The sequence below is a fragment of the Rattus rattus genome, chromosome 4, assembly GCF_011064425.1.
Source record: "Rattus rattus isolate New Zealand chromosome 4, Rrattus_CSIRO_v1, whole genome shotgun sequence".
Classification (NCBI taxonomy): Eukaryota; Metazoa; Chordata; class Mammalia; order Rodentia; family Muridae; genus Rattus; species Rattus rattus.
In genome coordinates this window covers 21,728,654-21,872,832 of record NC_046157.1, presented here as the reverse complement: position 1 = coordinate 21,872,832, position 144,179 = coordinate 21,728,654, and the positions used below count along the sequence as shown (strand labels likewise).

At 44.1% G+C, this 144,179-nt stretch overlaps 5 protein-coding genes across 7 annotated transcripts in view; 1 reads left to right on the top strand and 4 right to left on the bottom strand.

Annotated features, from left to right (window-relative positions):
* The window catches only part of Polq (DNA polymerase theta), a 110,554-nt gene extending 108,242 nt beyond the window's left edge, over positions 1 to 2,312 (bottom strand). Inside the window, exons 1-2 of the mRNA XM_032900184.1 lie at positions 2,060 to 2,312; positions 975 to 1,154 (exon numbers count right to left, since the gene is read on the bottom strand). Of these exons, the coding sequence (XP_032756075.1) occupies positions 975 to 1,154; positions 2,060 to 2,225 (346 nt within the window). The 5' untranslated portion in view covers positions 2,226 to 2,312. The remainder of the gene's footprint in view (positions 1 to 974; positions 1,155 to 2,059) is intronic.
* A 26,823-nt stretch (positions 2,313 to 29,135) lies between these two features.
* Fbxo40 (F-box protein 40) lies at positions 29,136 to 36,380 on the top strand. The gene is made up of 3 exons (XM_032899373.1): positions 29,136 to 29,139; positions 30,992 to 33,015; positions 36,168 to 36,380. The coding sequence occupies exons 1-3, from the start codon at positions 29,136 to 29,138 to the stop codon at positions 36,378 to 36,380; spliced, it is 2,241 nt and encodes a 746-aa protein (XP_032755264.1).
* A 5,426-nt stretch (positions 36,381 to 41,806) lies between these two features.
* Positions 41,807 to 65,370, bottom strand: Hcls1 (hematopoietic cell-specific Lyn substrate 1). The gene is made up of 14 exons (XM_032899281.1): positions 65,282 to 65,370; positions 62,956 to 63,039; positions 62,366 to 62,439; positions 53,510 to 53,639; positions 51,705 to 51,815; positions 48,875 to 48,929; positions 45,785 to 45,895; positions 45,146 to 45,201; positions 44,514 to 44,583; positions 43,685 to 43,896; positions 43,114 to 43,230; positions 42,478 to 42,697; positions 42,285 to 42,347; positions 41,807 to 42,099 (listed from the first exon to the last, which is right to left on the bottom strand). Exons 2-14 carry the CDS (start codon positions 63,037 to 63,039, stop codon positions 41,966 to 41,968), a joined length of 1,437 nt encoding a protein of 478 aa, XP_032755172.1. The 5' UTR covers positions 65,282 to 65,370; the 3' UTR covers positions 41,807 to 41,965.
* Positions 65,371 to 67,596: 2,226 nt separating this feature from the next.
* Positions 67,597 to 115,670, bottom strand: Golgb1 (golgin B1). Its single transcript, XM_032900183.1, has 23 exons — positions 115,508 to 115,670; positions 114,053 to 114,147; positions 112,947 to 113,099; positions 112,641 to 112,790; positions 110,830 to 110,958; positions 107,906 to 108,031; positions 105,978 to 106,100; positions 104,439 to 104,552; positions 102,141 to 102,543; positions 100,376 to 100,491; positions 95,395 to 95,509; positions 92,710 to 92,783; positions 83,535 to 88,657; positions 80,765 to 82,652; positions 76,412 to 76,590; positions 75,212 to 75,374; positions 74,863 to 75,000; positions 72,642 to 72,788; positions 72,306 to 72,403; positions 71,673 to 71,807; positions 69,124 to 69,229; positions 68,035 to 68,917; positions 67,597 to 67,974 (listed from the first exon to the last, which is right to left on the bottom strand). Exons 2-22 carry the CDS (start codon positions 114,143 to 114,145, stop codon positions 68,783 to 68,785), a joined length of 9,708 nt encoding a protein of 3,235 aa, XP_032756074.1. The 5' UTR covers positions 114,146 to 114,147; positions 115,508 to 115,670; the 3' UTR covers positions 67,597 to 67,974; positions 68,035 to 68,782.
* Positions 115,671 to 131,199: 15,529 nt separating this feature from the next.
* Iqcb1 (IQ motif containing B1) overlaps positions 131,200 to 144,179 on the bottom strand; it is a 47,021-nt gene continuing 34,041 nt past the window's right edge. For all 3 annotated transcript variants that reach the window (XM_032900180.1, XM_032900181.1, XM_032900182.1), the window contains 3 exons: positions 137,524 to 137,655; positions 132,375 to 132,531; positions 131,200 to 131,756 (listed from right to left, as the gene is read on the bottom strand). In XM_032900180.1, the coding sequence (XP_032756071.1) occupies positions 131,527 to 131,756; positions 132,375 to 132,531; positions 137,524 to 137,655 (519 nt within the window). In that variant the 3' untranslated portion in view covers positions 131,200 to 131,526. The remainder of the gene's footprint in view (positions 131,757 to 132,374; positions 132,532 to 137,523; positions 137,656 to 144,179) is intronic.

Genomic DNA, 144,179 nt, shown 5'->3' with positions numbered 1-144,179 from the left:
AAGTCGTATTTATGGTGACTACAGAAGCAGGACAAGATCAGAGAAAAAGATAAATGTGTTAACGAGGGTACTGCCAGATCTAGAAGGAAGATGTTGACGGCTACCCCAGGTAATGGAACCAAAGACAGAAAGTCTGCAGATCCAATATATATCTAAGGTAAAAATGTCTTGATTGTGTGAGTTGCTGACCAAAGTGGTAAGTGATTTAAGAAACTGAAATGCCTAGGTATTCCAACAGTCAGCAACCGACTGGCGATACCATTTAATGCCACACTTTAAATGCATTTAAATGCATTCTGTAGGCCAAACTGTTGGAAGCTTTTATAATTAACGCTCAGCTCTACCAAGTCAGTTAGCATCCCCCTCCTCCACTCTCCCTACAATTTGCAAATCCACGAAGCCAGTAAACGATACAGCTCCCAAACCCAATTAGTCTGAGTACACAGTCTGGACTTGTATCTACTTAGTTGGCATTCTGGTTCTTTTTCACAGTGTTAATAAAACTCTCAATGCCTCAGAACTTCAGAGGAAACTGACACAGAGGAATCGTATCTTATATTTGATCCTTAAGACACTACAGCAAACAAAGGTTTAAAATTGTGCATATCCAAGTTGCTCTTGAGAACCCATGTATGTCTTATAAAGTATAAGACATACTGTTCTGTAAGTACGACCCTGAACAATCAGCTCAGTTGTGAATATAAAAGTTAGAGGCAGCGGAGAACAAAGGAGAGCAGGCTGGCATCTCCCATTACAGACTCACTCCGAAGTACGTTCATTAAACAAGCGGAATTTTTACCACATAAATTACAAACGTCCTTGCTTCCCTCCTCTACCACGTAATGGAACTTTCATGATGTCAGGATGCAAATGATGATGTTCTGACTGTTTAAAAAAAAAAAATGCCACCAACCCAACGGGGAATTGTTCACACCGATAACTTTAGTGAAAGAAGTTTGCGTAAATTTGAATACCTGAATAAACCAGATTCTTTCCTTCCAGGACTTGTCCGAGCAAAAGACACTCTGCCTGCCATTCGAACATCTTTTTTACACCAAAACTGTGGTATTTCTCCAGAACTGCTGTAGGGAGTCCCCAGTTTGCCAATAGCAGCTGGTCTATCTGGTCATCAGAAACTCTTTGCTTGCATGTTCCTTTCAGGAAAACAAAAACGATTTAATTACATACAAGTTTAGTAGTTAGCCCGTCTATTTGAATTCCTACCAAACTTAAAACACATCTCAACTTCTAGAGACTTAATAAGAAACTGGCCCTATACAGAAAGATACCAGCAAATTTTTATTTACTAGACGTAATTTTGAAAACTCTTAAAAAGCCACAAACAAAAATGTGTGCTATATACCCTGAATTTAAAAGTCTGTACAGATTTGGAGATAGAAGGCGCTCTATGAGTGATTAAGCATTACAAAACTAATTAGATAAGTTTCTCTTTACATTTTCGTACTGAGATGTCTGCCTAACCAAGGGCAAAGCATTATGAAATGCATTGGTGCAGGCCTGTAATCCCAAGATTTACGGATAAGAAGGATCCAGAGTTCGAGACCCCAGCCTACCCTGACCTTGAGCAAGCCTTTATCTCAAAAAAAAAAAAAAAAAAGCAAACAAGAACCAGGCTAATGTTCTGAGGAAACAAAGTCTTCCAGCTTTGCTCTGGATTCAAAACAGCCTGCAATCTGGTACTTCCCCAATATGAAGTACTACTGGACATTATTCGAAGCAACCCCTCGAAATGGTGACAGGATCTGGCCAACTTGGAAGTTGTTTCTGGGAAGTTGTAAAGACCCAAAAACCAAAGAATGGCCATATCTACGGAGGCAGTGGTGGGCTAAAACATCTATCAGCTGTGCATGTTGGTGGCCAAGAGGGAAGCGGTCCCCGGTGTTGGAGTCCAAGGCAGGGTGCTGGATAGCAGCCCTCCGGCCATCCAGCTCCAGTGGGGGAATGCATACTCCTGCTACCCTCGGGGCCCACCTCAGCCTGCGTGTTGGAATACCGTCTCCTGCTGCCTTCGACCGTGTCGGCCCCTCTGTACGAGTACCTGTCCCTCCGAGCCTCCGGCCGCGTCCCAGCCCCGGAGGTGGACTCAGCACCGGCCTACACAGGAGCTGAGGGCTGACACAGCTATCACCGTCTCCCGAGAACGAGAATGAGTCGGAGCCGGATGATGAACGCCGCCGTTTCCCACTCCGGCGCGGAAGATTCATTGCAAACAAGTTCCTCTCAACTGTTCAGGACACGACACAGTCCCAGAGGCCTCCCGTGCGACAGAACCCCAGCCTACTGACAGCTACCGCCACCATCTTCCCGCCTCTGCTTCAAATTCAGGCCTCCCAGCCCGCCCCGGAACCATAGAGTTCTCATAGCGAGAGTAACCCGACTACCATAGAGTGGTTAGGGAAGGAACGGCCCGTGCTGATACGTGGCTTCCGGCCTCCGATGGCGGTTAGGGAATAGAAACAGGGGTAGAGCTCTGGCGTTATTAAAAGGAGTGCAACACCGGAATCCGCATTCGTAGATTGTCCTAAAAACATTCCTTCTGTTTTTAATTACTTCTGACTTGAATAGGAAGCTAAGAGCTCCTCCCCTTAAGTGAATAGATTAGGGAAGTATCTATTTTTTACTATTGTATTTTGTTTAGTTTTTTTTTTTTTTTCGAAAATTACTTCAGATTGTGTAAAACGAAAAAAAAATTAGGGTTTCTGATAGAGCATAATTTGTGCTTTTCCTCTTGTCGAATACGTGAACTAAAATAACAGGGGTGGGGTGGGATGGGGTAGAGGCCATGCCCAGGTTAAACATTCCAGTCTGTAGGCTGGTTCGGTACCGAATTATTTTGGGCTATCTTAGCCCCTTAAATAGCCACTTGTTTGGTCACACAACTCTGTCGCATTCTTGTGACCATTAAGTAAGTCTTTTTGGAACGTATGAACAGACCCTTAGCTTCCACCAACCAAAAGTTAAGCGTGCTATCCACATCTGAGCCCTACAGCAGATGTTTCTCTTGATTTGCTGGCTCCAACCTACCTGATGTTTCCACCAATGTATCTTAAAATATCTTAATCTATAGCTCTCTCTACTCCGTAAATATAAAACTCGGTAAAACTGCTACCACGCACGGCACAGCACATAGAGCAATTTAAATTTGTCCCTGGAGCCATAGTAACTCATATTGGTTCCAGAACAAACAATCTTATTCCGTTTAGATGAGAGATGCACCTTGTGCTGACAGGTGATAGGGAAAGGACTATTTCTGCACTCTGGTGCATTATATCCTGAGGATCGTATGATCAGAACTGGAGAGACTGGATAGATCCCTTCAGTGCTGAAAGAGGAGCTCTGAAAGCACATGGGTCATTCTGAACAAGGAACTTATTAATAGATATGCTTTGACCAACTTCTGGACATAAATTAGTGCCTGATAATTGCCTAGTTCCGCAGTTTATCTCACCAAGCCAACTAGTGGATAACAAGCTTATTCTGAAGAAATTATGGTCATTTTGGGGGAGTGGCAGGGGGACAACCGGGGTTGGAGTATGGGGAGTGAATTTAGGAAGCAGTTAAACAACGTTATTCTAAAATCCCACCAGAGGGAGTCATTACTCCATGAAAGACTTTATGTTCACTAGGAAATTATGGGGCATCAACTGTACACTGGATTCTGTGTGTTTGTGACGAAGTGTGGAATGGTTCCTGCTCTGAAAGATGCTGGTGCAAACATTGGCTAGATAAATTACAAATTTAAATGGTGACTACGGCTCAAGGAGAAATTGCTAGAAACAGAGGACTGTCAAAGGAATCCTGACCTATAGTCTCAGTGGAAACTAAAAGTCCAGCTGGAGACCTACACAGTCTGGGTCTGAGTTTAGAAACGTAATAATTGTGTTATCTTGGGCAAGTTGCATATCCCCTCAGAGTTTCCACATCATACGATGAGAATAATAAGAATCTATTATCGTGTGGATGCGTATGTATACAGAATGCTGAGACCAGGACTGCCACATAAGTACTGTTCAGAGAAAATTACATTACATATTTGAACAAGCCCTAATAATAATTCAGGAATGTAATGATGAGGAAAGAACAAGCCAGAGATATCTCTTACGGTTAGCCCATTGCATACTATCTTACTTTATTAAGTGAACCATGATGAAATAAAGAAGACCACTAGGAAAGCAAATGGTATGTGTCCCGCTACAAGCCCAAACTATGCTTTTGAATCTTCAATATTTAGTCCCAATATTTTTTAAGTCTTCAAAACTAAACCCAAAACTACTGCTCAAAACTAGCACCACCATAGACCTGGCTATAAACCCACACATAGGGAGGTTGTAGGCCCCAGTAAGGAACTGACTGGTGTTGATTTGTTAAATGGACAAGTTAAATTGCCATCAAAAAATCTGTCTTTAGACCTATAGATTAATCTTATTCTCAACTCTGGCAGAGAAACATCTTTCTGTAGCTAATGCACAGGCTCATAATTGGTCAGAGCGCTGAGAACAGATGACTGTGGAGTGGTCAATCCTAAGAGGGACATTGATATAAACCCTTCCAAGGCTCAGAGAACACTTAGGAAGAGGGGCCTAAAGAATGTAAGGAGGATGGGGCGCAGTGCTGTGAGATGCTGTCTCCTGGACATGACAGAGCTGCTGCACTCCGGGAACTCACTGCAGCTGTGGTCATCTGTACGTGATCAAACCAACAAGATCAGTCAGCTTTCCGGCAGACATCACTGATTGAACTCACTGGAAGGGAATATTTGAGTTCCCTGCTAGCACCCACACAATAAGCCAGACAGCAGCAAGCACTTCTGATCCCATCACTAAGGAGCTGGAGAAGGGAAGATTCCTGGGACTTGCTAGATAGCTTCAGTGAGAGACCTTGTCTCAAAAAATAAGGTGGAAACTGATAGAAAGGAGAAAGTATCTGAATTCCTGGCTTCAATAACTTGTCTTTCTAATTGCCTTTTTGTGTACTTCTTGACTATGACGGAAGTCAGAAGATGATTCTTAAGGGACTGGGTTTAGGGGCTACAGAAGAAAAATCATCTAAAATGTAGGTGGAAGGGAAAAGAAGTTAATTATTAAGTAGGGATATATCAAGAAGGAGGAGCTCTAGACCAACCCCCTCAAGGCTTAGAGAATATCCAAGAATGGTACAAACTGATCTCTAAGAACTAATTTAAAAGGTTTATTCCCAGACCTCTTGCCCAACTCCCTTCCCTGTAGCAGTGAATTAAACCGCTCTATGCTCAGAGCCCCTTGGATCCTCCAATGGAACACACACACACACACACACACACACACACACACACACACACGAGTGTGCATGAGCACCAGTTAATTATGATATGCCTTGGCTAGCACAATGGCTTGACACTTCTAATGCTCCCCTCGGCTAGCTTATATTTCCCTCTGATACTTCTGGCTTAACACCTTCTAATTCTATGTTTTATCTTTGCTATCCTGTTACCTTCTGAGCAGCTCGACCCGTTGAGCTACTTTCCCCTTTCACCTACATTTTGGATAATTTTTCTTCTGTAGCTCCTAAACCTAATCCCTCTGCCTCCAAATCCTAGCAAATCTACTCTCTCTCTCTCTCTCTCTCTCTCTCTCTCTCTCTCTCTCTCTCTCTCTCTCTCTCTCTCTCAGACCAATAGGTTAACTCCCAGTCAGTAGGTCATCCCCCCACCCCCGACCTCTACAAGCCATAGGTAGCCCTCTAAGTGGTTTCGGATGGGCACTTACTTCCTACCAGCTGACTGACTCCTCCCTCTCCTAGCTGCACTGTGGATCACTGAAAAGAAGGCCTGGTGATCTTAGAGAGCTTACTTCACCGTGAGAATTTCAGAGGTCTACACTCCTGCTGTCATTTAAAATGATCTAACCAGCTAAATGCATCCTGACTGGTCCAATTGAAAAAAGAAATAGGGCCAATCTTTTCTCCACAACCTATTAAGAAGTATATTACCGTGGTGGTCTGTATATGCTTGGACCTGGGAGTGGCACTATTAGAGAGTGTAGCCTTGTTGGAGTAGGTGTGTCACTGTGGGTGTGAGCTTTAAGACCCTCATCCTAGCTGCCTGGCAGCCAGTCTCCACATAGCAGCCTTCGGATGAAAATGTAGAACTCTCAGCTCCTCCTGTGCCATGCCTGCCTGGATGCTGCTGTGTTCCCAACTTGATGATAATGGACGACCCTCTGAACCTGTAAGCCAGTCCCAATTAAACATTGTCCTTATAAGAGTTGCCTCAGCCATGGTGTTCACAGCAGTAAAACCCTAAGACAATAACCTAGACTCCCCTGAAGGAAACAATGTTCCTCCTCTGGCCCACATCCCCTATGTTATACAGGGGACTCACTCTGACTTTTTGTACTGTATATGTTTCAATGCTACCTCTGCTAAGATAAATCTTCTATGTAACGAAACGCAAATTTCTTATCCTTTAATTCTTTATGTGACAGAAAAGCAGATTGCAGACAAAGCTAGCCCTCAACAACCAGAGATTCCTTATTGCTAGATTACAAGTGGTAGAGAGAGGACAACGGAGAAAACAAAATTAAAGGCCAGCAAAAGCTATCAAACCAAGTCATTAAATCCACATGTCAGACTTACGATATTGTGGCTAAGCAGGGTGAAGCTTGGGAAGCCGGGGAGTAGACAGCAGTTAAAAAATAGAGCAAAACATCCTAATTTCAGAACAGAGCTTAGGAATGTCCAGCATTGTGAAACTCAAGTCCATTCAGATTAAAGCCATAAAGTGAAACATAGACACAATAAATACAAATAAGTCTTGCTTAGATACCTTTAGATAGAAATATACATTATTTATTATAAATATATTAAAAATCAACTAGACATTAAAATTACCTCCAAAGGAGTAAAACTGTAACCACTAGAAGACTTTTCAAATAAATAAATAAATTCTACACTTGCCTATCCTGTTGTTTGAGAATAAAAATATAGTAAAGACATTTGAAGGGAGTTTGAAGGCAGACCCTCACTAAGTGATCCACTTCTGAGTCTACATCAGAAAGAACAAAGAGATGAAATAAAACAAAAATGATCAAAGAATTCAGACAGCATTGGACCTAAATAAATATTTATGGCAATAATAATAATAATAATAATAATAATGATAATGATAATAATAATAATGTACAAAGAGTATAAAAGCAAACTTGATCTAAAATAGAAGCAAAAATAACATGAGAGATTAAATTTAAACATGAGCTCAATATTTGAAAGCTGAAAATTTTATTTTTTGGAGAGGAATATAGACAAAGTGCACAATTTTTTTACACTAAAAATTAAAAAAATACCTTAGGAGGCAGCTTGGATAGCTAACACATAGTAGGAAGTTTGGGTGGAGGGACAATAGCATTCCTGTCCATCACAGTTGCACAAGACTCTAAGCAGACTTTTATGGCTAGGAGGAAGAAAAAGAGAGCTGGAGGAACAGAGTGAGGAAGGCAGAGAGGGCGGGAAGAACACCAGTGCCTGTGTGTTTGGGTGGTGACAGTGGGTACGTAAAATTAGGTTTAAAAAAAAAAACACTTCAAAGCTTGCATGTACAATGTACCACATGGGAGCAAAAGAAAACTAAGTATAAAGTACAACAGAAGGTCGGGAAGTCCAAAGAATTCGTATAACAATGTACAAGGTAAAGAGGTAGAGATAACCTTGGACATTTCCCTAATCATCACCCTAGCAAACTCTAGTGTTTAAATCCATGTTACAATTCTCAGATTGTACTGCCTACTGTAGGGCCCACCTGAAACTTTAAATAGCGCTGATGTTGAAGAGTTAAAATAAAAACTTCATAAAAACTGCAAAAGAACAGCAGATAAGGGGACAGGACAGAGCAGGCCTGAGATGTGCCCGGCCAAGCCTAAAAACAAGGTCAAGGGATTGTTCCAGGAACTAACAGCCACCATCTCCGCTGATTCGGGGGCCATCCGGACGGACAACTCCCTGCTCTACAGATAAAGATAAGACGCTCTCCTATATTGAGAACACCCCAGCCCGCACGTACTGCTTGCAGATGAGACCTTGTACCCATTTCCCTTGCTGATAACCACGCTGAATCCCCTTGCCTTCCCCTATAAAAAGCCTTAAATTTCGAGTCTTGGGGTCGATTCCTCTGTCTCCTGCGTGAGACACGTTTCGGCCCGAGATCTCGTTAATAAACGCTACCTCTTGCTGTTACATCAAGACCGGCTACTCTCGTTTCCTGGGGAACTCCATCCCGCGACTAGAGTGAGAGGCTCCCCAAATTTAGGGGCAGCTCTTTCAATGTGACTGCATAAAGAAAACCTAGAAGGCTGCTTGGAGGCTTGATACAAGGCAGGAAGCCTGAGGTAAAACCAATAATGAAGCCGGTTCCCATCACAGTTGCACAGACTCTAAGCATGTGTTTACGGGGAGGCAAGGAGGGGGAGACAGAAGGGAGGAACGGAGGAAGGGGGAAGGAGGGAGAAGAAGCATCAGTATATGTGTTTGGGTGGTGATGGTAGATATTCAAGTTATTGAGGGTCAGAACCTGCTCCATGATAGCCTTGCTAAATTGGACTTAGCAAACCTGCCATTTAAAAAACAATTAACTGTCAACCAAACAAACAAGGAATAGGTAAAAGCAGAAAGGGGGAGAGTTACCCAATGGGGTCCATCTTCAGGGTCTCCAAAGAGAAGACGATGATATCCACAAGCAAGAAGTGTGGTCCAGCCTGTCACTGAACCACTGTCGTCTCTCCAGCCAAGTGGTCTGACCAGTAGGCCACACTGTGTGGAATCTCTGTGGGTAGTTGAGCTCCATTGGCTGCTGTCAGGCTTTCAACATTTTCCTTCCAGCATGAGATTTCTAGGGAGAATTCAAATGCCCCGTGGTGTCTTGTACAGCCTGGGTAGCCAGAGTGAGGACAAACGTCTCTAGATGGTCTCCATTCCTCCCAGGTATGCTGGTTACATAATTTAAAAAATGATACTTAAATGCAAGGCCTTTTATCATAAGGGGACACACGGACACACACACACACACACACACACACACACACACACACACACACACACACACACTGCCCAGAATGAAACCCATCAAGCAGGACTAGAAATGGGCATTCCAGGGGATTAATAATAGCTAAGGGGGAAGATAAGAAAGAGACAGGACAGAAATGGGTGTCAATATGGGGCCTAAGATTTCTAAAAAAGACTGAAAGGATGCCAGTCACCAGGTACCATTCACAATGAAGGGAATAAGAAAAGACAAGACTCTGGGCTGACAGAAGATCCCACTGGGTGGTCAAAACAGGGGCACAATTGAGAAGCGAATGCTAGTGAGATCGGCCCACTGTTATGTCACTAGATTTCCAGGGCTGAGTGAATACTTGCCAATTACTCTGTTCCATTCATTTCCGAGTCACCAGGCATAGGTCAAGACTTGCCTTGTGGGAGACAAGCAGTAACCACTTTATGGGTAAACACAGCGTTCCTGCTTGGCAGTTCTATCTTGTGTTCAACACAGCCCTGATGAGGGACCTACTCTAGCCCACTTGGTTCATTAACGCCTTTGTTAAATTCGCTAGCGTCAGCTTCAGACTCCCAAAGCCCTTCCTGGGAAAGTGGGTGGGGGTTTAGACTGTGCATACAGCAGGCCATTGCTACTGCTATAATTGACCAGACCGTATGTGTCTCTAGCTGTGATTAACCGAGGATAGGATAAATCACGCGTGCCCTCTCTGCCGTCTGGGTGTCACGCTCTACTCGGTTTTTCTTTAGGGTAAAAAATATAGAATTATTTTCATCCTGCTGCAGGTAGACATCCAGCATTGCTATACATTTGTTAAAAAGCTTTTGTTCCCTATGGCATGCTTTTGACGCTTCCATAAAAGAGGAGGGGCATAGCTTTGTTGGTTTGTTTCCTGGTCCCCTGTCATGCTATCGTGTTATGCCAGCACCAGGCCAGTTTGTCACTATAGCTCTACAGTATAATTTGGGTCATGTATTGTGATACCTCCACCTGTTATTTCTCTTTAGGATTCTTTGGCTACCCACGGTCTTTTATGGTGCCATACACATCCTTGGGGTTTTTTTTTTCCAGTTTCGTGAGGGACCACATCACAAATTTTATAAGAATTGCACTGAATTTGTAGATTTCTTTTAATATAGCCATTTTCACAACATTAATTCTGCCAATCCAAGAGTATGGAAAGTCTCAACATTCTCTAATAGAACTTTTGCTTTCCTTTTTCTTTGTTTTCCTGTCTTCTTTTTTGTTTTGTTTTGGTTTTGGTTTTTTTTTGGTTTTGTTTGTTTGTTTGTTTGTTTGTTTTTGTTTAGACAGGGTTTCTTTGTTAGCCCTGGCTGTCCTGGAACTCTCTCTATAGACCAGGCTAGTCTTGAACTCAGAAATCCACCTGCTTCTGCCTCTCAAGTTCTGGGACTTCCCAGATTTCCTTTTTCCATTTTCATTGTAGAGGTCTTTCTTTTATTAATTGATTCCGTTTGTTCCTAGAAATTCTGTCTTCTGGAATGATCCCTAAAAGTCCACTTTGGGTACATAGGAAGGCAACTGATTTTTGTGGATTGATCTTGTATCATTCAACTTTTGAACATGTTGAACTGTTTTGTAAAATTTTTTCATTGAGTTTTTCAAAGATTAACCCCATCTTCTTCCTCACCAATAATAATGCTTCCTCTTGATTAGACTCGCTTTTTTACTGATTTGTTTGTTGCCTTTGCTAAGCGCACCAGCACAACACAGGACTGTATTTTGCCACTTAGTTACATTGAGAGGAATGCTTTTGGTGTCTCTTTGTTACATAGTCTCCCGGTGTAAAGTAAATCAAAGCCTCTGGGAATGGAAGTTCGCTGCAAAGCTGTGAACTGATTAGACCTTAATGACTAAAGGCAGGTTGGAGTACAGGTCCAGAGCCAAATTACAATTTATTTTGGCCTATCTTCTCGTGTGTAACTGGCATGCCATAGACACCGTGCTTATGAAAAATAAGGTTTGGACTTTTGGATGATGCAAACGAACGTCTAAGTTTCAGAAAGAAATCTGCTCCACGTGGAGCGAGTTTTCCTAGGATATAATTGGGAGTTGTAGTACAGAGATAGATGCAAATATAGATGTAGATAGACACACAGAGATCTATATGCCAAATACACGCAGATTATTAAATGTATCAAGATATTGATCTTCCTTGTCCCCTTGCCATGAAAAATAATTGGTTTTTTTGCTTAGAATTAATTTGTCACTGGAAGTCTACCCTGTCTCCAAGCTTTTCACATTTCCTCATTTAATACCAGATTAACCTATACTTTCCCCCTTCTCTGCACTCCTGTGCCCCACCCCTTCTTTCCTTCCTACCTCTCTTTTTGTCTATGTAACCCAGAGCCTCCAGCACAGTGAGCAAAAGCATTCTACTGAGCCACCATTCCCCAACCTAGGTTCATTTTTCAATTTTCATTTGAGCTAAAGCTGACTGAATTGTTTTGGGCCATCTGATTTCTATTCCCACAGTACCCCTGATGAGGAGAAACCCCCCTGCAACTTGTCAGCAACACAAATTGAACAACGCATGCAGTTCCAGCAGGCACTTGACACCACAGGATCAAGCCAGTTTCCTTGGCTCCCCAGTCCATCCTCTCGATTCTGTCCATCTTCTCTCGGAAGCCCTTGTTTGTTCTCTCAAATAAGAACAATTGCCAAGTTCGAGTGAAAGTAGACTTAGACTGTTCTAAATGTGCATTGATTTGCCTGGTTTCCCTGGCAGAGAATCGGTGCGGTGGGACAGCCAGAAGCTGCACACTCAGTTCTTGGACTCTCAGCGTCTCCTCCTGCCACTGCTTCCTTTGGATATGAGAGTCCACGTTGGCCTTTTCTGCCTCAAGCTCTAACTCCCAACCATTTCATAGACTTTACCTTTCAGAATGATATGTAGCCTATTTGGTCTATCCTCATCCACAACCCAACTCCTTTATTTATTCTTATTGTTAATACTATTATAAAGAAATCAGGCATAAATGATTTTAAAATGCCAACATTTCAGGCTCTTCTTGATAATTTAAGCTTTAGGAAATCACTTTTAGCTAAATAATAACTATCAAGAAAAGAATATCATTATAGACACTTGTTACATAGGAACTGATTGACATAAAGTGGAATGTTTATTTATAAACATATTTTTATAAGAATCAGAGGGTCACAGTGAATGAACTTTGAGTTTATGCTAGACCCACGTACCTGAGTAGCTTTATATCTACAAGCAGAAATAAATTCCAAATAAGGAAAGGACATGCCCAAACCAGGGAACAAATGGTCAATGTTCTAAAATAATTAGGTTATCACAACTGTGAGTTCGAGCCAAGTAGAAAGTTAAATTTGATTTCCTCTTAAGAGTAATGACTATGTTAGAATTATTATGAATTCTGTCATCACATTCATTGTGTCTCGGTAAATAATCTGTGTTAAGTATTGTTTGTTGATAAAACAAGTCTTCAGTCAATCTGGTACCCATCACTGCTGTACCTACACTAAAATCTGATGCTATTTGCATGGTCAATAAAAATAAAGTATAAAGGACTGGAGAGATGGCTCAGTGGTTAAGAGCACTGAATGTTCTTCCAGAGGTCCTGAGTTCAAATCCCAGAAACCACATGGTGGCTCACAACCATCTGTAATGTGATCAGATGCCCTCTTCTGGTGTATCTGAAGACAGTGACAGTGTACTCATATAAATAAAAATCAATAAATCTTTTTAAAAAACCAAGTTTAAACTGAATGATTAAAATTTTATACCCACCAATCAGCTCTTACTATTATCACCATCTATGATGCACTGAAGTTTATATTCAGTCCCTTTGGAAGTTCAGCTCTCACAGCCCAGAAATCTGAGCACATGGAAGCCTCTCTCCACTTCTTTCAGCCTGGAGAACACAGTTGTCGATCATAAAAGCTTCACCTCAGCACGGGTCTATCCTATTTCTGTAAAAGAATTGCTATCTATAGACACTTATTATCTATAAAATTATATATGTCATATACATGCATGTGTTATACATACATTGCATTTTATAGAGACACATATACATGCTTTCACATGTAAAAGAGAACAAAGACAGTAGTGAATTCTCGTGAGTTTGTCATATAGTCTTCACCAACAGTCATTCATCGTGCTTTTGGAGTTCTCCCTGGCAGAAAATTAGTCAGCAGCTGGGTCCTTTTTATTGCCGAGTAGCGTTTCTCTGTGTGGACATACCACATGTCGTACAGTCATCGCACAAGGACGTGTAGACTGTCCTCGGCACCTGGCTCTCACAGACACTGCTACTATGAATAGTCGTGTGCACGTCTTTTCATAGGTTCACGCCCTCATTCCTTTTGGGTAGATTTCGAAATGGAACTGCTGAATCATGAGGCAAGCTCATGTTAAACTTTTTAAGAAATTACCAGACTGTAATTGTAATGCCCCGAGGATTCCATAACCCCGCCCCAGCTTCTGAGGTTCCAAACTCTCAACCTCTCATCACATGGCCTTTTAATACTCCTCGTGGAGATATTTTTTCCAATTCTTTTGCTCATTTGGTGTTGGTGGTGTGGATTTTTCGAGGCAGGGGTTCTCCGTGGGACAGGCCTGGCTCTCCTGGCATCCACGCATTGATCTGCCTGTCTCTGCCTCCCTGAGTGTGGGGACTAACGGTGTGCACCCCCACCAGCAGCAGCCAGCTCTGCCGTCCCTGTTGTTTTAAAGTGGGACGCCTGTCTTCTTAACTTCGAGATGTTGTAGTTTGATCTGTTCTAGTTTGCTTTTATGTTGCTGTGATAAAACACGGGCCTAAAATAACTTGGGAGAGGGAGGAGAGGGTTTATGTTAGCTTACAGGCTGCAGTCCCTCAGTAGGGAAGCCAGACAAGGAACTGAAGAAGAAACCATGGAGAAATGCTGCTTACTGGCTTTCTTCTCTGGCTTGTTCGGCTGTCTCCCCTGCCCTCCCACCCTTAATGGTGAAAACATGTATTTAGAAGTAGCCAGCCGGGCTCAGTAGAGGTGATTCCAGTGTTCAGCATCCAGGGCATCAGAATCAGGAGGCAGCTGAGCACACGCCTTCTTCTCCCCACCAGGTCTCCTCAGGGTATTGACTTTGGCCACGTCAATGTCACAGTCTCTTCATAGCCCGTGTTGAGCTGGTGGCTTGTTGGACTTGGCATCCACAATGAACAGAAGTGTGTTGTCCTCTGTCTTGTTCATGGCTGACTCACTGGCTGGACAGATGTCCCGTCTTTCTCCTGGTATTGTTGTTAGATATAGGTTTGTTTGAGACAAGGTCTCCGATATTGTCTGGGTATTTGCCACAGGACAGCAGCAGGGCCTGAGGCCACAGGAAGATAGGTGACAGATGAGCTCCCTTTGTGGCTGTGGACAACTTTCAGCTCTGCCTTCTTGGTTTTCAATGCCTTTGCTTTGGCTTTGACTCTGACAGGGGCAGGAGCTTCCTCCTTCTTATGCTGCCATTTTGGGACAAGCTCAGCTACCTTTCTTATGGACCCAGGCTCACCTGCCTAGGGATTGTGCTGCCCACAGTGGTCGGGTGTCTCCTCTATCAGTTAGCAATAAGAAAATACCCCATAAACGGGTCTGCAGGCCAGTGTGATGGAAGCAATTCCTCGGTTGAGTTTCCCTCTTCCTGGGTATCAACTGAGATTAATCACCACAAGTTTGCACTTCAGATCCAGCTCCTTTATGACTGATCTTCACTCTCTGCCTCTTTCAGAGCAGCTTTGCCGCAATGGATGCTTTCACCTTTATGTATCTAACAACATCTTTATTTCCTTTTTTGAGGATTGTTTGTTTGAGACAAGGTCTCTGTCTTAGTTAAAGTTTTTCTGCTGTGAACAGACACCATGACCAAAGAAACTCTTACAGAAACAACATTTAATTGGGGCTGGCTTACAGAGTCAGAGGTTCAGTCCATTATCATCACGTCAGGAAGCATGGCAGCATCCAGGCAGGCTTAATGAGGAGCTGAGAGTTCTACATCTTGCTCTAAAGGCAAACAGGAGAAGACTGCTCCCCCATTCCCCCTCCCACCCCACTCCTGCCCCACCGTGGCTAGGTGGAGGATCTCAAAACCCACCCCCCAAAGTGATACACATCCTCCAACAAGGCCACACCTACCCCAACAAGGCCACACCTTTTAATAGTGCCATCTCATAGGCCAACCATATTCAAACCACCACAGTCTCCCTATGTAGGCCTGGTTGATCTATAACTCACTTTGTAGACCAGGCTAGCCTCAAGCTTACAGAGATCTGCCTGCCTCTGCCTCCTGAGGGCTGGGACAACTGGATGTTCAACTCTGATTTTAAATGGACACACAAGGTATGTGTGTCTATTTGTTTCTTTGTTTGCTTATGGGTTTTTCCCATTTTGGTGATTTTTTTAGGGTATTTTTTTTTCACTATTGCTATGGTCTCCCTTCAAGACCTAGCTCTCTATAGCTCAATATTGTCTATTGTCAGTTCAATAGCACATGCTTCATGGCTATTGCCATATTCTCATCACACTTCCTATGGTTCTACAAAACATACTTTAGGGGCTGAGAGATGGCTCAGCGATTAAGATCACTGGCTGCTCTTCCAGAGGACCTAGGTTTGATTTCCAGCATCTATGTAGCAGCTTACAGCTGTAACTCCATGTCCTGGGGCATCACTGCCCTCTTCTGCTCTCCTTGGGTACTGCACACGTATGTACATATAAATAGTCAAAATACACATTCATAAAGTATATAAATCTAAAAAGGGCATAATTAATAATAATGTACTTTATTTGAATCTCTGTGTCAGTGACTCTTTTTGTATCTGTGTAAACATATGTGTACATGCATGTGCATGCATGTCTGTTGGCCTGAAGTTGACTTTAGGAATTTTTCTCCATCACCTTATTCATTGAGAAAGAGTCTCTTAATTGGGCCCAGAGCTCACAGACATAGGTAGTTTGGCGGGCCATCTCACTCTAGATCACCTAGCATTTTACACAGGTTCTGGAGATTCTTCGGCTCCTTTCATTTTCAGCTGACTCACAGCAGCACCAACAAATCACACCTTCCACTTCCAGGCCGCTGTGTTCTTTGAAACCCCATCACACTCCAAGCACAGCCCCTTTCCTTCTTCCTTCCCTGGGGTTCCAGTCCTGATCCTCATTATTCTTCCTTTTGGCTGCTCTCATGCCTGGTCATGGTGACCGGAGAGAACACCAGGGTTAAAGTCTGGCTAATTCCACCCAGAAGAAGCCCCAGAAGACTTCTTCAGTAACAGATCTCAGTGTCTTCTCTCCCCCTACTCCAAGTTTGGTTCCAGAAAAACAGACAACAGGCACTAAAGCAACGAAGCCAGATCTTTACAACAAAGACTAAGTCCACCTTACCCAGAACATCTGCCAGTCTTCCTTTTTCTCTTTTACTGCCAGGGTCCTATAGCTCCCTTCCATCCCAACCTTCAGGCCCTCTTCCTGAGTCTCATGAATGAGTCTCAAATGCAGGTGTGCCCACCACGAAGCATTGGAGAGCTTCATGGTTTCTGCTTCTGTGTGCTCTGATGCTCATGACATAGGTCCAGTCATATATGTATAGCTCTCCTGGTGAAGGTGAGATGGGCCCTCTTTCATCCCTGGTATCCATATCATTCCCAAGGTCTTAGCCACCATGGGCATCCTCCCTCAGATCCTCTGCTGACCCAGTGCTAAGTCTGTCCTAGGTGAACTTAGTCTAGTATGACAAGACCAAGCTTTGCAGTCTGTGCACTAAGAGACAACCTAGATTCCCACAGTACAGTTAAACTGCATTTCAAAGTACTAATCCATGCCAGGCTATTTATTTAGTAAGAGAAAACGAGTCTCTTCTTCCCTTTGATTTCCACGGAGCTGAGGATCCGACTCAGGGCACTCCATGTGGCAGACAAGTATTGTACCACTGAGCTAAAGCCCAGCTTTCTTCTTTTGTTTTGTTTTCATTGTTTGTTTTGTTTTGTTTCTTTTTTAAGACATGGTCTAGCTCTGGCTAGCCTCGAACTCATCACAGATAACCCCTGCGTCTGCCTCCTGAGTGCCAGGATTAAGGTACTCGCTGTGACACCATGTCTGGCTCGATCTCTTGTCTCTATTTGTCAGCACTACTTCCGTTTTGATGGAAAACCTATTTTTGTTTCCTAGTGGAGCTCAGCAGGGCATGGTCAGCCACAGGAGAGAGGCCTCCTAGAACAGCAAGAGACTCCAAAGTCCCCCTCCCCCAGACTATCTTAAACTTTTGACAAGAACGACAACAGATTTAGGGGTCCTTTACTTGTACTGACTGGAGGCTGTAAACTTCTGTTTCATTCCTAACCTTTAGTCTTTCCATGAGGGGTTTCCAGTCAAAGATTTCAAGGAAATCACCGCTGCCACTGAATTTAATACAGTGTGAGAGTGCAGAGAGAAGGAGGGCTAGGGACCAACACAGGAAGACACGGATTTCTGAGGAAGCGATGTCTAGGAAAACTGCAAACTCAGCAATCCTTTAAATGGTACTCACTACCTTTTCTAGACACACACACACACACACACACACACACAAAACATGCAGAATCAGAAACATTTTCAATACATGTAATAAAACAGGAACTTAACAAACTATATAGTAAAATGAAATGGAAAAGGCTTTTTGGGGCTGGCTTACAGGTTCAGAGGTTCAGTCCACTATCATCATGGCAGGAAGCTTGGCAGTGTGCAGGCAGACACGGTGCTGGAGGAGCCATGAGTTCTACATCTTGATCCGCAGACAGCAAGGAGGAGGCTGTGTCACACTGGCCAGACACACACGTATATGCACACACACGTATACACACACACACTCACACACACACACATACACGCATGCACATGTACACACACACATACGCACATGCACATGTACACACACACATACGCACATGCACACACACACACACACACACACGAGTGAGACCTCAAAGCCCTGCCTCCACAGTGACACACCCTTCCTCTAACAAGGCCACACCTCCTAATAGTGGGGCTTCCCATGGGCCAAGAATATTCGAATCACAGAGTCATAAAGTAATACATTTTAAAAGAGACTTGCAAAATATATTCTTCGGGCACAGTGGGATGAAATTAGAAGTGAACAGCGGAAGAAAATCTGGAAAGTCACAACTGTGTGGACATGAAACGCTATGCTCCTTCAGGAAACCTGGAGTTTGCTCTGAAATGAATGAAAACAAAAGGACAGGCACCCCAGGGTCTGTAGACTCCGCCCCTACACCAGCTCTCAGCAGGAAGCGATCGCTGCAGATACCTGCAAACAGGAAGGAAGGCATCGAATCGCATAATTGCGATGCCTGCCAAGTGAAACATCAGGGGGAAATATGGGATCAGAGAGAGATGGGGCAGAATAGAACAGGACCAAGAGCGCGACGATTACCTCGCGAGATGTACAATTCTGAGCTTATATGTAGTTATCAGCATCTACCCAATCTGAATGAAGCACATGATTGTAGCACAAGATGGGAAACACCTGAACGACTATAAAGTCACGATACAAAATTGTCACGCAGCACTCCACAGTTAAGAGGCCACGTAGACAGCAGTTTTATGTGAATGGAAAACATTTAGCTACAGAATTCATGAGCTCCACGCAATGGGGGGGGATGCCAGTTTCCAGATCCAGCTGTAAAGAATACACACTCTTGGGGATGGGGATGGAACTCAGTTGGTGTTTGCCTGTCCTTCGGGGCACTGGGTTCAACTCCCAGGCCAGACCAGAGTGAGCACAGCGGCACACGCGTGCAAGCGGAGAAGCTCTGAGGTCACCCTGGGCTAGCCTGGGCTATATGAAACCACAGTCCAGGGCAGGACCCACACCCAAGAGTAGGAGGGCCACACTAACTAGACTTGATGTGGGTTTCCAGACGAAGAGGGAAATTCACACTTGGGTGGGTGGAGAGGTGAGGGTGAAGAGGGTGGGTATGGGAGGAAGAGGCAGAGGAGAAGGGCGAATATGATCAAAATGCATCATATGCATTCTCAAAGAATTGAAATATTTACACACACACACACAAACACACACATTCTTTTCAAGCACATGCTAGAGCACAAAAGCAGTCTTAACTAAATGAATGTCATAGACAGCAAAGTTTAAAGAGACCATCACTCGCCCCTCTCCTTAGAAGTTAAAATCAGTTGAGGAAAGCTGGGAATGGTGACCCAGTGCTTGCCCACCGTGGGCAAGGCCCTGGGTTCAATCCCTAGCGTCACACATGGAGAGACAATCAAGGAAGAGACTCTAATTTGAATAAATAAGAAATAAACCCTTTCCTCTCCAAGTTGTTTTTGGTCGTGGTGTTTCAGCACAGCAGTAATGGCAAAGCTATGTATCAGACCAGATGAGGCTTGCCCTAAAATGAAAGTTTGCTTCAATATAGAAACAGTGGTACAGAAAAACCATCTGGTAAAAGTCCACAGCCCTTCATGATGAGAACAGTCACTAAACTAGAACTAACCACCAATTCCCTGCCTTGGCCTGCCAAAAGCTGCCTGAAAGATTCACAGGGAACTTGTACTCATCCACGAAAAGTTCCACAGGTGACTTATCAACTCAGCGGTGAAGGAGGGGCTGTCCAGGACAAGTCGGGACATTCCCTGTGGCCGCCACTCCTGTTCAACCTAGTGTAGGACACTCCAGGCCAAGCACAGGGGGAGGGAAGGAAATAAAAGGCAGCCAGTCTGGGAACCAAGTGAGAACGCCTCTGTTGACTGAGGCGTCATCTACAGTTCTAAGGAATCTTCGAGAAAACAAAGTCAGCGAAGTTCTGCAAGACACATGCAGAGAATGCTATCACTTCTATCCTCTGGCTTTTCATCCAGACGAGTTTGCCTACACAAACAAAATGCGCACGGGAGAACAGGTGGAAGGAATTTTAGAGACTGCTGAACACAGCAGAATGTAAACGCATCTCTTATCTCTGAAGACACACCTACATTCAAAGGGGAGCTAGACCGAACAGTTTGTATGCACTTGACCATATTCACATGTTATTTTTCTTTTTCAAGGAAGAGGTTGAAAGAACTATTGCGAGAAGGATCAGATAAAGAATCTGAGATTGTGAGAGGTCTTTCTTCTACCTCTGAGCCTTGTCCTGAAGGATGAGTAGTTCACCTTCCCTGACCCTGTGTGATCATCTGTCAAGAGAAACTTTTACTGAATGATAGCTAAGCCTCCTACCACCTCTACTTCCCTCCTCTGGACTTGCTATCTGCCTCGTTTCTGAATGGCAAACTCTTCCCTTTCCCTGCCACCTGAGAAACGCAAGGGCCAGAGGAGGGCGGATGCTAATCTGTCATGAGAAGAAACGAGAGGAGCAGGAGCATGAAACTGTCCCTTGCACAACTTACTGTTTCAGCCAGTGAGGGGCTTGGGTGAAACACAGGGTTATAATTAGAGCAGGAGCCCAGCTGCTTCTCCCCCAGCTCCTGGACACAGCTGGACCTGCCCACGGCACACACAGGGCTGGGGCTGTGCTGGCCTTACCCTGACCCTTCCTGCAAAGGCTTTCCTCCTTCCTCTGTGAAAGCAAGCCCGGGGTTGGCATAAGTGCTACTTTCCCATGGGCTCTCATCTGCTCCCCCAGCACTTAGACATTGAGTGTTGATAACCTACAGACGAAAGAAGTCGTAAGCTGAGCCCGGTCACATTGCCCTGTGATATAGTTTTATTTTTAACTTTGAAACACTTGAACTATGTCAGTTGACGTTTTCTCCCTTTCGCTCGCCTTTCCAACAGAACTCGGGTCCTCTGCTGCAGCAGAAGCACCGGCAGCCACCAACTCCAGACCTGCTTGATCGATGGCAAAGGGCTGGTAGCTGCGGATGCTGGTCCAGCTTGTACCATTTAGGTAAGATTTTCAAACACGGGCAGGGGTGACCCAGGTTGTTCAGATGATAAATATGTGGACCAGACTGAGGCTTACTGTGCATTTACCTCTGAACCATGAGGGTGGGTTACTAAACTTTGTTACATGAGGGTGGTGGGGGAAAGGTTGGTACTGGAAAGTCCCAGCCATGTGTAAACTGTTTTGGATTTTAAATCCTACAGCGGTTTGCAGTGTCAGCAGCCTTCTGCCAGCTTAGGTTTTCTTCTACAGTCAACCAGAGCAGCTCAACGCTACCTTAGTCATGCAGTGGTGACAGGGGAGGGCAGAGTGTGGTGAGGAAAGAAATAGGCACCCAGGGTTAGTCCAAACACTGCAACGCTTTCTCCAATCACCTCTGCTGCTTTAATTGCAAGTCATGGTCAGAAGGCTTAACTTCCATACATGAGCCACACCGCGGGCTAATGTACCACAGCTACGGCCCTTCGCGGCACCGGCGGCTCACTCTCTGCCTGCAACCTGAAACTCAGTTTTGCCAAACAAAACTGCCTCAAGGCAGCTCCTTCCTGCCCACAGGTCTCTCGTATCCAAAATGCAGCCGTGAAAGTGAAAGCTGAAAATTGTACACAGACTTAGGCCCCCGAACTCAGAGCTGTGACCAACCTTAGGGGTGCACAGCCAGAGCAGCAGAAGTGAGGCGATGAAAGACACCCTCGGTTTTAAAAGCTTAAGAGGCAGATAGGTTACTCCTAACTCCTGGGAGAACTCCTGTGTATCAGTGGTTCTCAACCTTCCTAATGCTGTGACCCTTTAATACAGTTCCTCATGTCGTGGTGACCCCCACCAATAACATTATTTCATTGCTACTCCATGACTGAAACGTTGCTGCTGTTATGAATCATAATGTAAATTCCTGAAATGCAGAATATCTTATCTGTGACCCCCAAAGGGGTTATGATCCACTGGTTAAGAACCTCTGCTATATATTGCCATGTGCATGAAAAATAGCAACAGAAATGGGCCCTGTTTATTTCCTTATATTTCTCTAGTTTAGAGTTCAGCTAAGGTCATCCTCGGAAGTGGCCTGAATAGAAAAGGATATGAGGTGTTTGGGTTCGAGCCACCGATGCTGAGCCAAAGGAGATCTAAAGCAACTATTCGGAGGCCTAACATCTAGCTCCCTCCGATGTACAGGAGTAACACCAAGTCTATACAGGAGTGTGCGTTACTATCCTACCTATTTGGTTAGGCGCAGTCAGTTCCACTGTGGCATTTAATCTTGCCAGTTGTCCCCCACACCAGTTAAATACTCTATGAGCCAGCACCTCAGAGGGTTATAACACTGATATCAATGTGTCAGTATGGACAATGAGAATCCAAACTAGTAAGTAAAATCTTTAGAGACAAAGTAATTTCTAGAGGTGAGGACCGCAGACTGTAAAGCTGACAGGATTCGGGGAAGCACAGTATACGTTAGGGTGTGGTAAGGTTGCGAGTATCACAGCCCAGAAGCCCACGGAACCATATGTGTGCTTTATCCTCAGATGCCTAGGTGAGGTAAAATCTCAAGGGGTAGAGAGATGAAGTTAATGGTTGACTTTATACATTTTCTTTCTCTAGAGTCAAATGTCTCCAGAGCAGGCAAGTGGATGAACAATGAATGACTGAATGACTAGGTGGCTGGTAACAGGGTTAGGGGTTAAAGAATACCTTTGCCCTTTGCCCTTTGCCCTTTGCCCTTTAACCTTGTCACTTTCACTGAAGCTGAACAGAAATCAGTCATTATTGTGGGGGCTGATCACATGGGGAGTCAGAATAGTCACATACCATACGATGGGCACTGAAAGGACCATTTGCTTAAAACTATCTCCCTGGCATCAAACCTGTTTGTCACTAACTTTAAAACCATAGTGAAACACAATAAAATGACCTGTTAATCTCATTCTTTCTTACCAGATTTAAACACAACTACTATCTGTGTTGTTACCCAATGACACTGTTACCATCTCCTCCAACCTCCCAGGCTCTGTCCTCTTGGCACCATAAGCTCTTAACACATCCTTGGTCACCTCTACTCAGGTAGTAGCTGTGTGGTGCTGGCATTTAGACAGACTTAACACCTGGGAGCAGTGGAAACACAGCCTGCGACTGCAAGCAGAGAGTGTTTGAGTGCACACGAGACACAGTCCTCCTCAGAGTCTCAAGTTCACTCTGAGATGAAACTTGGGGGACTACCAGCACCGCCTGGGGATTATGGGAAAATTCCAGACTTCCTTCCAGTCCACCAAACTCCACTACAAAGACTGGCGGAGCAACTGGCATGCGCTTACGTTGGAGAAATCCTGGAAGAGGGTGTTTCTGGTTTTCTGCCTGGCCCAGTGATGTCTGCATGCTCAGACATCTCTGAACAGCAGAGCAGCTGCGGGCGTTCTGAAGAACAAGTCCTGGTGACTGTTCTGGCAGTGCTCAGTGTGTTCCAAGCCAGACCCATGCAAGGGTCTCCCACTCAGGGCAAGCTTCCTTTACCTAAGGGGCTGCACAGCTTCCCTCTCCTGCCTGCCTACTCTCTCTATACATACATGTAACTTGAAATGACATACACCCAACATCACTACAGTTTCTCCCCAGATTTGCTCCAAATTATCCTGGGGCTTTTTTGGAATGCCCCCTAGTTTAAGGTTCTTTTTAGTGTAGTACAATTCAGTCCTAGTCCATAAACACTAATTGAGGAGAACCGACAGCCACCACTTCGCTAAACCAGCACAATCCCCAACTACATTTAAAATGTTTGTTCTTTTTATTCTTTTGATTCTTTTACTCTCACACCGTTGAAGGTTCCATGCTAGAGACATTTACTCTCTGCTCCTATTCTACTACATTCCTTGAGACATATTTGTGCCCTCCATTAATATTCTGGTCAGAGGTCCTTCCACTACCTGCCAGTTGTGGCATTTGCTCCAAGCTGCCCATCTAAATGCTCACTCTTCCTAGTGGCAAAAGGAAGTTCCCACAGCAGACGTCCAGAGATAAACATATAATTACATTATTTCTCTCCTTCTTTTTCCTCCCTCCAAGTGCTTTCATTCCAAGGCATCTTTTTCATTGTTGTCACATACCTCTCTCTTCCCCCTGGGTTTTAAGCACCGAAGCAAGCTGCTTGTAGTCTGATGACTAATGAATTTGAACTTCCATAAAGTGGGTAAGAATCAGTAGATCTGATTCAGTAGAACTGAGACCTTTAACCAGGTCTCAGACAATGGGTCCTAGACACAACACATCCTGTTCCTTCTGCTGTGGGGACCTCTCCTTAAAAGCTATAGGGGCCACTGCTCTGCTTGACTTCCCTTGGCTTAGCTACTTCCCACTTTCTAAGTAGTCTACAGGCTACCACCACCAGCATCTAGTTAAACTACTGTCCCAAAACCTACCAGGTACTTCCTGTCTGACTGTCTGTCTGTCTGCCTGCCTATCTATCTATCTATCTATCTATCTATCTATCTATCTATCTATCTATCTTAGACAGGGTCTCTCTTTGTAGCTCCCACTGTCCTAGAATCACTATGTAGACCAGGCTGGCCTTTAACTCATAGAGATCTGCCTGTCTCTGCCTCCCAAAGATTGGGGTTAAAGGTGCGTGCCCTCATACCTGGCTCCTGCTAGGTTCTAAACACTCCATTTCTTTATAGAGATCTTCACTCCTCTAACACTCACCTGCTGCCACCAACCTCACTTAGACTTTATCTAATACAGCCGATAAAATGAGCGCATGAATACTGTTGTGTTAATAAAGTCAGAGTCATGCTGATTATGTCTCTTTTGGAGAGGGGAAATTTAAGTTTCATATTTTGATGAAAGCATTTTGAGCACGTGTTTAACTAAATTTAATTTGTTAGGAGTGGAAATAGAGAGTTGAAGGGTGAACAAAAGGGCATAGGAAGTGAAGGGTCATGATCAGGTATCTTTTTATCATCTTTCCCACAGTGAAGTTTCTATAATATGTGTATTTAATATAGTAGGTGTTTCATTTCAAGTATCAAATCTGTTGTAATGTAGCATATTAACCCTGAAAAATTCTCTTTCATGTTTGTGTTCTCTGAAACACAACATCACGGCATGTAAATCTTTCTCTTGTTTATTCTACTCAAAGGGAGCACAATATTGAATTCATTGTGGGTGGTGCCGCCCAGGCCTGGTCATCCTGAGTTCCATAAGAAAGGAAGCTAAGCAAGACCTGAGAAGCAAACCAGTAAGCAGCACTTCTCTATTGCTTCTGCTTTAGCCCTTGCCTCCAGGATTCTGCCCTGTTTGAGTTCCTGCCTTGACTTCCTTCAATGATGTATGGTCATGTGGAAGCATAACCCAGATACGATGGTATATATAACACCTTACCTCCCCGTCTTCCTTTCGGTCATGGTGTTTCATCACAGCAATAGAAACACTAAGGCCCTTCTCTTCCTCCAAGATACTCAAAACGGAAATACCCTCAGTCTAAGCCAGGCAAACTCCAAAGGGAAGAAGCATCCAATCACTGAGCACAGAATCAGGAAGGGTAAGAGCAGCCTTCGTACATCACAAGGCAACTGACGTTATATCTATTGATTCATTTGGAGCAACACTCATTGTCTAAAGTTCAGGGTAATCAATTCACTGTGCAAATCATCCTGCCCTAAGGGGTTTCCTGAGATGTATGGTTTTCAACACATCTGGGACTGCAGAGAAAAGCACCAGGCAATAATTTAGACTATCAAGAGTTCTAGATTGACCCCTACACCATGAAAACAATCTCCCCCAAGTAATCAATGAAAGGTTGAGATATGATTGTTATGTCGTTGGGTTGTGTCCATCTCCTTTCTTTTATGGTCAAACTCCTCCAGAGTGGTCTTAATCCACACCATCCTATCTCAAAGTCAGTCAGCCGATGTCATTCTAGAGTTTGGAATGAGATCTTTAAATAGCAATATTTAAAAAGGAAGAGAGGAGCATCTTTGTTGACAGCATGCACTACTTTTCTCTTAAAGGAATACTTTCAAATAACCTCCCAGGGATAGAGAATGACAAAGCAATAGTGTGTGGTTCCTAAGAAGAGTCTATGGTTCCTAAGAACCATACTCCAAAACCCTTGAGCCCATCGCAGTGCCCGTAGCCAAGCATGTCCTTGTTGGTGAGCAGAGCTCTCATTCTTGGAGTCTGGGAAACCAGCCAGACTCTTTGTTGTTCTTCCCAGAAGTAGAGCTCAGTATTGTGACTAAGTTCACTGCTAACATGAAGCTGGACACTCCTGGCGTTGGTCGTTTCCTTGCATGTCCTCAAACACTTTGTGATCTGACTTTTCTACCTGAAAGCCAGAGGGATCTGGAGTCCTCCACACTCCATCCTTATTGGTTGGCTGCTATTCTGAGCAAGAAGCAGATGATGCCATTCCTCCCAATTGGCCACAATCCTGTCAGCATCAAAGTATACAATACGCCTCGCCTCTTTTATCAAACACCACGGGCAAGGGTCCCACAGCTGAAATGCCAGAATTGCTGTTTGGGGATTGCTCATAAGCGTCATGTGGCTATGACTGTCATTCTTCTTTGAGGTAGTGTAGGTGGCATAACTCACCCTTTCCTTTATATATATATGACAGCATAGTGTTGATTCACTCAACCTTCTGGTCTCTCCTCTGGCTGTCCTTCCTAGTGTCCCCAAAGAGGTCACACATGGCTCGGTATTAATACTCCATGTCTCAGATGGCTAGTCTGTGTTCTCATTTCCCGCTTAGAGCTTCTTCTCTCACTTGGGTAGTTTCCACACCGATATCTCTACATCCAAGTTCCTCTTCTCATCACAAAATTAGTATCACCTTGGGCAATTTATACCAGACATGTTGCACTCATCTTGCCTCCTCAAATAGCTCCTTCACAAACTTCTGTTTTTCTCAAAAAAAAAAAATGTAGCCAAACTTCCTTTCTCTTGATTTAAAATCTTGGTATTGACTTTAACTTATTTCCACATCTCCAGTCAGGAACAACCAGATCCTCCCCTGTGTTTCTTCTCATCTGCCTCATCCTTGTTTCCAGCATCTTCAGTCTCACCTATACGATAGACTCTGCAGTTGTTTCCAACTCTAGACTCTCTTATCCCATCCCAGTTAGCTCTCAAATCACAATGTAAAATACCTCCTTACTGTGCACCAAATAGTTTCATATTTCTTAGTCTAATATTTATGAATTTCCATACTAAGTCCACCGTGGACTTTCCCTCTTAGAAATGATCTCAAACATGGCAAGAGTCAGCATATTCATTAAACTGGTGTTAAACAATTAGTTAGCTGGACCATTGCACCCAAAGAAGTGTTCTTGAACTTACTTTATTCTATCTCAGTATTTCATGGTTCATTGTGGTTGCTATAACAAAACACCAGAGGCTAGGTAACTTTTTTTTTTTCAGAGCTGGGGACCGAACCCAGGGCCTTGCGCTTCCTAGGCAAGCGCTCTACCACTGAGCTAAATCCCCAACCCCTGCTAGGTAACTTTTAAACAACAACTTATTCTCACTTGAAGGTCCAAGGTCAATATTATGGTGGATTTGCTGTGTTTTAAGGGCCCATATGCTGGCTCACGGCTATCTTGCTTTTATGTGCTGATGTGACAGAAGTGATGAGGGTCCTCTCTTGCAGACCCCTTTTATAAGGACAATGATTTCATTGATGTAGGCTCTGCTATAATGATCCCATCACTTCTCAAAAGTTCTACCTCCAGATATGATCACATTAGTGATTAGATTGCAACTAACATTCAGCTAATAATATAGGTTAATCCTCTCAGCCCTCTGACTCTGTCCACCTTCCCCCTGGCTCTCATATCCTGCCTTTCTACTACTGGGCCCTGGGCCTATTTGATGATCTGAGTTGCAGCTTCTTACCTGCCTTCTGGTTCAGGAGCACTCTGGGAGGATCCTCCTTCAGGAGTAATCAGAGAGCCCAGTGGGGTCTAGAATGAAGGTGCAGGATAATCCGACTGGAAGTATGTTGTCTTAGTTTGAGTTCTACCTCTGTGCTAAAGAGCGTGGCCAAACACAACTTGTAGAGGAAAGGGTTTACTTAAGCTTCAAGTTTATAGTCCATCATGAAGAGAAGTCAGACCAGGAACTCAAGACAGGAAACTGGAGGCGGGAACTGAAGCAGAGACCATGGAGGTCTTGCTTCCTAGCTTGCTCCTTGTGGCTTGCTCTGCCTGCTTTGTTACGCACCCCTAGACCACCTGCTCAACAATGGCACCAAGAATAATGGGCTGGTTCCTCACATATAAATCATCAATCAAGAAAATGCCCTAAAGACTTCCCAACAGGCAATCTGATGGTGACTTATTCTCAGTTAAGGTTCCTCTTCCCAAATAACTCTAGCTTGTGTCAAATTGGAAAAAAAAAAAAACAAACATAAACCAGGACATGTGCTTTGTTTTTGCTCAGAATTCTGAGGATATTTTGATAGTTCATGTGGTAAAATATTTTGCACTGTGATGAAACAGAAAACACTAATTTTATAAGAGCAAATGTGTAAGTTACAAAGCACTGTTCTAAAAATGTTCTGTATCTTTAACCCATTTATTTCTCTCAGCAGTGAGTGCTGGGAGGTAGGTATTGATATCTTTCTCCTTCACAGAGGGGAAATGGGTTTAAAAGACGCTATGTAACATTCCCAAGGCCTCATAGCTACTTACCTTGTAGAGCTGGGGAGAGACCTATGCAGTCAGCCTCCTAGACACTCCACTCAACCAAACTCACAGAAGTCTGCCTCCCACATTCCCTGGATAACCTAAAAGATGTGGCAACACATTCCCTCATAAAACCAGAGCAAGGTAACCTCAATTCATCTAAAGACAGAACAGCTTCTGTTCCAGTTGTCACATTCCCCACTTCTTCTAGATTTCGGGGGATTTGAGGCCTGACCTAGCTCTAACATAGCTGAAGACACTAGTTGAACGGCATAGGATGCCCTGTGTTAAGCTGGACATCAAGCTGTTTCCTCAGTAGACATGAAGCCCCATGGGAAGGCAGAGGAGATTGGGGTTGGATGGATTGAAGGTGGACAGTGAGGAAAAGTTGCAAGTAGCAGAAGTCACAGACTCCATAGTTGGAAAAGGTCCCATCAGGGGAGTGTGAGTCAGTGCAGAGTCTCGGTCAGCCTGCCTGATTTAGAAACCTGGCTCCATGCTTCGCGGATGGGTGAGCTTGGATAAAACACTTAGCTTCTCAAGTCCCCATTTTCTTGGCTGAAAATTGGGGCAACTCCTCCAATATGGTGAGCAGAATTAAATTAGCGACTGTGAAGTCTCTTTGATCCTTGATCCTGTAAATAACTAAACATTTTCTTTTACTAATAATTCATATTTTTATATTTCCCCCAGAGTTAAGAAGCCAGAAGTGGGGAAGCCATGGTAAGTATTAGAATTCTGCTGGAGCTTCACTGTTGAGAAGTCCAGGTCCAACTCTATTCCAGAGCCCAAGCAAATGACTGTAGATGTGGCTGCATGAGTTAAGGATCTCTGTTATTAAGGAATAGACTAAAAGGAAAGGTGAGAAAGATTTGTGAGCAAAGATTTATAATGGAAAAACTGAAGATGAATTGCTCAACACATAGAATAAATGATAAGATAGAAATACTAATTATTCAGATGTAGTCATTAAGTATTGTGATATATCATGTACATAGTATACCTATCACATATATAGTGTAGGTATATATACTAAATTATCATGCAATGTCAATAAAAAATAAAACATAAAAAATGCCAGTAGTAACTTCAATGGCCATGAGTTCCTTCATTCAGGAAGTATACTGAACACCTACAGTGGCCTTCGTCCCATACTAGATGCAAGAGAGGACAATGGGAACAAAAGCAGATTTGTCCTTGTCCTTCCAGAATGTCCTTTGGAAGAGTTATCTGGCTAAATGACAACACATGCATATGTTACATACACAATTATGAAGAAAGTTTGCAAAGAATAAATATTATTTTGACGTCAAATTAAGTTATATACAAAAATAATATTTTTGTTAATCCTTAAAGACTTTTATACAACATTCCTTGATCATGTTTATTCTTCCCCATCTCCTCCTGCACCCACACTTCTGCTTTTCATGTCTTCCTTTTTTATCTTTAGAAAAGATTATCTCACAAGTAATAAGTGTTATGAGAAACATAGGTGAATTGGAATTCAATAGAATAAGGAAATGTGAAGAATTTTTAAGAAAAATTCTAGTCTTGTGTCTAAAAAAACCAATTACAAAATCTTATTGACAATAGTGCTGGCCAGTCTTATGCTAACTTAATGCAAGCTAGAGCAGAGGTTCTCAACCTGTGGGTCATGACCCCCTTCAGGACTCAGCCCTTTTGCAGGGGTCACATATCAGATATTCTGTATATTAGATATTTACCTAAGACTTCATAACGGTAGCAAAATTATAATTATGAAGTAGCAGTGAACTAATTTTATGGTTGGGGTCACTGCAACATGAGAGACTTATTAAAGGGTTGCAGCCTTAGGAAGGTTGAGAACCGCTGAGCTAGTGTTATTTAAAAGGAGAGCATCTCCACTGAGAAAATGTCTCCACAAGATCTAGCTGTAAGGCACTTTCTTAACTGTGTGTGGTGCCATCCCTGGGCTGGTAGCCCTGGGTTCTATAAGAAACCAGGCTGAGCAAACCTCCATGAGCAAGCCAGTAAGCAGCACCCATGGCCTTTGCGTCAGTTCCTGCCGCCAGGCTTCTCTCCTGTTTGAGTTCCTGTCTAGACTTCCTTTGATGGTGAACCGTGATGTGGAAGTGTAAGCTGAATAAACCTTTTCCTTCCCAACCTGCTTTTGGATATGATCTTTCATTCCATCAACAGTAACCCTAAGACAACGGTATTAGCAATGATACATAGTTTGCGGGGATAAAACAGTTGTCAAATATAGTCTATCACAGTCCAGTCTTTGGGTTTTGTTTTGAACATACACACCACTACATACATAGCATAAACTACTAAAAAGACTGTTCTGGATTTCTGCGTTCCCAATTGTCTCTGCATTGAAGTTACCACTGCAGTCTTAAAGAGACAGGAGGTAAGTGCATTAAAATCCACTGCAGGAGGACACTCCACTCCCCTTCCCTTGCTCACCTGTCTTCTCTGCCTTTGTCCCCACTGTGTCCAGGGCCGAGCACGCAGGCCTCCACCTGCGCTGCACAGGCACTGCGAGGGATGCATCGACCGCCACTGCCGTGTTCCAGCGGAGCCCAGCGTCTCCTGCCTGGTGATAAGCTGTCACCTGCTCTGTGGCGCTACCTTCCACATGTGCAAAGAGTCAGAGCATACACTCCTCTGCCCTCTGGAACAGGTTCCGTGCCTCAACTCTGAGTATGGCTGCCCGCTCTCCATGGCACGCCACAAACTGGCTAAGCACCTGCAGGTGTGCCCGGCCAGCGTGGTCTGCTGCTCCATGGAATGGAACCGCTGGCCAAACGTGGACTCGGAAACAGTCCTTCATGAGAACATCATGAAAGAGACCCCCAGCGAGGAGTGTTTGGATACAGCCCTGGCCCTCCAAGATCAGAAGGTTCTCTTCAGATCCTTGAAAATGGTAGAGCTTTTCCCAGAAACCAGAGACGCCACCGAGGAGGAGCCAGTCATGAATGGCGATACCAGTTGGGAGGAGACTGCGGGCGCAGTCGGGGGCGTGGATGCAGGGCTAGTACCAAACTCTTGTTTGCCGGCAATGAATGGGCAAACGATGGAGCTCAGTCAGGAGGAACGAGATGCATTGGCAAAAACCAAAGAAGGGATGGACCTGGACAAGTTTGGCAAGTGGGAAAGCATGTTCAGCAAGGAGCACGCAGCCTCTGTTTTAACAGGTTCCTCAGGGAAAAGTGAAGACAAGAATGAGAATGTGTCTGGGAAAGAGCAGCGCTCTGGTGATGGTAGCACAGGGGATGCAGAGAGAAGAGGACCACAGGAAAGCCCGAAGCCCCAGGAACCTCCCACCACCATTGAGATGACAGGGCTTGCTCCCTGGCAAGACGGCGTTCTGGAAAGACTAAAAACAGCGGTGGACGCCAAAGACTATAACATGTATCTGGTGCACAATGGGCGGATGCTCATCCACTTCGGGCAGATGCCTGCTTGTACGCCCAAGGAGAGAGACTTTGTTTACGGCAACCTCGAAGCTCAAGAAGTGAAGACGGTTTATACTTTCAAAATTCCCGTGAGCTACTGCGGGAAGCGAGCTCGCTTGGGAGACGCCATGTTGCGGTGCAGACCAAGTGAGCACAAGGCCGTGGATACTTCCGACTTGGGCATCTCCGTGGAGGACCTGCCCAAATCTGATCTCATCAAGACCACCCTCCAGTGTGCTTTGGAAAGAGAACTCAAAGGCCACGTCATCTCTGAGTCCAGGAGCATCGATGGACTCTTTATGGATCTCGCCACCCAAACATACAACTTTGAGTCAGAACAGTTTTCCTCAGAGACAGTGTTGGCTGACCTCCTAGGCGCTACCCAACCCGGGGGCCTGCATGTGGAGCTCCACAGTGAGTGTGTGACCAGAAGACACAACAAAAGCAGCTCAGCTTTTACTTTTACCTGCAACAAATTCTTCCGGAGGGATGAATTTCCCCTGCACTTCAAGAATGTCCACACCGACATTCAGTCGTGTCTCAATGGCTGGTTCCAGCATCGATGCCCCCTTGCCTACTTGGGATGTACATTTGTTCAAAACCACTTCCGCCCCCCTGGACAGAAAGCGAAAGTGATCTATAGTCAGGAGCTGAAGACCTTTGCCATCAAGCCAGAGGTTGCTCCGGAACTGAGTGAGAAATGGAAAAGCGACCATCTCTCAGGCCGCGATGGGAAAAGCCTGAATTCTCTAACCAGCCTGCCCTTGGAGGTTTTGCAATACATTGCTGGGTTTCTGGACAGCATCAGCCTGTCCCAGCTATCCCAGGTATCCGTACTGATGAGGAACATCTGTGCAACGTTGTTGCAAGAGAGAGGGATGGTCCTCTTGCAATGGAAGAAGAAGAGGTATTCTCATGGAGGCACCTCCTGGAAAGTCCACAATCAGGCAAGTTAACAATCATTCATTCACTCATTCATTCTATAAAATACGTATTAAGATCGCTCATGGGGACAAGTGCTGTACCAGAAACTGGGGAGGATGCTGAAAATAACTCACTTAATGAGCCCAGTCTAGTAGGAAACACAGTATATAAGCATATGCTCGGCAGCATAGATGCTAATGCCTGCTTATATCCCTTGAATGTCTTTCATTAGCTCTCTTATTCCATCTGGCTCTCTTCTCCAGCCTTCTCCAGCCTGGTCTATCTCTGCAGCTTGCCTCAGCTGGCTCGCCTGCCCTCCAGCTTCCTGTTCGGCTGATCCATTGTGAATGTTTCAGGAGGGGAAGCAGGGAGGGAAATTACCGAAGGTCTCCTCAGCATGCCCACCCCTCTCCCTTCAAGACCCCATGAAGTGGCTGTGTCCCTCACTGAAGGTGGCCACACCAGGTGACTAGCCCCACACGGGTACCTGTTCTGGGTCTAGTGAACAGCTTTGTCCTTCCCATGCAAGGGCTAAGGGTTCTGGATAGTGCCCTCAGGTTTGTAAGTCCTCCCCCTCCCCCAACAACAAAACAAAACCAAACCCCTACCTGAGTGTGCCTCCTGCCCCTACTTGAACTCTGATTGATGTAATCAATAGACAAATCCATCTCAGCCTCATGCCAATAAGCTTAAAAAAAAAAAAAAACTCAACAGGTTTTATTTTAAAATTGTATGAGTTTGGTTCATTGATTTCCCATACCCGAATTGCTTATTTAATATAAAACATTACACCATATATAAATCAAATAATCTATTCCTATGGTTAAACCATGTTCCTTTTCTCAATTGATTTGGCGTCACTGAATTACAACGTCTACAGAAGTCAGACTCCTAATTCATCTTATCCAAGGGATTTGTAGTATCTTTTCTCATAGCAAATGTGTAGAAAATATGAACCCTAAATATACAATATCTATTTAGGTCATTAACGCCATTGTTCTGTTTGTCCCGAGTAGGTGGACGTTCTCAAGTTGGTATGGAGGAATTAGAGTTATTTGTATATATTTTTATTAATTATGTCCAAATTATTCTGTGTATTTTCCCTTAATTATTCCTGGGAACATAATTATAAGACTCTCTCAGGCATCTATGCCTACATCCACGTGTTAAACACCAGTAGTCACCAACCACATTAGTGTTACACATTAGTGAGAACAATTTACTGCCTCTAGGAGTATGTCTTAAAGCAGCATTTATCTTTCTTAGCACAATCAGATGTCAATAATTCAATTTACAAACTAAAAAATTTTTTATTTTACTCATATTTGGCCCCAAATCAAATATCTTGGCTATTTTTAGATATTATTTTGGACAGGCTAATTTCCTTACAGAAAGGGGAAGAGAATTTACATGAGGCTAAAGGATATTCATATAAAAGTAACTTTTTTTTTTATTAACTTGAGTATTTCTTATTTACATTTGGAGTGTTATTCCCTTTCCCGGTTTACGGGACAACATCCCCCTAGCCCCTCCCTCTCCCCTTCTTTATGGGTGTTCCCCTCCCCATCCTCCCCCCATTGCCGCCCTCCCCCCCAACAATCACGTTCACTGGGGGATCAGTCTTAGCAGGACCAAGGGCTTCCCCTTCCACTGGTGATCTTACTAGGCTATTCATTGCTACCTATGAGGTCAGAGTCCAGGGTCAGTCCATGTATAGTCTTTTAGGTAGTGGCTTAGTCCCTGAAGCTCTGGTTGCTTGGCATTGTTGTTCATATGGGGTCTCAAGCCCCTTCAAGCTCTTCCAGTCCTTTCTCTGATTCCTTCAACGGGGTCCTATTCTCAGTTCAGTGGTTTGCTGCTGGCATTCGCCTCTGTATTTGCTGTATTCTGGCTGTGTCTCTCAGGAGAGATCCACATCCGGCTCCCGTCTGCCTGCACTTCCCTGCTTCATCCATCCTGTCCAATTGGGTGGCTGTATATGTATGGGCCACATGTGGGGCAGGCTCCGAATGGGTGTTCCTTCAGTCTCTGTTTTAATCTAAAAGTAACTTTTTAAGTAAAATAGCAGTTCTAAGATTTCAGGAAAACTTTTCCTGCACAGGAACAAAGAGCAAGCTATGATACTGAGGCAGTCAGACTGGAAGTTTATCAGTGTATCTGACCCTAGGACCTCAAAACTGATGACTTTGCTATACCAGCCCAGGTCAAAAATCAATGTTTGACTGAGTGCCATACTCACCGAAATCTTCTTAGGGGGCTTTACTCTTCTTTGTTAGGCTATTCTAAATTTTAATTCTTAGAAAGGGGCATAACTGGGCATAAATGATAAGAACTGTATTAACCTATACAGTTCAATTCTCCTCACTTCTGCAATCCTGGCTGCATTGTAAGGTAGTTCTTCCTAGGTGCCCCTGGTAGCTGCTGGGAGCTCCTTAGACTCCAGATTCCTCCTGGTTCACCCACAGAAGGAAAGGAGAATCCGTTTTTGACATCTCGTTCAAAAGTCCCAAAGTAGAGCCCCATGCGTCTGATCATCAAGATTTGAACTGTGTCTCCAGAATTGATTCCTGGTGCTCATAGGGGAGCTGGGGAAGGTGTGTGCCAATCCTAGGGGAGCTGGGGAGGGTGTGTGCCAATCAGAGGTGAGCTGGGGAGGGTGTGTGCCAATCCTAGGGAGCTAGGGAAGGGGTGTGTCAATGATCATAGGGGAGCTGGGGAAGGTGTGTGCCAATCCTAAGGGAGCTGGGGAGGGTGTGTGCCAATCCTAAGGGAGCTGGGGAGGGTGTGTGCCAATCCTAAGGGAGAGTGCCAATCCTAAGGGAGCTGGGGAGGGTGTGTGCCAATCCTAAGGGAGCTGGGGAGGGTGTGTGCCAATCCTAAGGGAGCTGGGGAGGGTGTGTGCCAATCCTAAGGGAGCTGGGGAAGGGGTGTGTGAATCGTTTTGACATTAGGCATCACAAGCGATCACAAAGCTGGCTGGGAAGATTATTAATTAGCAAGGCCCTAGGCATTAGATGCAGAAAAGGGAAATGACGAATGCCCTAGCACTCACTGGGCTCCCAGGAAGCTGAACGCAGGAGGAACTGACCCATGGCACACACAGTTCAGCCCCGCTCAGCCTCTAAGCACCCAATACTCACTGCCCGAGTTCACCTTGAGTTTCTTTTTCTGGCAGATCTGGCAGTTCAGCAGCCTCTTCTCAAAAATCAAGAGCTGGGAGTTTAATGACGTCACCTCCATGTCCGAACACCTGAAAACCTGTCCTTTCAATGTCGTGGAGCATAAGACTGACCCCATTCGTCTGACCAGCATGTGCCAGCCCCAAGAGCAGGCCAGGGAGAGCTTAGTGTCCACGTTTAGGGCCCGACCGCGGGGAAGACACTCTTAAAGATCTGCACACCACTGCTCCTGGCTTCTCAGAATTATTCAAAGTAGGACAGTGTGGTTTGAAACCTGCACGTCTAGATCATGTGTGGAGCCCTTCAGGCTTTAGCAACTACACTAGGACACTAGTTTTTGAGCTATGGCTCGTATGATAGTGCCACATTTTTTTTTTTTTGAGCCTTATTTTGTTTCTTTCCTCCCTTAAAATAGATAAGTCAGGGGAGAAAATTAATAGTTTAAGGCCATTTGATGAATGAACCCAAGTTCTTAGTTGACTGGAGAACAAGGACATTGTAAGGAGCATAGACTACTACTTCTACATTGAGCAGAAATGTAGCAGAATTTACAAGCCCCCTTCAAGTTCTCGGGAAGGTGACACAGGGACCAGGTCTGAGGTGCAGTGACCTCCCAGGGTATTCAGGTGGAGGGAATCCAACTGGAAGGTTCTGAAGCTCGGTTGGTCTTGACAATTCAGGGCTTTTTAGTCACCCTACTGCATCAAAGCCCAGATGGTTTTAAGGCAACCCAAGAGAACGGGCCACACTGTGTAAGCACAGCAGTTTCAAGGATACCACAAGCCAAAGCAAAACAGTCTGCTGTATATAGTCTTGGCAACACCAAAAAAAAAAAACAAAAACAAAAACAAAAACAAAAACAAAAAAAAAACAACTCTTTAAAATGAAGGAAAGGCCAAAGTTCTCTGGAAGCAAAGTAGCTCCTGGTTGAGAGCCACTGTCCTAAAGGATGCTACGTCAGCAGTGGGGAGTTAGGATGCGCTCACTTTTACTGTGACAAATCTGACCTTACATGGCCTGTATAATTCAACACAACTCTTGCTTGTTTTACTAAATACGTTTTAAACATGTAGTGTTGCTAAGTCGAGAACCAGATAGAGCAGATCTACCCGATATGGCATTTTGTCCTTGGGCCACAAAGTCATATATCTTCCCCTTTAAGGAAGACCTGAAACGAGGAAAGTCATTTAGCTTAGGTTAAGTTCCTCTCCCCTTAATTGGTGCCATTTTCCAGCAACTCTAGAAGTTCTCAAGCTAATGAAAAACGAGGAAAAGGGAAGGCAAGCGTCACAGGGAACCGGCCATCCAAGAATCCAAATGATGGAGGCTCGCCAACCTGTGAGCTCGTTGTCTGGGCATCTGTCTCTCTGACCCTGGTTCAGAGCTGGTGCAGACGAAGAGGGTGGTGCAGATGAAGAGGGTGGTGCAGGTGAAGAAGGTGGTGCAGGTGAAGAAGGTGGTGCAGATGAAGAGGGTGGTGCAGACGAAGAGGGTGGTGCAGATGAAGAGGGTGGTGCAGACGAAGAGGGTGGTGCAGACGAAGAGGGTGGTGCAGACGAAGCTGATGCCTCTGCAAAGGCAGCAGAGCAAGTCCATTCTGAAAGCATGCTCACCCTCTGCTGTATTCCTCACATGCTATTGTTAACACAATGCTGTTCTTTACTCCTGATCTTTACAGTTTGGTTTGGATTTTACCACTCTCTTTGTGAGTCATCATTCTCTAGAAGTGTATCTAGAATGTTCTCTAAGACTTTGCTCCGCGGAGATGAATAACTGAAAACAGTGAAACAAAAGAGGTTGGCAAAAGGGAAGCGAGCTCTTCAGGTCTCAGCTCTGTGCACTTGGAACCTGGTTCTTCCCACACCGTGCAATGGGGTTCTCAGAGCCTCTCGGGGTTTATTAGAAAGAGAGAGAGAACTACAGACCATGGAGACGAATCTCGGACTCAGTTATATGAGCCAGGAGCAGCAGAGAGAAAGGGAGGTCATAGGGCTCTGCCACCTTAAACTGTACTGCTCCAGGCAACCTGGCCAAGCAAAGGACAGCCAGGAACCCCTCTCCCCCTCCCCCAGCCTCATTGAGGTGTGTTACACACACACACACACACACACACACACACACACACACACACACACACACGTTCCTGTCTCAGAGCAGTACTTAGATTACTGACACCTTTAAACATTTTTATAAGGGAATTCATTATTTGTGTTAAAGGAAATCAAGGTACCCCAGGCTTCCCCTGGTCCCTAGAGGCACACTCACTTTGTGGGAAGAGGGCAGACATAGCAAAGGTACCATTTTGAGAATCCAGGATTGATGAATGATTGGACTAAGGAAATGACGCTTCGGAGGGCAGCGTGAGCAGTGGGTACCCACGACAGAAGCGAGACAGCTCCACGTGGCTTCAGTTTACACAGCAGCTGAAGAAGGTGGAGGTGAATGTACTGAGAGCATAGAGCCTGGACCAGAACATCTATGAGCAGAGCCCTTTGATGAACAGCATCCTTAACAGCAACTGAGAGGTGGAAAACAGCTGGGTGTGGAGGGGGAAGGCTTTAGAACTGAGCCCCAAATGACCTGTAGCCTCAGCAGCACAGGGAGTCGAGGAGGTTGTCTTACAAGAAAAGGTCAGATGGGAAGCAAAGTGAGAATTAGAGATAGGTTTAAAGCCACACCTAACGTATGGTCTAACGTATGCCAAATCAAACTGAAATGGAGAACCGGCTTATGTATTGAGGTGACTTATCTCCATACATCCGTAAACCCAATGCCTCTCTCATGGGAAATAAAGGCTGCTGTGCCCACAGAAAGGCGAAGTGGGTAATTCTTGTGAGTTAGGTCTAGAGACAGTCTTGTGATTCACTGGCAAGCATAAAAGTCAGCATTAAAACCCAGTGGTGCTTGTCCAGAAGAAAGGCCAGTGAGAAGTCTGGACTGCGTAGAGCTCTAGAAAGGCAGGGTCCCCTCTGAGAGGTCCCAGGCAAGTGTGGTCTCAGCCATTGATGCCCCCTCCACTGTTGGGAGCTAAAACCAATGCCAATACTGCCAAGAGCTTTGTATCATATCAACCAAGGAGGCCCCATTTCAATCCCTGATGGTCACTTGGATCATACGCCAGAATCTCCCATCTCTGTCATTGCTGGGGCTGGTTAAGCCCACTTCTCCTCTCTCATCCCTGTATTGTGCTTGGAGAATCATGTTTTGCTCATCATGGCCACATGGATTTCCTCATCTCGCCCTACCTATTCCCGCTCCGGACCACACAAAAGCCTCATGAACTTTTTCATCTACCCTTTCTGGACACGGGATTCAGTTGTCCTGGGATGAGCAATCCTTCCCTTCCTACTTCCAACCCTCTAATTGGTGCTTCTTCCTAGAGAAGCACCATCTGCCTGGGAGTCAGGGAGACAGCTCACTTAGCCAAGTGAAGTTGGATCTCCAGAGCCTGTGTAAAACACCAGATGTGGCAGCTTTTGCTAATAATCTCCATGCTGAGGAGGCAGGGACAGAGGATCCTTGGGGCTCCCTGGGGTTCCCAGCGAAGCCTGATTGATGAGCTTCAGACCCAACATAAATCCTGCTTAACAAGAGGCAGACCATATTCTTCAGGATTGACAGTTAGCATTGCACTTTAGCCAACACACATGTGTGCACCTGAACACACACACACACACACACACACACACACACACACACACACCAAGTATATAAAAAGTCTGGTTTTCCCAGGCAGGGAGCTAATCTCATACAACTGTTAAAGCCAGCAGAGGCTGAACTACCTTAATCTGGATGTCACCTGACCCTGTTATTCCACATTGCTGCCATTCACAGGTATCCTGGTTGGGTTTTGTCAACTTGACACAAACCTAACCTATCTGTGAAGAAGGAATCTTATTTGAGAAAATGCCTCCATAAAGTGCCCCATAGGCAATTCTTTAAGTAGGGCATTTTTTTTTTTTATTAACTTGAGTATTTCTTATTTACATTTCGAGTGTTATTCCCTTTCCGGTTTCGGCAAACATCCCCCTAATCCCCCCCCTTCTTTATGGGTGTTCCCATCCCCATCCTCCCCATTGCCGCCTCCCCAACAATCACGTTCACTGGGGGTTCAGTCTTAGCAGGACCAAGGGCTTCCAAGTAGGGCATTTTTTAAGTAAGTGGTTGATGTGGGGAGGCCTGCCCACTGTGGATGGTAACCATCCCTGGTAGGTGGTTCTGGGTATATAAGAAGGAAAGGAGGTTGAGCAAGCCACAGGGAGCAAGCCAGTGAGCAGCACTCCTCCCTGTCTGCTGCTCAGTTTCTGCCTCTAGGTTCTTGCTCTGAATCCCTGCTCTGGCTTCCCTCAGTGACGGAGTGTGACCCTCGGTGATGGAGTGTGACCCTCGGTGATGGAGTGTGACCCTCAGTGATGGAGTGTGACCCTCAGTAATGGAATGTGACCCTCGGTGACTGAGTGTGACCTCGGTGATGGAGTGTGACCCTCAGTGATGGAGTGTGACCCTCAGATGGAATGTGAGTGTGTGACCCTCAGTGACGGAGTGTGACCCTCAGTGATGGAATGTGACCCTCGGTGACTGAGTGTGACCCTCGGTGATGGAGTGTGACCCTCAGTGACGGAGTGAGACCCTCGGTGATGGAATGTGACCCTAAGTGACTGAGTGTGACCCTCGGTGATGGAGTGTGACCTTCAGTGATGGAGTGTGACCCTCATGTGACCCTCAGTGACGGAGTGTGACCCTCGGTGATGGAGTGTGACCCTCAGTGATGGAGTGTGACCCTCAGTGATGGAGTGTGACCCTCAGTGATGGAGTGTGACCCTCAGTGACGGAGTGTGACCCTCAGTGATGGAGTGTGACCCTCAGTGACAGAGTGTGACCCTCAGTGATGGAGTGTGACCCTCAGTGAGTGTGACCCTCGGTGACTGGAGTGTGACCCTCAGTGATGGAGTGTGACCCTCAGTGATGGAGTGTGACCCTCAGTGACAGAGTATGACTGAGAGTTGTAGGCTGAAATAAACCCTTTCCTCCCGGGCTGCTTTTGGTCATGTACTTTACCACAGCACTAGAAACCTTAACTAAGGCGACAGGTTTGTCTATTTGGGACTAGGGCTAAGGTATGGACAAATGAAAAGGCCCAGCTCCTGACCTCCATGGCTCAGGGTTTGGGCAGTGACCGTCCAGACTAGAGGGAGTTTTCTAGGTGCGAGTGGGACAGGGATGGAGAGTCAGGGCCAGAGAGCCCAGCACTAAAAGCACCACTAACCCAGTAGAAAGCTAAGCCACAGTCTTGCTTTATTTTCAGTTTTAGGACTAAACAGAAGGGTAGTTCCAATTTGTATCTTAAGAGAAGAAAAATGAGCAAAAGCACAGCATGGGCGAATCAGGCAGCCCAGTGAGAGCCTCCCCTCTAGGCTGGCACTCAGGGTCGGGGTGAGGGAATCCCAACACTCTAGAGAGAGGTCAGCAGAGCTGGGGTGTGGCTGAGAAAGGCAGGACTGCGAGACGATTCCAAGAGTTACTCCAGGGAAGAGAGGAAACAGAGGGACAGAGGGAAACCTCCCCACCCCTCAACCCCACCCCTTCAACCCCAGCCCCCCACCCCTCAACCCCACCCCCCCACCGCCCACCCCTGCCTCGAGCAGTTCCACCTAAGGCTCTTAAAGAGGCAGAAGCCAGACTGCCAGAGCTTTAGGCATCCCGTGATGTTCAGTCAGGTCCTTGCAGCAGTACCATGGAGTGGGAAGAGGGGCCCAGAGCAACTTTGAACACCAGGGGTTAAAAGACAAGCTCATCAGAGGAGCTTGACATAGTTTGCAGGAAAGAGTCCAAAGTGGCCATGACATCGGCCCCGCCACCAGCCTTCATCAACCATCTCAATGTCAGTGATGACGTCATCTGGGTCAAAGGACAGCTCATCACTTCCCTCTGGGGAGGAAGAGGAGGAGACATTAGGATGGTCAGGCAGGAACTCCTTGTGCCCACTCTAAGCCTCGGGGAAGGAAGACCGGCAGGGTCTTCTGGGTCCTTTCTTGACCCTCAGAACTCACCCTTTCTCCTTCATATCATGGGCCGCCAGGAGTACCAGGCCCTTCAGGTGGCTTCAAACTTACCTCCTTGGTAATCATAAAGGGCTACAGCAGAGATCCCCGCACCGCCAGCCCCGGCTGAGGGTCCTGGGTAATGAGAAATGTAAACACCAGCATGAAGAAGGTAAACAGAGGGAGAGATTCCTCCTAGTCCTCTGCTGCCCCCAAACTGACCACATTTGGGAGCTGCTTTCCCCTTCCCATTCATCCCACTCACCAGCCTGGTAGGACAGAGAAGGGGTGTCCTCGGGCTCCAGCACATCCTCATAGTCTCCCTCTGCTTCCTCATCCTGCCGATCTAACTCTCCAACATCCTCATAGTCAGGCTCGGGCTCGGGCTCCGGCTCGGGCTCGGGTGCCGCTTCGTACACTGGCTCTTCTACCACCTGGAGGCCTTCTGGAGTCCTAGGGGGCAGAGCTGGGGGCTCCTCATAGTCCTGAGGGGAGAAGGGTGGACCAAAAGGATCCAATAATGGTTTAAAGAGATACTCTCACCAGCAACTTCTTCCCTGCCGTTTAGCAGCCTTTCCTTGGGAGTACTCTGTTCTTCACTCCCCAGTCTCCTAAAACAGGAGGGAAGCTCAAGGTGTGAGGGGAGGGAGGGGTGTGGAAAGCAAGGCAGAGTCTTTGGAAAACCAGGAGAACATCAAACCCAAAGGACACTATTAGGATACCACGGCTAGGAGAAACAGCTGCCCAAGTTTGCCCAGGACTGGGGAGATCCCAGAATGTTGGACTCCATAGCTAAAACCAGAGCATGCAAAGAAGTATGGTTGACCACCCCTATACAGCCCTCCTTCCTAAGAGGAGAGAAGATGAGGAGGGGACAGAGAATCTCTGGGGCTCTGCTCACCTCGAGGGGATTCTGAGGTGGAGGCTGTCTCGTGGGCAGAGAGGGCACAGGGTATTCTCTTCTACTTCCTACAGGCTCAGACTGTGGTGGTAGGTGACTCTCTGCTGGAGGCCAGACCTGAAGAAGGAGACGTGGCTTTGTTAACCACATCTACCTGCCATGTTCTCTCTTGTACTTACCAAGAAACACCCTTCCATTCTGCTAGTCCAGTCTAACACACCCCTCAAGATGGGTCCCACACTGAAGGTGATGGCACCCTTATCTTCAGTCGGGTGCGGCTGTGACCTGCCAGGTTAAACTCTTAACAGGGAGAGACCATAAATCTTGGTGGCTTTGTCGTTTTTTCTTGACTTTCTGCCACATGGGTCCAATTACACATACTGAGTCTTTGCAAAGACAAGTATATTCAGTAAGAAAGACATCTGCCTTATCTATCTGTCTGTCTGTCTATCTATCTATCCATTCATCCATCCATCCATCCATCCATCCATCCATCCATCCATCCATCCATCTACCTATGCTGTCTGGGAAAGGAGACCTTGTACCCTCGAGGTACAAGCCAGGCACTCACCTCTGAGGAGATCTTCTTGGGCAACGGGGCTGGTGCCGCGGGCTCGTCCACAGGCACGGATGGCTGTTGAGCTTCACGACTCATCTTCACCATAGCCTTTCGTTCCTGCTGCTGCCTGGCCATCTGTTGTGCCTTCTCTTCTTCTTCTCGCTTCCTCTTCTCCTCAGCCATGGACTCAAATTTTGCCTTCAGCCCACGGGCACCACTGGAAGCTGCAGACACAGACAAGAAGATTTAAGGGCGTCTTGGGTCATGAGTGGAGAGAGAGGGGATGGCACTTGTAGAGATGAGAGAGATCTGTTAAATATGCAGGAGGAAAGAACATGAGGAGATGGCTCGTGGAGGGGAAGCACAGAGGTAGTGAGAGAGCAATAAGACCTGGGGATCCTAGGGTACTGAAACCCAGATTCCATGTGGCAAAGGACCATTTGTCCTCTCAAAATTATGAGTCCTTGAACCAGCATCTTTCTCTATCCATGTGCCATATTGGAGACCCCAGTCCAACTGTTGCTTGCTTGGCGACAACAAGAACTCTACCCACCATCCTCCTAGTCTCCATCTCCAGGGTCTGTCTATTCTATCTGTCTTTCCCAGGCAGATCCTCTCTCTTCCCTGTGTATCTCTGGCCTTCGTTTCTTTTCTAAAGCCACTCCTCTTGCCATCCGGGTTGGTCTGGCTCTTTTAGGAGACAGAATCTGGAACTGTGAGAGTAGGGAGCTCGGTTTCCCTGGCTAATCTCAGTAGTGAAGGACACAGAAGGGATAGTCTGGGAGGAGAGGAAGCCAGAAAAGAAAGGAGGTCGAAGGGCACAGAGAAATGAAAGACTAACCAGCTTCTATGGGTGTCGTCTTCTTATATGCCGTGGTTGGGGCCTCCATTTCATTGAAGCCAACAGCACTCTGCAAGCAGAACAGTGTTCATAGTGTGAGGAAGTGAGAGAGTAGCCATCCATAAGAAAGGACCGGTGCCTAGGGCCACCCTGGGAGGCACCTGTAGGCGTGTGACAAGCAAGCAACAGTTGGACTGGGGCCTCCAATATTGTGTCTTGGAAGAGGGAAGGGTAAAGAAATCTACTGGTGGGCTCGGCTCCCCTTTGAAAGACCAGTGGACTTAGAATCTCATGTTCCTGAGCCCAGTTACCTAGAATGAAGTATGGCCCTTGCTTATGCAGGAAGAGACACACAGGTGAGTGGTGTGGATCAGGGAGAGGCTTAAGACAGGTTAAGAAAAGCCTGAAGCGTCATGTCTGGTCTCCCTGGTGTCTAACTTTCCTCTCAGCCACCCTACATTCTTCTCACTTAAACCTCAGGGTGTGAAATCCATGCTCCTTAGACGTTAAAGCCCAGCACTCCAGACTTAGGACCCATGTCCAAGAGCTCCATTTTTGCTTCTGGCTTCTCTCTTCCCTTGTACCCACTTTACCATAGAGACGCTCTCGAGACCATGGTGTCCTGGGTTTACCTTATCCACTCTGTCTTTCTGGATTCCATATTGACCACCAAAGCCCTTGGCATAATCTGTAGGAAAGAAAATTCTGAGTGTGAAAATGGGAGATTACGATGCTGGGAATTGGTGGGAAGGGAGTAGCAAGGATTGGGAGGCAAGAACATGGAAGGTGGCAAAGAAAAACGAAGAAATGTCAGAGGTCAGAGAGAGAGAGAGATGGATGATGGGAAGAAAATAAGAAGGGTTGGGGTGCTGGGGGTCAGGGGAGGAAAGAAAGAGGGGTGGAAAGAGACAAAAGTAATAGCTGCCAAGGCAAAATACAAGGAAATAAATTGGAACACAAGGCAAGCCATTCAGCCATTCCTGCTGTGTCCCAGGAGAAAGCGCCCAGTCCTCTCTGAGGCTGACTGAGACTCACTCCAAGCCACCTCTGCCCATCACCCAGCCTGGCTACGAGTTCCTCCGTTCCCTTCCCTCTTGTTCCTTTTCTGCCCTACTTCCAACCCCGCCATCCATTCCATCCGTGTTGATCCCCCTCACTCTCCTCTTCTGCTTTTCTGCCTCTGTATTCTGAGACCCTAGCTCAGTTCCCAAAACGGAAGGAAAGAGGGCCCTGTGCTACCTAGTGACCTCCGTCCTCCCAATCAAACTTACCTCGCTGAGACTCGTGCTTCTCCGTCTCTCCCTTGTAGTCGTATCCCAGAGCTGCTTTGTCCCGTTTATCCTTCTCCACCCCGTAGCGGCCACCAAAGCCATGAGAGTAATCTGCAATAGACAGGGAAGGCCTGGGAGGACGGCCCACTGGAAAACGCTAGAAAGCGAAGTCTGAGGGCAGGAGTGCTGCGCGATAGGTCAGGGAAGGGCTCCGGGCGTGGATAGAGACGAGCTACTTCGGCATAGAGGTGAGCTGATTTAACACGTACATCCCAAACGAGAGGGGCATCTCAGTATTTCCCCTCCTTCAAGGCACAGCTCTATAGAGCGAGTGGGAGAGGAGATCTCTGTGATAAAAGGCAGGCATATGAGTGTGCGCTGTTTCTCCTCTCTCATCCAAACGGAGAAATCTCAGCCAAATACAATAATTTTTTAAGTAGTGAAACTCAGAAAGGAGGAAGAGGAAGAAGAGAAGGGGGAAAAGGAACAAGAACAAGAAGAGGAGGAAGAGGGAAGGAGGGAGGGGGGAGGAAAGACTCCTGGCTCCAGGAAGAAACAGTCAGAGCTGTGTATGTGTGGCGGTGAGCGTGAGCATCCAGTCACAGAAACCCTAAGCGCTTTAAAGACAAAACGTAAGGAACAGGGATTAGGGCCAGGATCTGTGGCTGTGAAATCCACAGACTGGGAGGGAGGGGTGTGGGATCTGAAAAGGAGGTACAGGAAATGTCGAGGGAGTCTTGTAGCCCGTTCAATATTTGTCAAGGGGACATTTTATGAGTGACATTTGGAATTCTAGTCTGTATTCAATTGTGGAATGTATTTTTGTTTTCAATATAGGACTCAGGAATTCTAAGCTAGGAAATTAACTTAAATACTGATCTCAGAAAATACAAACATGGCGGTTGCTGGAAGATGGGTCAGCAGCACAATGTGTGCAAATATGAGGACCTGGGTTTGGGTTCCAAGCACCTGAGCTAAATGTGAGAGTGCATGCCTGGGATTTGAAGGCTGGAGAGGCAGAGATGGTCTTGTCAGTACGTGATCTCCAGGTTCGGGGAGAGACCCAGTCTCAAGAGTTAAGTTGGACAACAACTAAGAAAACACGCAGCACTGACCTTTGTCTTCTACACACATGAGCAAATACATGCTTGTGTATTCACACAAGAAATATCTATGTAGGAAGAACAGCCTAGGAAAGGCAGAATGAACACGACATGGAGTAGACTTCAAGAAAGAGAGTATCCAAAGAGACAAAGGGGACACTGTGAGGTGCCTAAGGAGAAGCTCCGTCCACCAGTAGGAAGTGCCCTGGCATCAACCTATCAACAGCACCGAAATGCATGAAGCGAAGCCCAGTAGCAACAGTAAGACAAACAGATAAATATACAGCCAGTGCTGAAAAACTAAACCTATCGAACAAAAAGAATCACCAATAAAGTTATATAAGATCTAAATAACTTTAATCACCAAGCCTGGCTCTTAAGAACACTATATCCCAAATTATACAAGATATTCTTTGACTCCATACACATAGAACACACACACACACACACACACACACACACACACTCATATACATACTTTCATACAGACATACACACACACACTCATACATACACTCATATACATACTTTCTCTCTCACACACACACATACTTACTTACACACACACAAAAGCCATGTGCTATCCCTCAATACAATTCAAAAGACTGAAATACTGGAAATCATTTTCTGATCGAAATAAAATTCATGGCCAACATCAGTAAAATGATATGGAGAAATTTCTCAATGCATAAGAAATAAAAACATGTTTTTTCAGCTCTACTGTAGACCCCATGCTCAGAATATCTGGCTAACACAAGGTGGATTCCACGGTTATGTGTGTTTTGAGGGTGGGGGGGTATTGTTTTGAGGGGGTATTGTTTTGTTGGTTTGTTTCATGAAAGAGAAAGATTATGAAGTTGGGTGAGTGGGAAAGTGAGGAAGGATCTAGGTGGAAATGGGAGAAGGGAAAGAGTATAATCAAAATACATTGTTTGCAACTCTCAAAGACTAAACGGAAACATTAGAACACACACACACACACACACACACACACACACACACACACGAAAATTCACCAGGAAAATTAGAAAATGTTTTATACTTAATAAAAATTGAAATATACACAGAATTGGTGGAGTGCAGCATAAGTTGTGTTGTGGGGAGAAATGTGTGAATGACCTGTATTAAAAAGAGAGCCAAAATCAACTGTGTACAATTTTATCTTAAGCAAAAAAGAAAGAAGCCTACATTAAGTATAAGTACATTAAGCAAAATAATAGAGTCAAAACCTCATATATTTTTAGAAAAGATAAACCATTAATAAAATTAGACAAGCTGAGTTAGAGCTTTAAAACCATTGGGCTGGGGGTTGGGGATTTAGCTCAGTGGTAGAGCGCTTGTCTAGCAAGCTCAAGGCCCTGGGTTCGGTCCCCAGCTCCGAAAAAAGAAAAAGAAGAAAAAAAAAAAAAAAAGAAAAAAAAAAAAAAAACCATTGGGCTGGGCAATGGGGTGCACACCTCTGATCCCAGCACTGGAAGGCAGAGATGGGCAGGTCAGGGCCTCCCAAATGCTCTGTGACCAATCTACACTCCCACGCCTTTAATTTTGAGGACAAGACTCTCTAACTTGTCCATGGTGACCTTATTCTCATGGTGTAGCCCATTCTGGCCTTGAACTTGAAATTTCCTTGCCTCAGTCTTCCAAGCAGCCAAGATTAAAGATCAGTGCTATCAGGCCTGGCTTAAGTTTTCTTTTTTATTTTATTTTATTTTTAAAGAAAGATATATTACCTATAAAGAATGATAACTAGGCTGACCCGAGAGACCCCAAATAATGAAATAATATTTTCAAAATAATGAAGGGGGAAAAAAGCATGATGAAAACCACAATCAAGGACTGGGCTGAGAGATGAGGCAGGAGTTCTTTCATAATATCTAAAATAATGATCCGGAAACATATTTCAGGAAGAAGAACATAGAAACAGCAGAAAGAAATGATACAATGTGACAAATAGCTGAGAAGTTGGCTACTGGCTCTGGGCACTTACCTTTCTGAGATGCGTGCTTCTCCACCTCTCCTTTGTAGTCAAAGCCCACCGCTGACTGAGAGAAGGGAAAGCAAAATGATTAGCCAGACTCTGCTTCCTCCCTCTCTTACTTAGCCTTACTTTCTTCTCAGTCCCAGAGGCAGTTTTAGGGACTCTCCCCCATAGCAAGGCTTGCAAGTTTAAAGTAGAAACAGTGTCTGGACATTAGACCATTCTAGATCCAATCCCGATTTTCTCGTTGATAGTTGTTTAGCTTTGGGTGTTCCTTAACGTCGCTCAGCACTGGTCTCTTTACTTAATATTAAATAAGTCTTACCCATCACAACAGTAAATTGAGGAATGTGATCTTTCTTCATTTGGAATAATACAACAAGGAAACAGAACAAGGTATCTGTAGTATCTGCATCAAGTTACTCAAGGAATCTGCACTTTTTATTTTCTGTCAATGAGCCTCACAACCTTGTAACTAAAATCTAAGTGTCCATCTAGGTTCCTTATCTCACTCCTGCTGAACTATACTGGTCTCAGCATGGCCTCACAGGGCTCTAAGACACTGATTCTGGTGGTTCCAAGACCAAATATATCTTGGGAGCTGTGCCTCCATTTGCTTAGTAACTATGGGTTTCTAAGTAAGGCTCAATTTCGAATCTTCAGAACTAACTAGTCTCTTCTCTTCTCTTCTCTTCTCTTCTCTTCTCTTCTCTTCTCTTCTCTTCTCTTCTCTCCTCTCCTCTCCTCTCCTCTCCTCTCCTCTCCTCCTCTTCTCTCCTCTCCTCTCCTCTCCTCTCCCCCCCCCCCCCCCCCCCCCCCCCCCCCCCTCCCCCCCCCCCCCTCCTCCCCTCCCTCTTTCTCTGGCTCCTCTATATCTGAAGCTGATTCTCCCTGTAGTCAAGGATGACTTTAAACTTGAGAGAAGACAGAATATAGTTAATTCTTAGATAAGGAGATAGTTAGGGAAAGGGGTCCTGGAAATCCCTGAGTGTTGCCACTTTAGATCCAAAACACCTTACTCCAGGACTCCACGCCAGAAGAAGTCCCCTCATTTCTGTTCCCCTCCCCACCCTCTAACAGGCCACCAGGTTGGCCATTGGGTCAACCTCCCCCTCATTCCCTGTGGGCCACCGATAGAGGTAGGTTTGGCTGGGCAAACTCCGTGCCAGGAGGCTACTTCTCCCCAGTTCCATGACTCTGTGGGCTACTGAAAATGAGGCCCTGTGGAGTCTATGGGTTTTCTTCTCTGCAATTTCAAAGGTCCCCACCAGGAGCTCACCCAGTCAGGTCCTTGTTGTTACTTAAAGTGACACAACCCCTAACTGCATCACGTGTAGACAGATTCTAGGAGAATCGAGACAAGCTTTGCTCCACAGCCTGTTACCAAGTCTGTAAACCCAGACTCTTTGGGAGCAGATAATGCAGCCTCTCCAGACGCATGCCTGTCCATTATGCGGGGAGCCCTGGCCTTGCCTGCCATGTGCTATCTCGGCCGCGATGAATCTGACGAGTGGTCAGCAGCATCAGTTCTCATCCTGTAATTCTTGACTTGATGGAAAATGGACCCGTGGAAGAAGAGCTAGCAGTAGTCGAATCCTCTGCTTCCACCTGGGTGTTAGTGTGCACCACATGCTTGGTTTATGAGGTGCCGGTTGGTGCCTGACCCCAGGCTAGCATGCTTCCAAACAGAGCTACTTCCTCAGTGTTGACTTCTAGGACACATGGATTGCTTAGGTGATGCAATCTGTGCTTGTGAAGTAACAGCTAAACAACCAGAGATTGGGCAAAGAGGACCAGGAGGAGCCAAGACTTAGCAGGAAATGCTCTCTCGTTTATAGAATCTTACATGGGTCACATGACGTTATTGACTTTAAACATGCCTTCTGCGCTCTTTCTTTCTTCTTTTTTTGTCTTTGCAGCTTATTTTTTGAATTTTCTTGATTTTTTGTTTTGGCTGTATTTTCTCCAAACAATTAGCACTAACAATTCTCAAACAATTAACGCTTTCTCCTAGCACTTAGCAGTTTGGAATCAGTCCTACCTAATTAACAACTGCTGGCAATCATCATCACCATCATCGCCATCATCACGTGACATCATCCTCATCATTGTTGCCATCATCACTTCTTATCCAGGTGTGAAGATTCCCTACCATATTCCTCGCTCCCCCTACCTCTTCTTTATCTCTCTCTCCCTCTCCTTCCTACTCCTCCCACTTCCCCTCCCCATCTCCCTCCTCCTTTCACATGAGACACCAACCTGTGTCATGGAGGAGGATTCAGACTGATATCATAAGGTATAATTTAATGCATCAAAAAGCCACCAGCCCTGCTCTTCCCACTGTACCAGCCTGTACTCGCTTAGTACTGTTTTTCATTTTAAAAACTACCCTTGTGTCCGCAGGAGCCTCTAGCAACACTCCAGCCACATAGACTATTGTTTATTTCTCAAAATACTGTCATCATAGTTCATTGACTGGCATATTTGCTTAATTTGGACATTCTTCTCTCTGCTAATGTCTTGAGGAATTCTTATTCCAAGTTTAATAATCTTTGCCTATGAGTGACCAAATGACGCTCTGCTGATGAACCCTGGGCCTCTCCTATGCTGGGCCTGAGCTGCACTACAACCCAAACCCTGCTGAGTGAATGATCTGATGCTCATCACGTAGCCCCAGAATCAGCACTAGCAAACTTCCGAGAGAGAGGTCACGAGACCTGACCATGACCAGGCACTGAGGGCCTCTGCTGTCCTGCCTGTCACCTGAGACGCATGAGCCTACACTTTAGGGCTGAGTGGTGGTTAAGGAGTGTGGTAGAGGGAGAAAGCTGTCACCTACCTTGTCTGCCCGGTCCCTCTCAACTCCATATTTGCCCCCAAAGCCTTTGGCGGCATCAGTCTGAGACGAGTGTTTCTCCACTTCAGCAACATACTCGTGGCCCACGGCACTCTGAGGGAAATCAGGAGTCGGGTGAGTGAAAGATCAGAATGACCTTAAGGAATAGCTAGAGATGGCCAATGGATGTCAGGATACAAAATATCCCATTCTGGGTCAGATCTGTAGCCTCTGGCAGGGTACGAAGGAACCACTGGGGGATAATGGCACTTGAGAGCCAGCTCAGAAACCTCCAGGGATGTACCGGAAGGCAGAAGACAGAGAAGAGAAAGTCAGAACAGAAGGGAGAGGAGAGCTCAGACAGAGCCCCGAATGAGCAACGCTTGGGCACATCAGAGGGCTCTGACTAGATACCACAGCTCACATCTTCACTCCATCGACCAGGTATCTTTGTCCTAGACCTTTACTGGCCTGCACAAGTGTAGAAGTGAATTCTAAATTTTCCAATGTGTCTATAAAAGATTACTAAAGGGTTGAGGGGCTCAGTAGGTCAGAATCCTTGCTTCTCAAACATGACAATCTAAGATCAAATCTTTAGCATCCACAAAAAAGCCAGGCCTGTATGAGGAGGTCAAGATGGGTGGATTCTGGGAGTTCTCTTCCCAGTCAGCCTAGCAGAAGTAATGAGCTTCACACTCAGTGGGAGATCCCATCTCAAGGGGCCAAGGCAGAGAGCTGTACAGGACATCATTTGACATCCTGCTGTGGCCCACACACACACACACACACACGCACATATACATGTACAGTACACGACACATGCATATAGCATGCATACACAAATAACCACATAATTCAGTAAAACAGCAGTTCTCAACCTTCCTAACAATGTGACCCTTTAATACAGTTTCTCATGTTGTGATGACCTCCAGCCATAAAATTATTTTGTTACTATACTGTAACTGTAATTTTGCTACTGTTATAAATTGTAATGTAAATATCTGATATGCAGGATACCTGATATGCAAATCCCAAAGGGGTTTCAACCCACAGGTTGAGAATGGCTGTAGTAAAGGAAATTGTGAGATGTTGCAATAGAGACAGAACACACAGCATCTAAAGGCAACAAATGATTCTATAGCCTATCCTTCCTTCTTCACTAAAGCTCCCTGCTTTCTCAGTCTAAGTGTGGCCTAGTTTTGGTTACCCTTCCAAAAGAAACTTTAAAGGAGAAAGGTTTCATTTGACTACAATTCCAGGTTAGGATCATACATCTTGGGGAAGTCAAGGTAGGGACTTGAAGAAACCAGTCAAATCCATAACCAAGAGAAAAGAGAAAAATGAATGCATGTTTGCTAACTGTTCAGCTTGCTGTCCCTACATTTATACAACACAGGTCTAGAGAGTGGTGCCGCCCACAGTGGACTTCCCTATCAATTAAAGTAATTAAGACAATCCCCAACAGACTTGCACACAGATCAACCTGATCTAGACAATCCTTCCCTGATGCTCTTTTCTTAGGTGGTTCCAGATTGTGACAAAACCAACCGTCATAAGGGGTCACAGTATACCAGGAGGTAAAACAGGCCAGCTATTATAACGTCTTGGCTCTTTTCTATATCTTGGGTGTTAAGTGGGGAAAAAAGGAGAAAAAAAAAGATACAAACATCACAAAGACATTCTGCATTAAAGCCCATGGACCCCATGGACAACATATTTAGAATAAATTTTAAAGTACCAACAATTGAGTCGATTTGTTTTCCATTATTTTTGTTTTCTTTAAATTAGCTCTCTCTCTTTCTACTCACCTTGTCCATCCGGTCTCTTTCCACTCCAAACCGACCCCCATAGCCATGGGAGGCTTTAGGCCCCGACTCCAGCTCTCTCTTCTTGAGAATGTCATGCTCCTCCGACACTTTGTTCCTCAGCTGGTGGATGCTGCAAGTAACCACAGAGCTGAGACTCCTCTCAATCAGGGAGGCCAACAGGCTGCTTCTCAGAAAATGGAAATCTTTTTACAAAACTCTGAGTGCCCCGAATATATCAGTTGACAGGCTTGGAGTAAGAGGTTGACACAACGTAGTCTCATTTACACTCTCTAGAAGCCAAGATCCTGTTATCTTTCTCACTAACATAGCCTTGTGTATTAAAGGGCAAGCGATACCTCTATGCTAACAACTGAGAGGTTATTGCTTGTTCTCTGAGAAAAGACCTGCCTTTAACCAATGAGGTGGTCTGTCTCGAGAAATGTAAAGATATGCAAATAGACAACAATGCCAAGCAACCAGAGCTTCCAGGGACTTACCTAAAGAGTATACATGGACTGACCCTGGACTCTGACCTCATAGGTAGCATTGAATATCCTAGTAAGATCATCAGTGTAAGGGGAAGCCCTGGGTCCTGCTAAGACTGAACCCCCAGTGAACGTGATTGTTGGAGGGAGGGCGGCAATGCGGGGAGGATGGGGAGGGGAATACCCATAAAGAAGGGGAGGGGGAGGGGTTAGGGGGATGTTGTCCTGTAAACCGGGAAAGGGAATAACACTCGAAATGTAAATAAGAAATACTCAAGTTAATAAAATAAAAAAAAAAGATATGCAAATAGCTTTCAACCTACACATTCCTGGGCTAAGAGTGGGCCCCCCCAATAACCTTAAATATGGCAAAGCTTAATGTCTAATGGTTGAAACATTACAGATAATAGAAAACCAACCAATCCATATGCCCAGTTCTTAGAAAATAGCTTAGAAAATTGAAATGCTACCTTTCGACAATGTAATGAAAGCCATTAAAACTGATGCAATTTGGGGTAAATTCATTAGTATTTGTGTGTGTGTGTGTGTGTGTGTGTGTGTGTGTGTGTGTGTGTGTGTGTGTTTGCTTGCTTATTTATTTATTGTCAAGCATTAACATGCTCCAACCTAAGCCTGATAATTTCTGGGAATAACAAACAGAAACAAAGCCCACTCACTCATCATTATTTGTTAGAACAATTTCAAGTTCCCATAATGGAGACTAGGATTCTACCTCTGAGAGCACAGGACACTGGAGGTGGCAAAGGACACCCACGTCCCTTGTTTACTTTAAGCTCATTTTCATCTTTACCACCAAGGAGGCTGCAAGGCCCAAGAGGGTAGACAGCCACAGGCTGTGTAGCCCGAAGACATGAGTTGACACCTTGGCAACCGTACCAACAAATGACAGCAAGGATTCACAAATTTGGAAACTTTGCAAGGACCATAGAAATATCTAAGCAAGAGGTCTCTAAACTTTGGAGACCCAGCTCTCTGCAGTAAGCAAGGGTCTAGGGGTAGTTATTGTCCTGGGACTCCACTAGCTCAGGCCCAGCAGAAACTGGTTACAGGGGGAGTAGCCGTGTCACAGGAGAGACCTCCTTTCATGGAAGATTAGACCCATCTGCTGGTCTAGTGAGATAATGTCACTGAAGGCTTTTAAAAGCCTTTCAGCTTTAGCCGCAGTTAATTTTAGAGAGCTGGCTAGGAATCAGATGAACTTGATCCCAGTGCTGGCAGCACCCCATGTTCCCAGGCCTCACCTGACCCCATGGGCAGCAGGGAAAGCAAAGATCTAGTGACAGCTCAATAGCCTCAGGGCTGCCCGGGTCTGAAAAGGACCAGGCTCCAGGAGCTTCTGAAGGGCCGTGTGAGCTTCCAACTGAGGAATTCAAGTGAGAAAAAAAGGGGCTGGGAACAAACATTTTCAATTAAGAAAATATGCAAATCCCCCTAGTGAATTGCAGCATGCCAGTCAGAGGATTGTACAAGAGATGACGTTATTTGAATGAAAATGTTGCGGACCAAAAAAGTACAAAGTATTTTACTTCCTTTGTTTTCCTTTTCTGAGAAGCAGTCCCTTCCAACCAGGCTAGCTTCTCACTCCTTGTGTAGCCAAGGACAAACTTGAACTCTCAACCTGCCCACCGCCTCCAAGTGCTAGGATTAAAGGTATCTGTAGCCGCACCCAATTGAAAATCCAACTTCTTACAAATTTCTTTACCATATAGCTGATCCATCCCAAGTGGTTCTTAATAAATAATCATTTTACTTGATGAATATCAATTAAACAGTATTGACTGTGAAGTATTGCAAAAGATCTCATGTATAGAGACAGATAGAAAGGATACAGGAAGACATTCAGGGTAGCCGAGTGTCATACCTAAGAGACTTTGACACACTGTCTCTGCTTCAAGTCTTCAGATGACTTGTATTGACAGAGCAAGCAGACCTAGCAGAGTTCAGGGCTTCAAACGTGAAAACAGGAGGAATACAGGCAGAGAGCTCAGCGCTCTTGACTATAAAATCTTTATTCACAAACAGTAAGATCACAGGGTTGGAAAAGTCTAAATAATCCATAAAGAAGCTCCCAGAGCTACTAAGATAACAGGACATGAGGCGATCATATATCAGAGTCGATTGCATTTCTATCTGCCAGCTGCCAGACATTTGAACACCAGAAGTTAAAAGTAAGTCATATTCATGACATAGCATGAAATATTTTAGGATACATTTAACAAAATATGAATTAAGACTTGAACAGTGAACAATACTTCTGGGAAAAAAATAACTCAAAGAAGATCTAAGTAAGTAGAGGAGTGTCCCAGGTCTATAGATTGGAAAACTCAATACGTGTTTATTAGCCTCCTAAATGACCCACATCTCCAGTGGACTCCCAGTCAAACTCTCAACTGGCAACCACAGCCACCACTGCACTCCGGTATATGCTGTCAGGGCAAACACATTGCTTAACAAGCAGAACAGAGTCCAGCAGTCAACCACACAGAAGGTCAAAGAAACCCGCTAGGTCAGTGGGAAGAGGATAGAGTTTGGATTGTGTTTGGCAACTGGATATCCATAGAGAAGAACCTTAATCTCAACCTCACACTGCTTATAAATATTTAAAAAATAAAATTTTAAATTGAACCAAATGTTAGAGATAATCTTCACAGTTCTGAGGTAAATTTTTATTAGACAAACAAAAAAGCAAAACAAATAAACCCAAAACCCACTAATGATAAATTATACAAATTAGACTTCATCAGAATTAAGATCTTGTGCCTTTGAAATAATACCACTGTAAAATTAACAGAGCAATCATTACTCTTAGATAAAATATTTATAAAATACACAACTTACAAAAGATCTGTTTCTAAAATAGACAGGGAACTCAATAAGAAGATAACTACTTTACAAAGGTAAGGAAATATTTGAACAGACATTTCAGAAAGAAGATAGATGAAGAAACATGGGTGGCACATGAAAAATGCTTAATAAAACTTACTCCCCCAAGAAATACAAGTTAACATCACCGCATACCCACGGAGTGGCTAACATTCAAACTACCAACAATAACAAGTGTTGGCAAGGATGTGGGGCCCGTGGAACCCATGCATTTCTGGTAGGAATAAACTACGGTAAATTTCCTTTTGGGAAATAGGTTGACAGTTTCTCAAGAGGTAAACACACACTGAGTGCATGAATAAGCCTTAGATCTTTAAGTATACCTTGGGAAAAATAAAAACAGCATCTGTCAAAGGAGAGAGTTGTGCTCAAACACTCATGATGTGTTTTGATATCTAGCGATAGAACAATGAATAATGTAATAAATGGTGATGCAGCTACACGATGAATACCATTTAACAAAAACAAGAAATAAAAGGCCAACATATACAATGCTGTAGCTAGAGTTCAAAAACAGGCTGAAAAAAAGAAAACCAGCATAGGGGCTGGAGAGGTGGCTCAGCAGTTAAGAGCACTGACTGCTCTTCCAGAGGTCCTGAGTTCAATTCCCAGCAACCACGTGGTGGCTCACAACCATCTGCAACACGATCTGATTCCCTCTTCTGGTGTGTCTGAAGAGAGTGACAGGGTACTCACATAAAATAAATAAAATCTTTAAAAAAAAAAAAAAGAAAGAAAACGAGCACAAAGGAGGAGAACAGTCTTTGTCACTCATTTACTAAAACTTTAGAGAAAACCAACTAACTATCCTACACTGAAGGAGGGTAAGTCAGCCTTTGCCTGTGCAACAAGGGGCCCTGGCTATGGAGACACGCAGGATGGTCAGTAGTAACTCAAATCTTCTATGTCCTCACTGTATCGGTGGTTCCTTATGTTATCAAAATTCACTGAACTAGTGGTTTATAATTAAGACCCATTAACAACACTGACCTTTTCAATAGGATGTGTTAAATGAGTGACAGCTTTTCTGTACTCCTAAAGACGTCCATGCCTATGCAGTGAGTATGGTGCCCCGTGAAAGCCAAACTGTAACGTACTTCGAGGCTTTAAAGAGAAGAGCAGTCTTAGGGAAAGGGGCCAGTTGACCATGGGACTTCACATTCCATTTCAAAAAGAGAGTTGTGGACATGACAAATTATGATTATATTAAAAACGACATGACATAGTGGCTAGGCGCTTAGCCCACAGATTCAGACCAAATTCAAATTATTTGTCTCTATTATGTCTATGTCTTTAAACAAATTGTTAAAAGCAAGAATGAACACCTTACTTTCCTGGGCTATCAGAATGACATCATCTATAACAGACACGCATGACTGCCTGGCGAGTCACAACTCAATGAGACCTATTGTCCTCATGGTATATGGACCTCGCCATTCTGGTTCAGGACTCATCGACCTGTGCTACTACTCTTCATTTCCACTTGGTGCAAAATGGTCTGACACAAATATTGGCCGAGCCTCTGAGGCAGGTACAGCTATCTCTCAGTGAGACTTAACCTAAAGACTTCTGGACACACCAGCGAGCTTGTCCAGTGTAATGCTGCCCACAGAACGGATCACAGCGCAGCCCGGGAGCTGGCCTGTTTCTTTTCCACAACGAATTAGGATAAAAATCAAAGGTCCGACTTTAGAAACATGAAAACCAGTCTTACACGGTGATCCTGTATCTGTTGATTATAAAATAAAAATTGTGCTTGTAACTTCTTCCTCATTGCTTTTCATTCAGTTGTATTTTATTACACGGAAGTGTCTATCTGTAACACATTTGATAATAGAAAAAGAGCAGACGAAAGCATTTGTGCTCTCCCACAGGGAGTTTAAGGATTTGTCTGAGGGTAGTAAGGATCCCTTCCTAATGAAGAAGGCATAGACAATCACGGAGAGGACAGAGCGTAATAGCCCTTGACAGTGGGGCCATTTCTCTATACAACTGATTAGAGGTGGTAGAATCACTTAAGCTAGTCTCTGAGTTAGAAAGCCATCCCCAGACTAAATTTATTCAAGGCTGACCTAAAAAGAAACACAGTGGTGGTGGTGGTGGTGGTGGTGGTGGTGGTGGTGGTGGTGGTGTGTGTCTGTCGGGGGGGGGGGAGGGCTGGGTTTCACGTCTACCAAGAAACAGTCACTTCCTTTTCCTGTTCTGAGTCAGCTCAATCTGGCAAGAACTCTCCTCTCCAGTTTCCCCTCCATTCCCAGGGTCTTGGTGATTTCCACTTGACTGAAGGGTGGCTTAGTGGGACCACATGAAGAATATTACAGACTTTATATTGAAATGCCCCCCTGGAGGGCTATTTTGTCTACAGAAAAGATTTGTCCAAGGTCACCCAGCCCATTCCCAGCAGGGTTCAAGCTTTTGCACCTTGAAGGCTTTAACAAATAGGAATGGAGCGACCTTTTGTGAAATACCTCCGACATTTACTAGAATGAGTATAGATCCAGTTAGGTTAACAAGGAAACATGCAGAGTCACTACAGTGTCAAAGTGATGTGCACAGTAGTATGCAAGACAGCCAAAGTGAAAACCATTTAGGAAGGAGGAAGGTATCAGCCGTTGCACACTGGTGTTGGGTCTGGGGGATGGAAATTGGATAAAGCTCACCTATATTAACAGCCTATAGATAGAACCAAAATGCTAAGCAATGGTAAGGTCCAGCAGTCACTCACGTGTACTATTCACTGAATTCTAAACATGAACCTCAAGGGTAGCTGTCATCATCCCCACGCATTAACACAATGGGCTACTAAGACATTAGCTGTGACTAAGCTCACACCCCTGGTAATGACAAAGCTAGGAACACACGCTCTTCCCACGGGCTCATAATTTTAGAAGTGGTCCTTAAAATGCCCTACTCCTATCTAACACAAGATGTAGCCCTGAGAGGGAAAGCACCATGGGAGTGCTCTCTCATCCCCGCACTTCCCAGAACACCAGAGCATGAGGGTTCACTCAGATAAGAGCTTTGACCTACGAGCTCTCACAGAAGCTTCTCAAAAGCTCTGTTTGAGTTCGTCGTCACTCTACATACTTTCCAGAGCTGCTTGACTTGTTTAAGAGTAGCATTCACTTGGGGCTGGATGGCTAAGGGGTTAAAAGCACCGGCTGCCCTTCCAGAGGTCCTGGGTTCGATCCCCAGCACCTAGAAGGTGGCTCACAACCATCTGTAACTCCAGCTCCAGAGGGCTGTGCCATGGGCAACAGAACCACACATGGTATATAAACATACGTACTGACATCATACATACATATAAAAATAAATAAAATAAAAATATTTAGTACTGCTATCTATGTCAAACCATTTATGTCTGCACTGTGTTCAGTAACATTTCAGATCTACGTAAACGTGGGCCAAGTTTCCTAAGTCTATGGCTGCTGCATAGGGGGAAATGAGTCTAAAATATTGTCACAGTGTGGGAGGAGGAGTTGGGAATGGAGCAGAAAATTGTCTTCATCTTGCCAAGTTTCATAGTGTCGATGCACGACTTTCCGACTTTCACCCTTACTGTAGCATCCATTATATTTGCCTTTCTCCTAAAACATGGCAGCCTGGTGCTACCCAAATCCAACAGTCCTGGTTAGACGATCCTCGTCTATGGACAAGCTGTGCGAATCTCTCAGTCACCGAGTACACGATTCCATAGAAAACCCTAGACATGTCCGTATTTACTTCTCTCCTTCTGAGACAGTCTCATGTATTGTGGTGATGCAAAATTCTAAAAAAAACCCCTACATCCTAAGATATCGAATCTTTTGCCGGACCTCTTAACCAAGGTTGATAATGCATGGTGAAACCACTTCCTACTTAAGGCTGATAGCCTATTAAACCTGCCTTCAAGGGAACAATGCAACAACCAAACGTTCTCAGTCAGTTCTTATAACTGACGGTGATGTACGGCTGCCATCTTAAGTTAGTCTTCTATGCCCTTCACCCAGAGTAATCAAGTATATCATTTGCCGAAAACGGCAAAGGCAGAAGTTGAAAGCGACTTCCTAAAACCTACCAGAAAGGTCAAAAGCAACCATTTATGGATATCGGTTGATCAACAGTAATACTTGTTATCTGGGTCAGTTGGAGCCAGTGACTTTATTGCTTGTAAAACTCTGTTAAAGATTTTTGTTAAGTATCCATCATTCCTTCCCCCATATGATGCTTTCTGTGCTGTTCAATAAAGACAAAGCAGAGCTTTTTGTAGAGAGGTACGGGCACCAGACGTACAGCCACACAACTGTCATATAAAAGACACAGCGACATGGGGACAGATTAAAAATCCAGACTTTAATCAGTTTAACAGATTCGGACACATACAGCAGACAGACAGAGGAAGAGAGACACAGAACGCGTGAAGTAGAAAACTCGGGTCTAGACTCTCTCTTGGTTAGACAAAGAGATGTACTTTTATTTCTTCCCTTAATGAAACACCAATGCATTACTGACAACTCAGGGTTAATCTCTAACACATTATAATCCATGCAGTGCTAGAATTACAAGCATATCTAATTAATTTGGGAACAAACAGGACTTCATGCATTCTAGGCAAAACTTTACTACTTGGGCTACATTGCCATATCATTTTTTTTCAGAAAAAAAAAGTTGCTTGAAGATAAAACATCATTTCCAAAATGGTTTTAGTTATCAGTTTCTCCAAATGCCGTGTTTCTTTACACTAATATTAATGGTTCCCAATTTCTATCATGTAGTCAAATGTGAATCTGTGTCTCAAGTCTCTGTACCAGGATTGAGAGCTGATATTGTCCTCAATATACCATTTATGCAGGAGTTCCTTTCCTTGACATTTTATTGATGCCTTCTCATTATGTAGCCCTGGCTGGCCTGAAACTCACCATGTAGACCAGGCTGGCCTTGAAGTCACAGATTTGCTTGGTTCTGCCTCCTGAGTGCTGCTATTAAAGGTGTGTACGACCACACCCAGCACTGAAGTCTTCTTAGCACATTGGCCGTCACCCCACACATGTTCCAAACTTTTGTAAAAGTTCAGGTGGAATGGCATTTGATACATAATTTATAGATTATAGATAGATGATATGTAGATATATGACAGACAGACAGATGGCATGATAGAAGTTCAGCATCTTTGCCCACTTCTCTGCTGCCTGATGTCTGATTAAAGGGAGATAATTAGTACAATGAGCCCTGCCCCCTACCTCCAAAGTGACAGAGCTGTTATATTTAAAAGACACATAACAATACGTAGATGATGAGAGAGATAAAGTGAGAACACATGAAGACAGAGGATACTAGGAGCACACAGATTCTAGAAAAATAAATAAATACAAAGATTAACAGCCATGGCTGTTTCCTTTCTGCAGCCCGAACCCCCAGCCTGTAGGCTCTCCATCAGCATTTCATAAAATACACTTTCCCCCAGGCTGGGTCCTTTGGCACCTACTTGATATGCTCTGTGCGTCCAGAGCCCTCAATGGTCTTGGCTCCCCACCGTTGTTCCTTCTCAGAGATGTCATTCTACAAAAGACAGCATGCAACAGTGTCAGCGAGAAATGTGCTCTGTTTCAGGGAGCCTTGCAATTGACACACACTCTCTGTCCCCTGTATTAGATGCTTCGGTATTTACTCTCACTCACGCCTGCATTTATCTCATCTCAAAGCCATATGAAAATTAAAATTAAACCAGTGATCCTTGGCATGTCCTTGCTTATCTGAATCACCCATCCTTTCTTCTTTCCGTCTCCCATGATATCTCAAATCATGGATCATAGGCCACAGGTGTCCCAGATTAAACTGATTCTCAATTTCAGGACGGAGTGACCCAGTCCTTCAATGTCACTCTCAAATGACCCACACCTATCCCTTTCTATGCTCAACACCAGCTACCATGCATTCCTACTAAAGAAAGCTAATGGTTCTGCCAATCCACCCCACCACAAAGACTGTTTTAAGCTCAGATAGTTCTCTCTGAGCTCATTCAAAATTCAGAGTGGCTGAGATGCTCCTGTCCAAGCAAGGCTACTTCATACTTACCACAAAGTCAGGGTCTGTGTCCCAGTCATCACCCTGGGTCTCCACGGAAACCGAAACATTGTGCCCCACTACAGACTTCCACATCTGAGGGTAACAGATGATGGAAATAATTAGGAATGAAAGAAGAGTTGAGAGGAAGCTTGGTAAGGATGCTGAAGTTGACTACGTGAGCAATGGAATGTTTCCTTTTGCTCTATCTCATTGATCTTAAGATAAATCAGTATGGTCCAATCCTACCCGCATCTGGAGAGAAGTCAGTACAGGCATAGGTCACACAAGACCACCTCTGTCAAAGGGCTGGGATTGTTCACTATGTTCACAGCTTGTAGGGGTGACCTCAGGATTGCTCCGGCAGTTCAATCCGATTTCTCCATGGTTTCCTTTCTTGCTGTCAGGACATAAATGAGTCCAGTGTCCCTCCTGTCTATAATCTGCTTAGCTACATTGAAACATGTTCACCCTGTCTGTGGAACGCTGCCCCATAGTCACTGTAGGACTGGCCACTCACTGCACAGCTGTAGGTCATCAGTGGGACAACTGGTTGAACTACCCACACTAGCTGATGCATGGGGAAGCATTAAGGAAAGGGAATCCTCTATTTTCTAAGAAAGAAAATACCCAGGCTTTATTTTTATTAATTAAATGTTGCTCAACTATATTTAAAGACATATGTATTCAAACATAGCATGTAATGAGTCCCTCTTTTTGAAACATTGTGTGAGATTAAGCAACTGAGTAAATGTTACAGAAGTCCCGGGAGAAAGCTAGTTTGATCGGGTGCCAATTATTGTTCCACTAGATACCGTGTTTTACTGAGTCTTGCCAGAGGCGTGTGAGAAATAACTGTCCAGTCACACTGCGGGTTTCTGAGGAGAGGTAACAAGGGACAACACCCATCTGCCCTGGTAGCCTTTGGAATTTCCTGACTCTTCCCATCCTTCTTTGTCAGGTGCCTCCACCACCACCACCAAAGAACTTCCTGGTGCTCACTACTCTCTGAAGGAGACATCTTCATCCACTCATCCCCCAGGCTCTGCCCATCTAGGCCCCAACTCTCCACTTTCTATATCCACCTGGAAGCTTCCATTCTTGCCCACATTTTATAATAACCTCTAGAAGATCAGCTGTGAAGAAATCTGAGGTAGACAGGCTAAATAAAGATTCGGTGAGGAACAACCAGAGAAGTGGTTAAGTTACCGTGGCTAGAGTCACTGTGAGGCACTAACAGTACTTGTGCCTTCCCCAATTGGTAATAGCTACTAACAGGGGGTAGGGCAGGTAAAGAGGACCTACGACCCACATCCTTATGGCCTCTCTTTGACATGTCCTGACTCTCAGGCTACTTTGCAACAGAAGGAAACTGGAAAGGAGAAGTCAGATATATTCACGAACAACAAGGAAGCAGTGAGGTCTGACCGTCTCAACTTGTCCTATTTCACCAGGTCTCAGCCCATCTCTCCCATCGACCTCTCACACTCATTTTTAAGAGCAAAATAACTTACTATGCTCGTCCTGTCGATCACTAATCAAGAAAGCTGCTTACTTAAAAGTCGGAGGCTGGAGACAGGCAATGAACGCCAGGCACATCCAATGCCTGATGACAGGGCTGACGTATGGCATCCATAGTTATGAGATCCATGGGCACCGCAGTGATCTGACAGTCCCTGTGGGACCCCTGCCTGTCACGTGACACAGTATATACACTACTTAGCCAGACCAGACTAAACAGTCCATCAGTATTAACTTCCTTGGGCAAATCACTGATTGTCGTGATTTTGTTCCCCAATGTTAAATAATGAAGGGGTTAACATGGCTGGTCCAAAACTCCCTGTGTAACACTCTGGGATTCCCACCAACATAGAAAGTTACCCCAGCTGAACAACCATGTTTGCATTTGGCTCCTCAAGCACTTGGCTCAGCACCAGTGTCCATTGGTGGCTAAATCCTGTCCCCTTACATTTTTCGTGTGCGTTTGTGTCCCTGCTAGGCCATACAAAGGCACACTTTGTCTTCATCTTCTGTGGGTCTCCTTCAGCTTAGCACACAGGGGCAGCCAGTCTTTTAGAGTAGGCTGCGCAGATCATCAACAGAACCCAGGGCACACTTGGCTGGGCCTAGGATCCTAGCTGTGTGATCAATCATGTTCCCCGGGCCATTTCCTTGTTCCCATCCTCAGATGCTCATTGTCAACCATTGCACGCAGTCCTTATGGCCGTCAACTGTTCAGCACCTGTTAGCAAAGACCTCCTTAAAAGGACTAAGTGCTTGGTAGATTTCTCTTCCACACTTCCCTGCGCCCCCCTCTCCCCCAGTTCAGAGCACCCACCTTTCCTTGTTGCTAAAACACTGGATCTTCGAGTCCACACCCGTTGCCCCCTCCAGCGGCTGCCACTTCAGGGCAAGTAACCGAGCAGCTGCTTCAGTTCCGTTTTCAGGTTTTCTGTCATTTCCTGCCACACTGTCCTCAGAGCTACTTCCTGAAGTTTGAGTCAGTTCCTTATACTTTGGGTACTTAAAAGGGTTAAGTGTTTCTGTGTCTAATAGTTGGCAAGGTTTTTCAGGCCACAGGAAAGTTATAAAAATGACCGTGGAGACGACACATGCCCTACCAGTGAAGACACGATCAAGAATGCTGTAGGACTACTCTGTGTCCTACACAGGACAGTTTGCATCTAAGAGAGTAAGAGAATTCAGAACAAGGCAGGTAGGTGTGGTAGTAAACAGCTAAGATCCCAGCACTCAGGGGTAGCCTAGCCTGGGCTACGACACTGCTGTAGAAGCTTGTTCTGAGGGAGGGAAAAATACACACACTCACACACACACACACACACACACACACACACACACACACACACACACACACTTGATGTAGGCTGCAGCAAGCAACAAAAGGCTAGTGAGAAAATGATCTGTATGTGAATCTTGAAGGGCAAGCCTTGAAAACAATTTCTCCTCTTCATTATCTGCAGAACCCAAGATGAGGCTTACACAAAACTGAAACCTGAAGAATAACTCATGAGAAAGGCAAGATGTGAAGGGAGAAAACTCCCTAGCTTGTGGGGAGGCTGTGTGGAGTCTGATAGCGATCTGACTGCAGGCTTTCTCTAAGCAGATGGACTCTGACGTACTCTACACTGAGTATCTGTGGCCCTCCCCTTCTATCTTCCAGTCAAGGCGTGCTCAGGTGACTTGTCGGGCCAATGAAATAGACCCTTTCTGATGAAGGCCACTGAGAACTTTGCTGTGCTTTTCCGGGCTGCTTTACAGATAACCACCTCCCACTCCCGCCAAGGTGGCTCCTCTGGCAGCCTGGGGCACTGACAGACAATAAAGACAATGCAAATCTCTGGGACTGGAGAGATGGCTCAGTGGTTAAGAGCACTGACTGCTCTACCAGAGGTCCTGGGTTCAAATCCCAGTGACCACATGGTGGCTCACAACCATCTGTAATGGGATCCGATGCCCTCTTCTGGTGTGTCTGAAGACAGTGACAGTGTATTCACATATGTAAATAAATAAATCTTAAAAAAAAAAAAAAAAGTCCCGAAGATCTCTGGCTGACAAATAATCCTACCACCGATTTGTTTTTGAATCTGACCCTGGCTCTCCTTATCTCATCATCTGTGGAGTTCTAACTTTTCAGGCTTACAGAGAAGAGACCCCACAAGGGCCCCACGCTGGTGAAACTAGACAGAAGAGAACATTCTATAGCAACAGTTTCAGATGTCACTTCCCAGTGGATGCTAGACTTGGAACTTTATTTGTTCTAATGGAGCTATTTTATGGTAAAGAACATATGTAGAAAGGGGTAATTTAGCTAAATTGGAGTTCTAATCCAATGCCAAAATTAGGGCTAGACATTGTAACACACTACACAGCAATGCAGTTCTCTGAAGAAACAGAACTTCAGTGATGACACCAAGAAAACTCATTTCCCCTTACAAACATCCCTTGAGCAGTAAAGTGTTCACATATAGGAATAGCACAGCTTTGAAGCCAAAGAGAGTAGGTTCCATTAAGCCTCTTCTGCCTTGAGATAGTGGGCCAGCATTTCCCAAGCAGCATCTTCGTATAAGAGCCTTATACCTACCCAGCTTGCACCAGCTATGACACATCCCCTCCTGCACTGTGTTCAAGGAGCCTGGTTTTGGTTGGAGACGCTCTTGCTATGTAGCACCAGCTAGCCTAAACTTACTACATAGACAAGATTGGCCTTGAATTCATGGCCTTCCTGCCTCAGCCTCCTGAGTGCTAGAATTACAGGCAAGTGCCACCATACTTGGTGGTCTAATATTTTCCAGAGTTTCCTCAGAACTATACACAAGGCTTCACGAATTCACATCAGATGGGTCTGCTGCTTTAACCCAGTCTCAGGACGGATTTTCTAAACTGTACCTTACCCGCTTTTGCTCTAGCTGTTGAGGCTAGAAGGATGCTCACAGCCATTTGACGTTGGCCAGGGAGAAGGAAGGAGTTTCAGAACTTTCTACTAAGGATGCTCACAGCTATGTGATGCTGGCCAGTGAGATAAAGGAGTTTCAGAACTTTCTACTCCAGTAACCACTCCTTCACCCTCCCTCCCCACAGTGTGCAAACACAGGTACGTAGCATCTGTGCCAACAGATTGTCTCACACAATTCCTTATTCTGAAAATAACTTTATTATTTTACAGTAGTTGAGGGAAGTTTTTGGGATGTTGTGAGTAAAATTTAATCAACACAGAACAGAGGGTTGATCAGTGAGCCCAGCAGCTCTCTCTTCTTTAGGGGGTGAGAACAGGAAGGGGCACATCATGTCCATAAAGGGGAGGACCAACACAGCGGGATCTATTCCTAGCCATTGCTCTCAGGTCTGGATTCAGGTGCTTCGCCTTCTCTTCCCACCACCTTAGCCCCTGTTCCCAGAAGCAGGTGACAGTGGCGCTGGAGACAGAATAAACCAGCACCAGCAGAAGCAGTGCAGTAGCTTGGTAGTTCTCGAGGCTGGTGTGATTGGTACCCAGACCTGACTCCAGTTCACCTTGGCATGGCCCTGCTGGCCTCTGGACACCATCTCAGGACCCCTATGGAGGCAGTTCACCTTGGCATGGCCCCGCTGGCCTCTGGACACCATCTCAGGACCCCTATGGAGGCACATCCAGAAAATAGGACTATAGAGTTTGAGCCTTGCTGTCCATCACCAGTTCTTCCTGCCTTTTGGAAAGGAAAGACCGGCCACTTAGTATCTTAGTGTACATGTGACCGAAGGCAAAGCTGCCGGGGTCCAGTCCTGACAATGCCCAGCAACACACCCTCCCTCCACTGGCGATGGAACAGGCAGGAAGAAAATGCCTTCCTCCCTGAGATCCAACAACTGAAGCCCAGGAGCCTTCCGGCTCCCCTGAGGCTCCAAGGACTGCTCACATGTCCTATGGGGCAATGTGCTCACTGCCCACAGCACTGCATTCATCCTGAGGCAGGAGAAAATACAGGCAACAAATCAAAGCAGGTTACTAAGAAGAGCGATACTGGATTCCAGATTACTGTGTTTATTGGAACCATCTTGTTGGCACGGCTAGAAAGCCTCTCTCAGCATCCTGCAAGGCCACACGGGATGTGGATCTGCACCATCTGAAGAAGCAGTGAACACGGCACATCTCAGAAGCCGACATGTTTAAGGAGAGCGGGTGTGGCAGGCCAGGCCTTACCGCCGCCTGTCCTCACAGCCACCTCTTTTCACAGGCACTTTCCAAGAGGGTGGGCTCAAAGTGAGAAGGCCGCCCTGGGATCAACAATCCTGACACTACAGATGAAGGAATTACAAGTGCGAGAGTTGTCAAGTAACAAGTTTATAGGTGACCCGTGAAACACAGAACCAGTAAAACATGAATCATTAGGAAGTAGATGGCTGCGAGCAGTGGCACTCGGGTCCGGGAATGGCAGAGTGAACGCAGAACCCGCTTCCATCCAGCACTGCTCCGGGTCTGAAATGCACAAACAAACCAAAAAACAAATAAAAAACAGGGAAACCAGAGCTCTTCCCCTCACCAGTAATCCTGATCCCATCCTCTAAGTAGAAAGGCATCCTGGGAGACAGTCTCCTCGGTGGCTGGACACCTACACACTCGCCCACCTCCACACCGGAAGCCCACTCCCATGGCACAGAGCCTGCCCTGTGCCGTCCTCTTACCCTCCGACAGTTACTGCCTGGGAGATCCATCAACAGCACCTGCTCCTGAGAGCCACAGGCGCCAATGATTGGAGTCCGGGCTGACTCCCACTCGCTATGCTCCAACCTGGGTTGAGGAAAAACATACAACATGGGTCACCCGCATGAGATTCGCCCCAGTCACCCCAGGAAGGTGGCCAAGGGGACTGGCCCTCACAGTAGTAAAGGAACTGCCTATTTAGGATGCTGGCTTGAGTGCTTCCAGGTCAAAGGATTGGATAGTGTCTTACCCATGACGGCATGACCAGCAGGCAGGAAGCAGAATCCAATACCTGTTTGTCTCTATGACTCCTTTTCTTCATCCCCTCTCTATGCCACACTTGATTCAGAAGCTCACTCCTTTCTCTTTCCCCTTTCTCCTCTCTTCTCTCCCAGTGGTCCTTTTTAAACCTTTTTCTATTGTTTTGAGGAAGGAATTTATTATGCAGCTCAGACTAGCCTTGCATTTACAATTCTGGCTCTGCTTCCCTGGGCTAGGATTACAGGCACGTGACATCACGATTGGTTCCTTTTTTAAATTTATAACAGGCAAAAGCACTTAAGAAATTCTTTAGGGCTCTTAGAAGCCTCAGCAGCTTTCTGTTTCACTTTCTGCTGATTTGCCTATTACTTCATTGTGGAAAATTTCCCCTACCGAGTCCTGCCATGGCTCAGGGGCCCCTGAGGACAACGGGCAAGGCCACAGCTCATCACTCACACATTTCACTGTGAGTGGGATGGATGTGCCTAAAACCACACGTTTTCACTGGAGTGGGATGGATGTAGCTCGTCTCTCCTCTGCATGTCCTTACACACAGGGACTCTGTCAGCTGAACACCACCTCTCTTTGTCGGCCTCTCGCTTCTTCAGCAAGGGGAAGTGCCTTGATCTGAGCCGGGTCTAGCTGGCCCAAATCAGTTTGCCACCCTGCTCTCCACTCTGCTCTCTGCCAGAAGGAAAGTGGGAGGGGCTAACCCTAATTGATATGGTCCAGACACAGGCTCCAGAGTCATCCTGACTAAGCTGTCTCAAGTTGTCCAGATGAGGGGACTAACCTCTCCATGGGCCAGGTATCATAGCGCTAAACCGTTTCATAAGTGGCGTACAAACGGCCATGAACAAATAGGTCTCGGAATCTTGGAAAGGCCACTACACCATGAGGCACTGTGCTCCTACAGAGCCCAGGCTCAAAGCTACCTAGACAGTGTTGACAACACAACAGCTGTGAATGTACTGGATGGGAAAGAAAGAAGGCTCGGTCAGCCAAGACCTGCTCCCTGGGGAAAGCACCACAGGAAGGCAGTAGTGTACCCAGTGCCGTTTGTTCTGAGGAAGAGACATCAGACACAGTGGCTTGCCCCTGCAGACATAATGAAGGTACCTGCTATAATGTTTCTTTCTTCATAAAGGGATTCCAGCAACAAACTACTTACAGTCACACTACCTTTTCTCATTTAGCAGCGAGGTTCTTGACTTGGAATGAGGAGTTACAGAGCTGTGTTCTTCAAATCACACTTGCAGTAAACTACCCACAATATCGCACACATAGATACCTCCTAGCTGGGCAAAAGCAGTCTTCTGCAAAGCCAGAAGATGCTGCCAGCAAAGCCTGTGACTGGCAGGGGAAGGTCAGGCTTAGGCAGTGTGTTTGCCCATAAACCAGTCACATACGGTTTCTTAAGGGGCCTTTCATCCTTCCTTAGGCTACATTCTGTAAAGTTTTAGTTGGCTGGCGATGTGTGCTCACACACTCCTTTAATCACAGCACTCGGGAGGCAGAGGCAGATGGGCAGAGGGGCAGAGGCCTCTGTGAGTTCAAGGCCAGTCTGGTCTACAAATTGAGTTTTAGGCCAGCCAGAGCTACACAGAGACTGTGTCTCAAAAACAAACAACCAAAGGTCTGGTATCAAGTACATAAGGCAATGAGGATGCATTTATTTGGACCTTCAAAGAGTCCAACACTGGGGCCCTGGAGATGGCCCAGTGGTTAACAGTGCTTGTGTTACAGGTATGACGATCTGCACTGTGATCCCAGCACCCATGTAAAGCTGGCCTGACTGCACATCTGTAACCCCAGCACTAGAGAGGCAGGACGACGGCTAGAGGCTTGCTGGTCACTAACAATGGCAAGTACCAGGTTCAATGAGAGACTCTGTCTCAAGGGAATAAGGTAGAGAGTGACACACCAGGACATCTAATATCCTCTGACGTGGTCTCCCTGACCCCCACACGCAAAGATACAGACACACAAGAACCCAGCATGTACCTTGCATAGTTGTTAGGTAAAGTGGGACACCTTTCTCAGCTTACTTGTGTAACGAATGGAAAACACATTACTAACCCCGAGGAGCCTCTGCCCCGGAAGGCACAGGCCTCTGAACTCCAGGAGTGCCCTGCTTTTTGGTGATGACAATGAAATCATTGTCTGACCATGTCAGGGACATTAAGAACCTTCCTCACCCTCAGCCTGGCCACAGAAATGTGCAGGACAAGGTCAGGAGGGTGAGCAGGAGGGGCCCCCCACACCTCACCGTCTGATCTGCTCCTTGGCCAGGGACAGAGCATTTTCGGCGGTCAGTCTTTGGTCTCGCTCTTCTTCCAGCAGCTTCTTTAGCTCGCTCAGATCGTGTTTAGTGCTGCACAGCTGCTGCTGGACTTCAGAAAAGCTTGGGTAAAAGGCAAGCAGAGGGCATCGCTGATGTAGCAGGCAGTGTCTAGCACATCTTCACAAGGCTGGGTGAGCCCCCACACACAGACTCATACACAGAGGCACAGAGGGCAAACAGCGGGACACCCACGGGGAGACGGGAGACTGTGGGGAGAGTTTAACTGCGGCCTGGCAGTGTAGTGTACACGTGCAATTGTGTTAGAACTGCTGCCTTCACACAACCTGCTCGGTGCGGTTACCCTCAGCCTCTACATTATTTCTGTGACACTAGTCAGATAACAGGACGTATTCAGTGTATAGGATGAATTCTATTTCCACCAAGATCACAACTGAGTTTCTTTAAAACAACACACACCAATCACACAGGTCAGGTTTCATTATGACATTTCCATACATGTAGATAATGTGTCATGTTCATTCCCAATACCCTCTCTGGTCTACCACCCAATTTCTTTGCACCCAGGGCATGCTGGAGGGTACGGCCTGCTCCTCCTACCTTGGCTGTTCCTCCCCTGTGGTCTCAGGTTCACTCTTTATGTGAATCCCATCCTTTTCCTGGGGTGCTCCTGGAGCAACATCTGCATTTAGTGGCCCCTAGAACAAACAGCAGCTTAGTCTCTATGAGGGAAGCTCTTAAGACACTGTATGTCTGCAAACTGAAACCGTGTTCCACAGCAGAGGGAAGCGGCAGGCCCTAGCTGCTTTCCCGCCATCTCCCTGAGCACCACTCTCCTGCCATTAGGAGTTTGTTTGGTCATTTTCCTTGGACTTCATCCCATAACCACCATCGCTCCCTTCTTCCCGTTGCTGCCCCAGCCGCTTGCTGCCTTACCGTAGCCTGCAGCTGCTGCACCTGCCTCTCCAGGACGGCACAGTGGTTGAAGAGGTTACTGGAGTGATGCTGGCTCTCACGGAGACTCTGGCTGGCGTCCCTGAGCTGGGTGGAGAGGATGTTCTTCTCCTCAAGCAGCTGAGAGAACTGAAGCGGAGGAGACGTTAAGCCCCAGGACTTTCAGGACCTGAGTCCCTACCCTTAAATCATGCTACACTTTGTTTCTTTCAAAGTGAAAAATGCCTAAATGTTTCAACAACAAAAGGAAAATAATTCTGGAAGAGTACCAGGAAACTTTTATTTTTCATGGTTCCAAGGTCTATGAGCAGAATCCCCTAACAAAATTCCAGTAGGACAAGCTACTCCAGGAATGTAAGCAGAGGGCAGTAGGTCAGGTCTGTGCTTAAACTATTATAAAAAATATGACCAGAGACCAAGTTGCCTTTAAGCTGTGTGCTTAGAGAGAAACCATGGTGACAGCTCATCCACTTTATGTCACTGAGTCCCCAGGAGCAATCCTTGTAGTGGATGGGACCCAGAGAGTGAGAAGCAGCTCATATGCCTGGAGGTTTCAAGAGAGGCCCTGTGTGAGTCCTCAGTGGCTAACCTACTGTCATTCAGCAGGCGAATGGCTGTATTTGTTTAACCAGTGGGAAGGTGATTGAGATAGAGGAGGGGCCTTCCTCTCAGCTGAGCCCTCAAGAGACCTAGTTCAAGCCCAGAGTGACAATGGCCTAAGGCAGTGTGGTTTGTACTTCATGGGGTTCTACTCACATTAGTCCTAAGGTGAGTGGCTCTTCAGAGAGAATGAGGGACTTGTGGGGATGTGGAACACCCTGATTTTTTATCTTGAGTGCTTGATACACATTTTTACTTTGTAAAAATATACCATGCTATGCTAATGATCTTACTTCAATTTAAAATCTTTAGCTGTTATCATCTATCAAAATGACTTATTCCGTCATCTATAAATAGCTCTGCTTCAGTTTAAAACGCTGTTCTGGGGTGGGGGGTGGATGCCTAGATAGAGCCTCGGACTAGTATTTGGAGAGGAGTAAGACTTGAGATGGGACTGGGAGGTGTTCACTGGATGTTCACAGCCAAAGAGCTACAGAGGGCGGGGTTTCTGATAGGTGAGAGGAGAACCCAGCCCCCAAACAAAAAACAACTAAATCAGGGTTGGCTATCTCATCAATTCATTTGGGTCCAAATCCAATGCTGTCTCTGGCACTTCAATGTAGGTGAACTTAACGTCTAATGAGTACCTTTTTTTTTTTTTTTTTTTTTGGTTCTCTTTTTCGGAGCTAGGGACCGAACCCAGGACCTTGCGCTTTCCTAGGCAAGCGCTCTACCACTGAGCTAAATCCCCAACCCCTAATGAGTACCTTCTATGTGCAGCAAACACTGTCTTTCCACATCGAGAAGCTCTGACTTCAGAATGAATGGCCCCTTGAAACCTGGAGCAGGTTACTTAGCATCTGTGGGCTTTTCTCCTCATCTAGGAAAACTATCTCCTGATTTTTATGATATTGAATTATGTTATTGGTTTTTTGCGTGTGTGCCTGTATATGTAATACCCATTCACAAGTGTAGGCATGCTCATTTTACAGCACATGTGTGGAGAACAGAGAACAACCCTCAGGCATTGGTTCTACCTTTCCTCTGGGATCTAGAGATCAAACTGAGGCCACCGGGGTCTCGAGGCCAGCACTGTCACACACTGAGCAAAGTCACTGGCTCATGTATGAGTTCTTAGGACACGTGCACCTCTCACCCCAAACGTGCATGTCAGACATTCACAACTCTCCGAGTAGGCCTCTGGATCAAGTCTCACTGGTCTAAAAGAACTTCTAATTCTAGCAGACATTACCTACCTAGGTTTCTCGGAAGAGGGCAGGAATGGGGAGGAGCTATTGAGAACACTCTGACCAGTCAGAGAGCAACAGGAAGATAATGACTCATGGGAGATGGGCGGGAGACAGTGATGCTTCTGTATTTAGTGTATGGGTTTTTCCAAGTCACTCTTAAACACCTGCCCAGGGCAAGGAGAAAGCAGGCTGGGTTCTCTGCTCTGGAATAAACTCCCAGCTCTTATAAACTTCTGCTTGTAAGAAATATAAACTTCTTCTCAAGTTATGGGGAAGCTGGGTGCCAGTGCCAAATCTTATCTCCAGAAAGAGAAAAAGAGAAACTCAATTTCAGGCTAGAAATTGACACGTACCTTGCTGTTCAGTTGCTGAATTCTTAGCTCCTTCTGATGGATTTCCTTTAAGCTGTCATTGAGCTGGGTCCTGAGACGTTCTGTCTCATAAACTAGGTTTTGTGACCCGTCGAGGGCAGCTGATGTCCCTGAGGACGCCTGCCAGGACAAAAAAATGTCGCTAAAATGGTCTCTTACAAGTGCTCACACTTAGACCCTCCCTGCCCAAAGAGCCCGGAGGAGGCCTGGCTTATGGCAGCAGACGGGCAGCTGGAGGAGGCCTGGCTTATGGCAGCAGACGGGCAGCTGGAGGTGGCGCATGCCCTTTTGGGCAGTGGCCACCCTGAGTAGAAATGCATGATTTCCTCACCTGTCGCTGGTACTGTGCGGGGAGAAGCTGAGTCTGGGAGGAAGACCTCAGTTCCCTCAGGAGATTCTGCAGGTGGCCAAGCTGCTGATCTTTATCTGAGATGGCCATAAGGTACTGTTCCTTCATCCTCCTCTCATGCAGCTCCCAGGAGTTCTTCTCCACTCTACACCAGGAAAAAAATGGCTCAAATATACTCATGGCACAAAGAATAACACTCCCAGGTTCAAAACATTCCCATGAGGTATCAGCATGGGAAACTAATACGTATCAGAGTGAAATTTACGCTCTAAGTGGAGACACCAAGGAAGCTGAGGAGGGCAAGGCGGTGCCAGCACAGAGGGAACTCCCACAGCAGGGCTGACGCCGAGTCTTCACAGAAAGGCCGCATTCGGTTTGGAGCCTGAGTAAAGAGCTGTGTTTCCAAATGGGAGAGCAACTCAAGACGGGCGTGAGCACTCAGCCCAGCAGACCGGTATGAGCGCAGAGAGCAGAGTCCAGAACTGTAGGGGTCAGCGTGTAGACAGAGTAGCTATGTATGGGGTGAGGAAGGTGAGACCATGCAGGGCATGGGAGCCCACCACAGTCCTTCAGCAGTCACACCCACGATGCGGAATTAACATCGGTGTCGACTCTCAAGGACTTAGAACTCTGGATCTTGCATATATTAGGTATGAGACCTAAGCAAATAAATCTCACCAAGTTTCTTCAGTAAAGGGGAATAAACTAGATATTCTGTAAGACTAAATGAGATATATCACTCACCAAACACAAACCTGGCACATATTAAACATTAAGTAGCAAACATCAGTTGTTGTTACTTTTATTTACTTATTCCCCTGAATTTGGTGAACAGTGGGATTTCTACTGGACACCAGCTGTTTCTCCGCTGTGCATAAAGACAGGGTGTGGCGTGTAATATGGGAGCTCCCACTGGAGGAAGCGAGGTGAGGCACACACAAGTGCTCTCTTACTGTTTCTGCAGCATTCTATAAGTCTGCAACTATTTCAAAACAAAATGTTAAGATAAAATAAAAGAACACGAGGTTGGGGATTTAGCTCAGTGGTAGAGCGCTTGCCTAGGAAGCGCAAGGCCCTGGGTTCGATCCCCAGCTCCAAAAAAAAAAAAAAACCAAAAAAAAAAAAAAAAAAAAAAAAAAAAAAAAAGAACACAAAAAGGCTTCAAAATGCGGTCAGTCCTACCTGAGCTGATGCAGCTCGTGCTGCCAGGAGAGGTTTTCCTGCCTGAGCTCCTCCTTCATCATCTGCAGGGCTTTGGTCTGATCTTGAGATTCCTGAAGCTGAGCCTTCAGCGGACGGAGCTCGGTGATCTCTTGGTTCATTTGTAAGTACTGCTGTTGTAGATTCTTCAGTTCCTTCAGCTTTAACCAGAGGGAGAGCAATGGGTGACTCACTTCTACTCCTTACTGACCAGCAGCTGCCACCACAGGTGCCACAGACCATCAGCACCTTCCAAAGCCCAGGGACAGCCAAGGGACTGCTGTCAGGGCTACCCGGCCTCACCATTCCTTTTGTTTCTACCCCATCGGCCCTTGAGGTCTGAAGCTACAACTCTAACCTGGGATAGACTTAAAGAACGACTGAATGGGATCCATTTAGACCTGCACCCTTATTAGGCTCTCTCTCTCTTACATCAACACTCAAAAGGTTTTCTTTGTTGCTGCTGTTGTTTACTTATGTGTTTTATCCTTGTTTCCCATTTCTTGGGATCGGATTCAGGCGTCAGGCAAGCAGGCTTGCACGCATGCCTAAGCCACAGCCCTGCTGGACTCCAGTCTTAAGCTGAGCTGATATCCGCTATAGAGAGGGTGTGCACCCGGGTGGCTAAGGACACTCTGGCTCTAGTATTAGACATCCTACTGTTTCTTGGATGCGATGCCATCCAATCTTTCTTCTCCTCATCTACTAAATGAAGATAATTACGGTACTTTTCCTCATAAGAATATGAGAATTAAATAAGAAAGTTAATAGGTCTTGTACACAAAGTTAGTGAATATTATGATGGCCTTGACTTTAGCAAAACTGCATTCTTCAAAGTCTGATGAAGAAATAATGCTGAGACATCTGAGAAAGACAAGAGCCTTATACACACATACACACCACTGAGAAAGACAACAGCCTTATACACACACACACACACACACACACACACACACACACACCACTCACACCCACTCAGAAATGTTAGTACTACCACGCTGGTGGCTTTTTAAACAAAGGTCGGCAGCGAGCGATCGAGCGAGCGATCGAGCGAGCGACACACTCAAGGCTGAAAAGCAGATGAATAATTGTAAGTGACAGCACGTCTGCGACACTGGGTCTTTAGCTGGTGGTAGAGAAGCCAACTTACTCTGCAGAATCTTCAAAGGGCTCAGGAATTAACAGCACCAGGTACGTCTGGAAAAAATGGTGATGGGTTGGAGAGTGATGGGAGCCGAGACATGGAGGAATCTCACAGAGCTGCTTCAGAAGCAACTGCACACTGAATCCTCCTCAGTTCTGACGTTGGTAACCTCACCAAACAGCTAGTTGATACCTGCCCTTCCCCTTCTCAGCTTGGGGATAAGAGTTTCCTTCTATCCAGGAGATGAAAGATCTCTCAAAGATCTGATCAGACCCCAAGAAACTAAAGGCATAAACCTCGGGACCATTAGCAATGAACTCAAGAGGATCACACCGCACTGAATTCACAGCAAGTCCCTCCACAGGCTTTCTAGAGTCTACTCTTCACGTGAAGATGAAACAAGAGTTGTTCCTCAGGTAAAGAAAGGCTGACATCAGGGATGAAAAGCAACTGCTGAGAGGGGGGAATTCAACGCAGTAGCAGGGGAAGCTACACTGACGAAAGACGCGAGAGAGAATGCTGGCAACAAGAAACACTACAGCAGCAATAAGGAAGTACAAGGGAAACCTCACTAGAAGAGGAGGTCAGAGGCAAGTGGGGAGGCACAAACCCATAGCCCTGGCCTTTGAGAGGCTGGTGTAGAAAGACTGTAAGTTCGGGGTCAGCCTGGACTACACAGAACCTTCTAGGCCAGCCCCATCCATATAATAAGAGCCTGTTTAAAAAACAAAACAGGGGGTGGAGAGATGGCTCAGCAGTTGAGTCCTTGCTATAATTCCGGAGGACCCTAGGTCAATTCCCACATCAGGCAAGTTGCAATTGCCTATAATTCCAACGCCCTTACCCATATGTCATACACTCACAGACATGTGCACATAAGCCAACAAAGCAAGCACCACGAATTAGACAATGCACCTATGAGACAAGAAAAACACAAAACATAAGAAAAACCCGAATCTCTTACAAGAACATAATAGCAGGGCTAGAGAGATGCCTCAGTGGTTAAGAGCACTGTCTGCTCTTCAGAGGACCTCAGTTAGATTCCCAACACCCCCAGGGTGTCCCACGTCAGTAACTACAGTGTGAGGCCATCCAAGGACCCCAGGCATGCATGTGGTGCACAGACACACTAACATCAACTAACAGAACATGACGGCAGAGACAAACGTCAAATGATCAGAAGATAAAGCTGAGGTGAGAAGCCTCAGGGGCAGAGGCACTTGTGTGCAGGGAACATAGGACAAGTACTCAGAAGTAGGAAGGGAAGACGGAGGCAAGCAATAGGGAAGTGTGGTGAGAGAATCCGCTTCTGGAATGACCCCCAGAGGAAAGCAGCGAGGAAGACAGTAGAGCCACGGGATGGGCACTAGGCAGGAAGTGCTCGCTGTGACTTCTGTGTACTAAGGACATGTGAACAGAGTAAAATACCTGGACAGTTAGATGGAATAAAACCAGAATATCAAGTTATAGAAATCAAAACAGCAAGTTATAGAAATAGGGAAATGGCTTTTTACAAAAGGCTTGGCTCACGACATTCAGTAGGCAAGAGGTGTGCAAGTCGGGGCTGAGTGACCAAAACGCCGTGTCCAGTGTTTACAATGCATGACCTGATAGTCCGCAGCTCCTTGAACAAAGCACAGCTAACTCAGAATCTGCTGCAACCTGGGGACAACTCTGCATAGGCTCCTCTGGTGCCACATCAGTCTTTTTAAAATTGTGCGTTCAAGTGAGCGTGTGCGCTTGTGTATGTAGGTCAGCGATTCTCAACCTAGCGACTGCTTATCAGATGCCCTGCATATCGGATATTTACATTATGTTCATCACATTAACACTACTGTAGAACACATGATGTAACGGTTGGGGGAGACAGCACCTGGAGAGGACTGCGTGGAAGGGCCTCAGCACTGGGAAGGGTGAGAAGCACCGGTAGGTGCTAAGGTGCCTTCAGGCCAGAAGCTGGCATCAGGTCTTTCCCACAGCTCTGACCACTTTATATTTTGAGACAGGGTCTGTCACTTGCTCACTGAACCTGGAGTCCACTGACCTGGCTTGACTGGCTGGCTAGTGGGCTCCAGGGATCTGCCTAGTTCTTCGTGGCACTGGCATCACACATACGTGCTGCTGCACTTTGGCTTTTATGGTGTGCTGGGCATCCAGACATAGTATTTATTATGCTTGGGCAGCAAGCACTGGTTGGGCTTCTTGTTTGTTTCTGAGACAGTCTCTCACTGGCCTGCTGTTTGTCTGCACAGGCTAGGCTGGCTGGCCAGTGAGCCTCAAGGCCACCAAGGCCACCAAGGGTTCTGTGAACCAAACTCAGGTATCTCTCCGAGCCAACTTTCTCTATTTCTAAAACAGTTAGAGAAAGTGAGCAGATACAGGCATGGTGCTGTGTCTGCGACTGTATCTACTTAGGCAGCTGGAAAGAGCATCCTGAGCTACAGCATCAGCATGAGTAGCTTAGCAACCGTCTCTTTCAAAGTTAAAGAAAAGGGCTGAGGATGTAGCAGTGGTAAAGAACTTGCCTTGGGGTCAATTCCAGTAGAGGAAATAAAGATGGAGGAAAGGGGAAAATGGGAAATCGTTCAATTTCAATCACTGATTGAACAGTTATTCTTAAAATCTCTGAGACAGTCTCACGACATTGTCCAGACGGCCCTTAAATGGGCTATACAATCGAGGCTGGTCTTAAACTCACAGCACCGGCCTCCCAAGTGCTGGAGTTATAGGAATGAGCTGCCACACCACTAACACTGACTTTAAGAAACCCCTTTTACACTTAACTCATTCTTGACAAGCTAGGGTTGAGCGATACTTCTAAGACAGGCTAAGTCCTGGCTATCCTGATCTATTGAATGTCCGAGGGCTCGGCTGGCACTGTGAAGACACTAAGTGGCCAGACCTGTGCTTTCTTCCAATTAATCTGCTTTCAATTCTGGAACTATTTATAGGAAAACCCTGCAAAAGCAGCTTGTTACCTTTTAGTCCTTTTATAACCAAGGCAGATTCTGTGCAAAGAAACCTCCTCAGGATTGAAAATGTAACAATATGTTTGCTTCTCTTAAGCCCCAAATGGTCTGTGGAGTGTGGGGCAATGTGGCAATTAGAAAAATTTACTTTTCTATGGCAATAAAAATCAGTGTGAAGAATGGCCCCAAACGCTCAAACACAGATCTGAAGCACACACTCACCAATCGATCTCTGTCATTCTGGAGTGAAGACATGGCTTTTTTCAAGCTCTGTACTTCTGCTGGGCTGGAGGCAGCTGAAGGGGCTGCAGACCTCTGCTTCCCTTCCTCCGACTTCCGGAATTTCTCCAGCTCATTCCACAGGTGATCTCTCTCATTCTGCAGGATGGTCATGGCCTTGGTGAAGGACTGCACTTGGTTGTGAGAACTTTCTAGTTCTGAAGATAAGTGAAGCAATTGCTCGTCTTTGGATGTGAGCTGCTGGTTCAGTTTCTCAAGGCGGGACGAGATGTTTTCAGAGGTGGTCAGGGGAAAGGCAGCCTGGGAAAGAACGTCACTCTCTCTGCCTAAGTCCTGCCGCCCTTTCAGCTGAGCCAGCTCTTTCAGACTGGCATCATACTTCTTCTTCAGGTCACTCAGTTCCTCAGTGGCATGATCTCTGCTGTCCTGCAAGGAACTCATTGACTTTCCGAAGGCCTGAATCTGTGCCGTAAGATCCTTATTCTCTTTGGTTACCGTAAGCAACTTCTGTTCCATCTCGACGAGGTCTCTGGCCAGCTCTGCCACCCTCTCTTCCGCTGTCTCTGTTTCGTTCCGCATTATCCCTGCGTTGTGATGGAGATGCTTCAGCTCCCTCTTCAGCTTATCTTCAATCTCACTCACCTTCTTGCTCGCCTCCTTCTGGACACAAACCAACTCCTCTTGCAGATCCACAGTTCTCTTCTGAGAGGAGGAGAGAGCCGCAGTTAACTTCTGAACTTCCTCCTCTCTCACTCTCAGCTGGGCATGGTAGACAGCTAGGGCGCCTTCCTCTTGCAAGGCCGTCAACTGCTCCTTGAAGCTTTTGATGTCTTTAGACAAACCTTGATTCTCCTCCTGGAGGGCGTCCAAGGACACCTGCAGGCTCTGCTTCTCTGCTTCTGACCCCTTCAGCCTTCCTTCTAGCCTTACACACTCATTCCTCAGCTCTTTGTTCTGCTGCAGCTGAGCCTCAAGGAGCTGCTTTTGCTGCGAGTCCTTTATGGCGATCACTTCATTCAGGTCCCGCCTATACTGGATCAGTTCGGCATCCAGCTTGGCATTCTCAGAGTTGAGGTCATCCATGTGACCTCGCAACCCTCGAATTTCCTCCTTCAGTTTATTATTCTCAGCGGCAGCATCTTGGATGAGCTCATCCTTTTCCAAGATTACAGAAAGGTGCCGCTCTTCCAGCTGTCGATAGTCACTTACTATGCGGTCCCGGTCGTCCTGGAGAGAGGACATAGACTTAACAAAGGAATCCAACTGAGCCTTCTTCTCAAGGCTCTCCTTCTTGATGGTTTCTAGTGCTTCTGTGAGCTGGTTGGTTTTCTCAACAGCCCTTCTGTTTTCCTCTTCTAAGGTCAAATTCTCCTCTTCCTCCTGGGACAACAGGTTTTCTAATTCTTTGATCTCTTTACTGTGTTGTTGGTGCAGTTCTGCGATAGCTACTTGGATCGCCTCTTCCTTGCCAGAAAGCAGGCTTATAATCTTCTGTTCCTTCACATTGATTTCATCATGCAGCCGAGTGGTTAGCTCTCTGGAGGCCGTCAGGTCAGTCTCTAGTTGTTCACAATTGAACTTACAATTCTGGATGTCAGCTTCTTGCTGCTTGATGATCCCTTCCAAGTTGTTTTCGTGTTCTCTGCATTTTTCTAAAGAGTTCTTTAAGTCAGTTGATTGGTCTTTGAGACTCTTAAGTTCTGATTCCAACTTAGTTAATTCATTCTTAGAATCATGGTACAGCTGTCCAGCTTCTTCTAACTGTGACATAAGTTCTTTATTTTCTTCTTGCAGCTTATCATAAGCCTTCTGTTGATGCTGGAGCTCGGTCTGGGCCTTGGACTCCCAAATTTCCTTGTCATGTTCAAGCCTAGGGGATGGGGACAGGGGTCATGGAGAGAAAGAGGGTAGAGAAAAGGAGGGAAGGAGAGATATGAACTATATGATATACACCTAATTGATCTACAAATCAGTCAATATTCACTATTGAAGGTTTTAATAGAGATCTCAGTTTTCTGTATCTATACACGTGTACTAACATGATCTAACAGATAGAAAAATAACATACTAAAGATATATCAGGGAGATCTGAATCGTGAAGGTGTGCTCCTTACTTTAGTGACCCCCAGTTTGAGATATTGAAAAGCAAATCAGCTCCCAACCCCCTCTGTTTTATTCTACTTTGCTTCAGGCAAGCTGGTAGGTTTCTTTAAATCTGTAATCCTGGCAACAGAAACAGTAAGGAGCTAAAAGGGGAGCCATTCTGAGGGTAGAAGTAATGCTGGCTCCTGAGCTTGGAAGGTGTATTCTAGAGTTTGGGGAGAGCATTTCTAACTGACAGAGAGTATAGTTGATGTCAACTGTGGCAAAGAGAGAGAAGGCCACTCGGGGCACTAAAGCAATTCTTTGCGATTAAGCTGGTAGAAATCTAGACAAGGGTAGTCAGGTTGTCAAGAAACCCAGAAACAGAAACGGGAAGGCAGAGAAATCTATGCCATCTCCTAACAGAGATTGGTGGTGGGGGAAGAGGTCAGTGATTTTATGTTAATGATTTTATAGTGATACATATTATAACCAGAAGTTACAAAACTGGCAAAATGTGTCAGAGGGGACACGATATGCACTCTAAGGGAATTTAAAACAAACACGGTTCTGTAACAAATATAGAATAAATAAGATAATAGAGTAAACGCAGTTTAGGAACTCTCCTTGCTGCACAATTCTCTCTGGGGGACACAGGCTCCCTGCTCACCTGGAGACGGTGATCTTCAGTTCCTCCATGTGGATGGTCATTTGTCGGAGCTGATCCTTTAGAGCAGTGCAGTTCTCCTCTTTGAGTCTGACTTCTTCCTCTTTGGTCTGAATGGCATCACCGAACCTCTGCTCCCATTTCTTGGCTTCATTGATCACCCTGTCCCGGTCATCCTGGAGGGACGACATGCTCTTAGTGAAGGCCGCAAGCTGGGCCAAGGTGCTGTCCAGGCTTTGCTGCAGCTCCTTCATGTCCTTGTCTTTCCTGATCAGACTGACTTGAATCTCGGCAAGTGTGTCTTCCACATGGGCCTTCTCTCTGTGCAAAGCATCCAGCTTCTCTTGCATGTTCTTCTTCTCTTTTCGGTGTTTCTCTTCTGCTTGCTCCAGTCTTCGCATGAGGTCTTCGTCTTTTTGTTTTATCTGGCTTTTGATGGACTCTTTGTTTGACTGAAGCTCCTTTTTCAACTTGAGGTTGTCCGCTAGCACTCTCGCTGCTTCGCTTTGGGTGTCATCTAGCAGTACCTTGAAGCTGGATAACTCAGCCTGTGCCTTCTTGTGGTGTTCAATGGCCTGAGCCAGATTTCCTTTGGTTGCATCCAAATCCTTCTGGGACTCAGTGTGAACAAACTCGAGGGCCTTGACGGTCTTCTCCAGGGCACTGATCCTGCCGAGGTACCGGATGCAGTCCTTCTGCAGCTGCTTCACTTCTTGCTGTTTTTCCTTGAGCAGCTCCTGTAGCTCTTTGGCGTGGCTTTTACTGCCAGGTCCCTTCTGGGCACCTTGTATCTTTTCCATGTACTCTTTTCGTATTTCTGACTCCACCTTGGTTTTTTCCTTGACCAGCTGCTGCTTTTCTTCTTCTAATTCACTCACACATCTTTTAAGGTTCTGCATTTCTGACTCTAGTTGCTCGTTCTTTATTTGGGCGTCTGTAACATCCTGGTAATAATTCCCGATGCTCCCATTAAGTTCTGCCAGTTGATTCATTAGCCTCTCTTCTAAGTCATCTTTCTCCTCCTCTGCTGTCTCTTTCAGCTTGGTGACTCTGGAGAGTTCCTCCTGGATTTGCTGATTCAGCATGTTTACTTTGGCAACCTCTTCCTCCAGGAGCTTGAGCTCACTATCCTTTGCAGATATCTGAGTCAGGAGGGCATTTTTTTCATTTTCCAAAGTCTGGCTAAGCTCCCTGTCTTTCTGTTTCTCCATCTCTAACTCAGAAATTCTTCCTTTAAGCTGATCAAGCTGCTGGAGGTAGTTATTGATGTCATCGTGTGAGCTGAAAGTCTCACTGACACCAGGCTTGGCACTGTTAGCCAAGAGAGAAGCTTCTGGATCTTCAAGCTTGGCATTTTCACTCAGGGAATCTTGTTCTTGAGACTTGCCTACCACGGCTTCTCTTACCTCTTCGATGACATCCTTTGGCTCATCGGACTTCTCGGTGGTCTCGAGGCTAGCTTGTTTCAGCTCTCGAGCTTCTACCTGAAGCTTCAGATTACGAGTCTCTTCACTCAGAGTGTTCTTCTCTGCCATTAAAGCCTCAAATTCCTTAGAAAGGGTTTTATACTCCGATGTGATCCTTTCTAGTTCCTCCTTTAAGCTGGAATTGGAAGAAAGAAGAGCTTCCATGCTTTCATTGGCTCCTCCTACAGGCTGGGCCTCTGCTCTAAGTCGGTCGTTTTCTTCCTCTAGCTCAAGGATCTTCTGCTGCTTAGATTTGGCAAATTTTCTCATCTTCTCCTTCATCTCCTCCATTTCCTGTTCTGCATCCTGCAGCTGCTTCTCTCTCTCTCTCTTGTCTGACTCTGCGCTCCTTAACTTTGCGTACACCTCCTGCTTCTCTTGCCTCACGCTCTCCACCACGTGTTGAATCCTCTCTGCCTCATTGCTCACATTCTCATAGGACTGCAGAAGGACTTCATACTCTTTCTGTAGCTCCTTGTGTTTCTCTTGCCATTCGGTGCTCTCTGCAATCCTAGAACATCTCACGGATTCCAGCTCCTTCATCAGCTTTTCCTTGTCTTCAGTGAGGCCCCCAAGAGCTAGCTTCAGGCTTTCACAAGAGCCACCAAGGCTCTGATTTTCCAGTAAAGACTTGTCCATTTCTACAATGAGTTTGTCCCTTTCTTCCTGAAGAAGGGCTAACTTTCCTAGGAGTGCATCTTTCTCTTGATTCTGAACAGAAACCTGGCTCTCTACATCTGCCAGAGATTTGGTCAGGTGTTCAACAGCATCTCTGGCCGAGGACAACTGCTCCTGCAGACTCTTGTTTTCCTTGAGGGCCTCCTTCCGGGAGATGAGGGCAGCCTGCAGTTTCCTCTGTAATTGCTGTTTTGCCTTACTTTCTTCCTCGAGCTCTTTTGGCTGCTTCTTTAGCTCACAAATTTCCACCTGGACCTGCTTTAGCCTCTCCTCATGCTCCTTGGCTTGCATTTCCAGCTGTGTGTGCAGGGCCTTGATTAAACGCTCCTGCTCCTCCATTTCTGTCTGTACTGTGGTGAGGGTCTGCTCCTTCTCACCAAGCTGTCCAACAAGGTAGCTGACCTCTTCTTCCTTCTGGCCCACGTGCTTTTGCAGTGTTTCTAGTTCAGGCTGTAATGTTTTTAGATGTTCCAGGCCAGCAATTTTCAACTGGCTGCTCTCCAATTCTTGCTTCAGCTGTTCTGTGTGGGCCTTGGCTTCGTGGGACGCTGCCTTCAAATTCTGGATTTCTAAGCCCTGTTCATTGATCTGTTCTTGTAGTAGTAATACTTCTTCAGATTTTTTGGTCAGCTCACTTGTTGTAGAACTAATTTTCAATTCCAGCTCTTCTTTCTCAACCTCCATTTCTTTCAGCTGGGCCTGAATCTGGGCAACAGAAACAGTAGCCTGGAGAGTTGCTGTCTCTCCAGGGTGCGAAGGCTGAGCTGCGTGTAAGTCAGACTCTGAAGCAGGCTCTGTGCCTTTGAGTGAAACGCCTTCTAAACCGTGAGTGGGCTCCTGCTGGGCAGTGCCTGGGAGCTGCTGGTCTGTAGACTCCTTTGCTTGGAGTTGCCTTAGGTGGGCCGCAATGTTCTCATTTTCCTTACTCTGCTCATCAAACTGTTCCTGTAGGTGACGGTAAGCATCCTGCTGCTCCTTGAGCTCTTCCTTCAGATGTTTCTCTTTCTCTTGTGCCTTTTTAAGAATTGCCTTACGGGAAATTAAGGCTTCTTGAAGCTTCTTTTGAAGTTGAGTTTTTTCTTTTTCCAGGTCTACTATCTTTCCCTCCAGCTCCGGCTTCCAGTGCTCCCCACCCCCTGCACGGGGTGGGCTGCTCACCGCGGTTTCCTTTACTGCTGAGTCTCCATCCCCAGCATCCATGGTGCCTGTGATGAATTTCTGAATAGTTGCTTGGTTTTCAGTGATCTCTTCTTGAAGCAAGTCTATCTGCTTTGTCTTATTCTGCAGGTCCTGAGTCATCCGTTGGACCAAGGCCTGTAACTCTTCTTCTGCTGCTGCCTTTTCTTTTAAGTCCCGCCTTATGCCCTCCAGTTCCACTTCCTTTTCAGATATTGTCTGTTTTAAAGAAACCTCTAGTTCTCTCCACTTAGAAGTCCCATATTTTTCTGGGTCATCTTTGTTCTCGCTGTCTTCCTCCAGCTCTCTCTTCCCACTCTCCCCGGGGGAGTCTTTCGTGGACTCCTCTCTCACCTTGGCTAACTCCTCCTCCAGCTTGCTGACTTTCTGCAGTAGCTCCTTTCTGCTGATCAGCGCTGCCTGCAGCTTCCGCTTCCTCTGCTCACTCTCTTTCCTCAGCCACTCAAGTTCTTGCTGTAGTGCCTCTTTACACACTGGCTCCTCTGCGCTCGACTCATCTGGACCATGTTTAGGGCTGGACTCAACTCCACTGTCTTCTACCTGCTCTTTCTTTGCTTCTTCAGCTCTGGACAATAAATTGAGCTGCTCCTTCAGAGTCTTAATTTCCACCCCAAGAGAAAACTTCTCTTCATTAAGCTGAACCATTTTCTCTGTCATACTGAAGCTGAGTTCAGTCACTTGCTGATCCTTCTCCTGGATGGTTTGCTGGAGTGTCTCCACGTCTTTCTTTTTCTCTAACAAGAGTTGGTCCATTTTGGCTATTTCCAGCTCCTTCTGTGAAAGCGCCTGCGACAGTTCCTCCATCCCTTTTGAGATGTCCTTCATACGCTCTGCCCCCTCTAGCACTTCACTTTCCTTCGTCTGCAGTTGGCTCTGTAGGCTTTTTATCTGTGTTCCCTGTTCAGAAGATTGTAGTTGCACACCGTCCAGCTCCCTCTGTAGAGTCTCGATTTTCACATCTTTCGATTTGGCTTCCATGCTCAGGCTGTGGATCTGCTCGGTGAGCAGGCTGTGCTGAGCCCTCTGACTTTCATAGTCCAGATCTCTTTGCTTCTCTGCTTCTGCAAGGCTGGTTTCCAGTTCTCGGACCTGAGCCTGGAGTTCTCCAAGGACATCAAGCTCCTTCACCCGGGAAAGCAGCTGGTCTCTTTCTTCACACACAGCAGCGAGCGTGCTGCGGGCTTCCTCCGCACTCTCTTTGAACTCCTTGGTAAGCTGGGTTAGGCTGCTAATTTCCTTCGCTTTCTCACTTAAATTCTTCTCGTGAGTTTCCTTGGCTGTATGAAGGCTTGTCTCAAGCTCCAAAACTTGAGTTTTCAGCCTTTCCAATTCACCCTGGTGACACAGACAGACATGTTGTGCAGAGAGGGATTTGTCCACACCGTCCGGCTGTGGGGAGTTCAGTTCCATTCCGGTGTCATTTAGAGGTCCCTCCTCCAATGTTCCGTGCTGATCTCTCATGCCTGCCTGTTCCCCTTCCACTGCTGGGACACTGTTCTTGTCACGGGGCGCACACAGGACATCTCGTGCTGTAACTGAGGGCGGTCCTTCACTCTCCATCATCTGTACTTCTTTCCGATCAAGGACCTCATAGTTCCCTTCAGGCCTTTTGCCCTGCAGCTGCAACTTAAGAAATGCAATTTCCTCCTGGGCTTCCTTCATTTCCACTAATAAAACCGACAGCTCTTTATGTTTCTGAGAAAATGTGTTCTCTAGGACATCCTGTCCACTTTCTTCAGTAGAAGAATCGCTCCTGTTGAGCAAAGTAATACCAGCTGTGCTGACCTATTAACAAATAAGGGGGAAAACACCGAGAAAGGCCTTAATCACAGAGCTCATACAGCACTACAAACAGCCGGATACAAGCTGGCATTTCTTGAATTTCCTAAAACTTGAAACCTTCTGGTTCAAACCTCTTTTATGCCACAAAACTGTTAAAAATCTGTCAAACTCTGTATCTCCTAAGCTGAATGTCCATATGCAATCAGAGGCAGAAGGGCCCGGGGAAGCCTGCAATCCATTTTCTAGATATTTCCCATACAAAAGAACGTTCTTCTTTTAGGTTAACATGCCTAGTTATTTCGTCTAAAATCTGCTTAAAAACAAAACTAAACCAAACCAGCAACAAACAATTAAATACCCTGCCTGACACCAAAGTGTATGTTATATTTATTAGCATTAAATATAATATTAAAGTTTTATAAAGTTTGTATTAAGTTTAAATTAAAGTTTATATTAAAGTTTGTCTAAGCTTTGCCCTAACCTGGCAACAGCCAGGTATGCCTGACTCACTATAAAAGGGGCTGCTTGTCCCCTCCTCTCTTGCTCTTCCCTCCCCCTCTCTCTCCACATGCTCATGGCTGGCCTCTACTGCTCCCCCCCTCTCTCGTAACTCCCCTCCCCATGCAGTGAATACTCTATTCTATACCATACAGTCATGTGGCTGTCTCTCAGGGGGAAGGGACGCCTCAGCACGGGCCTATGAAGGCACTCCTTTCCCCACACCCAACCACATCTCCACCAAAACACATCTCCTCTCCATCTTTATAAAATACACCAATATTTCTCTTCTTAAGCAATTTACTAAATAAATTGTAAAATTAAAAAAAAATAACACTGACACGTAGATTGCCAAACAAGCAGATACAGACATGTTACCAGGGACAAAACATCTAAAATGTGCTCCACTGGTGCTTGGACATGACATTAAGGACCCATGTGGCAAATATGACTGTTCTAGGTAAATCCCTTCAAGTCATTGCTACTGTTTGCTTAGGAAAGAAAGCTAGCGAGTCACACGATGCAGTTAATTTATTTAGGTTAAGAAATCCTATCTCACAAAATACAGTGGAGAGCTGACCAAGGAAACCTGATGCTGACCTTTGGTCTTCACAGGCAGGGACACACACACACACACACACACACACACACACACACACACACACACACACACACACACACACACACCATTTACAGAAGCACACAAAAAGTTTGGTTTGGGGGATGTGGGTGTGGCTCATGGGGAAAAGTGCTTGCTGAACGTGCGTGAGGACCCGAGTTTGGCTCTCCAGCATCCATGTAAATGCCAGGTGTGGTAGCACATGTCTATAACCTCAACAGTGTTCATGAGGACTACCTTAATAATTTGTAACTCGCTGGTCCCTGCATTATGGAGACCATAGTTCACAGCTCTCAGTACTAGGCACTGCAGAGAGCTCTCCGTAACTTCAGGTCAGTCTTATGTTTCCATCCCTACAGACAGGAAACTCAGACACAGTAATAAAATTGCTATCATAGGGTTCAGTGTAACCTACTGCGTTTTGTTCTATTACCCAGTGTGTTTTCATTGTTATAACTCGCTTTCATATCGCTCATTCGTTCTCCTCCGTCAGTCCCTGCAGTTATCTACAGAGTTCAGTTCACTCCAACTGGAGAATCAAGTCATCCCATACCAAGAGGGCAGAGAACCAGAGAGCTCTGCTCTTTCCGACTGCTTCCACTATGCTTCCCTACTCTGAATTTTCTTCTTCTATGGATCTTTTTATATTTAATATCTGTGATCCTATAGTACCAGTCAGCTTTTCTATGCAATACCTATGTTTTAAAAGCTCCTGTCCTAATTTCTGTTTGCTAATTATTTTCTGCTGCTTTTGCTTTTCATTATCTTACTAGACACCTATCTTTCTGATCTGTGTAGATTTTTTAAAAGCTACATTTTAGCTTGTTTTCACTAGAAATCACTGGCAAGCCTTTAAGGGAATGCTTTTAAGATTTCCTTTGGACCAACAAGATTTAGTTTTAGTCAGAATCTTATCATTTGTAACCTTATAATACTGTAATTTTCTAAGTTAAGTCACCTTTGACAATTTTGTGGACAAGGCCTCAATGGCTCCATGAAAAGGCATTGACAATACATTTGATGATTAATTTTATGTAGTAACCTGGTTAGATTGTGGTACTCAGATCCTTGACCAAACATTACTCTAGGCACTTCCATGAAGGTATTTTAGTTGGCATTAACATTTAATGCCAAGTAAATGTTTATGTATGTATGTGTATGCACGTGTGCATGTGGTGGGGCCACATACATGTATTCCTGTATATAGAAGCAGAGGTCAACCTTCTTTCCTGAGAAAAGCCTGGAGCCACCAAGCCCCAGGGACCTGTCTTCTCCATCTCCTAGTGCTGAGATTACAAACCTATACCATCATGGCCAGGTGTTAAGAGCTGTGGCTCAAAGCTAGTACCTGGCATTGCACAGTAAGCACTTGACCAACTGAGCTATCTCTGCAGCTATAAATGAGGAGAGTTCAAAGAAGACAAACTATCCTTTCTAGTTCCATCAGAGAAGGCCTAGGCAGGGTAAAAACAAAATCTGTTCTACCCTCAAGAGTAAGATCTACCAGCAGATTATCTCTTGGCTCAAGTCTTAGTATTGCTCTATGTTGGATGGCCTCTGGCTCAAATGGAAGATTCTAAATTTGCTAATTTGTAAAACTATATCTCTTTGGGTCTAAAGTGGTAATCATACTATGTCCCTAGAGACATAGACTAAATATATAATAAGCAACACTTTTGTTAAGAGACTAAATTACTTCCAAATGCCCCTTATTATCAATATGGCAAATTAAATATAATGAGTTAACAAAGACACTAACTCAATAAAATGATACTGAGCAATGATGCCTCTATTAGATTAAATTTCAGTTGGTCAAAGTACCGAGAAGAGACTCTAAAGAGGACATCTTTATCACACCATACTCCACTCCCTGCTAAGGCTCAGGGAATGTCACAGAACGGGTGGGAAGAAAGTAAGAGCAGGAGGATTGGGGAGGGGGATCTGTGGAATGCTGTCTTCTGGACATGACATAATTACCACACCCATGACAACATAGCAGCTATGGTTATCCGAACAATCAAGACAGAGAAAATTCAGCCTATATGGGCAGGAGCTCTCTAGTCCCTACCTGTTATTAAGGAGCTATTAGCACTTACTAGCAGTTTGGGGAGGGAGAATCATTCTCTTTGGGGCATGTTCCCACTGGTAGGCTCCTATGCACATATCAGCAATACTCACTGACTCAGTGGGTTGTCAAACAAAGACAAGACATGAATTTGGGAGAGACATGCTCGTGGGATGTGGGGGGAGCTGAAGGGAAAAAATGAGGTAGATATAATCATATTCTATACATGTATGTACATGTATAAACATATAGATATGGAAAAATTAGAATTGAAAAACAGAATAAACAAACACATTTCAGGTTACAAAAGCCACAATTTTGTAAAGGTTCCTTTGAAATGCAATCCTGAGTAAAAACTGCCAACTGGGGAACATGAGAATTTCCAGAGATTTTGTTTACTCTCTACTAAGAGGCAAACTGTGGTTGCTGGAATGAGACTCTCCTCCATGGGTTCATGCATTTAAACTCTTGGTCCCTGGTTGGTGGTGTTATCTGGGGAGGTTTCGGGGGTGTGGTCTTGTTGGAGGAGTATGTCGCTGGAGGTGGACTTGGAGAGTTTGAAGTCTAGAGCCATTTCTAGTTCCCTCTCTTGCTCCAAGCATATGATGAAGGATGCGCTCACTCTCTGGCCTGCTCCTGCAGCCATGCCTGCCGCTTGTTTGCTGTGCACCATGAATGTCTCTTAGGCTCTGGAACTGTAAGTCCAAATACAGTCTCTCTTCTTTAAGTTGTCTAAGTCACAGTGTTTTATTACAGCAACAGAAAAGTACTTTCACTCCATGGGTAATAAAATTCTCTGTCAACATTGTTAACTGTTGGAGTCAGCCCCACTTAATCCAGGTCCCACTATGACTGTACTAAGTGGTCACTTACCTCACAGACCATACCATCAGCCTCTCCTGCTCTATTCTGAGCCTCCAGAAGAGTAATCCGAGAACAGAGTTTTTCTGAAAATCAAAAAAGTAGTACCTTTAGAGAATATATGTAGAGCATTTGAAAAAACAGTGATGTAGCTGTACCAAGGCTACTTGAGATACATAAAATAACGAAGAGAAAAGAAATAAAGGTACTGCGAGGGGGACAAAAGACTGATGCCTCCAAGTGAATATGAGATATCATATATAACACAGCCTAAGAGATACACACATAGGAGAACATAATGCATATCATACATAACAGAACACAGTGTGAAAATGACCATGAGAGACGTTTCAGACATGTACGATGTCTGAAAGGCTGTGGATGCAAAGACATGCGACCTGGAGCAGTTATCTATGCTATGATCTGAAATTCCACTGTCTTAGGTTATCCATATTCCTACTGTTTGAATTGTACAGTTTTGCACAACTGCACTTAATATGTCCCGATTTTCTTTAACAGATGTTCAGACATTAAATTTTAACACTAAAAGGGATCTATCTTTTAGCTGCAATCCCAAAGACCAAATGAGGACACAGATGACATAATATGAGGAGGTTCCAGGGCAAGACAGACAGCTGGGATCAGGACCCCTGTCTTAACATACAGCTCTAACATGGGTATCAATGCCCTGGAAGAAAAAAACTATTGAACACCGATCCTGGAGGTATTTCAGGAAGCTTATAGTCTTCCTGAAACTAAATAAACTAAAGGAAGAGCATGTAGGTTTACACAACATCTTAACGCCTCATCATGACCTGGAGCCCGCATTTGACTCCTGTCTTATCCTTCAACCTCCTCTTGAACTGCTATTTTTTTTCACTCTAAGATAAAAACTCAGAGCTTCTTTCTGTTCTGCAAACATATCAAATTTGTTCACACATCACACCTGTTCTGTTCTCTCCTGATTCAAATGTTTTTTGCATGACCTCCCTGTCTTTAGTCATTTGAATGTCAAGTTCCCAGAGAGGCCTATCCTGACCTCTGTAATCCTGCCTTTCTCTTACTTCAGATATACTTGAAGGAGCCTATTTCCTTTCCATCCAAAAATCGATTGCTCTAAATGGTCTTTTCTATACATGCTCATGGGTGTCTGGCCCTCTAAAATGTTCATAGCCATATCTACAGCACATAGCATAGTGCCTGCCTCACAGGCAGGGAAGAAGACTCAGGAAACATGGGTTCATGATATGCATTATGCTCAGACAGTGCATACCTGAGAAAGAAAGGGCAGTATGAAAAGTGAGATGGAAGGGACAGGGCAAAACTCATAGTCATTTATGACAGCAGACAGCAAAGCCAGAGCAGAGAACACTAAGGCCAATGACCCCCCAAGGGACAGAGATGGAAATCCCAGAACCTGCAAAGCACATGACAATCCCGTGCACAGGATAGACGCTGTTTGTAAAATGGCAGAGTAAGGATTATGGATAAAGTATCAAAAAAGTGCTTCAGCTGGGCTAAGAAATGAGTTGAATTTGTGGCTTTACTGGTAATTATGCATTTAGTAACACATAATTTCCAGATAGGAGCTAGGTGGGAAACTATAAAACTGGATCTAGTTTTTTAAAGTTTATGTGACGTCACCTCTGACTCACATATGGTACAGAACACGGGCGTCAGATGTGCTGCTAGACGTCCCTTCACAGGGGCTCTGCAGCACGTACCCTGCGTATCAGATGTTTACATTGAGATTCCTAACAGTAGCGAACTGCATCTGTGATATAGCAATGAAAAGAATCTTAGGGTTGGGGTCACCTCAACACGAGGAATGGACTGTACTGATGGCCATGGTGTTTGGAAGGGTGAAGACCACTCTCCTAGATGAAGGAGAGTCGTGAGACATCACCACCACACGCTGCTGAACTGAGGCAAAGCACACGAAGCATGCGGTGAACAGAAGACAGGTCCAAGAGATGCATTGTCCTCATTGCTGTTCACGAGGTCCCGTAGAGCAAAACACTGATGCGCTCAGCTTAATCCAGCAAGACGTGGCTCAGCAGTGATTACTCAGGTGTTTAGTAAAGCAAATTGAAAAAGTTCTCTGCCCTTAAAAATTCTTCTGAGGGCTTACAATAAACAAGATAAACACTGCCCATCCTCTTGTCTCAGTCAAGGTTCAAAGGACATTGTGGGAGCACAAGGACTTGACCCAGGATGAAGACTGAGTTCCTAAAGAAGATGGTGCCCGGGGTGAGGGCTGATGGGTGCAGAGCAAGGCTGACAGGAGTCTAAGCACGATGGTAACATGGCCCGAGTCGACAGGGACCCGACCTGTAGTTTATTTTGAATTCTATTACCTAAGTCCTGTCATCATTTTGCCCATTAAAAAATATCCAGCATCTTAGGGAAGTCCAATTTGGGTCATACTCCCTAGAAGATATCTTTGCCAGTTCTAAATGAATACAAAGTAGTCAGAAATCCTGTGGTATTTATAGCGTATGTCAGGAAATGTAACCCTGATATAAGCAGCAGCACTGTGCTCGGCTACTTCACGTGTATTAGTTTCACCTTGGTAACTACAGTTCTGCTACCTGAGATCCTCAGAGCGCAGTCAGCTACGTGTACATGTGCACAGCAGTAAGAGCAGAGGCACTTACGGGATAAGGAGACAGAGTTACGTTTCTTGCTGATACATACCATTCTCAGCTCTCAGCTCCTCCAGCTCTAGAGAACTAAGGAGCAAGGCTCCCTTCTCATTCTCTAGCTCTAGCACTCTCTTCTGTAAAGAGGCGACACTCTCCTCCATGACTGCCTACACAGCAGAGAGATAAATTAGTGATTCCCTAGTGCGAGCTCTCACACGGAAGACCAGAGGGGCCTGGAGGAAAATGAACAGGAAGGGGGTTCTCTCAAGAGGAGGAACTGTTATTGCTGTCCCTGGGTTTTTCCCATTTACAACAAAATGTTCTGCTTAGTTTATATAGCCAGAATGTTTGTCTCTCTTAATGATGGGCAAGGATCTGTAGTAAATCTTCAAGTTTTTTTCTTTTACACATTTCATCCTCCAAGGGGCTCACTGTATACACTGTTCCATGCAATTCCATTGAAGTTGCCATGTTTGGCTATAGAGTCTGCACAGAAACTGCCCCAGGTATGCTCAGGGTTTGGGACTTCTATCTGGAGGAAAATTTCTAGTCTGTAATAAAACAAATAAAACTTCAATACAATAGCCATAGGCATTCTGTCTTGAAAACTAAGAAAGCCTTGGGGAGGAACAAAGCCGCAGTGTGAGGGAACCACACAGAGGAAGGAATCCCGCCAAGGCATTAACTGTCTATCCATGCAGCCTAACCTCCATCTGAACAGTGGATGGTACAGCTCCTGGGCTGATCAATCACCGGAGGCACAAATACCCAGCTGAGTTTTGGGGCTCTCTACCACAGGACAGAGAGGGCAGTGTGGGTCCATGCTACCCACTGATTAAAAGTCATCAGAATGCTTCAGAAGTTTAGAAACAACAAAAGAAACATTTTTAGCATCTAGGACTCAATACAAAAATCACTCATGACAGAAAGAACAGGAAACTGATTCATTCTGAAGGAAAAATATAACCAACACAGACTAATTGCAAAATGATGCAAACTTCGGATTAGCAAGCAACAACTTATTTATATTGTGGTGATAGCGACTGAACTCAGGAGGACCTTTTGCAGGCTCAGCAAGTGCTCGCCCACTGAGCTAAAGTCCTACCCCTCGGTTTTTGTCTTGAGTCAGAGCCTCACAAATTAGCCCAGCCAGATGTCCCTGAACTTGAGATGGCTTGCTTCTACCTCCTAAATTCTAAGCTTACAAGGATATACTACCGTGTCTGGCTGCAAACGAGGATTTTAAAGGTAGTTTTATAACTATGGTAAGACATATGTCAGCAATGAAGGAAAAGGTAGAACTTTAGGTACAAGGCAAACAAACCAGAAAATGAAAAAGTTTGAAAATCCAGGATAGAAAAATCACAAATATGAAATGAAAAATCCAATGGACAGGGTTGCTAGAAGAATATGGAGAACAGAAACACAGTGACCTTGGAGGCAGATCAAGAGAAACTGATTAGTCTGTTTATTGAAGAAAAATTACCATACTCTCAAGGACATATAGGACAATATTGAAATATACTTTAATTGGAGCATCCGAGAAGAGAATAGAATACACAGAAAAATTATTTTAAGATGGCCACACTTTTCACACATACAAGCTTATATCTGTGAAAAGAAAAAAAGAAAAAAGACTCAACAAAGGGAGAAAATTGCAAAGTAAACGTCAAGTGATTACATCACAAGGATCAAGAGAAAAGTCTTTTAAAGCTCAGTGGGAAACTATACTTCTATCCACAGGAACAACCATTTGAAGACCTGTTGGAGCCACGTAAGGCAGAAGACTGTAAAATATATTTTTTAATGTCCCGACTGAAAAAGTGTCAATACAGAATTATAAATCCATTCAAGAATAAAACAAAATGCAAATATTAGCTAACACCAAGAGAATTTTTCTTTAGTAGTCCTAACTACAAGGATATGGTGGTTATTCTAGGAAAAAAGTGGTATTGAATGGAAACCAAGCCTCCAAGAGGAAAGAACACGCAATATGGTGAGTCAACATCTTCTCCTTGTTGTGTTCTAAATACACATAATGGTTCAATGCATACATGGTAACATAGTATGCTAAAATTTAAAACTCTAACATAAGCAACAAATGTAGAGTGAGAGTATGTCATTACAAGGTTTCTGTATTTAAAGTGAGAGACCTAAGAAGTTACAAAGTCAAGAATATGCAGGTACAGGCATGTATGTGTGCGTGCATGTGTGTGTGTGTGTGTGTGAACTTAATGCCCTAAATGAGATTTTAGGCCATGTGCCCCTAAGGTGGGTAACACAGGCAGAGCCTGGCTGGCCCTTGAATTAAGGGGACACAGCTAAGACTCAAAGAAGACAGAACAGAGTGGCACACAGGAGATGTGCACAGGGTGTCTGCGTGTGTACTTAGCAGGCTGCACATGAATATGAGGCAACTATCTAAGGAGATCTCAACTACCAAAGCTACCTACTTGACAAGATTAGAGAATAAACGTATTGTGGATTGACCTCTCTCTTCAAGTAACAATGGACTCCCATTAAAAAGTTGGCAAGGATGTAGAGAAAGAGGAACACTCCTCCATTGTTGGTGGGATTGCAGACTGGTACAACCATTCTGGAAATCAGTCTGGAGGTTCCTCAGAAAATTGGACATTGAACTACCTGAGGACCCAGCTATACCTCTCTTGGGCATATACCCAAAAGATGCCCCAACATATAAAAAAGACACGTGCTCCACTATGTTCATCGCAGCCTTATTTATAATAGGCAGAAGCTGGAAAGAACCCAGATGCCCTTCAACAGAGGAATGGATACAGAAAATGTGGCACATCTACACAATGGAATATTATTCAGCTATCAAAAACAATGCCTTTATGAAATTCATAGGCAAATGGTTGGAACTGGAAAATATCATCCTGAGTGAGGTAACCCAATCACAGAAAAACACACATGGTATGCACTCATTGATAAGTGGCTATTAGCCCAAATGCTTGAATTACCCTAGATGCCTAGAACACATGAAACTCAAGATGGATGATCAAAATGTGAATGCTTCACTCCTTCTTTAAAAGGGGAACAAGAATACCCTTGGCAGGGAATAGAGAGGCAAAGATTAAAACAGAAACAGAAGGAACACCCATTCAGAGCCTGCCCCACATGTGGCCCATACATATACAGCCATCCAATTAGACAAGATGGATGAAGCAAAGAAGTGCAGGCCAACAGGAGCCGGATGTAGATCTCTCCCGAGAGACACAGCCAGAATACAGCAAACACAGAGGCGTATGCCAGCAGCAAACCACTGAATTGAGAATAGGACCCCGTTGAAGGAATCAGAGAAAGAACTGGAAGAGCTTGAAGGGGCTCGAGACCCCATATGTACAACAATGCCAAGCAACCAGAGCTTCCAGGGACTAAGCCACTACCTAAAAGACTACACATGGACTGACCCTGGACTCTGACCTCATAGGTAGCAATGAATATCCTAGTAAGAGCACCAGTGGAAGGGAAGCCCTGGGTCCTGCTAAGACTGAACCCCAGTGAACTAGATTGTTGGGGGGAGGGCGACAAGGAGGGGAGGATGGGGAGGGGAACACCCATAAAGAAGGGGAGGGAGGGGAAGAGGATGTTTGCCCGGAAACCAGGAAAGGGAATAACACTTGAAATGTAAATAAGAAATACTCAAGTTAATAAAAACAAAACAAAAAAAAAGTTTCAAGCTACTTATGTGAATATATATAATCAGTATCTGGCAGCAGATGGTAGAATTAAAATAAGTACATCGAGACAGCGGGAGTCATAACATAATTTAATGGAAAGCAGCTCCCAAACTTAATGCCGAATAGAAATGCAGAGTCACGAATCCTAAGCACAGGAGGTACAGTGAAAATGAGTCCCTGGCCTACCGATACCCCAGTGTTCAAACCCAATGATGACATTTTCAAAGCAAAAGCAATTTTAAAAAGAGATTTCCTATTTGAAACAAAACAGGACAGACAAGGCAGCCGAGGAGGACTCTTTAAAGTGACGGAAGAAACACCAACTAAACCTGTCAATGGAGAGTCTACGGTTGGCGAGAGCCACAAGCTGATATAATGACATGATTAGCTACACAGGAGTTGCGAGAATCCATCACCGGATGCACGTCTGTGCCTGTAACACACACATGAGAAACGGCACCCAGGGGAAACTTAAAGGCAAGGCTTTACACAGAATGGCATCAGAAGGCTGTGGGGGCGTCTACTTGCTTTTAATAATAAGATTTTACTAGACCAGGACCACAACCATTCGTTTACTTTTTATTTTATCTCTACTTTTGCTCTACAATTTAAAAGATTAAATACAACAATAGATACAAATCACAAAACAAGTGAGGAAAAAAGGGCACATGCTCCCTGATTATATTTGTAAGTAAACCATGCAAAATCATGGTGGAAAATGGAATAGTAGCTCACGTTTGAGAACATGTTTTGCAGGCTGACGATAGTATCTTGTACCTTATTAAGAATTTGGCTACCATAGCTGAATGCGTCTGACAGAACACACTCATGGTATAGTTATGATTTATTCATTTACTGGTTTATAAACCTTACCTCAAGAGAAAAAGAAGACTCCCCCAACTACCAACAAATACTGAACTCTCATCAACATTACACAAGCTGAAATATCTGGAGAAAAAGGTCCTGATGCCAGTCACCTACTGGGACATTTAGAAAACATTAAGATGAACTGATGGACAGAGAGGACAGAAGGACAGCTAGTAAAGCAAATGCATACAGTCAGTGTACTGTCTGGAGGGAGGGACACACGCGCATTAGGAAACTGTGCCTGTCTGTTTGAATTGCTGGAAAATGTCTTAGTAAACGCAAATGCTATTTATCCTTGTTAGGAAGCCACTTAAATGCCTTTCGGGATTCTATTCGGACAGTCATCCCCCAGAAGCATTTCGTTAGGTAGAAAACACACATTTACACTCTCTCTCATTAGATACTCATTAGAGCCCCTAAGCACAGCAAATCCATACAGATCACAGAGAAATTCCATTTAATTACCTGTACGCCCTCATTATAAACATCTGGTAAAGACGTCTGAGATGATGTCTCATGTTTTTCCAAGTTAGGTTTGTTTACAAATTGGCTAATTTCTTTAGATTTTTGCTGGAGTTCATCTAAGGAAGAGAAAACAAACATAGCATATCTGAGGAAATCAAGACAAGCACACAGAAGCGAGGGCTGCTTCAAGTCTGAAAGCTCTATGGATCTACCACGGTGAACTTTACTAGTTCAGCCACCTTAAGACTATGGTGCCAATTACATTTTTCAGTTTGGACCAAAGAACATCTCAGTAAACTACTTCCTTAGAGGAAAAATAAGCACATAGAATGTTTCAAAGTCAAAGCAAAATGCAATCCTGCCATCTGCATAGAACTGGACTGAATGTGGATAGGGGATGTTGGGATTGGGGGGAACTGCACTAAGCACAGAGAGACGGACAACTGCATAGTCCACCTCCATTTTGGGAACTAGTCAGAAAGAGTAGTGATTCTTAGGGAGCTGAAGGGTGAGGGCGATGAGAGGAAGTCTGAGGAACACGGGCTGGAGGCTGTGAGCACACGCTGTTTGCGTGTATGAAATTCTCACGTTGAATGCCTTTAACATGCATAACTGCTAACGTGTTAATAAAGACAGGCCTAGACATTTCAAACAGTCATTTTTCATTTATTTGCCCTTAAAAAATGGCTTTGGGGGCTGGGGATTTAGCTCAGCGGTAGAGCTTACCTAGGAAGCGCAAGGCCCTGGGTTCGGTCCCCAGCTCGAAAAAAAAAAAAAAAAAAAAAAAAAAAAAAAAAAAAAATGGCTTTGGTGGAGTCAGGCACACCTTTTTTTTTTTTTTTTTTTTTTTTTTAAATTAAAAGGGGGTGGGGGTTTGCCAGAGGTGAGGGCATCTTCCCCCAAAAAACCCGAAACCCTGGGTTCGGTTGGAAAACCCGAAAAAAAAAAAAAAAAAAAAAAACAAAAAAAAAAAAAAAAAAAAAAAAAAAAACCAAAAAGCGAAAGAAAGAAAAATGGCGATTGGTTTATATTCTAGTCTTCATGCTCCACTGAATTAGTACAAGCCATCTCAAGTCTCCAGCAGGGTTTAAACATGGCCATGGTTTGGGAAGGGGGCAATAGGCTCAGATATTCCCCTTTCCCTCATGATGCCCTCTAGACTTCCCGGCTGAAAACCAACCTTGTGGTACTTGTTACTTCTTCCTAAACTCTTTCCGAGGGCGTGTGCATTCCCATCTGTCAGAACCACATAGACACTCTAAAGTCTGTGATATGGACTACTGGAGTTCAGGAAGATGCACTTTTTTATAAACTCCCAAAATGGCAAACCTTAGAGTCATTTTCAACTGTAATAAAATATTTTAAAATGTTTCTTAAAACTTGTTTAGAGAACAAAAGTTTTCTTCAAAAGGAATTTCTTACCTACAATAAAAGCAAGAAGATACGCCTTTAGACTCACGGACGACTTCTGGTGATTTAGTCTGCATATCTAAAGGTGGCCTGACATTTTCAGAAACACATCCCACTCTGCTCAGGTCAGGCACCGAGGTCTCCTGAGAGTTGTGTTTTACACATGACTCCTCAGTGCACAGACCGTGGCTGAGCAGTGTTCAGTTCTGAGCCCACCATCTTAAGTGACTTATGACTTGAGAGGCAGCAGGAGGAGACCAGGCCAGAGGAGGTGCCTGCTGCTGACAGAGCCCTGAAGGTAGGCGGTACGACCCACTAAGGGGCTAGAGGGCGGCTTCGAAAGCCTCACACTGACCTTCCAGCTGCTGCAGGGCCTGGGCTGACTTGGCAGCCTGCTCCTGCTTTTCCTGAAGCAGCTTGGAGTTTTCCTCCTTCAGAGCGGCACAGGCAGACTGCAGCTCCTGCTCGTTCTTCTGAAGAAGCGAAATGCAAGCTGTCTTCTCCTCCATTTCTGTCTCATGTCTTTGCTGGAGAGCACTGTGCTGCATCTCCAGCTCAGCCTGGGCTTGGCCTGCTTGCCCCAACTGTCCCTGAAGCTGATACAGCTCTTCCTGCAGGTTTTGGAAGGATAACTTCCTCTCTGCCATTTCGAGTTCTACCTTTTCCATGATGATCTTGGACTCCTGTCTCTCTGCTTCCATGGTACTCCTTAAAGTACTGTGTTCAGCCTCCAACAGCTGCAACTGCTGTGAAAGATCCTAAAAAAAAGCAACACACCAGGCATCAGGGTCCACAACTGCTGCCCTCTCATCCAGGGAGCACACGGATGCACTCCTAGGAGCCACACTGGACCTGTGGAGTAGCAAACATCCTCCATGTTTGCTTTCCAGATACTCTGGACCGTTGGCAGTCGTATTTGCCTTGCACAGGTATGTTTTCATTCGTGCCTCTCTCATGTTAGCTAAAAGCCCCTGAGGGAACGGGGCACGCTGTCTCATCCTTACGCGTCTGTGGCACCGCACAGTCTCTGGCAAGGTGGACTCAACTGACAGTGGATAAATCAGTCGATAGTCTGACCTGGGAGGAGCTCAGGGCTCAGGCAGGGAGGTAGGCTGAGCATGCATCACACAGCAGCACAGAGAAGGATGGGCTAGAGTGGCCTTCCTTTAAAGACGGACAAATGGTCTAAAACTTAAAAGTAAGCAATGAGCCAGGCAAGGAGGTGGGAAAAATGGAACTTCAGGCAGAGCGCTAAGGAGGAAACCTGACTACTGACTGCCAAGGTAGTTGGAGTTGGTATTGAGAAAAAGTTAAGTGAGGAGAGTGGAGTCTAGAATTAAAAGATTAAATCAGCAGAATTGATAATTAATTGTACGGGTTAAAGAATACAAAAAAAAAAAAGGTTTGAGTTTTATCTTTTGACTGAATAACCCATTAAAAAAAAAAAACAAAACCAAACAACCCAATCAAAAAATGGGGTATAGAACTAAATAGAGAATTCACAACAGAGGAATATCGAAAGGCTGAGAAGTACCTAAAGAAATGTTCAAAGTCAGTGAATAGAGAAATGCAAATCAAAACGAACCTGGGATTCCACCTTACACCAATCATAATGGCTAAGATCAAAACCTCAGGTGACAACACATGTTGTCGAGGATGTGGAGAAAGAGGAACACTCCTCCATTGTTGGTGGGATTTCAAACTGGTACAACCACTCTGGAAATCAATTTGGAGGTTCCTCAGAAAATTGGAAATTTATCTACCTAAAGACGCTTGGGAATATACCCAAAAGATGCCCTACCATGCCCCAGGGGCACATACTCCACTATGTTCATAGCTGCCTTATTTGTGCTAGTCAGAAGCTGGAAACAACCCAGATGTCCCACAACAGAAGAATGGATACAGAAAATGTGGTTCATTACACAATGGAATATTACTTAGCCATTAAGAACAAGGACATTCTGAGTTTTGCAGGCAAATAGAAAATATCACCCTGAGTGAGGTAACTCGGACCCTAAAGGACATGCATGGTATGTACTCACTAATAAATAAAAAGTACAGAATACCCAAGATACAGTCCACAGAACTCAGAAAGGTTAACAAGCTGAGAAGACCAGGTGAAGATGACTCAGTTCCACCTGGGAGGGAAAAGAAAGCAACCACAAGAAAGGAGGAAAAGGGGATGAGTAACATGATCAGGTATTGGGAGGGGGAAAAGGACTGAAGCCCTGAGGGCCAGCAGAAAAAGGCAACCTCAGGAGGTAGGAGGTTGGGAGGACCCTCCGGAATGCGCCAGAGACCTGGGAGGTGAGAGACTCTCAGGACTCAAAGCGGGGGACCCTAGATGAAATGGTATACGTGGGTAGAGAGAACTTGTAGAGCCCACCTCCAGCATCAAGTGAGGGATGGGGTTGCTACCCACAGTCAAACTCTGACCCATAATTCTTCCTGTCTGAAAGAACTACAAGGATGGAAATGGAGAGGAGCCTGAGGAAAAGAAGGTCCAGTGACAGGCCCACTGTGTCACCAGCACTTAAGTACAGATGGCACCAACCCTCTGCAGGCTCATAGGCTTTCATCCTGCTGTCCAACAACCTAGTGTGCAAATGGACCCCGCCCCTGGCAGGCAGTAGGTAGAAAGCACAGATGAGACCTGGTTTCTCTCTTCTGCAGAAGTCAGCTCCTTCTGTAGCAGGTCCACAACCTGAGCTCGGCCCAGCAAGGCTTCTTCGTGTTCCTCAAGCTTCCTCTGCATCACCCTCAATTTCTGGAAAGAAAACATTTTAGGCATAATTACAGATAAGTAAGACAATTATTTGCCTACCTTTCAAAATGTCACATGTACCTGTAAGGCTATTTTCAGAGATGGAAAACAAGAAATTAAAGAGTGGAGTAGATACTGGGATGCCAAGGCCCATCCAAAAGCGAGAGAAGCCTTCTCCAGAGTGACAACAACTAAACCCAAATGCAAGCAAGGCCTTGAGTCAGGGCCCCTGAAATACTTAAGATAAAGCGACACACACTCTCTTTCAAAGTTTTCTAGTTTCTGTCCAGTCCCTAAATAGCATAGGTAACATGCATGTCTTACCTATAAAAGAGAGCAATCTGTATATGCAAAAACAATTTCTCTTCTGTTTTCAATCACAGGACAGGCACTTGAAAAATACCCATTGAATAAAGAAATCAATATGTACAGTCAATATTCTATTTTTCAAAGCAGTGTACTCTGAAGCTCCATGTGGTACTACATTCTGAAAGACTGCTTAGAACTTGTAACAAGTTTTCACTCAAGAACAAACACATGAGAGTCTGCAAAGGAAGGCAGAGTAGGCGAAGTCCTTGGGAGGGTCTTTGTTCTACCCCCAGAATCCATATAAAAACCCAGGCCAGGCAGAACAAGCCTGCAATCCCAGCTCTGAGGAGGTGGGAACAGGGTTCCTAAGGCTTGGGAGCCAGGCAGCCTAGCCTAGCCTAATTAGTGAGCTAGGTCAATGAGAGACCCCATCTCAGAGCGGGGAAAACATCAAGGCAAGTGGCTCCTTAGGAAAGAATGACATCCAAAGTTGTCCTCTGGTCTCCATACAAATGTACATGTGTGCATGCACATGTGTGTACATAAACATGCACCTGCACATACACAAACATACATCAAACACAGATCAAAGTGCCACTAAAGCGTCTCTCATTACTACACGGTTCTACATTCTAAATACAAACAATGTGAGTTAGTACACGAGAAACTCCAAAATAATGAAGTCAATTTTCAGTATCTACTCAATGAACTTAAAAAATACTTAAAAAAGACTTTGTTGCTTCAAACTCATTTTTCTCTCTTTTTTTAAACTACAAAACTGACTTCATCAATTTGAAGCTTTGGATCAGGCTTAGAGCATGAATGGTAGGTGTAAATGAGCAAATGAAATAGAAGCCAGCCCACTGCTCGCCCCACATAGATCCCCACACAGGCTCAGTTTTAAAGCTCCAAGCTCCAACCAGATAAGGAAAAAGTGAAAGTAAGGTCAGGACCCAAAAACGACAGGCAACAAAAGACAGGGCACCAATAAGAAGCCAAGGATTGCATGGCGGCTGCGTGGAGGGTCGAGGGGAAGGGCAGTGGCTGGCAAGTGGCTGTGAAGTCTTGATTAAATGTTAACCAAAATGACAGTCATTCTACGGAGTTTGAGCAACACACCTGTTGCACCTCTGTTTCCACATCTGACTGGGTTACTAACTGAAGGAGCTCATCTTCGTGGAGACGGACCTGTGTCTCAAAGCGGGCGTCTTTCTCTCGGACCACCTGCTGCATGGAACTCAACTGAAGACACACACCAGAGAAACTATACAAGTTACACTCCAGAGTATTTCACAGACAGCCCCTACAGCCTACTCTGCAATGGCGGGCACTCAGCACAGACAGAGAGCGGTTCCTAAACTCAGCTCTGAATGGCAAGGGCGAGGATGTTGGGAGAGCAAGAGGCCCAGCAGCAACTTCCAGACACAAGAGAAAGCCTGCTGTCAGACTCAATCAGCTCTGTGTAAGTTTAACAGAGATTTCATGGATACTAATGCCTTAAATATTCAAGAGTTGTTTTTGTTTTAATTCTGACAAGATCTCAAAATCAAGCCTACAAAGTGAAGTTAGATTCTGTTAACCCCTGGAACTTCTTTCAGTGTCAGACTCATGCTCAAAGACGGCCTCAGAACCTCAGAGAGCAAGTAAAGCTCACCCATATTCAAGATACTCTACAGGTGGAAATACACATTTTTTGGTATGGTTTTCAAGGATTTGCTTTGACTAAAGAATTGGGTGTGCTCGCCAAGGCACGGCACCTACCGAGCTGTGTCCAGCTGCCATGTCCTGCAGGCTTCTCCTTAATGTACTGCATTTTTCTTCTCTGCCTTTCCCAACTCTCCTCCTGCCTCAAGAACACAACTTGTCTAGAGAATTACCTATCTCTTGGCATTTGTTTAAACCCCATTCTTTCCATGTAAGTTTCTATAACTGCCATGCTCACAAAACACTTTCTCTCAACACACTTTGATGCCAGTGTTACTTTTATCATTTTTATTTTTTGAGACAGGGTCTCACTGTGCAGCCCAGGCTGGCCTAGAACTTACCATGTGGCTGACACTGGTCTCAAACTCATGAACTATAGCCTTCTGAATGCTAGAGTAATGGCTTGAGCCACCATGCTTGGCCTTCAGCATTTTATTTGGAGTAGCTTGCTACACGATGGATCCGTTAACATATTCGGATCTCTTTGGTGCCTTTATTTCAAGCAACTTAAAAACGCATAACATTCCCCCCTCCTACACTGTATGTAGTGCTGCACATTAAAACCCAACAGAGTTAATAGGATAAACTTATCAATTTCTGGGTATATGATTCTTACTGTGTACTAGTCGCCCATTCCTAGATAGAAGACACCTCTGTTATCAATGTATCGGATAGATAAAATCAGCTATGTGCTCCATTGAAGACCCTCCAGGGATTAAAAATGTGTCATGATCCAAAAGCATTCTCAAAGAACTATGAGGTAGGTTGTCAGACAGGAAATCGAGAAAAAACAGAGCTGAGGGTGCCAGTGCAAACTGGCTGGCTCTGCCTCAGAAATGAGTATGAAGAAGAATGGTACCATTAGCAGGGAATTCCAGACCCTTTACCATTTCTTTATTCATGCTCACTAAGTAACTGAAGGTTAGGATGTATCTTCCTAACAAGATTTGAATCTATGGAAAGAACAGAGCTAATGACTTGTATTTCTTTTCCTTTATCTATCCGTCTCTTTTGAATTCAGCACAAGCCCACTCCTAACACCCAATCTCTGTGTTATTAAAATGGAGCACCTGGAACTGAGACCCAACCAGTCATTCATAAGCTATGGTAAGTTCATCAACAGAAGCAGTATTTTTGAGAGGTCCTGGTGTTCCCTGTTACAATGCAATCACTCACCATATATTTACCACACTTCTAAGTCATCCACACCCTCCTAGTGTCACACCCCACCTCCCATGCTTTCATCTACCAAGCTCTGAAAAGTGACGGCTGGGACCGACTTGCCACGCCTAACACTCTGGTTCTCAGGATTCTGTTCTCTAGTGAAGGTGCCATTGTCCTACCTGGGCAGCTTGCTCTGCCTGTGTCTGGCTGAGCTGCGTTTGCAAAGTGCCGATGAGTTCTTCCTGCTCTTGGAGCTGCTGCTTCATCAGGACGAAGTCCTCCATCTCCACAGAACTCTTGTCCAACTAGAGGGGGAAATATTCACTTAAGCAAAGGGGTTGGCAGTCTTAGTTCTTTGACTTTCTCATCTGTCTTGAATACCTACTGTACTTTCTTCTAATTTCCACTTTAACACAAAAAAGAATTTCATATACTAGTTTTTAAAATATTGAATTCCTAAACTTTGTCAGAAGAAGATAGAATCGATAGCAACACTGGTTTTAATGCCTTCGAATGCTCACCTAGGAAAGAGACAGACCAACTAGACAGCGAGCGGAGTAACGTGGACAATGCTGACAATGTAAGCAGGAAGTTAGCTATACACAAGTTAAGGACAAACCATGGAAATATGGATTTGCTTGGCATTTGAGACTGTATGCGAGCAAGGGGATAGAGGCAGAGCGATATCCGATGGCCTTGGGAATAGGAAAGTCCAAAGCAGCCAAGAAGTATTTGTTGGAACCCGGGGCAGCCAGCATCAGGAGAGCAGCAGCACTTCCATTCTTTGGCCATGGGTAAATGCAGGGCTTCTATAGAAAAATGAAGAGGGCAGGGCTAATCTAGACCCTCTGATGTGTCTCAAACCTGAGCCACAGGCTCTACTGTTAGAGGCAGACGTGCAAACGCTTAGAAGAAACTGTGAGGAGTGACATGAAGATGACGAGGACCGGAGACAGCCGCTGGCAGACTGTCTGCCCTGCACGGTCAAGCCTGGGCTCCAGAGACAGCCGCTGGCAGACTGTCTGCCCTGCACGGTCAAGCCTGGGCTCCAGCTCTAGCACTAGGGAAATAGCTGAGCACAGCGGTGTGTACCTGGGATTTCACAAACAGAGGGCCGAGATGGGAAGACTGAAAGTTCAAGACAGGCCTGGGCTACAGGATGAGACCCAAGTCAAAACACAAAGCAGAACAGAGGTAATGCAGAGAAAAACGGGAACCTGTGTGACTATGCTGCACAATTTCTATCAACCAACCACGTGAGGCTACAGAAGTCTTGCGACGTGATGCCTCCCAAAGTATTTCATTTTAATATTCCTTAACTAAAATTTAAAGTTGAATTATAAATCAATTTTTATTAGATACAGTTACATTTTGGTCTGACTACATGACTTTTTCTGTTATATCAGATGAGATTTAAAAAGTTTAAGACAATGTCTATGTAATGTGTGTGCTTGCATGAGTTTCTATGTCCTACGGGTATACAGATGCCCTCGGAGGTCAGTGGGCATCGATCAGACCCTCAGGTGGCTGTAGCTTCCTGGTGCAGATGCTGGGGACCTAACCTAGGTCCCCTACAAGAGCAGTTAAAAGTGCTCTTAACCACCAAGCCACCTCCCAGCCCCTTGACTGAGGTTTTGCGAAGGCAGTGTGTGTGCAATGACCAGTGTATATAGACTTCATGTCAAGTCGATTCAGTTTGAATGATTTTGTTTTGCTGCACTTGTATGTAATATGGTAATGTGTTAATTTGAATATGCAGACATTATGAGTAACAAGATAAACAAGAATAAAATATAAAGTTAATTCTTTTAATTAAAATCGAATGCTTTTTCTAATTCAAAAGTATACAGTGTGAAGTTCAAAATGAAGGCAGACTAGTAAATTACAATTCATTCCTTTTGTACTCCTAAGCAGTGTTTCACGGCAGACATTCTTCAGTTTGTTATGGAGAGTGGGTTGACTCCTGTGTCTGGCTATGCCTGCTGCACCCTGCTGATGCAGATCAGAGTGAAGTAGGAGGAGGCAGGCCACAAGTCGGAGAAAGCTAACTCCCAGATATTTGAGTACAAAACCACAAAACAGAAGTCTATGAATTTTTTTTCCTAAAGCAAATCTAGAAAAACAAATTTCACACAAAAACATGAGTAGAAAGGGATCCAGTCGAAATACCCGACTTGATCGGTTGCACATGAAAAGGGTTAGAGGCGGCTCAGTGGTTAGGAGCACTTGTTGCTCTTGCATGAACACAGGCTTGGTTCCCACAGCCATCGCCTAAGTCTAGCTCAGGGATCTGGTGTCCTCTGCTGACCTCCACAGGCACTAAGCAGCATGCAGTGCATGCGTGGAGGCAAAGCATTCGCACACAAGATAGGGCGAGTAATTGTGAGGTAGCATTAAAAAGCCAGACATGGCAAAATCAGAATTAGACAAGTTCAAAAAAGCAGTAATTCATCAGGAAATTGATATAAAAGAAACTCATTGTAGAAGAGAAAACAAAACACAAAACAGAAGATCTTGAGTTAAAAAAGAAAAAATAAATCTAGAGAATAATAAAAAATAAAATAAATAATAATAATAAAATAACTGATAAAAATAATAAATACTGAAGACAAAGACCAAACACAAAAGTTAACAGAAACTGAAGCCTTCAAGGAAAACCCGGAAGCAATGGGGCAGAGCAGAGCTGCAATCACGTGCTGAGTGTGTACAAAGGCCAGCAGGAGCACCTCACACCACTGCATCACTAGACTTAGAAGGAATGATGGGAGATAGTTACTGACTGTGTAAAAAGAGGCATTTACACAAGAAAAAAAAAAACAGAACTCAAAGGCTATTCTTTGTCCTTCAAGAAACATATTTAAATGTATGTAAACTAATTTTAAATAAAACAATTTGTGCATGTTATATATTATTAAGTATTGGTTACTATCTACTGTAATTTTTTCCTACTGTAATGTTAAGGTGTACAAAATAAAACTTAATATTGATATATCCTTTAAAAAAAAGACGCAAAAAAAAAAATAAAAAAGACGCATTACCATATATGTACCCCTTGGCCATTAGTGACTTGTAACCTAATCATGACGAGGTGACTCACTCCTACCTGGGAGGCTTGTTCTGACTGCGCCTGGTCCAGCTGGGCTTGCAAACTGCTAATTAATTTCTCCTTCTCCTGGAGTTCATGTTTTATTTTTTCTACCTCCATCTCCTCTTCTTTTGAACTCTTATCATGCTGAAAAATGTGATAAAGTCACTTACTTAAAAGCTGTAATTCATACATATTTCATCTTTTACACTACTGGCCCTTTAGAGACATTTAATTGCAGTTTCATTAATGGGACAGGAGCACTCAGGAGGTAGGAGCAGGAGGATCTGAGTTAGAAGGCAGCCTGGTCTAGACAGCCAGGACACTGTAGAGAAACCTGTCTGAAACAACAGAACCAGTGACAGGAACAAGGCAAAAACTAACAAAAAACAGTGGATTTCGGGCTGAAAAGAGCTCAGTTTCAGTCTATGAGGACTAGGGCTTTGGATCCCAGAGCCACATGACAAGCCAAGGTCCCACAAATACCTGTGATTTCAGCTTCAAGGGATTTGACACCTTCTTCTTGCCTCTGATCTGTCTTCTCTCTCCCCCTCCTGGTGCTCCCCCTACCTCCATACTAAGTATACCACAGTTAACGGGTTGCTGGGACTGACTGGGACTAACTGGACATCATTTATTTAATGGGGAGAGGAAATGAAGGTGTAAGAGGCTGACACATTAAGGCCTGAGGGCTAAGGAAGAAGTGAGCTAAAATGAAAAGCAGAGCGTAACATAATTTAAAAAGCATGACTCACGGGAGGTTTGACAACCTGGACAAACATGGATAGGAAAGAGTCAGGGCCTGCCACCACAGCCAGGGGAAGAGTTACCATAGGAACCATAAAGGAGGAAAAGAATCAACTTTGGGATGCTAAACAATTCTACTCTGTTTCTCCTCCTCCTTGAGTTCCTGCTGTACCATGGCCTAAGTCTAGAGCCTCAGACACTTGGCATAGCTGCTCTTCCGCTGAGCTAAATGCCTGTGCAAACAAGGAAAGGTAGTGTCCTCTAAGCACTAGTCCCCGCCCAGCAAGGCTAAGCACAAGGGCTCTCAGGGGCTGTGACTCCAAAGCTGAAGCCCTTGCTCCCATCCCATGAAGTAACATTTCTGAGAGTAACAGTATAGTAGTCAGAGAGTGCAACAGACAGATTAAGGAAATAAAACGATGTCCCTTGCAGGGTGGGCTAGGCTGACTTGTAAACAGTGTGCAATGACACAGTTGCCTCAGAATAATTTGCACAAATGCTCCAAAAAACTGATGTTTGCTATTCTTTAAGTAGATACCCAAATGTGACTCTGGAGGGCAAGCTGAAAAGAATGTGCCCTGAGCAACACCATGCTTCTCGAAGGCCGGCCTTCCTTGGTCCCACATTGCTCTGTGCTGACAGCCATAAACTAGGGAGTCTCTTTACAGGGAGACCAGGATGATCCAGGCAAGTTAGCCATAGTTCATGCAACATGAATCTATCACTATTTGCTTAGGAATAGAAACTAATCTATATTAGTTAAGGAATGAAAGGATTTGGGGGCAGGACCAATAATCAAACTCATCCAAGCAGCATGGGCTTCTTCTCCTCTCTGTCCGTATCAGTACTCTTCGGGACTTACTTATTCCAGTCAGCCCTTTAAAATTCTGAGGGTCTGGGTAACAGCTCAACCTCACACTTGGGTAGGCCCTTGCTCTGCCCACATGGCCTCCAGTCAGGGCGAACCACAGGAAAGGGTGGCATTCTCGCTGTTATTGCTTCACACCACAGCTGGTTGTGCTGTGTGCAGACAGGCTCCATTGGAGCTCAGGACGCGCCATGTTTGCAGCCTGTCCTCATACCTTGGAGAGCTCCTCTGCCTGCACTTCTGGAGGCGAGGCAGCTCCTCCTTTTGTCTTCAATTCTTCTATTTGTTTGTTCAAGGACGTGATCTTGGCCTTTGCATGAAGTTTTACTTTTTTAATTTTGCTTTCAGCTCCTTTTTTTTCTTCCTGTCATCGGGCAAGAAAGACAATAAATGTGAATTTATTACCTAGCACACAGCTCGTTTAAGGCGGGCAGTTAAGCTCTGCATAGAGAAGAACCAGCTTCTCTAAGCCAATGCTTGGTCCTATCCAGTACTCGGCAAGCGGCCTGGACGACAGTACCTGCAGAGCTTCGTCCTTCTGCTGGAGCTGAGCATCCTGCTTACTGATGATATCCTTTAGCTCCAGCACTAACTTCTCTGCATCAGCCAGGCGATCCAGAACGTCCTTTTGGGTACTATTATTCAATTCCATGGCAGAATCCTGGGGTAATTTCTAATATTTAGACAAAAACAAACAAACAAAACAATGCTCAGGGAAAACTACCCTCAGAAATTCCCACAGCCTCGCCTCGTCTTTTGCCCAGCTCCTCTCTTTAGCAACCGAGTTCTACCTAATCTAATAACAGCCATCTTAAGCATTACCATCCTAATTTTATCAAAGAAGAAAACAAAGGAAGGTGAGGATGACACACTACGTAATGCAGGAAGCCAACACTTAAAATTAAAGCTGAGCTACGGACTAGGGTGTGGCTTAGCTGAGGGGAAGGCCTTGTGTGACTGCACTAAGGCCTTCAACTCCCAGCATTCCAACCACCAGCGTGGCAGCACACACCTACCATCCCAACATGCAGAGGCACAGGCTGGAAGATCAGGAGTCTAAGGCCATCTTTGGACACAGCAAGTTTGAAGCCAGCCTGGGATACATGAGACCCTGTCTCAAACAAAATAAACAAAGGAAATAAAAATGAAAGATTAAAAAACAAAACAAACAAACAAACAAACAAAAACAACAAGCTTTCCTTAACCATTTGCCTTTCAAAAAGCTAATGGACTTCTAATTCCTTAAGAGTCAGAAAACACAATGTAAACTACGAGAAAGTAGAAAGTGAGTTTATAGAAGTAAATAGATGTTTTCTTTACTCCTTTCCCCTGAGACAGGAGTCACGTCCCAAGGAGGGAGGCGAGGACAAGGACTTGAGACAGAGCCATCCTATACAGGCTAAGCAGACAGCAGAGCCTTCCCTCTAGATTTGTTCTCATCCTCACAGCGGTCTGTCTGACAATGACAGGAGAGGTTCATTTACAGTTTCGATTCTGTCTGTTGGTGAGCGTCCTCACTCTGCTTGGCACGAGGGAGGCTGCTGACACTCCTCTAGCTTAAGCTACGTTCCTCAGAAGAGCACAGAATGTGAGTCCCATCAGTGTGGATGCGACAGAGCTACTCACAGCTTCCGAGGAAGTTATTGTAGTCCAGCCAGTGTAATCTCCTGATAATTCATGCAAAACATTATTTGCTAATCCCGATAATCGGCTCAGCATCTCTGCAGGTGAAACAGAGAAGGAAACCAAGGATCGGTGGAGGCAGACACAGGCTGCTAGAGCATAAGCAGAGCAGATCGGTGCTGCTGGATGCTGGTACCCATGTCGTCTATGTGAAACGAGGCAACTGTGACTGTGGGACACGCTGTATGCAGTGTGCAGCCAGGCAGTGTGCACGGTGCACACACACCCTGGCCTGCACAGACCCCACATTATAAGCCCCATCACTAGGACCAGTATGAGAAATAAAATGCAAGAAGATAACCCTTAACTACAAGGACATAATGGTCAAGTACATTGTAAAGACTATCTTTAAAGCTTTTCCTTTAATCATAGTTCTGTTTATGAGCAAAAATCTTAAGTTTTCCTTCATCCAGATTTATACTTTTCAGATTTTTCAACTAAACGCCAAGGTTCAGAGAAATTTCCCTCTCCATGTGTCCTGAGCTCACACTCTTTGATGTAGCTTTCCTGACAAACCCTATGATTTCAGTGACGTCCCTCTCAGAAGAGACTGTAAATCTGTACATTAGCGAGCAGCTGAAAGCAGTATTCCATGCTGTTCTGCAAGGAATCAGAAAAAGGACATCAAAAGCAACATAAGCAGAAAAAGGGGGGGGGCCTGGAACAATAATCAGTAAATGGAAAATTAAAACAAAGGCAGCTCTTAGATCAGCAGAGATGAGAAAGCATGAGCATTTTTTTAACTGACATCACAACATCAGTATTGACCTGGCAATAACAGAGAAGAGAGAATGGGGAACTTGAAATAAGAAAATACAAATACTCCTACATCCATAAATTCATAGAAAGAAGGTAAAATGAGCCAATTCCTTAGAAAGTACAAGAGAGAGGAGAACCTGAATACATTCCTCCCCCCTCTCTACACACACACATACACACACACACACACACACACACACACACACACACACACACACACACACACAATGAAACTGTATTTAAGATTTTCTAGTCAAGGGACCTAGATTGGTGGGTGACAACCAATAATAAGGGATTGAACAATACCAAGTTTATATCACTTCCAGAAGATAGGAGGTGACACTTTGCAACTCATTTCACAAGGTCATCAACACAATAACATGAAAAGAGGGACAATATTATGGAAAAGACAAGTTACTACAGGCCAACAGTCCACATGCTCATAACAAAAGCTATAAGTTCTTGAACAAAATATAAGCCAATCAAACACAGCAAGACATAAAAAGCTCCTGCTTGAAAAATGGCAGGTTACTCAGAGAAGATGCAAGGCAGCGACAGGAAGAGCTGGGAAAAAATGTGTCACATGACAAGGAGCCAACCTGAAGGAGCTCTCCATGGGCAAGGAGAAAAATGACTCACAGTGGGGTCTGCAGAGTTGGTCAGAGGTTAAGAGCACCAGCTGCTCTTCCAGAGGGCCTAGGGTTCGCCTCTCAGTATCCACGTGGCTGCTCACAACCATCCGTAACTCTAGTCCTAGAGGATCTGATGTCCTTTTCTGACCTCTTCAGGCACTACATCCAGTTGGTGTACAGACAAACATGCAGGCAAAATGTGCACAATTTAAAAATGAACACATATTTAAACAATATTAAAAATTCACAGGATAAGTTAATCAAAGCCACAGAGAGAAATGTAATTCAAATAAAAATGTACCTATTTACACTGACAAATACATATATTAAAATAAAAGAAGCAAATTGCCTTACACAATAATACCAAAGTATTGACATGACAATATCCCCCCCCTAGGAAGTAGATCTTATGTCCATCCTTACCTGTCCGCATGCCCCTGTCAACTGTCACAATAAAACATGCCCTCTGATATGATTACCTTAATCCATAACCCAAGGTTATGGCAGATACCAGGAAAACCTAAAACGGGACATTCTAAAAACACCTCTCCTATGTTCTTCAAAATAAAGGACAAAAGCAAACCAAAGGCCAGGGCAAGGGAGGCCATGCTATTCCAAAACAGAACATCAGACTGAATTTGGAACGGGAAAGAATGTCAGTGGGAAAAACAGTGGAATACAAGTGAGCTCTCCCTGTAGTTAGTTAATGGTCCTGGACTAACAGGGGTTTGAAAACCATGTAACTGTTCAGATAAGAAGACATTAGAAAAAGAACATACAATATCTCCATATTAATCTTTATAAGCTTTAAATTTTTTACATCATGTGTATGGGTGCTTTGCTTGTGTATAGGTCTAGTCTATGCATCTATGTATGTGCATGCAGTACCCATGAAGGCCAGCATCCTGTCTTTGGCTCCCCTGCAGTTGTAAACTACCACATGGGTGCTGGGAACTGAGCCCAGATCCTCTCAAAGAGTAGCTGTGAAGAGCTTTGGGGGCTGCTTGGCAGGAATCTGACATTGGGCCAGGAAAAGGAAGTAGGTTCCAGGCAGGAATCTGATTTTGGGTTAGAACAAAGTAGTAGGCTTTGGGTAAGAATACAACTTTGGGCTAGGACAGGAAGTTGACTCAGGTAGCTTGGTCATCCTGATAGGTCCCTGGAAACAGTGATCATGGGACTTTGTTTATTGTCTTGCTTATTCCTATAACCTGGAATTGACCTTACTACTTGCATGTAGTTAAAATGGTATAAAAGCAGATTGGGAAAAAATAAACCCGCTTCACCCTCAGAACTGGCTGGGGTCATGCTACAGTATTGTCTAATTGTCTCTTTTCTTTTTAATCCTCACTCCTGCCCTGGAGAACCTGCTGACTGACTGAGCTGGCTTGGTCAAGCAACCAGTGCTTTTAATTACTGACCCATTTTCTCCAGCCCCTAATCTTTTAAAGTTGTAAGAAAATTAATTTGCTTTTACAACTATTATGTCACACAGTCAGAGGAATGCCATTTGACACTCCATATACTATTCTATAAGATAATATTAATTCAGTGACAGAAAAAATACTGAAATGGAACTGAAGTGTATATAGCACTAGAAACTATGGTAAACTTTATATTCTGTGTTTAAATGCCATCTGGACTTTAAATGAAAAATGAAAAGTAATTTGCACCCTCCTGCTCAGAGTAATCAGGGTTAGGGTGGTCATGGTCCTCAACAAAGATGCTGTTTCTTGAATCTCACAGATGTGTGAGTGAGGGAGGCAACAGAGAAGGGTAGCACAGGACCCTGTATAGCTACCTACTAGTTCTAACAGCAGATCTAGTGAATGGAAGGGTAACGTGGGGCCATACACATGTACAGAGGGCCAGGTACAATCATTTATCAGTTTCAAAATGAATCTCAACTCACCACTACACAGATTCTAAACTTTCTAAAGTTTTGTGAGCTGCTTTTGTTTTGTATTAGGACTGAACTGAGACCCTACACAACAAAGGCTATAGAACCACTCTACTACTGAACTATACTTCTAGGCCCCTATGCTAATTTGCTTAATTTTATTTCGTGGTGCTGAGGATTCGGGCCTTGTGAATGCTATGCAGACAATACCATTATTCTACATTCTCAGCCCTTTATGAGAGATTTTAACAAAGGGAATGAATGTAATAGTTAATGAATCGTTCAATGACATAAATATTTGCATAAATCTTCCAAAGAAAATCGTATCAGAATATACCACATCAGACAGAATCATTCCATCTCTAGAATTTACACACCACCTTTGGGAATACACAAACCAGGCAAAACAACTGACTGATGGGCTCAAAAGATGGTTACAGGCAGGCAAGATAAATAATTGTGTGCTTCTTGGACCCCTATATAAGAACAAAGCAAGTAGATTGGTAATCTGAATAAAACACACAACCCCAAACAACAAAAGGTCCCAATTTAGTCAAGTTTCTTATCAACTCCCAAGGTGAATGCAGCAACAGTCAAAATCAACAACCATCACAAAATCAGGTTTCAGTAGTATCCATTCAAGGGGAAACAGATGGTAGCCACAGGAGGGCCACGAACCAAGAGAAGCACAAGAGCCAGTTGGCATTTGTTCACCACTAAATGTACCCGGCCAAATAGAGAAGAACGGCTGACATGAGGAGGACCTTCCTCCTTAAGTGTTAGCTACAGGGACCTCCCTTATCTTTGGGAGATGTTCCATTATCCCAGTGGTACAAACAGGATCAAAGCGTATAGCTTCATATGGCCTGGTATCTATGTGGACGGTACAGTTTGGTATGGTGTGTGTGTGTGTGTGTGTGTGTGTGTGCGTGCGCGCGCGTGTGCGTGCTATGACTAGTAATGCACACTCAAATAGTGTGTTTCTGTTTGTTCAGATAGGGTATGCCCAGGATGGCCTTGAACTCACACTGCTTCTGCCTTGGTCTCCCAAATGCTGTGATCACATGTTTCTTTGGCGTATTGCTAATGTAGTATGTTAACCTCAGAAAACACTGGGTAAAAACTAGGAATTACATTATAATCTTTGAAAACTTTTTACTTAAATCTATAACTATTTCTAATAGTTTTATTTGTTTTCAAAAAACAAAGAGTTAACCAGAATGAAAACAAGAATATTTAAAAGCAACCTGGTTCTCTGAAGAAAACAAGGGAAGACCAGAGAAATGGGGGAGTGTGATCCAAGAACGCTTACCTGACACTTAAAAAACACATCTGACACTCTATATTGAAATAGTTCACCAGGTACTTGAGACTATCAGTCCAAAATCACGAATCACATTGTTTAGTAAAATTATTAGATTTAAATACTCACTCCTCTCATGTCAAAGATCCAATGCCCACTAAGGCAAGGAAGTAAGATGATCACAAAACTGATTTGCAACAATACCTGGGCTAGAAAAGCTCCAGGTTTAAAATATGCAAAAAACGGTGAGCCAAAGATTTCATTTCCAGCAAAAATAAACGCCACATATAAAAAGCACGGACGGATGCTACACAGAGGCAAGAAACTCTGTAGAACATTTTCTATAAAGACTTTCCCGAAGACTCTATGGGAGAAACTTAAAGAAACCGTAATGTAGAAAGAAATTCTCATGAAGACTGGTGGTGACCATACAGTCAGGGCAGCCCAAGGAGGGGGCAGGGGACAGGCAGGTTATGGTACTTGTGTGTTAATAACATATAAAACTACGGCTATTAGGAAGAATGTAAATCTATATAAAAACAACAATAACAAATAACTCTTGTAAAGTTGTCTTTAACTATCAGAGTGGTAGCCTGGGTATTATTATTCCTAGATTATTATATGTGGAATGCAGAATTAAAGCACATTAGTAATTAAGGACAGATTAATTCTATCAAACTTTCAGTATAAGAGGACAGAGATATACTACAGAAGAAATATATAACCCAGTTTAAAGTGATCTGAAATCTGACTTGGGCACATTAGTTTATTTTGGTGTTTACCTTATATTTTTATCTTTATTTTCCTCAACCGTCTACTAAAAATGAGTTTAGTAACAGTGATAAATCTCAGTACCTACATGGCGGTCTTGTTACAAAGTAAGAGTCTACTAAGAACGCTTCCTTAGGAGTGGCTGATTCCAGTCCCATAAAGCAGGAGATATAAAATCACACAGGCATCTTAACCTGCAAGCTAGCAAGAAGCTAGCAGAGACAACTACAGTCATGGCAAGAGGACCTGTGAACAAGTTCCCACTGGCTAAACAGAAGGCCTGAATTCACATAAGGTGAAATTGCAATAGACCAAAACCTATACGTAAATGTAAATCTGAGAGACTATAACTAGCTAGGTATCTCATCTGAACCAATGGCTGTAGAAAGCAGATAATGTAAGGGTTTATCTTGCCCTCCCCACATGAACTTTATCTCCCAAGAAGCATATAGTAGAGGAGGGAATGACACAAAACACCAGGTCTGGCAACACTTATGTAACCCTGGCCCTGGGAAGAAAGAATCCAACATTCACTGGGCAGCCAACAGAATCCAACTAATAAACACGGGTCCCAGTGAGACCCTGTCTCAAAAGAGCTAGGGCTCCTGAGGGCACCCAAAGTTGACCTCTGACCTACACACACGCGCACACGCACGCGCGCACACACACACAGTGTGCGCCACTTCCCCACACCCCACCAAATTACTCTGAAAAGACTGCGCTAACATTTTGAAAAGCCTAATGAATGCATGCATGTATCTAGATACTGACCAGCCGTCAGCTGACAGAGCAAAGCCCAGACTGTATGACTTTATGATGAAAGAACATAACCACCTTCTAAAGTCTTGACAAAGGATGGAAACTCAGACCATTGCCACCCAGCCTGTTACCGTCTGCAGAAAATGCAGAGGTCTGAGGAACACTCTGAACTTCCTAGACAGTGTCCAACTCCACTGTCCATAGGACCTATGTTCCTCAATACACAGCGAAAGGGAAAAGACATTTATCCTTATAAATGATGGAGTGATCAACCAAGTTATATCTGTTATGGTAACTTATGAATATCTATATGTATATATATGTATACATAGATTTATTCATAGCATGGTTTTCTTAATGTTTTGTTTTATAAGTAGTTTTTAAAAGAAAAATTCACAAATTATTAAACAATTATGCTTAAAGCCATTCATTCGGAGGTTTTCACTGATAGCTGTACAGTCAGTATGGTATATGAGGTTGGGCTTCAGGCACACAGTAGGAGGTTCTCACTGATAGCTGTACAGTCAGTATGGTATATGAGGTTGGGCTTCAGGCACACAGTAGGAGGTTCTCACTGATAGCTGTACAGTCAGTATGGTACATGAGGTTGGGCTTCAGGCACACAGTAGGAGGTTCTCACTGATAGCTGTACAGTCAGTATGGTACATGAGGTTGGGCTTCAGGCACACAGTAGGTAGTAATCAAACCAGGGTAATTAGCATATTCATAGGGATTTTTCAGGCCTAAAGCCAGGCTTTGTTACACACCCTGACCTATAAACCCTTAATTAGTTGGCTGCCTTCCATCCCTTCCAGCTGGGACCCGACTCCATTGCAGGCCTGCCCATCCCGCATGCACTTGCTTCTCGGGGTGCCTTGCACTGTGCTGTACTACTTTTAGGATTAAGGAGAAAAAAGGCTGAAATTGCAGGCTCAGGATTCCCCAACGGCTTTTAAACCATAGGCTTTTTTAAAGAAATAAATAGTGTGTGTTAGGGTGTGGGCATGTGCATACATACTCACCTGAAGCACTATACCTGAAACGCCTTGCACACTAACTATCATTAAAAGATAAGATGGGCTGAGTGGAGAAAACCTAGAGGTGGGTGTGAAGGGGATGGCATGGCAGAAAGGCGCCGTCCTGGAACCAAGTGACACTCTGCCAGCAGCTCCCCCACACCATGCTCCTAGGTCATCTTACCTTGTCAATGTCCGTTCCCTCATCTCAGGATGAAGAACGGCGAGGACCAGTTAAAGACAACTACTGTGAGTCCATGAGCCAGAGTGTCTTCTGTAAGCGACTAAGGAATAAAAGGCATCTCTCACACAGCTGACGCTTTGTATAGCTCAAAGCCTAGGCATCCGAGGGCACAGAAGCTAAATGGAGCAGATGGTTAACTCTCTCTGTGGCAAATATGCTTGTAAGGCCAGCAAACAGGAAAACGTGTGGTAAATTCACACACGGAAAATGGGATTGCTGTCACTTTGTAAAGAGCCAGAGTCACAAAGAGCAACTAAACAGGAAACTAAAACAGAGCTACTCGTGAGGGCGGGGCTTCACCAAACAGGCGAATAGAAACAGACTTTCCAAGTTCATGCTCGCCACACCTTCCCGGCCATAAACCCTGGCACTTATTTGAAGAGTACTGCAAAGTCAAATAAACAGCCTAGGGCTAGAGAGAAGGCTGTGGTCAAGTGGTTGATCTTTCAGAAACTATGCATTTGATTCCCAGCACCCACACAGTGGCTTATAGCCATTTGTAGCTCCAGTTCCAGGCACTAGACATATACTTAGTGTACAGACATACGTACAAGCAAAACAGCCATACAAATTAAATGAAAATTTAAAATAAAATGTGGACTTTTTTTAAGCTTTTCTCAAAGCCTTCACTGTTTATTGACAATTATCAATTTAAAAATATGTACCTGGTACGAAGTGTTTCACTAGGAATTATACAAATAAAGAAATAGATGGCACATCCCTCACCACGGAGACCATAGTAGAGCATGCACAGGAAAAGAAGGTTATCCTCCAGTAGCAGCAGTGTGTGCCTCCCATCCCATGTACGCTCTCCCATCCCTTTCTTTGAAATCTGAATCACATGCCCACTACTCACTGAGCAGCTCAGCTTCCTCTCGTTTCTGATTGGCTCTCAGTGGTTCTAATTCCTTAATTTTCAAAGTGATCTACAAACAGACTGGAGAGTTAATAGGATAACCAGAAAAATCCATATTTGAGATTAGGCTAGAACCTTTACAAGCAAAAAATAACATTTCATAATACAAAACAAACAAACAAAAAACCCTGATTTTTACTTAGAAATAAATGATACCTACAGCACAGATACACACCACTCCCTACCAAGCGATACCCCAGGCCTGTCATAGGACGTATTTTATCCTCAGGGTTTAATTCATTCTACCCAAAAATGCTACCCAGGAGATACGATCTGTAGCTCTAATTTTAAGACAAGTAAACTAAGACACAGGGAATTTAATTTGTCCAGTAACACAAGTCCACAAGATTCTTGGCTGGTGGTGACACCCAAAAGGCACCCCGTTTCCTGAGTGACTTCCTCAACCCATATTTTTTAATCCAAGACGAAAACAGGGATGTGTGTATTTGGGGGACACCACGTTAAATAAGCTAAAATAACAACTCACGCTAGCATACCCTCAGGTAACTTACTTTTCCACATATAGACTCACACAGACATAAGCAGGCACGGACACAAAGATGTCCTCACACTAGTGTTTGGCTGTTCGTGACTGGAAACCACCTAAATGCCCATCGGGAGAGGACTGCTAATTGTATGGGGTTTTTTTCTTCTAAATTCTACAAGGGAAAGCTGTAGAGCTGCCTGAAAGAGTGGGGTAGTCTTTGCTATCCATGTTTACTGAAAATGTTCAACATAGATTGAATGTACCATGTAAAAATTCTTGGTTTCAGACTCTGAAATACTTTGGACTTTCGGGTATTTATACACATATAAAAGAGCCATGCTGGGAGCAGGAACTAAGTTCAAACACAAAAAAGCATTTATATTCCATATATATTTTATACACAGAGACTGACAGCAATTTTACATAGTATTTTGAATAATTTGTGCATGGAGTTTCATGGCATTGAACTTTTTTTACTTATTTACTTTATGTGTATGAGTGTTCTCTCTGCATGTACATCTGTGTGCCAGAAGAGGGCAGCAGATCTCATTACCGATGGCTGTGAGCTAAGGTGGCTGCTGAGAGCTGAACTCAGGACTTCCTACTGTTAGCACGTGAATACTCATAATGCTTTATTTTGAGCCCTTCATGATTCAGACATTCAGCACAGAGCTGCTGTGTAATATTAAGTGGCAAAAAGATGGATTGTGACTCCCATGAGGGCGGGGGGTGAGGGGTATGTACCACTGGCAGTCAGACTACGTCTTAGGGGCAAATTATTTACAGAATTTCTGGAGCGGGAAATGGAGACACAGGTAAGTAGATAGAATTGTGTTTTATATTATACCCTTTGGTTTTAAATTTCCTTTGATCAAAACCACATATAACTGAGCCAGGCAGAGGCAACACATGTCTTTAATGCCAGAACTTGGGAGGCAGAGGCATGGGTATCTCTGAGTTGAGGCCAGCCTGGTCAGCCAGTCCCAGGACAGCCAGAAGTATTTGAAACTACTGAAAACAAAAACAAAAAGCAACAAATAACTGACCCTAAAATATCTAAAATAAGAAAGAGGCTTTCGCATTTTCTTCATTATTTCATAAGGTATTCTTCATTAAGGGCTGCCAACGTAGCTTAGTAACGAGTATAAGGCTGCATAAGGCTCTGGGTTTGAGTTCCAGCCCTGAAAAGGGGGAAGGGGATTTAATGCAGCTCAGTCTAGGTTGTTACTAACAGATGGTATTTAATGAGCATCGATGTGTCACAAATAATTTATTTCTAGTAGGTAACCAAGAGAAGTTAATGGTATATTTTAAAAATAAACGTAGTATCAACATCTCTAATCCAAAAGGGTTGGGGTGTTGGGAAAAAGAAGTAAACTTTAAAAGTCAATCAGAAAGTGTAGGGAAACCTTCTAGATATGTTTATTTTTAGGGAGGACTTATTACAATAGAATGGCAACCCCACCCCCCAAAATCGTGGGACTCCTTGGAAATGTTGACGATCATCTTGAGAAACAATAGGTGCTTTTTATGTGACCTTCAAATTCTGTTGTGAGCCTTGTGGGCCAGATTTATTTTTTATTTAATTCTCTTGTATTTTTTTATATTTTATAATCTGTGGTGTATTTTCAGAGGTATCCTTACATTATCCAAATTAACATAAGATCTACTTAATAAATATACTTAGAAATATGCTCAAGACGTTTTACCTATAGCATATGCAGTTAAAAAGGTTCAGAAACTACTTCTATAGTCAAACAAGTGCAACCAGGATCAAGGAAGCAAAAGCAGTGTAATCAACACACAATGCTTCAGCCAGGCAGGGCCTCCTGGAAGCATGAGATCTAACACTTGGGTATACTTTGAACCTATGGAGTTTTTGAGTTGTCTTCAATTTTTTCCCCATGTCTACTCCAAGTCGTCTCATTTTTCTAACAGAACATTCCCTGAATCGGATCTTTACGGTCAGTACGATCATCCAAACCTTATTAATTCATGTTTCTAGAAAGGCCTCCACACTTTGTTATAAACTCTTCCACAGTCGTCTTCCTCAAAATTGGAAATCTGTTCTTTTAAGTGCTTGGAGAGCTTCCAACTATCTCCACAAGTCAACGTGTTTATCCACGATTTTAAATATCTGTTCTACTCTCAAAACTGTCCTCTCCCCACAGACCAACTGCGGGGCTTTAAATAAACTAGGCAAATATTTCCTCCAATTGCCCTGGGGCTCGCCCTCCTGTTCGCATTCCTGTTGCGCATCAACAAACACAGGCCACTCGGCCAAACCAAGGTTTTTTCCTCCAGAACTCCCTTCGAGGCTTCCTCCTGGATCATCTCTCCCTCATCTTCCCAACCCATCAGCAGATCACTCGTGGGCCTCCGATCGCTCTAACGGCGACCGGGGAGCACTAACTTTGTTAAGAGGCCGAATGAGCACAGGGCTGGGGCAGGTTGCCTCCCGCGTCCCCGGCTCCGTGCCCAGGCTGGCTTCCCCAGGCCGCCCGGACACAGGGCCGTGCACGCAGGGCTGACCAGCTCGCTCGCCTCCGCTCCCCGGGAAGGAACGACCCTGCCGGCCGACTGATCGGGTGTCTGTGTCCCCGGGCCGAGTACAGCGGCGGGCACCGGGCGACCACCTAGGGTAGGCAGGTGACGGCGGCGGAGCCCGGAGGTGAGGGGCGGGGCGGCCGGCTGAGCGCCGCGTCCGTGGCTCTTGGCCCGTGGCCGCGGCAGGGCCGTTGCGGAGCTCCCCACGGAGCCTGCCGACCCCACTCACCTGTAGGTGGCCGTCCCAGACAACTCCGGACGCCCCCCGCCCAATCTAAGCCACGTCAGCTCGGGTAACCCAAGCGCAGCGCCACCACCGACGCGCCCCTGGGAGTCAGCCACTCGCTGTGAAACGGAAGGCTGGATTAAGGCGTCGACCTATCGGAGCTACGCACAGGGCGTTACCATGGAGATCAGGCACGCCTTGTTTGTAACTAACTGCGTCACAATGACAGACACCAACCAATGCCCTAAAGCCTTCCACTTCCTCAAAGACGGAACCAATTGATTCTAAGAAGGACACGCAGGACGGAATCATATGGTGGGGTGTGACCCGGAAGAAGATCCAAGAAGGCCTGGAAACACCGAAATGGGTGGGTATTCGGCAAGGATCAGGTGTTTGCTGTCTGTGTTGGAAGTTCCGGTTTACCCTAATTTCTCATCTAGCGCTGTTCCTGCTAAGGACTATGGCCTCGGCTTCTGAGGAGACTTTGTACTAGGGGAGCCAGCTGCTAGTATGTGGGATTATGTGAGAGCCAACCCGGAGTAGAGCCTGAAACTTGATCTAGTATGGCATTTTAACTTTCTTAGGGAAAACAAAAAAGAGAGAGACTAACCAAAGACAAACAGCAATTTAGTAACGGAACTCGGACTACAACCTGACGTCACAGGGCATCACTAAGGGTGTGAGGGTAAGAGACAGTAGTGAAGAGTGGAAAAGTTCCCCTAAGGAAGTGGCACTTCAGCTGGGATAAGCACACTGAGATTTAAGGGCTCAGGTTCTGTGACTAGTCAGTGAGGAGCTCCAACAAGAGATAGAAAACATTCATCAAGTGCTCCTTCACCCTAAAGGGGGAGTCGGGGGTGGGAGGGTGGCCGGAACCTAGCCAACTCCTAATGACTCAGACATCCTTCATAAGAATGTTAATATGAACTTACTGAATCTCATATTACGTCAAGCATTTCGCCCACTAGATTTGCAGTCTCATCCTAATGAACACAACCTTTTGAGGCCCAAATTGTAGCATAGTAAGGCATCGCCTGGCTGCTTATTCAAAATCGTAGATCTTGTATATACTGATCTTTTGCTACCTAACTACCTTATTGCCTCATAACTAGTTTACTATAAGAAATCCTGAGACTTTGTCTCTTGATCACAGTTGTATCTCCAGGTCCCTGAATAGTATGCAAGGGGGTACTCGATGTCCTTTGAGTCAATAAGAAATGTGGTGATTATCTTCAATCTAAATGTGATACAATAAGCGTCAAAAGACTGATTTATATAGTTTTGGGGAAGGGACAGAAGTATAAGAAGTAAACTTATATCTCTTTGTATATTTTACCTACATTTAGCCTTAGAATAACCTTCTCTTGGGTAAGTCTAGACTGGGTCATTCACGGAAAATTGCAGTGAACCCAAGGGAAATGGAGGAAATGTGGAGAGGTTAGAGCTGAGCTAAGCTGAGCTCTTTGATGCTCCTTCAAAAATCAATGGACTAGAGATGGGTTGAAATGCAAATTCAATGGCAGCACATTGACTCCAAGAGGTCGAGCTAGTAAAAGCTAATTCAGGAATTATCTAGGTGTGTGTGGCAGCACATTACTTTAATCTCAACACTTGGGAGTCAGAGACAGGCAGCTCTCTTGAAACTAGTTTGGCCTATACATGGTGATTCAAGGTCACCCAGGGCTGCTGAGTAAGTCAGTCTGTGTCTTGCTCAAAAGCAAATAGGAATTAACACAGAAAACGAGAGTGAAGAGCAGTAGGGGGCAGGTGGTAGAGGCAGCATCATTTGTGGGCTGACTGGGATACTTGACAATGGTGCTATGAACTGACAGTCGAGGAGCATGTTGCCTATATGAGGTTGCATTTTATGCAAAGATATTTGGATATTATTCTGAAACCACAGAAGTTTGCACCACTCAGGTGTGTCTCTTGGGAGATTCACTAAGAGACTGGTTTCAAAGGTAAACCTCTTGCTCTACAAATGAATACCATGATCCATGTTTGATCCCTGGAATCTATGTGAAGGCGAAAGAAAGGATTAACAAGGTGTCCTCTGACCCCATGTGTGCTGTGGAAGTCATATACATACATCATACTCACACAATGATAATTATTTTTTAAAAGAACAACCATTTTCCCAACTAAAAGTAGAGTGAGGAAAAGTTGAGGGGAAAAAGTGCCCTATCTTGTAGCACACGTGTAATATTGGAGAAGGAATACTGGAGATAGAAAGGCTTTAGATGCAAAGTTAGAGATCTGTGTGGAGAAATAAGGCAGAAAAGTGTAAATGGAAAAGGGTATGGGAATAGAAATGTTAAGAAGGTAGGGCAAGAGCTAACCTAAACTGAGGATTTATGGGAAGCCTTATGAAAACCTACTGCTTTGTAGGCTAATTTTAAAATGGCGAATGCCAGCAGCAAACCACTGAACTGAGAAGCAGGACCCCCGTTGAAGGAATCAGAGAATGAACTGGAAGAGCTTGAAGGGGCTTGAGACCCCCATATGTACAACAATGCCAAGCAACCAGAGCTTCCAGGGACTAAGCCACTACCTAAAGACTATACATGGACTGACCCTGGACTCTGACCTCATAGGTAGCAATGAATATCCTAGTAAGAGCACCAGTTGAAGGGGAAGCCCTGGGTCCTGCTAAGACTGAACCCCCCAGTGAACTAGACTGTCCGGGGAGGGCGGCAATGGGGGAGGGTGGGAGGGGAACACCCATAAGGAAGGGGGAGGGAAGGGATGTTGCCCGGAAACCGGAAAGGAATAACACTCGAAATGTACATAAGAAATACTCAAGTTAATAAAAAAAAAATAAATAAAAAATAAAATATGATTTTCTAAAATGGAGTTCCAATGGAGGTACTTTGCATGGTAGATAATGCTGTTCTCATACCCATGGGTTATTCGACAAAACACTAGGTATGGGATATCTCCCTATGAGTTATTATTGGTCAAGAAGGGCCCAGAAGCCCCAAAAGTATAAACTACTTTAATCACTCTTGCTGTCTACCAGAACTAGATGATAAAACTGTGTTGTAGACCATACACACTCATTACAGGACATGGAGAAATTGAAGTAGAACTAACTTGGAAACTGGCTAGCCTTCATAGTGCTAGGAAGTTTGGCTGCTGGGAGAGAAAACTTATCATTGGTCTTAGCCCACAGTGAACCCTGCATTCTACAGTATTGGTCAGCCATACATGACTGCTTTGGGGGTTACCAACCCCTTTCTGGTTGGATTTCAGGCATGCCCTGGAAAAGGGAATGTCTGGTACTGTATGTAAATCTGGTCAAAAGCCTTTGGCTGGGAAGGTCATAGACACTAGGAAAGAACTTCTTACTGTTGTTTTGCTGAATGGACATGTTTTCACATTGCTTCTAAATATGTGTATACCCACTAATTAGTGATGCTTCTTTGCAGTGAGCAAAGGTAAATGCAGAAACTTGTAAATAGTCAAAGGACAGAGAATAAGGGTCTGTCAAGTACTCAGCCTTGTAAAGAACATCTGTATTACTTCCCACCTCCATGGCTTAGAGAACATCAAAGAAGGGGCAGAAAGAACTTAAAAACTGGAAGATGGGGAGGAGTGCTTTGAAATGCTGCACTCTGGACATGACATGGCCATTGCACTCACGAACTAACCAGTAGCTGTGGAAACTCACACCAGGTTGCACCAGATGAAGCTTGTGGATGGATGGAGGAGGAGTACATGAGGTCCCATTCCTAAGTGGCTACTGGCAGTTAAATGCCTGTTGGGAATGGGAGTCATTCTTTTTCAATGATATCACCATTAGTAAATTAAATTACCCATGATTCAGTAAATAATCCCTCGCCTACACACATGAAAGCAACGTTAATTAAACTCAGTGTGTCATTTTTTTAGGGACATGAAAGTGGGGGCAGGAATGCTGGGAGAGTTTTCTAGAGGGACTGAGGAAAATAAAAGTGTTCATGATCAAAATGATTGCATACATGTATGAACTGTTAATAAAAAAATGTAACAAAAGAAATGGTCTCACTCTTCTGATTTACTTTTATCCAATTTCCTCTCGCCTTAACAGTTATTTTTCTCAAGGCCTGCTTTCATCTTCCCCTATGCCAAATATAGACACCCCAAGACTTTCCAATGTGCCATGCAGCATTCGTGAACCCCAAAAGACCACCAAGGAGCTGTTTCTAATGTAATCACATTAGGCTCTTTATTACAAACTCGAGTTTGGGGTTACTCACCACTGGCCCACAGGATGGTTTGCTGGAGCAGCCCTGAACTCTCATCAGGACAAGGGTTTTATAGGAAATGGAAATAAGAGGGGGTCCAGCCTGGCCAGCATCCAACTTGTCTGTTGTAAGCCAATAGGTGAGTGCTGTGAAGGCAGACTATGCAATCACTAAGGATCTGAAAGTACATCTGAAACAATCAGACTAATGTTTAATTAACTGTTGCAAAGATGTAGCTAGGGAGTAACTGGCCAAGGATAAGCTTTGGGGTCCTTCCTAGTACTAGGGTGCAGCTTGGATTCAGCTGGGGGCCAAGTTCTCAAGCTTTTTTTTTTTTCTTTTAAGATGGAGGCTGGTTCCAAGATGGAGTAGGTTGGCCTCTCATCAATGTGTCTTCGAGATATAATATTTTATTTTCAACTTAACACTTATTTAAATATTTGTCAAGTATAAGTTGCATGTAACTATATCATATATGAAAAAGTATATCATATATTCCACAAGTATATACACCAATAAATCACAAGCTAGAAAAAGAAGTGGCCAATTAAAGGCTTTTTTTTTTTTTTTTAGTTGAAAAGCAGTGTATGGGGACTGGAAAGATGGCTCAGTAGTTAAGAGCACTTGCTCTTACAGAGGACCCACTAGGTTCCCAGTCCCAATGTCTGATGCCTCATAGCTAGCTATAGCTCTTTTGATATTGAGTAAATACCCCCACATAGACAGACAGACTCATACTCAAACAAGCAGTAATTGAACATATTTCCCATTTCACCATTTTTAAGAAGGAAATACACAAAGCAATGGCCAGACATGGTGGTACATGCCTCTAATCCCAGCACTGAGGAAGCAGCAAGTAGACCTGTGAGGGCTAGGTACTTCCAGGCCAGCCAGAGCTATACAGTGAGACTCTCAAACAAACAAAGAACATTTACTATAATATATGAACTATAAACTACTGTTTCTCTGTCTCTTCTCCTGTGTCTCTTCATGTAATGTTATTTAGCTGACAAATTGTTTTTCTAAACCTTGTCGAGGACAAAACCATAAAGGTAATGGCAGTGGTGGTGCACACTTTTAATCCAGTTCCCGGGAGGCAGAGGCAGGTGCATCTTCGGGAATTCAAGACCAAAGGTCTAAAGAGCCAGAATTCTAGGACTGAGAACCATCTCAAAACAAAAACAAGAAAAGGAAGAAAATCCAAAACAAATTACTACATACATTTTGTGTGTATAATAATAATGACAATGTCAAAATAATGGAAATTCTGAACAAATGTAAAAAATTGAAATAATCCTGACAACTTTTTCAGAAACAATATTTATTTAAAAACAAAAACAAAACAACTTTTAGTCAGAAAACAGAATGAAAGAAATTTCAAATTAACAAAATTTCACATTGAGTTCTGTCCCACAATTAAAAGTCCACAAATCTGTTTGTGACTACAGACAGGGTGTAGAGACGGGGAAAGAACTGAGAGTGAGGTAGGCAATGCTCTGCTCTTTGCTTCCAAGTGTTGCATGAAGAAGATGCTCTGGAAAGCCACTGGCATAGCCCTAGTCTTCCTGCATGCCAGAGGCAAAACTAACAATCTCTTAAAAGGTAAGAATGCCGGCTTTCCCAGTAACTCTCTAGGGAGGCTTGGTTCCACCAACAAATAAAGTCCCTAAATCTATACTAAGCTCGTCCTTTGGAACATCCATCTCATCCCCTGGTTCCTCTCCGAGCTTCTTCCACCAGGGGGCCTGTATGTGCTTCAGGGTGGTAAGGTGAGCCTGCTTGGCTTTGGCTGCCACAGGCCTAGATCTACTCAGGAACTGCTCAGGCTCCTTTCCTTCCGCCTCCTTCAGACTTGGTGCCTCTGCAGCAAACAGAAAGTAAATGGGTCAGTGGAAGGACGCCAGGCAAGCAGACTTGGAACCAGCAGAGCTGGAGCCTAGCTACAGTTAGGACAGGACAGGAAAGGACAGGACAGGACGGGCTCTAACTCTGACTATGCTGTCACTGCTAACTATGAAGGTAGGTGTCTAGTAAAAAGTTACAGATGTGGGTGACAGCAACAACCCCAATCCCTGGCAACTTCCAGTCTTTTTAAGTCTTTTAGAAGAGAAAAACAGTAAGTTGTGTTAGATAGCTTAAAGAGAGCAAAACTTCAGTAAAAAATCATTAAATGTTATTTTTGACAAGTTCACTGTACTGTAACTGCTGTCATTATCTAATTCTAAAATACAAAATAAATTTAAAAAGTTTAGGCAGAATGTGTGTAGAAGAGCACAGCATCTTTAAAATTAGTAATTTGGATGGAGTTGAAATATTTGAATTTATAACAAATGGAATGTATACAGTTGAAAACTGGGATGATGTAAGATTTCCTGAGGACTGGAATAAAGACTATTTGTGGCACTTCTAAAGATTTTGGATGCCACGTCTCTTGCATGGGTTGTTCCATTTATGAAACAAAGACAGATGTAGAGCATACTCATCAACTGCTCAATATTGGTGCTGATCTGAGCCATCAACGCTTCCCTGTGTTGCTGGGCTCGCTCTTCTATGGCTCTTCCCATAAAATAGTGTTGAAGTCGTTCTTGTGCTTGTGCGTGGAGCTCTCTGCTGGCCACATCTGACATCTGAGAGCCCTGAAAACACACGACAGAGAACTTGTTGTAAAGATATGCTTTACCTACTCACCATAGCAGAGCTAGAAATTTTAGTAATCTCCCATTTTATCAATAGAATCTTATAGTTCTTATCTAACTTATCCTCTAGTGCAAGTATTAAATTATCTTCAAAAATAGCTTTAGTTGTGAGAATTCATGACTCTCATCTCAACACAGGAGCAGAAGCACAATCATAAGCTCAGGATCAATCTGGGCTATACAGTGACACCTTGTCTCAAAAAAAACCTCAAAGGCAAATGAACAAGCATGCAAACAGACCCATAACAAAAACAAAAAAGAATCCACCAAACCATCCAAGCAGAATTTAAACAATAACAACTTCCCACACCCTAACTATATAATGATGTAGATGGGACAGTTTCTTTTTTACAATTTTTGGATTTTTTTTTGCATGTATGAGTTTTGCCTGCATATATGAATATGCACCAAATGTGTGTCTTATGCTCTCAGAGGGGGCTAGAAGAGGGTGTGAGATCCCTTGGAACTGGAGTTACAGATAGTTGTATGTTACTACATTGGTGTAGGAACTGAATCTGGAACCTTTTCAAGAGCAGGTATTCTAAAGCACTGAGCTGTCTCTCTAGGTCTCCATGTCTCTTTTTGGTGTCCTTCTACACATCGTTTTCTCAAAGACCTGGTAAGTAATGAGACCCAGAGATTAGGAGACCACAATGAAAGTATAAATGGTTACCAGTCCAGAAGAGAAGAGAAGCTAACTCCCTTTGTTTTAGACTTCATTTGAAATATTATCTCTTATCCCATTCCCATTCCAAATGTATCCTTACCACAATGTTATAACTGGTTCTGGTTTTACAGAATGAGAGACAAAAATCAGCTAAAAGATCCTACCCTTTAGACTATTTAAATAATTTAAGGGTGATATTAGTGACTAATTTGGATAAAAATAAAATAATCTTAGCCTTAAAGCTGATAAAACTTCTGATACCACAGCTTTCTCAAATACTAATGTAGTTCTGTTCCAGTTGATAACTTACCTTTCAGCCACAGACCTTATTAAAGCATAGTAAATAATAACAAACTGTGGTATTCATTAGACTTACATTCATACTTCCACATTTATGAGGTCTATACTCATATTTAACTGAAGAACCAAAGCATTAGAAAATACTGCATATACGCTAAATTTGTACAGACACAAACTTCTCCTAAATATACACTTAAGCAACAATTTACACTGTCTTTATTTGATTGGAGAGTGTAAGTAACCAGAGGTGAAATGTATGCAAGGATATGCAGACCTAATTTGGCAGAACTATACCACTGGACTAAAGGAATTTTAGTACCTGTGAAAGGAGAGAGGTAGAAAAACTAAAAATAAGAGTTAGAATTGTATAACAAAAGGCAAAGTGAAAATCATAAAACAGCATGAGTTCTACACCAGTGTGGACTTCATGAGGAAAACCAAGGCAAACCAAGAAACACATCCTCCTCCAAAACAAAACAAAACAAACAAACAAAAACCAAGCAGAAATAAGATCGTTGAATATTAACTACTGCTTAAGTAATGTGCAACACATTGACAATAGACTGTTAACCAAAATATTATTATTTTAGATAGTGTCTTATTATACAGATCAACTAGGCCTAAAACTCAGAGATCTAGCTGTCTGTCTCTGCCTGTGGAATATGCCCAGTGGAATTTCATTCACATTTTAAGAAAAAAAGAAAAAGTAGCCACAATCTACAGCCTGAATGAATCCTAAAGACATTATATACTAAATGAAATAAATTATGTACAAAGGATATGACTTCAGATTAAATACTTAGTCAAATTCAGACACATACTGGTAGTTATCAGGAGCTGAGGGTGAAAATAGGTATTCTGTTTAATCAAAAGTGGAAAAAAAAGTCTAAAGATAAAATGGTGATTAAAGCTATACAAGTTAAAAGTACTTCATGTCTCTACATAATTAACTATTCTTTTTTAAATAATTTTTATTTATTTACTTTTACATTCCAGATTTTATTCCCCTCCCAGTCCACCCCACCAACAGTTCCATATTCCATGCCTCTTTCCTACCCCCCCCATGTCTCCACAAGGATGTCCCCACCCCACTAACTTCTAAACTTCTTGGGGGTCTCCAGGCTCTTGAGGGTTAGGTACATCTTTTCTGACTGAACCCAGATACGGGAGTCCTCTGCTATATATGCACTGGAGGCCTCATCTCAGCTGCTGTTTGCTGCCTGGTTGGTGATCCAGTGTCTGAGAGATCTCAGAGTTCAGGTTAATTGAGACTGCTGGTCCTCCTACAGGGTTGCCCTCCTCCTCGGCTTCCTCCAGCTTTTCCTTAATTCAACCAGAGGGGTCAGCAATTTCTGTTCATTGTTTGGGTACAAACATCTGCATCTGACTCCTTCAGCTGCTTGTGGGGTCTTTTGGAGGGCAGTCCAAATCAGCCCCTTTTGGTGAATGACCCATAGCTTCAGTAATGGTGTGTCAGGTCTTAGGGCCCCCCTTGGGCTGGATCCCACTTTGGGCCTGTTGCTGGACCTTTTTTCCCAGAGTCTCTTCTCCATTTCCGTCTTACATTTTTTTCAGACATGAAGAACTATAGGTCAGATCTTTGACTGTGGGATAGCAACCCCATCCATCACTTGATGCCCTGTTTTTCTGCTGGAGGTGGGTTCAGTAAGTTCCCTCTCCCCACCATAGGGCCTTTCATCTAGGGTCCCCCCTTTGAGTCACGAGAGTCTTTCATTTCCCAGGTCTCTGGTACAGATAATTAACTATTCTTAAAACAGTATCTTTTAGGTTTTGTAGTTTTGCAGTGCTGGATACATGCAGGGTTCTGCATATACTAGTATTTTATTTTGTATGCTTTTAAAGATTTATTTTTATTTGTCTCTGTGTGTGTGTGTGCACATACATACACAAGCATGTGGGTGTCTGTGGAGGCCCAACGGGTGTCAATTCCACTAGAATTGGAGTTGACAATTCTGGTGGTTGTGAGCTCCTCAACATGGGTGCTGGGACTGTAACTCAGGTCCACCGAAAGGGCAGTAAGCACTCTTAAGCTCTGAGATATCTCCATCCTGATAATATGTGTAGTAAATTATCAAATTATTTTTACATTCTTATGAGATCTGAGCAGTCACAGATCTTCTATTTGCTTGCCAACACTCAGTGTTTTAGTATTTAAAAATCTAGGCATTCTAATGAGTGTAGATCACCTTACTGTGGTTTTAATCATTATTTTCTCTAATGGATGCTGATGCACCTTTTCATGTGTTTGCTACATGTATTGAACTGTCTTTTCAAGTCTTTAGGCCATTAAAAAAATAGATCATGTGTTTTCCTACTGTTCAGTTTTAAAAAATTCTTTATATGGATTAGTATGTAGAAAATGAATAACAAGATATTTTTCTAACCTTTGATTTCTCTTTTCATTATCTTAACAGTTCTGAAAAGCACATATTTTAAATTTTGAAGTCAATCAATTTTCTTTTTTTGGTTTCTGCGATATTTGAAAATCACTGTCTAAATGTCACTTTTTTTTTCTTCTTTTTTTTGGAGCTGGGGACCAAACCCAGGGCCTTGCGCCTCTACCACTGAGCTAAATCCCCAACCCCCACTGAGCTAAATCTCCAACCCCCACAATTTTCAATCATATTTTCTTCTACAAGTCGTATAGTTTTAGGACATGTATTTCACTAGATTTGATACATTTTAAGTTAAATTTTGTACATGATATGGAATTGGGGTTGAAGTTCAGCTTTTCTATTAATAGGTATGTAATTCCTTTAATTTTCTATTGTACTAATTACATGAACCTCTAGGAAATGTATGTGCTTAGCTCCTGTAACCATGATTCTGTTTTCTGTTTCTATCGGTTGATGGCTCCATCCAACTTGGACAAGTGGACCCACACAGTATTTGTCCTTTACATCTGGCTTATTGCACTTAACATTCTTTCAAGGCTCATTCACAATGGCTTTGGGTATTTTAAAAGTATGTTACTGGGTACATAAAGCTTTAGAAATGTTATGTTCTGTTGATTAAATGACACTTTGTGTCAGTATTCTGTTTCATTTTATTTTCCATCTTAAAAAAAACATGTTTTCTAATTAATATATAACCAAGCCTTACTTTTAAAAGTTATTTTACGTATGTGGGTGTACCGTACATGTTTCCATGTGCACCATGTGTGTACAGTGCCCAGAGAGGCCAAGAGAGGGTGTTGGACCCTTAACACTAAACTTAAAGGTAGTTGTACTTTAACATACTAAGAATGGAAAGTAAGAATTCTGATTGAAATGTATAAACTATCAGTTTTTCCATAAAATTTGACAAGTATAGAAACATGGGGGATAAAAGAAAAGAGTAGGCAGATATACAACTGATTAAAAATAATCACGAGAATGGTTGAGTCCTTCTAAAGACAGACAGAAATGTCCTTCAAAGAAGTGCAGAAGTGTAAGGTCAGAAACAGAGGGAAGAAGCAGGCAGCACCTACCCCGTATCACTATGCTCACACCAAGTCGGAGAAATGGATGTTTCTGCTGTGCAAAGGTGTCAGCAGCATTACAGTTTTAAAACCAAAGAGGCAGGGCATCAAATTTTACATCTTACTGTGTCTTAGGAGTTTAAACTAGTGAGTATAAGAGGTAGAATGAATACTTAATTGGTTGACAATTTATATTCTTATTAAAATATTCAAAACAGACAAGATTTTACAGTAGTATTAAAAAAGAAGCAACACACAAGTTTTGTTGGCACAGTACAGGAAATAACCAATTTTTAAGCTGAGTCCCCACTTACCACCAATTATACCTTTTGATCCTATAACTGTAAGAAGAGTTCAAGTCTACTAAATCTAAGGAACTTGTATCCAATATTCAATGTGAATCTACATATGGGATACTACTTTGGTGGTAAAGACCATGCAATGGATTAATGTAACATGTATTTCAGCACAGAAACCTACATACCGGATGTCTTTTGACATAGTCATCCACTTGTTGCTTCAGTTCAACTCTGCGTGCATCAGTGAGTTCTTGGAGTCCATGCCAAGAGGCAAAGAGTTTCTTTTTCTTACGGCACTTTGCTAGGAATTTAAGAACCTGGAATGAGGTAGAGGGGAAAAAAAGAAGAGCTTTTGAATCTGTTCCCTTAATAGAACTCTTTTCCCTATAACCTAAGTCAGTAACAGCAAGGTTGCATTAGGCAACTCTGAGTATGCATGAGGAGGGGAATAAGACTGTGACAAAATAAAGAAATGTAATGGGGCTGGAGAGATGGCTCAGTGGTTAAGAGCATTGACTGCTCTTTCAGAGTTCTTGAGTTCAAATCCCAGCAGCCACATGGTGGCTCACAACCATCTGTAATAAGATCTGATGCCCTCTTCTGGTGTGTCTGAAGACAGCTACAGTGTACTTATATATAATAAATAAATAAATCTTAAAAACAAATAAATATAATAATTTTTAACAATACAGATCCACCTCTACTTCTAATAAGGCTATGTGCAAATAAATCCATTTAAGTCAAAAATACTGGTAAGTTGCAAATATTCTTAATACCTCTACCAGTTGAAGTTTGGTTTCTACTAAGCATACATTACTTTCCCACCATGGTAGTAGGGTAAGACTATCTACTTTTAATCTTTTCAAAAGGTGAACTTGCTGGTTTTGTGTGCAAGTTGATACGAGCTAAGAGTCATCACAGAGAAAGAAGCCTCAGTTGAGGAAATGCCTTCATGAGATCCAGCTGAAGGGCATTTTCTCAACTAGTGATCAATGGGGAAGGGCCCAAACCCATTGTGTGTAGTGCCATCCCTGGGCTGGTGGTCTTGGGTTCTACAAGACGGTAAACTGAGCAAGTCAGGGGAACCAAGCCAGTAAGCAGCACACCTCCATGTCCTCTTTCCTGCTTCCAGGTTCCTGTCCTACTTGAGTTCCTGTTCTGACTTCCTCCAAATGATAGATTATGATCTGGAAGGGTAAGCCAAATAAACACTTTCCTCTCCACTTGCTTTTTGGTCACAGTATTTTGTTGTAGCAACAGGAACCCTAAATAAGACAAGTTGGTACCAGCATACTGGAGTATTGCTGTGACAGACCTGACTGTGTTTTGGGGAAGATTGTGGAAGGACTTTGATACTAGAAAAGATAATGAGTGTTGAGACCTCATTCAGATGTTCTATAGGAGCTTGGAAGATAAAAATATTGAGAGCAGTGCAGAAGGTAGAGGCCTGGTTTGTGAAAGTTCAGAGGGAAGATTAAAGACTCTTCTCAGGGCTGTTGTTATTTTGATTTAAGATTCTGTAGTTCTGGTTTGCTGGAGCTGAACAATCAGCTGTGATTAACAAGATACCAGAACTACTGACATGAAACCTTTCATGACTGGGACAACTGATGCTGGTGAGCCGGAGCTAAGACATTAGCGTGATTAAGAAGAGACCAGCATCACTGAGGTGGAATCTTCTGGGAAGTCTTTTCTGGGAGCACAAAGAAGCTGTGTTCCAGAGATAGCCAAGGTTGAACCTCATGTTGGCAGCTGGACTTGGTACTGTATAAGAGTTGCCTAGGTGGTACTGGTTTTGAAGACATGAAGAGTCAGGGAGAACAGTTGAAGTTTGGTATTCTGAGAGGCCAGGAGAGGCCATTGGTTGAAGGTACAGTACAGTAGCAGTTGAAGGCCCAGGATTGACATGGTGAGAAGTTGGGGCTAGGCGCTATGAAAGCCTATGAGACTCTATTTGTGAGAGTGCAGTCAAGTTGAAGCAAATGACCCCAGTATTTTGGCCATGCCAGTACCCTGGGATGATCACAAAAGGACAGCAGCAGCAGTGGAGGCAGCCAAAGCCTAGAAAACAAACTACGTGCTACAGAGGGCAGGGCTGGAAAAGTGACCCAAGCACTTTGGAGGAGGACTGACCCAAGTCCAGAAGAGCATGGGTGGCTCCCATGGATTGGATAGCTAGAGCTTGATTTTGCCCTGATTTAATTTTTTTCTCTCTTGAAGTAAGTCTTTTACTGGAGCTCACAGTTAAGAGTTTGAACTATAAAAGACATGGATTGTTTTCATGAGATTGGATACTTTAAAGGGACTGAAATTTCAATGTGTTTGGTTTGTAAAGACTGTGGAGCTTTTACAGTTATTTAGATCTTGGAGATGAACAAGAAAGTAAGGGTTGTAGCTTAAAAGTGATTTGTTTATGTGTCAAGTTGACAAGGGGTCAGTTGCACTGGCTGCTTTTGGTGTCAACCTGACAGAAGATGGAGTCATCACAGAGAAAGGTGCCACAGTTGAGGAAGTGTCTCCAAGAGATCCAGCTGAAGGATACTTTCCCAACCAGTGATCAATGTGGGAGCCCACTGTGGGTTGTGCCATCCCTGGGCTACTGGTCCTGGGTTCTATAAGACAGCAGGCTGAACAAACCAGTGAGCAGCATCCCTCCATGTGCTCTGCATCAGCTCCAATCTCTAGGTGCCAGCTCTGCAGGAGTTCCTGTTCTGATTTCCTCTAGTGATGAATTATGACATGGAAGTTAAGCCAAATAAATAAACCCTTTCCTTCCCAACTCGCTTTTTGGCCATGGTGTTTTGTAGCAATAAAAACACTAAAACAAAAGAATATACCTAAATACTTCTATTACTGGGGTTTTTGGTTTGCTAAGCTTCACATAGCTTAGGCAAGCCTTGAACTAACAAGTAGCCAAAGATACCCCATCTGGTCCTCCTGTTTCCGCCTGCTGAATCCTGGCATAAACTATATGTGGTGCTAGGCATCCAACCTGGGGCTTTTTACATTTAGACAAAATATATATTTTATTAAAAATTTTTAAATATTTTGTTTTCCCTTCCCAACTCTTCCTAGATTCTTTCCAGCTCTCTACCTAACTTCATGTTCTCATTCTTTCTCTCTCAAAAGATAAAAACCAAAACCAAAAAACCAGTAAGAAAAGTGCCCAAACAAAACAAAATATAACAAAGAGCCCACAAAACAAAACAAAACAAAACAAAGACACATGGAATTTTGTATTGGTCAGTTACTCGTGGGCATGGGGTCTCTCTTGGAGTATGGCTGATATATCCAGTGACGCTCAGTGGTTTTCTCTTTGTCAGCAGGTATCAATTCCAACTAATTCCTTGGTTAGGGATGGGGCCCATGTTTACTTTCCACTCTCAGTGCTGGGATTTCATCTTGCTTGAACATGTATAGGTCCTCTGAGTGCTGCGATAGTCTCTGAATTCATATGAAGCACCCATTATGTTTGCAGGAAGAAATGAGTATATAAAGGAAATAAGCATTGAGTTCTAGTTTCAATTCTTATTCCTCATAAACTCTATGATTCTAGGCAAACCAAAGGTTTCCATAGGACATGCTCTATGCCAATAAAAAAACAAGGACCCTAATTTTACATGTTTTACAGTATTGAAAATATAAAAGACAGGATTTAAGAAAAGGCTTAGGAATGATAAAACATTTAAAAATTTCAAGCTATGAGTATACTAATAAAAGCAAATTTTCTGAATGTTCTTTCTCAAGTCTTTCATAATAGAGTTATACAATTTTGGCACAAATATGAAATTATTCCTGCAATTCTTCATTTTTCACCCATGTTTTTATTTTCACCAAAATTATACACTGTTTTAAAAGCAAAAATAGTAGGTTGCTTCTGTATAGTAAATACTTGTTTATTTCACTTTACATAGCTAAAACTTTTAAAGGAAGCTTTATTTTGTGACTTGTAATAGTATGTGTAAGCCAAAACTCAAATGTCTATAAATTGTTATTGGCATATAACTATACTTGCTTAAGTACTGTCAGTCTAACTTACCTACAGCTGCTTTTGTGTTTCAATTGCTAAGTAGCTATTATAGACTACATAGTTTGCAAAACCAAAAATATTTCTTTATCTGCTCCTTTTCAGAAAAAGTTGGCTAGTGTAATTCTACTGTTTAAAGGGTGAGTTTTACAAATCCCAAAAGCAACAACTTTAACTTTTTTTTCCCCTTCAACTGAGCTCCATCAGTAGGTTTCTATGATTATTCTCACAGATTAAGCATATTATCTATTGATTTTCTTGAACAGAAATAGGAATTTAGTTCCTTTTTACTGCATATACTCCCATGTACAGTCCACCGTATATAATTAATGTCATAATTTCAGTAAAAATAATACTCACATAATGATTATTACATGAAGGTGAGGTAGTTTTATTTTCTGGGGGGAGGACAGAGTTTTATTATATAGGTTATATTAGTCTCAAACCTGTCATTCTGCTGTGTCAGCTCCCTAGTGCTGGTATTACACACACAACAATGGCAGGCATTATTCATTCTGAAGCACATATTATAATTACTTTTCCTTCCTTGCATATTTTCTCTGAAATTGTACTTGATTTTCTACATACTTAGTTCTATGTTCTACTTCTAATTGTCAAGATATTGATATATCAGGTATTGTAGCACATACATTTTCTAATTGTCAAGATATTGATATATCAGGTACTGTAGCACATACATTTTCTGGGGGTTTCTAACCTATCTGTTCTTTCCACCTGGCACAAAGCTCATCATGTGGTCTCTGTACCTTAGTTTCTCATTTCATTTCTCCCTGTACTTCTTGAATTTCAGCTGCCTAACTTCTTTGTTTTCCCACTGGCTTAAAAGCTTCTGTGATTATATAAAAGTGTCTCTAGTCTTTTTTTTTTTTTTTTTTTTTTAAACTTTCTTTTTGGTGAGCACATAATTTAAATTGGAAATCATTTATCTCAGACATGTCACAGTTTTAGCTCAAGATTTCTTCAGTTCCAGTGCTGCTGCTAAGTTCTTTGCTCCCAATGTATTTCACATAAATGTGAAATGTTTGTTACTGTGTTGGACATTTATCAATGCTGCAGTTCTGGAAGTTTTTTTTGGTTTCTTCTCCTTTGTGTTTTCTGTTCTTGATTTTAAATGTTTATGTATTTGATTTCCCCAATGGATATTTTATTTTATCCTGCTTTCTAATAAATTTTAACTATTCAACCCAGGTCTTCTTCCCTCCCTGACCCCATCTTTCCCTTTTAAACATGTTGATTTTGTATCATGTAGTCTTTTATCTGAAGAAATGATAGATCAAAAACAAATGTCATTTTCTAATTCCTGTGATATCTAAATGTGTTGACGGCGTTGTTGTTTGTTTTTCCCCCACTATCAGGGATTGAATGTAGGACCTCACATGGGCTGGTCCAGTGCTCTACTCTCTGAGGTACATCCCTAAGTAGTAAATTCTCTGTCAAGCAGCTTTCCTCATGTTCACTGAGACTTGCCTTTGGCTGATACGGCTGAGGACTAAAAAGCTATTTAGACATGCTGAGCTGCTGTATAGGACTCATCTGCTATGCATTTCAGCACAGGACTAATGAACCAAGTTGTTTTGTTTGGATACTTCAATGTTATTAAACTTTATTTATAGTCAGATTTCTCAAAGAATACACTTCCACTCTACTATCTGCAGTCACAAGCCAGAAAGGTGAGAGAAAAGGGGGTTGGGTGGATGCCTTGAACGTTAAAATGTCCCTTACTACTCAGTTTTAGTATGGGGTTTGCCCTGCAAAGCAGAGATTCTTCCTTCCAATCTTCTGGTTGGAGATTCTTTTTTTGTATCTTCTCTTCTCTTCCATCCTCAATCAGAAAAACTCCCTCGATAGTTTTCTCTTATCTTTCTTATTTACTTTGTCATTTTATTATTCTCAGCCATTGTTTTTGGCTTTTAAAAATTTCAACGGTTTGTTTTGCTAATTCTTTTTATGGCTGCTAAGTGATGGATGAGTGTATAACACTGTGTATTCATATTCTATAGTCGAGCTACCCTTCTGGATCCAGAGACCAACTCTCTTTCTAAGCTACTGCTGCTGCTTTTGTAAAAGGTGAAAAAAGAAGGAAACTTCGAAAAACATTCAAAAGCAAAATTCAAATTTAGTTCTAACATTGCAACGTTCGTTACCAAGAACTCTTAATTTGTCTATGAGAATAAAGGGTCTAATTACCGAGGTATTTGCAGTATCCCTTTATTTGGGGCATGTCTGCTACTTAGCCTGGAAATGCCTGGAACTTGCTATGTAGTCTAGGCTGACCTTGAATTTGAGATCCTGATTCAATCTCTTATGCCTGGATTAGAGATATAATCTATATATAATCTATCATTTGGATTTTTTTCCTTCTACTTTTATCAACTAAAAAAATATACTGCCTCAATTAGGTATGATAGTACAATCTAATATTAGTAGTGAGGGGCAAGAAAAGATAATTTAAGCTTAAGGTCAGCAAGCTGGGATGCACAGTGAGACTCTGTCTTAAGAGGGGGAGGCTTCTGTACAAAGTAAGAAAGAAACAGAAGGGAGATAATGGTTTAACTTTTCTTTTGTTGCCAAGTACCTGAAAGAACAATTGTTCATTAAGAGATAAATAAATGTAAAGGATAACCTTATTACTTTGTATTTACTTTTAATGAAGCTGATGAATTTATTTCCTCCTCTCCCTCTTCCTTTGAAATGAGAACTTGCTGTGTTAACTAGGACTTGGTTTCAAGCTTAGCAATCATGGGATTCTCTGGTCTCTGTCTTTAGAAGCTGTGTTATAATGTTTGGCCTGTC

Bases quoted from the DNA above. Each gene is read 5' to 3' on its own strand.
- Fbxo40 (XM_032899373.1), top strand. The intron at 33,016-36,167 runs GCAAGTTAACAA...TTTTTCTGGCAG, and splicing joins CCTGGAAAGTCCACAATCAG to ATCTGGCAGTTCAGCAGCCT.
- Hcls1 (XM_032899281.1), bottom strand. From the start codon at position 63,039: ATGTGGAAGTCTGTAGTGGGGCACAATGTTTCGGTTTCCGTGGAGACC. The intron at 51,816-53,509 runs GTGAGTAGAAAG...GATTTCCCTCAG, and splicing joins AAAGAGACCGGATGGACAAG to AGTGCCGTGGGCCACGAGTA. The intron at 45,202-45,784 runs GTAAGTTTGATT...TCTTTCCTACAG, and splicing joins GAAGCACGAGTCTCAGCGAG to ATTATGCCAAGGGCTTTGGT.
- Golgb1 (XM_032900183.1), bottom strand. From the start codon at position 114,145: ATGCTGAGCCGATTATCGGGATTAGCAAATAATGTTTTGCATGAATTA. The intron at 108,032-110,829 runs GTAGGAGTGAGT...TTCCCCCTCTAG, and splicing joins AGTCAGAACAAGCCTCCCAG to TTGGACAAGAGTTCTGTGGA. The intron at 76,591-80,764 runs GTGAGTGTGTGC...CTCTGGTTAAAG, and splicing joins AGAATGACAGAGATCGATTG to CTGAAGGAACTGAAGAATCT.